Source organism: Rhinolophus ferrumequinum, chromosome 15 (genome assembly GCF_004115265.2).
Source record: "Rhinolophus ferrumequinum isolate MPI-CBG mRhiFer1 chromosome 15, mRhiFer1_v1.p, whole genome shotgun sequence".
NCBI classification, from domain to species: Eukaryota; Metazoa; Chordata; class Mammalia; order Chiroptera; family Rhinolophidae; genus Rhinolophus; species Rhinolophus ferrumequinum.
This window is the reverse complement of record NC_046298.1, coordinates 46,217,369-46,327,578: the sequence shown is the minus strand read 5'-3', so window position 1 is coordinate 46,327,578 and position 110,210 is coordinate 46,217,369. Positions and strand designations below refer to the sequence as shown.

The window sequence follows — 110,210 nt, the reverse complement described above, 5'->3', positions numbered from 1 at the left end:
TTGGTATAATTTGCTTTTTTAGTTAAATTCATGGTCTAAGCATTTCCATAATACAAATTCTCTAGGAATTTTTTTTATGTCTACACCAATACATAAACAGAAGAGATGTTGTGACTAAAATCTGATTAAACACACATATCTATTTGGGTAACATTGGAATATTTAAAATATTTAGTTATACTAGTCTCCCCTTATCTGTGGTTTTGCTTTTCAAGGTTTCAGTTGCTCACGATCAACAGAAGGTCAAAAACATTAAATGGAAAATTCCAGAAGTAAACAATTCATAAGTTTTAAATTGGGCGTAGTTCTGAATAATGTGATGAAATCCCACTCCGGCCCACCAAGGATGAATCATCATTTTGTCCATCGTAACCACGCTGTACACCCAACAACCATTAGTCACTCAGTAGCCATCTTGCTTATCAGGTCAACTGGTGAGGTAACAAAGTGCTTGTGTTCAAGTCACTCTTATTTTATTTAATAATGGCCCCAAAGCATAAGAACAGTGATGCTGACAACTTGGATATGCCACAAAGAAGCTGTAGTGCTTCCTTTAAGTGAAAAGGTGAGTATGTGTCAGAAAAAAACATGAAGGATTAAGAAGTTGCCCTTTACAGATTCAGTTGATTAAATGGATTAATGAGGTGGGGTGGCCGGATGGCTCAGTTGGTTAGAGCATGAGCTCTCAACAACAAGGTTGCTGGTTCAATTCCCTCATGGGGTGGTGGGCTGCGCCCCCTGCAACTATGATTGAAAACCGCGACTGGACTTGGAGCTGAGCTGTGCCCTCCACAACTGGATGGAAGGATAATGACTTGGAGCTGATGGGCACTGGAGAAACACACTGTTCCCCAATATTCCCCAATAAAATTTTTTTAAAAAATGGATTAATTAGGTATGTGTAGCCTTGAGAAAGCGAACAAAACAGTTTTTAAGTGAGCAGAGAAAGAAAAAACAGCTGGATATCAGGGTGGATCAAACTGATAAGTGGCTAGATTGAAAGCTATGTGGTGAGTCAAACTGCAAATGAGTCCTTTGTGTGGGGGGCCCCCAATATTGGAATTAGTGCTGTAAGGATGGAATTCAGTAAATCAATAACGTAATTAGACTTAGCTCATTTGCAGTTTGACTCACCACATAGCTTGCAATCTAGCCACTTATCAGTTTGATCCACCCTGATATCCAGCTGTTTTTTCTTTCTCTGCTCACTTAAAAACTGTTTTGTTTGCTTTCTCAAGGCTTCACATACCTAATTAATCCATTTTTAAAAAAAATTTTATTGGGGAATATTGGGGAACAGTGTGTTTCTCCAGTGCCCATCAGCTCCAAGTCATTATCCTTCCATCTAGTTGTGGAGGGTGCAGCTCAGCTCCAAGTCCAGTCGCGGTTTTCAATCATAGTTGCAGGGGGCGCAGCCCACCATCCCATGCGGGAATTGAACCAGCAACCTTGTTGTTGAGAGCTCACGCTCTAACCAACTGAGCCATCCGGCCACCCCACCTCATTAATCCATTTAATCAACTGAATCTGTAAAGGGCAACTTCTTAATCCTCTTAATCCTCAGGCACCCAGAAATCAGAATCCCGTTTGCAACCCAAATCCAGAGATAACATTACCTTACAGGCCAGACCCCCAGGAAGCAATGTCAGTCCTCGGACCTGCCTGGCCGACTCCCCCTTTCCTTTCTTCTTCTTTTTTTTAATTTTTATTTTTAAAAGATTTTATTGTGGAAGAGGAACAGGAGTTTATTGGGGAACAGTGTGTACTTCCAGGACTTTTTCCAAGTCAAGTTGTTGTCCTTTCAGTCTTAGTTGTGGATGGCGCAGCTCAGCTCCAGTTCCAGTTTCCATTGTTAGTTGCAGGGGGCACAGCCCACCATCCCTTGGAGGGAGTCGAACCAGCAACCTTGTGGTTGAGAGGACTCACTCCAACCAACTGAGCCATCCGGGAGCTCAGCGGCCGCTCAGTTCAAGGTGCCATATTCAATCTTTTTTTTTTTTTTTTTTTTTTTTTTTTTGCCACTTTCTATAGCGAACCCACAGTTCAGTTTTATTCAGAGCAAAGGAAAAAGAAACTTTTGATCATACTGGAAGAAACTCACCCATAGGTTTGGAATCTGTAACCAAACTACACATGCAATGAGGACAATATTCTGCTAATACAATTGATTTGCTGCTGCATTTGTCTACTGTTTATCTAATATTAACAATTATAAACAGAGCAGTGCAACTAGTATTTGGAACAATCCTTACAGTGTTACAGTGTCAGGCACAACTTTTCACTTCTCTTCACACCACTGGTTCTCTTTGCGTACCTGGGCTTCCTCTTCTTCAGTGAAGTCATTTTTGATATTGAAGGTCTTGCGAATCTCCTCAGGAGTTTTCCCCTTGATCATATTGGCAACAGTCTTGCATGTAACATCAAGCAAACCCTTGATGTCTAAGTAGTTTGCAGCCAGAATAAGCTCAAAAAGTGTTCCTTGGTCAACTTTCAGGAATTCTTGGTCCCAAACAGGGATATCATCTGTTCGCTTTTCTTTGTTCTCATCATCCTCAGGCGGTGGAGGGTCATCCTTGTGGTGGGTGCACCACTGAATGACCTTTTTTAATATCGCTGCATTAACATTCGGTAGAGGAACTGGGTCATCATCGCCTTCATCATCCATTCCCAAATCTTCCAACATGGTCTTGATAGTCACAGATTGTTTGGCAATTTCAACATCAACTTCAAATATCTCTCCATCAGAACTCTGCAACTTAATCGAAGGCATGATGCTCGGTCTCAACGAGACAGCGGGCCGTAGGCTGACGAGAGCGGGGCGGCGTCAGCAGACACAGAAAGGAAAAAAGGTAAAGAACAAGGCCACTCCCGCCATGTTCAATCTTAGTGGCAGGGGGCAGAGCCCACCATCCCTTGTGGGAGTCGAGGAGTCAAACCAGCAACCTTGTGGTTGAAAGCCTGTGCTCCAACCACCTGGGCCACCAGGCCAGCCAAGTATAAGGTCTTGATTGTTAGTTATAGACTGTAAAAGTTAGACTGTAAGTTTTATGAGGGTAGGGAATTTCTATTAATCCCTGTATCCTAGATATGTAGATTGTGAGGCATGCATAAAAGCAGGAAAGTGAGACCAATGCTGAGAAAAATTGATCTGCTAGATTGACCTAAAACTGCTACGTAGATTGAGCAAACAAGGACATTATTATAACTGTATAAACAGTTATACCTATATTCCATTAGATCAAAACAGAAGAGGAATGGTGAACATGTTAATGATCACAATGCGCTGTGCTGTTTGTAAGATGTGCACTACATTTTAATTCTTCATGTTATAAATCCTACCACAGTAGGGTTTCACTATCTTGAACACAGTGAAGGGAAGTTTAAGAGGTTTCCACTTGGCACTTCTCACAAAGATACCTCTTACCCATTGGCCAAGAACTCAAGGCTTTTCTTTTTTTAATAAAAGCTTTTATTAGCTTTTGTTCTCTGTACTTGAGTTTGTATACTTTCTTTTGCCTTGCCATCAAGTTCATTGATCTTTTGCATATACAAGTAAGTTAAAATATTGCATATATAGTCAGTCTTTTTCACATTTCATTTTGCATAGCTTCTACTGCTGTGTCAAGTTCACTGATCATTTCTTCTAACATGTGTAATCTGCCATTAATCCCATTTTATCTCAGAAATTGTAGTTTTTGACTTAGGCCTTTCTTTTTATCTTTCATATCTCCATTTACATGGCTTACTTATAACCTCTTTGTGACTTAGTATTTAAAGTGGGTTTCTTGTAGGCACCATATAGTTGACAACCTGTCTTTTTCTTATATTTAGATCATTTGCATTTAATGTGAGAATTAACGTGGTTAAGTTTAAATTGATAACATGAGATATCCTATTTATCCCATCTGTTTTTTGCTCCCCTTTTCATTTTCTACCCTCTTTTGAAATAACTGATTTTTATTTTTTTGATTATTTTTATGATTAGGTTTTATGATTATTTATCTCCTTTATTGGCATATTAGCTATAACTTTGTTATTAAGTGGTTCCTTGAATTTACAGCCTGCATCATTAGCTGATCAGTATACGTTCAAGTGTTATTATACCTCTTCATGTATAGTAACAGAATCTTACAGTATACTTCCATTTTCTGCAGCAAGATCAGCTTCATTGAAGAGACTCTTCTAGATGCTCCTAGGATACATATTTGGGGGGTGGGTAAGATGGTTTTACATGATAAATCAACATCAGCTTTCCTAACTCCATATATCTTTGGATACTTTACAGAATTAGAAGGAATTTCTGGCATTTAAACTTTATTTAGTGTAGGCCACCTTTGAGTCATGTCCAGTCAACCAAACTGTTAGAAGCACTCTAGTTGAGCTCACACATTAAAGCCAGAATCAATTCGTGGTAAGCCCATATTATTAAATAAGCCTGATGCAAAATTATATTCCTTCCACCATGATCCCACAAATGTTTCCCAGGTTTTTAATGAACACCTAAGCAATATTCAAAAGAGGTAAATACTTCAAGACGACATTGGGTTTATCCAAAGAATGCAAAGTAAATTAAAATGTGTCTAATTTTCTAAGCAATGTAATTTACCACTGTGTCTGGTTGTCATAACAAATACCACAGAGTGGATAGCTTAAACAACAGACATTAATTTTCTCACATTTCTGGAAGCCAGAAGTCCAAGATCAAGGTTCCAGCAGATCTGGTTTCTTGTGAGGATCCTCTTCCTGGTTTGCAGAGAACAATCTTCAGTGTTGTCACATGGCCTTTCCTCAGTTTATCTGAACTGAAAAAGATAAGAGTTCTCTGGTGTTTCTTCTTATAAGGACACTAAATTTACTGGATCACAGCGTCATCTTTATGACCTCATTTAACCTTAATTTCTTTCTTAGCGCCCCGTCTCCAAATATAGCCACACTGGGTGTTGAGGCTTCAATGCATGAATCTGGGGGATGCAAACATTCAGTCTATAACATTCCACCCCTGACCCCCCAATCCCGCCAAATCCAAGTCCTTCTTGCATTTAAAATACATGCATTCCACCCTGACAGCCTCAAAAATCTTAACTTATTCCAGCAATTAACATCTATAGTCCAAAGTCTTACTTAAAAATCACCTAAATCAGATATGGGTGAGACTTGAGGTACAATTTACCAAGGCAAAATTCCTCTCCAGCTGTGAACCTGTGAAACCAGAGAAGTTACATGCTTCCAAAATACAATGGGGGAGCAGGGGTATGAAATAAAGGAAATATTAACTAAATGGAGTTGGGAGGTCCTGTCGGGGGAGATCGCACACCCTGTCACTCATTGTTAAGAACCCCAAACTGGAAGAGACATACTTTCCATCTCCAACAGGAAGACGTTTCTACTCGACCACTCCAGAAGGAATATTGTCTCCTCTCCAGACAACTACTCAACCAATGAGAGACTATTACAACTGGGACAGTGAGAAGCCACTACAATTTTGTCTACAACAGCCCCTCCAATTTCCCCTCCACCTTTTCCTCTATATAAGCCATTACACCCCTTTGTTCTCTGGACTTGCCTATGGCTCTGCCCCTAGCTCCAATGTCCAAAATTGTTAATTCTTTTTTGCTCCCAAATACACTTATTTTGCTGGAGAAATACCTGGTTGTCTACTTGTTTAAGGTTAAGGGTAGTATAGACATTTCCATACGTCTATGAAAGGAGTGCTGGGTCCCAAGCAAATCCAAAACTAGCAACTTCCATTAGATCTTAAGGCTTGAGAATAACGGTCTGTGGGGACAGAGCCCAAAAAGCAGTTTCCAGGCTTTGGCCTCACATAGAAAGGTGCTGGTTCAGGTAGTAAATGGCCATCGACTGATCAAATGGCCATCAGCTGTGGCTAGTTGGCCGTCAGCTGTAACCAGTGAGCCATTGGCCACTAATATAACTGCTGTGGCTACACTAGCAAAAATGGGGGCTAGCAAGAAGATGGTGGCTGAGCCTGCAAGTGGAGCAGTGAGGGTTGCGAACAGTGTGGCTCCTGTTTCCTGTGTCTCCAACTCAGCCGCCAGCAAGAGTATACTGGTATGACTCCCCTACCTATGACTCCATGGGTGTTCCTTTTTGGCCTAGCCATATCCTGCGTTCTTGTGTGGGGAGCGGGACCATAGACCTCGCCCGACGCCCTGCTTGACAAATGGCGCAGCGAGCAGGGTCCCCCGCATGACACGGTCTCTGGTTCAGTGCTCTGCCATCCACTTTCATAGGTGGGAATTATAACACTTTTGCTGGAATGAGGAAATCAAACCAGCAATTTCATGTGATATCCTACAGTGGAATGTAAAACTTCACAAAGAATGGTTTTTTTTTTTTATCTGCATTTATAGCTTTTGTATCCCCAGCAGCAGAACGATGTTTGATGCAGGAATATAAACATCTGTTGGGTGGGTGAATGAATGATCAATTCCTTTAGTCTGAAGGTACTCTCAGCCTGGTTGTACAATTATGGAGAGTGAGTTTTGCGCTGGGAATTTGGGCTGCAACACTAAACGGACCCTTTCTCAGAGCTTTTGATTCAAGTTATTTCCCATCTTTGCGGAAGAAAAAGCTTAATTTGCCTTTGGTTCCACCCACCCCTCGGTGGAAGGGAGAGAGCCAAGCTTCTCTGTTGGCTCAGGCCCTCTTGCCGGCCCCTCATCACCGTGTTCCCCCTTTTCCTCCACCCGGCCATAACAAGAACTTTATAATGCTGCCCGTGTTACCCACTCTCTGATCAATGCCATCTTCAGTGCCTCTCTAAACCCCAGACTGGCCACAAATGCCGCTTGCTCCACAAAGCCCCTTCCTGCCACAATTCCCAGGATAATAGTCCGTTCTCCACCGATTGTTCGCGGCTGCTCGGATTCCCCCCCGGTGGAATTTACTCTAAGATGACCGCGCCCCCTTAGCTTCTCTCTGGCCTTAGGCTCAAACTGCCTTAATGTCCGGGACCATCTCTGCCCATCCTGAGGAGAGATTGGGGCAGGCTTGAGTTTCTGAGTAGCTAAGCAGTTTGTGTAGCACCCCTGGCGAATGTTGCACAGTGGGGAGTCCCAGGGATGCAAGTGGTTTGGGAATGAGGTGAAACAGGTCGTTTTCAGTAGTAGCTTCTCACCGTCTCGATCCTTCCCGCGAAAAGCCGGGAAGGGAGATTACGCCCGCCCTATGGCAGAAGGTTGGAAGATGGCTGCTCCGGGAAACTAGCCTCGAATCGGCGCGACAATTCTACGTCATAGAAGGACGACCTAAAGCCAGATTCCAAGACTCTGGAATGACGCGTACTGACCTTCGTCGGCCGCCATCCTTGCAGCTTCGGAGGCTGCAGCCAGATGTTGAGGTGCGGCCTCGGGGCTGTGGACCGTAAGGCAGTGTTTAGAGAAGTGATTCCATGATTTGTCTCCAGCGGGAAGACGGAGGTCAGTGGTCAGATCAGTGTCTGGTTCCGAGCGTGTTTCGAGACCACGGTGAGCGCGTTGGGGTATTTTTGTTGTTCTGAAAAGCACAGGGCCCGGTGTTGGGGGAAGCGAGTGGAAATCCTTGTTGGGGGGTGGTCAATGTTGAGGGTTCCCGGTGGACGGGGAGTTAGTGGTGGTCTTTGTTGGGGCGAACAGTTGGAATGTCTTTGTTGGAGAGTAGCGTTTGGGGTGTCCGTGGTTGGGGGAAACGGGAGCCGTGTTCGTGTTGGGGATAGCGTTTGGGGAATTCCGTGTTTATTGCTAATGGCATGCTTAATTTTCGAGATGGGGTTTCAGGTCCTCTTGTGTCCCTGTTAACTGTATATTCCTATTGAAATTTTGTTTTCAGGTTCATTCAGACCCAAATAACGGCACCCCCATCCTCCTAAATACTCCTCTAAATATTTAATTTTTAATATTAGGATCAGGTGTGTAGGTATTGGTGTAGTTTTATACATTTTAATCTAACATCTTATCATAACCATTTCCATATTACAAACTCTAGAAGTTTCCTTTCTTTAAACTGTTGCAGTTGTGTTTCATCAAGTGGGTGCTTTAATTTTTGTAGACCTGACTTAGACATAGCTACAACACTTCCAGGCACGTGTGATGGATTTCCTTTAACCCAAGTTACTTTCTTCTTTGATGAGCTGTGGTGTTTTTCCATATGTGCCGTGGACAGATCAGGTTATGTTTATTCTTAAATAGTTTTTACTTTTGTTATAATTATAAATGGTGCCTTTTTTTCCCATATGACCCTACTCCTTTTTTGTTTCTTCTAATTTTATGTAATGCATAAGAGCAAAAACTAAAAAGATATACTTATGTTGTCACCTCATTCTACTTATGTTGTTACTAATAGCTTTTAAGTTGATTCTTTTATGTTTTCTAGTTGAGCATTTTTGTCATCTGCAAATCATTTTGGTCAAGTGGCAAGGGTATGGACTGTGGAGTAAGAAGAGCCTGCTTCTGCCTCTGGTGAGTAAGTTAGTCTCTGAGTCAATCTTCCTCATTTTGAAAAAAAGTTGTTGTAATGCCTACTTCATAGAGTTGCTATGAAGAGTAAATGCGCAAATGTTCTTTAAGTACAGGGTATATAGTGCCTGGTATGTAGTAGAGTCTGAATAAATGATAACTGCAATTTATCAAGTTTTTATTCCTCTTTCTCAAAGGCTTCCACCCCCCCCAGCTTTATTGTGATATGAATGACTTCTAATATTGTATAAGTTTAAGGTGTACAACATGTTGATTTAACACACTTTATTGCAAAATAATTCCTACCATAGCGTTAGCTAACACCTACATCACATCACATAATTACCATTTCCTTTTTGTGGTGAGAACATTTAAGATCTACTCTATTAGCAACTTTCAAGTATAATACACTATTGTTAACAGTGGTCACCATGCTGTACATTAGATCCCCTCAAAGCCTTTTTAACTTTAAAATTATTCTCATTCATAGCTTTTCTCTTTCTTTAAAATTTTCTGTGATTTATGTTGCTAGATTCCCAATATCTTATATACTTATCCATAATGATTTGTTGTTTTAATATGGGGTTGGATTCTATTTGCCAATATTTTATTTAATATTTTTGCATCTAGAAATGAAAAGATGTCTTGGATTTGCTTCAAAGTAATCCATTGGTGAAGGAGGAATGAGTGGTAGTGTAGTTAAAACAAAATTAAGTTTGAGTTGATAAGTATTGAAGTCACATGATGGATATGTGGAGTTTGATTATACTGTTCTTTCTTTTTTTGTACATGGGGTTAAATTATACTGTGGTTTTTTTCTTTGCTTAAAATTTTTCATAATAAAATAATTTTAAAATTTTGCTTCTATATTTATAAGTGGAACTGAGCTGTACTTTTTTTTAAAAGTTTTTACAAATGTAACACTAAAAATAAAAAATAGAATATTACAGCACCATAGAAGTCCCCGCCTCATCCTAATCTCCTTCCTCCTTTCCAGAAGTAATTTTCCTTAAAATATTATATTAAATTTGTCTGATTGCTAACATTATATAAATGGAATCATACGGTAATGTTCTTTTGTGTTTGGCTTCTTTTGCTCAATATTTTGTTGTGAAATTCATCTAAGTTATTGCAAATAGATGCAGTTCATTTCTTTGTAATATTCCATTGTATGACTATAATCATACAATGATTGTAATATTCCATTGTATGATTATATCCCAATTTATTTATCCATTTTGCTATTAACAGACATTTGGGTTACCACGGGCTTATGTCTATTATGAACAATGCTGATAAGAACATTTTTTTTACATGCATTTTGGTGCATGAACGTTCCCTTGGGTATATACTTAGTAGAATTCCTGAAGTGTAGGTTATTCTAGATACAAGGAGAAATGTCAAATACCCAGTCACAATGGGAGATTCTTAACATACCTCTCTGAATAACAAGGAGACAGAAGGCTCGAAGGCTGTAGATTAACAGGGGTCAGCAAACTTTTTCTGTAAAGAGGCAAAAAGTAAATATTTTAGGCTCTGCTGGCCAGATGGTCTGTCTGCACCTGCTGAACTCTGCCACTGTAATTTCAAAGTATCTCCGGAACACATAAACAAATGGGTATGGCTGTGTTACAATGAAACATATTTACAAAAACAGATCACCAGCCTGCCATAGTGCTGAAAGATTTGAATAACATGATTAACAAACTTGACCAATATAAAGCACTTTACCCAGCAATTTTTTTCAAATGAACATAGACTATTTATTATTTTTCAAATTATTTATTTATTGAAGTGTAATTGACTTACAATATTATATTAGTTTCAGGTGTACAGCATAGTAATTTGATATTTATATGCAATACAAAGTAGTGGGCCATAAAGCAAATATAACCAGATTTCAAAGGATTGAAATCATATAGGCTGTCTTCTCTAATTAATGGGGAATTAAGTGATAAAGCAATGCCAAAATAAGTAGAAAATCCCAGTTTGTTTGGCAAGTATGCCATACACATTTAAATAATCAGCAAAAAAATATTACAATGGGTATGTGTGGAATTGCATTTTAATAATAATCCTACATGTCAACTCTTGTTGAATTCAACTACAGCAGTCAGTGGAGGGAATTTATAGCCTTAAATACATATTTTTAAAAAGACGGAAGGATGAAATCAATGAGTAAGCATCTATCTCTATAATTCTCTTTTTTCTAACCTATTGATTAGTGTTTTGGAATGCTGCTTCATACAATTAGTAAAGAAAATTTTCCTCTTTTCCTGTGATCTGAGAGTTGACAGCATATTGGAATCGTGAGTCTTGTAAAGATGAGGTAGAACTCATCAGGCCCTGATAGCTTTCTATTTTTAACTTTTTTTCATGGAAATTCAGAGTATAGCGAGAATAGTATAATATGTGCCAGTCACTCAGTTTCAACAATTATCAACTCACGGCCAGTTGTGTTCATCTATGCCTCTACCACTTTTGTTTCTCTTCTGGAGAATTTCATAACAAATTCAAGGCTTCATGTTCTTAAACTTGTAAATGTTCCAGTATGCATCTCTAAGATGTAAGGTCATTTAAGAATTTATAACCAGCAGGTCATTTTGAAATGTATTAAAATTAATAATAATTCTTTTATTCATCCACTACCTAGTCCATATTCAGTTTTTTCCTGATCGTCTCAAAGTTGTCTTTTTCCATTAGATTGTTTGAATCATGATCCAAATAATGTTCATGCATTTCATTTGCTTGTTACATCTCTTAGGTCTCTTATTCTATAATAGTCCTGCTTCCATTTTTTCTTTTTTCCTTATACCTCTTAATAATTTGCAATAGGAAGTATACGTCACCATTAATGTAGGATTCTTGCCTAGGTAAATATGGAAGTAATCAAATCTCTAAATTCAACTACCCAGTTTATAGGAAAAATAAAGAGTAGAGGTAAGGAAGAATAAGTTAAACTACACCGTGATTAAGTAATCAACCAAATCCAGAAGATAGGACATCCTATGCAACAAAGGACATGTTCCCTTCCTCTCTTCATTCCTTCCAAAGCATGTATGGCAATCAATTTATAATGACTTGGCTGCATCTTTACTTTTATTTCAAGTGAAGATTTTTTTTTAATTTAAAATTTTAATTTAAAATTTTTTAATTAAAAATACAATTTTAATTTAAAAATCCTGTGCTTATTGAAAAAAAAAGATGTAAAATTCACTTTCCCAATCTGTTGGACCAGCCATAACAATTAACATTGTTATATTTCCTTTTGTGAAGTGTGTTTACACACAGACATACTGTTTTACTTTTGCAGAAATGCAGGATGTACTACTCTACGTAATGAGTAGAAATGTGCTTCGTTCATTGAGTTGTATATTATGGATATTTTTCAGTAAATGTGTGTTAACATGTTAAAGAATCACATACTCCATTAGATGGATTATAATTATTTATTCAGTTAATCCTCTATCAGTGGACCTAAACAGTAGTACCTTACTACATGTTTTTGCTTACTTTGTGACTATTTCCTTTGCTTAAATCCCCCAAAACAGAACATTGGGTCAGAGGTGATGCTTATTTTGAAAATGTTCAATATGTAATGTGAGAATATCCCCCAGTAATGTTCTACCATATAATACTGACAGTATTTATTAGTATTTATATAAAGGAATATTAACATTTCTTCTGTGTTGTTCTTCATGTCAGATTCAACCCCTGACTAAACTTTTTTTTTTTATTATTGTCCATTTAAATTACTTAGGTTTTCTGGGTCTACAGTAATATTGGGCAAACATTGATAATTTATTTACCAAACAGAGAATGGGTTGGAGATGAGCTCTCTGGGTGTGGAGGATACTGGAGGGCTAGAGAGGGAGACTTTGAGAATAATTTGCTGCCTCATGGGGTGAAAGCAGAACTCAAGTTGACCTCACGGTGTGGTGTCCTCAGAGTGTGAGTTCTGGCATGGCTCCAGAGCTTGGCTCTTGGGGAGACTGAAATCTGATCTGCTTCTGAGGCAAGGATGATGGGGCTGCCTGTGGCAGTTGCTGGCTGGTGTGCACAGTGATGATTACAAGAGGTGATTCCAGGAGCTCTGTTTTTGCAACTGTGAATGCATGACCACTCCACAGTATGGCCACTCACAGCATCGGGAAGGAAAGTTCTTAAAGTGTGTGAGAAGGAGAGCACATTTCTATTGTGAGACTTGAAAGAGAGAAATGGCATAATGGACAGAGGCAGACGTGGATTCAAATTCCCACATGGCTGCTTAGGAAGGATGTTAACCTGTGTGGCACTTCACCTGACCAAGCCTCAGCTTACTGGTGTTTAAAATGATGGAGATAATAACGAGTACATTACAGATTAGTTTTGAAGATTATATAAGACGCTGCTTATGATTTGTTTAGTACCTTGGTCTTCAAGTAGAATAATTGCCCCAGTACAACATACAAAAATTTAGGAGCATGTGGGCACAGGTGTTTTTTTCTTTTCTATCTTTTTTTCCCCCTTTCTTCCACCTTCCCTGCCCCACCCCCTCCAGTTCAAGCTGTTGTTTCTCGGTCTAGTTGTGTAGGACACAGCTCTCTGGCCCATGTTGGTATTATGTATGAGCTTTGCGCTTCCCTCACCCGGCAGTCGGTCGCCAGTCGTTGGTCGGCCGCTCACAGCAGCTCATGGAAGCTCTCGTCGGCTGCGTGCCGACTGCTAGCCACTTACGCTGGCCACCGGCCACTCATAGCGGGACACAGTAGCCCTGCAGCAGCACACAGCAGCTGACGGCAGCTCACACCAACCTCTGGCTGCTCAGGGCAGCCCAGCTCCAGGGAGAGCTGTTGTTCACAATCTTAGCTGTAGGGGGCGCTGCTCACTGGCCCATGTGGGAATCGAACCAGAGACCTTGGCATTATGACGGTGTAATGTGCACAGCACTCCAATCACCTGGGCCACTGGGCCGGCCTGGCACAGCCACCTTTTAAGTCAGTTTCCAGAGTGACCACTCTATACATTACTTTCCTAAAGTTGATCTATGTGAAAACTTGGCTGTGGACAAGACCATGAGCTGGTTTTTATTTCCCATCTCCTCTTTCACATCCATTCTATTCCAACTTTACCAAAAAAAGACAGTCCTCTCGCCCATTCCATATCTTCCTATGGAGCACAGGCCCTGTGATGTAAAAGCTTCCAGGTGTAAAGAGACAGGTGAAATATTAGGGCCTTATGTTACAGTGAGTCCACATGGCAAGAGAGAAATGTGGTCCTGGGCACATGTCCTCTTGTAACTGAATTTGCTTTTGAACCCACAGGTTCTAATCTACAGGAACAAGATATTTTTAGTACTAGAAGAAGAAGGTTCCAGGTTTTGGGAGATCATCATTTCTGGCAGCAGCCTGACCTGAGATATCTGACCACAACTTCCTGGCAGGCTCAGAGAGACAGTGGACAGAGCACAGCCTAGAATTGCCAGTGTTTCTTTAGAACTTGAGGAAATGATCAAGGCCCAGGTAAGGTTTGTTTTACCTATTTTATCCTTTGTTTCCCAGTGGATTTATGGAAGCTTCTAATGTCTGATGACATGAGACAGTATATGTTGATAAAACTCAGGATCTGTCGGAATATTAATTTAGATATAATCTTAAAGACAGGACAAATTAGGAAGTCTGAGATATGTAAGTCATAGGGTTCATACATAGTTCTTAATGTTGGGACATAGATAAGTGACTATGTAAGATCCTGTGGGTTGACTTAGCTTTGAACTTGCATCTACTTTTCTTGGCAGCCGTAATAACAAAATAAAAATGAAAAGCTACGTGATTTGCAATGTCTGAGGAGAAAGCAAACAAGTTCTTAGGGGAAGTAAACATTTCATTGCTCTTAGATCTTTAGAAATTTCTTTTGCTGGCTCTACAGAGAGCTTTTATGGTAGACAATGTCCTCAATATTAATCATGTAATAAAGGCATAGGAAGTTTCCTTTGGCTTTTTCTTACTGTGTTCCTTGGAGTAAGCTAAGGGGCTAATGCCAAAGCAGAATTTGATTGGGCAGAATTCTTCAAAAGCAGTGTGCCTTGAGGACAGAGCCTTCTGGTGATGCGACGTCAGCCAGGGGTAAAACCTGGATTATCCAATAGAATGAGTAGGCTGCTTGACCTATGAGTGGTCCTCCATGAAAAACATTTCTCAGCTAGATTTTTGTTACTGATTTGGCAGGAGACAGCTGAAAGTTCCGTTCTTTGAGAATAGTTTGGTGTACAGATATTGACAGAAATGTTCCCTTCCTTTTTTTCTACCCCCTTCTTCCGCCTCCCGTCCCCCCCCCCACTCCGGTTCAAGCCGTTGTTTCTCAGTCTAGTTGTGTAGGACACAGCTCCCTGGCCCATGCTGGTATTATGAGCCTTGCTCTCCCCCCGGGTGATGCAGTCGGTTGCCGGTTGTTGGTTGGCCGCTCCCAGCAGCTCACGGCAGCTCTCGCCGGCTGCTGGCTGCCGACCACTCACGCTGGCCACTAGCCATTCACGGCAGCACACAGCATCCTGCGGCAGCTCACGCCGACCTCTGGCTGCTCACACTGACTTCTGGCTGCTCACTGGCAGCCTAGCTCCAGGGAGAGCTGTTGTTCACAATCTTAGCTGTAGAGGGCGCTGCTCACTGGCCCATGTGGGAATCGAACCAGCGACTTCGGTGTTAGGAGCATGGCGCTCCAACCACTTGAGCCACCGGGCCAGTCCAGAAATGTTCCCTTCTTAATCCCAGGTTCAAAAATGAAGCCAGAGCCAATTATTCTTGTTTTGGTCTTTGTATTTTTAATTACTTAAATGATACATAGCTACATTTGCATGCAAGAGATGCAGGCAAACACAAGTTTTGCATCAAAAGAGAACATATCATTTCACCTTTTTTCTGCCCAACCTTCCACCCAGAGGGTAACAAATGTTAGTAGTTTGCGTCTCCAACCAGTTTCTTTCTGTAATTGACGTGTAGTAGAATATATTTATATACATTTTTATATGTGTACATTTGTGTTTATACATATGTGATATATATAAAGATATTTTTTATATGTCTGGGATCATATATATACAATTTGGAGGTTTAATCCTTTTTGCTTAATAGAATGCCTTGCATATTATTGATATAACTATGTTTACATCTACCTCATTGATTTTAATGTTTGCATAGTATTTTATAGCAGGGAGGTACTGTAATGTCTGCTTTCGATGGATGTTTAGATTATTGATAGTTTTTCACTTACATACAAATAATGACCATTCTTACTACACATTGTTTTGTGTATGCAAATAGTATTCTAGTACTCTTATAGGTGAGGGAGAACTAATTAGTAGAATTCCATGTGCTCTAGTCTGAATGTTTGTGTACTCACAAAATTTGTATGTTGAAATCTTAACCCCCAAAGATGATGGTATTAGGAGGTGGGGCCTCTGGGAGGTGTGTAGGACACGAGAGTGAAACCTGCATGAATAGGATTAGTGTTCTTATAAGAGACCCCACAGAGATCCCTCACCCTTCCACCATGTGAGGACATAGCAAGAAGGTGCCCACTATGAACCAGGAAGTGGGCTGTCATCAGAATACAACCATGCTGGCACCTTGATCTTAGACTTCCCAGCTTCCACAACTGTGAGAAATAAATTTCTGTTTTTATAAGCTACCTAGCTGTGGTATTTCCTTATAGTAACATGAATGAACTAAGACACGTGGCCCTATGGTATGTGAAATAGTCACAGTGTGCAGAATTTCTCATGGGGAGATCACAACATGCTCTTGTTCCTTTTTTCCACATCATCTATTCCACTTCAGATTGCATTGGAATTTGTTATTTACAGGGATCGTTATCATTTGAGGACGTGGCTGTGGGCTTCACCTGGGAAGAGTGGCAGTTATTGGATTCATCTCAGAAGGACCTCTACAGGGATGTAATGTTGGAGAACTACAGCAACCTAGTGTCATTAGGTAAGGACACCATCACAACTGGTTGCCTTTTCTTTCTCATTCAGTGAACTCTGTAGGCTTCCTGAAATATTTCATGGTTTGGACTAAGGCACTGTGGGTGATACATTTTTATTGTCCTGTTTGGTCCCAGAATATATGCTCTTCCTTTCCAAGTAAAAGTTTTTACTTTACCAAGTACAAATTATATGGTACCTGAAATACAACTTTCTTGTTTTTGTAGATTCCCCAAGTGTAAATACTTGATGCCAAGTGTTCAGTGATTTCCCTTTCACAGGATGTCAAGCTACCAAACCAGATTCAGTCTTCCAATTGGAGCAAGGAGGACCACCATGGATAGCAGAGGGAGCAGCCCATAATCCAACCTGTTCAGGTGAGTGAGTGAAAACCAAAAAAATGGGGAGAGATGACACTAAATTTCCAGTTGGTCAGTGGAAGGTAGACACTTTTGAAATGTTTAGAGAACTTTTCTTACCGCAGTCGGTGACTCAGAAACCCAACACCTTTCTGTATCTCTGTTCTTTGTTGGGGCTGGTCGTCTTTTCCTGCTATTAAAGGGTGATGTTTTCCTTTTTTCAATTTTCCAGATCTTATTTCAGTCTGTCTTAATTTCTTACTTGGTTCCATTCTTCCCAGCGTGCTCCTGTCTTCTCCGTTTCTTTTTCTGCAGCAGGCTCACTTCCTGTTCTCCACCGTGCTTGCCATGAAATTCCTCTCTTTACCCATACAGTTTACTTTGCACTTAGCACTGCTCTCTACTTCTGCCCTTTTGACAGGGCCGATATCCCTCCCTGGCATCCACCTCATCTCTCAGGGCACCTCTATCTACTTACCACTCTCTGCTTCCCTAGCTTCTAGGTGCTGTTTTTTGAATGTCCTGCTTGATAATCATATTAAAAGTTTAATTCATTCTCAAGGCCTAAGCTCTCTTCTTTTCTCTTCTGAAGAGTCCCAGATTGACCTCGGCTATTAATGTCTAATGTGCACTCTAACCCCCTATATGTTGCAAGCCACTGCCCCAGCTGCCCTGGGAAGTCCTACTTCCTGTATGCGAAACCAGAATCCTTCTTTCTCCCAGATAATGTTTTCACTATCAAAGAGTATATTTATATGTACCGAAGATTTAAGCTGTCTGTATTCCGAAAGGTATTCCCAAGTTGAAATCTCTCTTTCTATACTCTAATCTGCCCTCTAACTCTGTATTTTACCCACACCCAGAATAATTATCCAGGGAACAACTTTTTTCTTCAGCTTCAGTGTTAGAACCTGAGACCATTTTTCATCCTGGTGAATCCTTTTACATTTTGCACATTTTATTTAGGTTCTGCTCTACACCCTGGTGCCTCATTTTTGAGTTGCCTGAGTAGTTTCTATTTGTTCTATTATTTCTAAAGTTTTTTGCTGTTCCTATTAACTTTTGTTGTTTGAAAAAGCCTTTGGAGAATTCCAAACTCTCAATTCCCACCTCAAAGTAGACCATGATAATTAGACTTGCATTGTTTCAGTTGCTACATACATTGGCTCATTTCAGTTTTTCTCTTGGTGTTTTCAGTTTTCTCTTAGTTCCTTTTGGTGTTACAGCTGCATTCCTCTGTGGGTGGGTGGGGGCATTAAAGCAGAGTGGAACTTGATGAGAAAACTTGAGGAGTGAGTGTTGGTTGGAAACACAAGAGGTCCACATACAGAGGGTGCCAAAAATGTATACACATTTTAAGAAAGGAAAAAAACTACTAAAATTGTAATACTCAATATATACCGATAGCTAAAGATGAATACAAGTCACATTTGACTTCTGCAGTTACAAGAGGTGCTCAAAGTGGTTACCATCAACGTCTAGACCCTTCTGATTATGAAGAACTACTGCTTGAGCAATGTTGACCAAAGTGTCTACTTGAATATATTTTTTTTTTGGCACCCTGGCATATTTAGAGGTTGAGAAGATAAGAACCCAGCAAAGTAGAATGAGAAGTATCCAAGCTATGGTAGGCGGAGAGTCAGAAGAAGATGTCCTAGAAGCAAGTGACAAACATGTTCCAGAGGAGGAGGAAGTGATTTATTGAATGCCACAGATAATGTCAACCTTAGGACTGGCAGCTACACATTTGATCATGTTGCATTTTTACATCCAGATAGTGCTGTCTTTCACTGTGAGCTCTCTTTTTCTCTCTATGAAGCTTCAGTGCACACTTGTAACTCCCTCTTTCCTGACTTCCTGTCTACTTTGTATCTACATTGTACTAAGTCAGGGTTATATATTTTATTGTATTATTTTACTGGTTGGTATGAGGCTTCTTTTTCCATATAGAGGAAAGGGTCTGTATCTTATTCTTACTTAGTATAAATAGCATTACATCCATTTGTCACATCATTCTCAAAAGCAGGTTTTGTTTTGTATCTTTTTTAAAAAAAATATTTATATTGGTTTTTCTTTTTCTTTTTCTTTTTTTTGATATTGGGGAACAGTGTTTTCTCCAGGGCCCATCAGCTCCAAGTCATTGTCCTTCCGTCTAGTTGTGGAGGGCACAGCTTAGCACCAAGTCTGGTCACCGCTTGCAATCTTCGTTACAGGGGGCACAGCCCACCATCCCATGCGGGAAATGAACCAGTAACCTTGTTGTTAAGAGTTCACGCTCTTACCAACTGAGCCATCTGGCTGTCCTTGTTTTGCATCTTTTTTGCCTTAACTGTTTTTTTTTAGTCAGGGATGTGTGTAAACTATGTGGAGATTTTTCAACCCATAGGCTTTGTCTCTTGAAACTCAGCTTTTGATTTGCTAGACACGGGGAGTAATCTGAGCATATGAAGTTTGAAAGGCTTGCCAGGAAATTCTGCTTTGATCTTGTAGTTGAAGAAGCACCCTTCTCATATGCTCCGAGAGAGATTCAGATCTAGTGAATGACAGAAATACCTTCCAAGTATAAAAATCCCATTTGGAAAGAGTTGACCTTGGTGCATACAATTTAAAAATTTTTAGCATTTGATTATGAGGCATAGACAGGGACTGCTTTACAAAATCAGAGAAAATTGAGCTTTGATAAATATTACAGAGAGAATAAAGAACTTTTTTTGGAAGCATGATAAAATAATTTCTGCAAGAAAAATAGCAGGGTTTGGAATAAAAATAAGGGAAGGCCTTGTGTGTCAGTAATAATATAAAAAAGAAGACTTTGGAGATGGAAATGAGGAAGCTGATGTGGGAGAGTCTTAATAGATTGGCCTGTAGGAGACTACCGTGTTTCCCCGAAAATAAGACCTAGCTGGATCATCAGCTCTAATGCATCTTTTGGAGCAAAAATTAATATAAGACCTGATCTTATTTTAATACAATATAAGACCTGGTCTTATAATATATAATATAATGTAATACCCGGTCTTATATTAACTTTTGCTCCAAAAGATGCATTAGAACTGATGGTCTGGCTAGGTCTTATTTTTGGGGAAATACGGTATGTAAAAGGAAATGGTTGGTTACTCTGAATTTTATGTTAATTATTGGCTTAGAAAGTGTGGGTTTGGTGTTGTTTTATCTTTTTTTGCCAGTTTTATAGAGCCTTGTTTGATAGTTGGGTTGTAGCATTGTAGCAATAACAAGGCATAGCCTAGAGTTCTAGGATAAATACAGATAAGGCAGTTGAATGTTTTGTTCTTGGTTGGGGAATGATTCTTCAGAATCTCTTAATTGATGGGTATCAGAGGTGATGTAGGAACAGAGATTAAGGAAGAATGTGGCATTAGTTGAAAGTAAAAAATTTGGAGATGACTGTATTAAGGAAATCATAATGGCAAATATAGGATATGATGATCTATGCCTGTGCTGTCCAGTGTGTTGTCCACTGGCCACAGATAGCAATTTAAATTTAATTATTGTTAAGTAAAATTACAAATTCAGTTCTGCTGTCACTGCAGCTGTATTAAAGTGCTCCGTAGCCATACATAGCTAGTGGATACCATAGTGCAAAACATAGATACTGAACATTTCCATCATTGCTGTAAGTTTTATTGAACAGCACTGTACAAGTTACAGTATGATTAAACTTATTGGAGAAGATGATATTTCCAGCAGTCAGTACAACTGTAACTCTTCTCTGGGACATGGGCAAATGGCCCAGGGACCTATTTTTAATTTCAGATGGACATACTCATGTATGTGTCTGGATATGTTGGACCTTGTGAAGTTATATCATAACTACATAGAAGTTAAGTATAGACTGCATACAGTATTACTCTAAATACGTAGTTGGTGTTTTTAGGAAAGTTTAATTTCGGCATGCAGTTGGGGTGAGAGGGGAGAGATTTAGTAACAAGGTGATTATTGAATTTTCTATCACAGTAATCTTGGAATGAGATAGTATGGATCCTACACTCTGATTTCACAATTCTAACCCTTTGTTACTAAAACCCACAGTGTTCATTTGTTTGATAGCCATAGATAGGGTTTGAAGTCTCTGGATGGGCTTGTCATATTCTCTGTGCATATCCCTCTCTCAGAATTTTAAAACGTGGAGTGCATGAAGCCATTGACCTGGGCCTTCTTCTTTTTTTATCCATTCTTCCTAAATTGTCTCATCTAGTCCCATGTAGTCCACATATTTAAATAATGTTTATATATGCATTAAAATTGTTAGCTTATGTCTAGACCTTTCTCCATACTCATAGGTCTAACTGGTACGTCATATTCTTTCTTGAATATGTATTATGTCAGACCTGATCTATGTCTCAAAATGGAGTACTCATTCTCCCCAAATGCCAAACCTATCTCCATAACCTTTCTAATTTTATTAAATAGTACCAGTACCTACAGAGGTCTGACAATTAAGTTTGCGAACTTGCCACCGTGCACTTACATTGGCATCACTGTATAAACAGCTCGGTAAGGTTTCGTAACCTTGGTATATCAGTGTCTCACAGCTGCGTTAGTGTCGACATGCGGCAGTGTCTTGCTGAGTGGCATTCATGATCGTTATTGTGTGTTTCTGTGTGCTGTCGTGAGAATGTCTGAGCTTGAATTAAAGCAACGAACGAATATTAAATTTCTTGTTAATTTGGTAAGAGTGGAAATGAAATCAGGGACATGTTAGTCCAAGTTTATGGGGATAATACCATGAAGAACATGGCAGTGTACAAACGGATTAAACATTTTTCTGAGGGGAGAGAATGTGTCACTGATGAAGAGAGGTCAGGGCAGCCCGTAACAAGCAGAACTGACGAAAACAATGCAAATATTCATCGAATTGTGCGTCAAAATCGTGTGTGAGAAACATAGCAGACCAAGTAAACATCGATAGACAAATAATTAGGAAAATCTTAACTGAAAATTTTGGCGTGAGAAAGGTGTGTGCAAAAATGGTCCCAAAGGAGCTCACCAATGAACAAAAGCAAAGGAGAGACGAAATTTGCCAAGACCTTTTGGAGAGGCAGCGCGGTGTTTTGGGCTGTGTTATCACTGGTGATGAAACATGGGTGTACCAATATGACCTTGAAACAAAGTGTCAAAGTGCACAGTGGAAGTCAGCCAATTCTCCACAACCAAAAAAGTTCCATCAGTCCAAATCAAGAGTAAAAACGATGTTGCTAACCTTTTTTGATATCAGAGGGATTATTCATTATGAATTTGTACCAACTGGATAAACAGTTAACCAAGTTTACTATTTGGAAGTGCTGAAAAGGCTGTGTGAAAAAGTTAGACGAAAACGACCTGAACTTTTTGCCAACAATTCATGGCTCTTGCATTACGACAATGCAGCACCTCACATGGCACTGTCTGTGAGGGAGCTTTTCAACAGTACACAAATAACTGTATTGGAACACACTTCTTACTCTCCTGATCTGGCCCCCAATGACTTCTTTCTTTACCCAAAGATAAAGGAAATATTGAAAGAAAGATATTTTGGTGACATTCAGGACATCAAGTATAATACGATGAAAACTCTTAACAGCCATTCCAGAAAAAGAATTCCAAAATTGCTTTGAAGGGTGGACTAGGCGCTGGTGTTGGTGCATAGCTTCCCAAGGGGAGTACTTTGAAGGAGACCATAGTGATATTTAGCAATGAGGTATGTAGCACTTTTTCTAGGATGAGTTTACAAACTTAATTGTCAGACCTCATAGATGCTTAAGTTACATATTTGGAAGCTATTCTGGCTGCTTTCCTTTTCTACTCCAACATTTGTTCTGACATCTCCATGATAGTCATTCATGTTGAAGCTACTGTTATGTCTTACCTAAACTCCACCATAGCCTCCTGTGTATTCTCTCAACAATTTCATCTCTCCACTTCATTCTTATACAATAGCATGTGACCTTTTGGATGTATCAATTCAGAATGTATTGTATTACTGCCAAAAAATGTTTGGTGGCTTACTGCCATTGCTCTTGGCATAAAATCCAATTTCTAACAATGTCTTCCTACATGATCTATGTTTTCAATTCTACCAACTTTTCCAAACCTATCCATTTCTACTTTACTCAAGCTTGGGATAGTCTGGGTATTCCAGCCTCTCCTGTTTCATGATCCTGCCTAAGTTTTCTATGCCTCTAGATTTTTCACTGGCTGTTCCCTCTTCTTGGCATGTTCTTCATGTAGTTATTTGCATAATATTGCTAATTTTCATCCTGTGATGTCAGCTCAACTTTTCTTATGGATGACTACTTTATGTAAGAGTGACCTACCACTACTCTACCTCCTCCTTCATACAATTTTTTGTATTCTTTAATTTTCTTATTATTTTTTGCTTGTCTGTTCATGCTAACTCCCTTGCTTTATCTTTCTCTCTGTTTCTCACATTACTAGAACGACAGCTCCATGGAGACAAATACATCACTCATTTTAAAAGTTGATCTAAAGTGGTCAATTTGGCTCAAATAAACTCTTATAAAAATTCAGGGAGAAAAAAGCTGCACTAAAGTGACTAATATATTCTAATGCAACATTCTAATGTATTCCCAACACCAGCCCATTCAGTGTTTGTTGGATGAATAGATCCATCCTTTTCATCTTCTTTTGTTCTGTTCCAGTCACAGTGTCATTCTCTTTCTACTTCTGTCCCCGTTTTGCAAGGTCCTATTTGAAAAGAAGCCCAAGAAATACTTATTCATTGTAGAGTATCTATCATTTTTCCTAAAGTGGCTGTTTCTCCTTTTGCTTTTTTATAACATTGTCTTTTTTTTACAGAGCATAAGATATATTTCCGTAGGGTACCTTTCTATTAGACTGGGATCTTGTAAGAGGTAGCCCAAACCATGGCATTTTTGTATCTTCCCCCCCTAAAATTATCATGGATGTTTTTATTCTTCTTTTTCCTAGAAGAAATATGGGAGATTGATCATATGCAGTGGCACCCAGAAAACCAAAACGAGATTAAAACTTTGGAAAGATGTCAACAAAGTTATGCACTTGGAAATAATTTCGATTTATGCAAAAGTCTTGTTCCTTTAACACCAAGGCACAATAAGTTTGGCTCACATTGTAAAAATTTGAAATCACATTTAGATTTTGTTATCCAGAATAGAAGATATGCAGGAAAGGATTCTGATGAGTTTAGTGTCTATGGGAAATCATCTCTCTACATCCAGAATGACAAAACTCTTACTGGAATTAAATATCATGGATGTGTTAAACCCAGTAGCACTAAATCACAACTCAGGGACCATCAAAAAACTTATCTAGGAAAGAAACCACATGAATGCAGTCAGTGTGGGAAAGCCTTCTCCAGGAAGGCACAGCTCATTAGACATCAGAGAATAGAAAGAGGAGAGAAACCCCATGGATGCAATGAATGTGGGAAAACATTCATGAGGAAGATTCAGCTCACTGAACATCAGAGAACTCACACAGGAGAGAAACCCCATGAATGTAATGAATGTGGAAAAGCCTTTTCCAGAAAGTCACAACTTATGGTACATCAGAGAACTCATACAGGAGAGAAACCCTATGGATGTAGTGAATGTGGCAAAGCCTTCAGCCGGAAGTGCAGGCTCAATAGACATCAGCGATCTCATACCGGAGAGAAACTCTATGGATGCAGCGTGTGTGGGAAAGCCTTTTCCCAGAAGGCGTACCTCATTGCACATCAGAGACTTCACACAGGAGAGAAGCCTTATGAATGCAATGAATGTGGAAGAACCTTCTTTTTTAAGTCAGACCTGACCAAGCATCAGCGAATTCATACAGGAGAGAAACCTTATGAATGTAGTGAGTGTGAAAAAGCCTTCAGAAGCAAGTCAAAGCTCATTCAGCATCAGCGAACTCATACTGGAGAGAGACCATATGTCTGCAGTGAATGTGGCAAAGCCTTTGCCCACATGTCAGTCCTCATTAAGCATAAGAAAACTCATACACGAGAGAAAACTACAAATTCACTGAAGGTGGACAAAGCTTCCTCCGGGAGTCAAAGCTCTTTGTATATGAGTGAACTCTTACAGGAGCAAAACTCTGTGAACACAGTACCTGTGGAAATGTCTTCTGCGGGAACTCAGCCCTTGTTAAACATTGGTGAGCTTTTAGGAGGTAGAAATGTATTGATTGTGGAACAGCCTTTTCCAAGAAGTCAAGCCTCAGTAGATAACCAGGAATTTGCACAAGGAATAAGTCTTGCAAATGCAGAGTGTGTGACCACACCTTCAGTAGTAAATAATTATGTTTTATACGTTACAGATATTGTGTAGGAAAAAGTTCTCTGATACCAGAAATGTGGAAAATCCTTTAGCAAGAATCCTGCACACATTATATATCAGAGCTTACTTAGGACAGAAATGCTATGGACACAGTGCTTCTGTTAGAAGTTAGACTTATTTGATATCAGTGAAATCGTTGAACAGAAATGCAGCTATTGTGAGGAAGAGTTTGCCTGGCGGTGATATCGTAGTTGATATCAAAGAATTCCCACTAGAACTTTAGGAAAGAATGTAATGGTTTTCGATGATAAATTGTACGTCTTCACATGTCCGCATAGAAGGAGGACTCTAGAGATACAATGTGGAAGACATTTTTAGTAAAATGTGGAAGAACTCATAGGAAAAAATACCCCCCTGAAAACAATAAAAGGTGGAAATTCTAACACCAAATTAACTCGTGTATCACAATTTTATAACTTGGGAATCTGGGAAAGACTTCCTTAATAAATGAAATCTTTTTGGACACCAGGAATTGCATTAAATAATGAAAACCTATGAATGTAATGAATGTAGAAACACAACTGTATTAGACTCTTATGGCTGCTGTACAGTTTACCACAAATTTAGAGGCTTAAAACAATACACGTTTACTATCTTACAGTTCTGGAGGTCTGAAGTCTAAAATGCATCTCACTGAGCTAAAAGCAAGGTGTTGGTAGGGCTGCATTTTTGGAGGCTCTAGGGAAGAATCTGTTTCTTTGTTCTTCCAACTTCTAGAAGCTGCCCAGTTTCCATGGCTTGAGACCCCCTTTCATCTTCAAAGCCAGCTACAGCTGCTCAGCTCTTTCATGACTCTAATTCTGATTTTTTTCTGCCTCTCTCTTCCACATTTAAGGACTTTTGTGATTACATTGGGCCTACCCAGATTATCCAGGATAATGTCCCTATCCTAAAATCAACTGATTAGCAACCTTAACTCCATCTGCTACATTTATTCCCCTTTGCTGTATAACATAACGTATTTACCAATTCAGGAGATTAGGATGTGGACACTCTGGCCCCCATTGACTCATATCCATCCCACATGCAAAATGCATTCACCCTATCCCAACATACCCCAATGTCTTAATCTACTACAGCACCAACCCAAGGTCCAAAATCTCATCTACATCTTACTAGCTCAGAAGTGCCAAATCTCATCTAAATCAAGTATCAGTGAGGGCTCTGGGTACAATCCATTCTGAGGCATAATTCCTCTCTATCTGTGAACTTGAGAAACTCAAGAAACAATTACATGGCCCCAAAATATTTCATTTTATCTCCTACCTTAATTTCCCTTTGTCATGGAATGTAACATAGATTCTGGGGATTAGGCTATGGACATTTTTGGGAGCTCGTCATTCTCCCCATCACAAAAACATTAGATTTCAGAGAATTCACACTGCGATAAATTCCTACTTAGCCATTGAATAAATTTGGAAAAACATGTTCCCAGAGAAGCAATTATCTATAGTAATTATTGTCTGAATACATTAATTCTTTTTTTATATAATCAGAGAATCTTACACTGATTGTTGCATATGAAATGCTCTTGGGATGTATAAATTAAATTATCAGCATTGGAATAGAACTCTTAAATATCCTAAAGGAACGTGAGGTTTATGATGCTGAGAATGATGCCAAACATACACTGGTATCTATTCTGAAATTCTATAAATATATCCTATTCTAAGTATAGAATGCATATACTATAATGCACCCAAATACTGACCAGTATTTTTCGCAGCCAATTCCAACAACTCCTTTAACAATAAATATTTAATGTATGTACCCTTCACCTTAAAAAATATACAAAATATATGAATGGACTGTGTTCAGATATTGGATAATAGGGAACTCAGGACAGCTATCCCTGAGAGAAAGGAAACAAATTAAGTGAGCCTTATGATTGTGGCAGCTTACTGCCTGGAGAGTTTCATTCTGCAGCATAGGGAGGAGAAACTCCGACAGATCCTAGCAGTCTCCCTCAATTGAGATGGAATGTAGAGTATGGAGGATTCAAGATGGCTCAAATTCGTGGGGCAGATTACAGGAGAGGAGAGAACTGCACCCAGAGAGTGAGAGCTCCAGAGTTCTGTAGCGTTCCCCCACAAGTTTTTAAGTTGTAATCAGCACACATGCGTGAGGAAACTGCTTAGGCTGGAGAAAGAACCGCTGGAAACAAACAGGCAGAACCTTCCTTGGAGCTTGCACAAGGTTGGGAATAATTTGTGTTTCCACCAGCTGGAATGGAAACAATACCTAACATTTGGAGAATCACAGTGGAACTTCAGAAAAATATTGCCTCAGTAGGTGGATCAAATTGGATCCAACCTAAAGGCTCCTATGAACCCTCCTACTAACGCATAAATGCAAGCCACTAAAGGACCTAACTTTGCAAATAATTCAACTGCCAGCACAAAGCCGGTAGTATTTAAAGAAAGAGAAAGAAATCCTTCAACATTGCGTAAATATAAGGTATACAATGTGTTGATTTGACACATTTATATATTGCAATATGGCAAAATAGATTTAATGTCATTTTTTCCTTCTTTCCATAATGAATAATGAAAACTATTACACAGAGATTTAGCCTTTGTAACTTATGGTAAAAACAAACATATACTGATAGGTCTTTTTCACATCAGTAATGATCATCACAAATTGAAGAAGCATGTGTCACTACAGGGATTAATGTCATTAATGTCTGTGCCCTTTACCTGGGATGAGTGGTGGTTACTGGTTCTGCTATAGAAGAACCTATATCAGGACATGATGTTGGAGAATTATGGAAACCTGTGACACTAGTTAAAGATGTTTACCTTGTGTCATTCAGAGTGTGCACAGCCAATAGCCTTTTCTTCTACAGTTGACCTGACTTTCAAAGAGCTTCAACATACTGGACTTGAGTTTATAGGTGATAGGTTTAGTTCCAATTCTGTTCCCAGATAGAACTTACTGTGCTCTTACCTTGGACAGATCTTTAATCTGCCAAAGTGAAAATGTGTCAGTTCCTGAAACATTTTTGCTCTTCCTAGACATCCCCCACCAAGTCCAATGATAAGTGTCCAAGTCTTTGTCATTTCCCATGAACAGGCTGTCAAGCTACCAAACCAGATACGATCCTTAATTTCAAGCATGGAGAAGAGCCATGGAGAGTAGAAGAAGAATTACAATGTCAGTGCTTTTCAGGTGAGTGAGCAACTGAGAACCAGCAAGATGTGAGACCTAGAAAGTAATCTTAGATGGCCAGGAAGGGGTGACCGCTTGCAAATGTGTTTCACAAGGCTAAAACTTTGAAGGTCATTACAAATAAAATCATCAATGAGGCTCTGTTTTGCTTGGTGTTTTAAGGAAGATGCGCCTCTTTTTCACTCTTCAGATTGATTAAATGTTCAGTAGAATGTTGTTTTCAGCTTTCAGACTTCCTCTCCTACTTCCTCTTTACTCTGGCTTCTTTCTATTCTCCACATAATGGCCAGATTTTTTTGGTTTTGTTTATTTTTATTTATATTTATTTATAAATAAACAAATTTATATTTTTATTTATTTATAAAAAGTGATGGAAGTCAGTGTTTCCAACCTCCTCAACCCCAAAATTCATGAACATAAAAATAAACCTAGAAGCATGTAGATTTTTCAAGATATCAAGTTTTGACTGTTAGCTGGGTAGAAATAAAGGTGTATAGGAGATAATTAAACCACCATGTAGAAAGAACAATCTTCTGAGTTGGAAGATGGAGGGAAAGATTTAAAGTATAAGCTTAGAAAAATGCTATATGACATAGCAGATCTTTACCAATTTTCACAACCACAGTCCACAAGCCTAAAAGTAGTATATACGTCACAATATTTAAGACCTTGCCAGTGTGATAGCATACACAAAGGATGACATTTTAAAAATGAAAATCAAGACATGTCATCTCTCTCTATTACCTTGAATGTCATCCTGTTACTATTAGCATAATAGGATTTCTTATAGGATCCTCCACATGTGAACATTTCCTGACTCCTACCTAAATTTTTATTTACTTCTAATGTAAAAATTTTTTGAAGTACAACGCACACACAGAAAAGTATACTAGTTTATGGGTACAGCTCCATTAATTTTTATAGTCAGCACATTGTAACCAGCACCTAGGTCAAGAGTACCACAGTACTGTGCAGGGTGCCATTTGTGAATATAAAATAATTTATCTATTCTACTTTCAGGCCATTATGAGTATTGTAATGCGTTTCCTTTATTTTAAAATTTTCTCCTTTTGAAAATGTTTGTTTCTAAATAGTTTAGATTTCATGGGAAATCTCAAAATTATCCACAAATTTCTTGCACATTCTTTTTGCAGATTTCCTAAGTGGTAATATTTTACCATATATCCTCTATCATATTTTATTTGTCTCTATCTAACTATCATTACACACACACACACACACACACACACACACACACACACACACACAAGTACATAATGTTTTTCGGAATTCTTTACCCCTAAATACTTAAGTGTATTTCTCAGAAACAAGGTCATTTTTTTTTACATAACCAAAATAGTTATCAAAATCAGAATATTAACGCTGATACAGAACTATTACCCAATCTACAGAGCTTACTTAAATTTTACTGATTGTCTCACTAATGCTTTTTATATTAAATTTTTTTTCCCTGGACCTCTTGTTATCCAGCTCATTCTGTTGTGGGTACACTGGCTCTCAACCAGAAGTCAGATCGCACTAATTATGACTCAACTCTGTTAGGGAAGAAACCACCTGGATGCAATGAATGTGCAGTGAATACTTATAAACCATTTATGACCATGCCTCAGAAAACTCATGCAGGAAAGAAATCTCACGAATGCTATGATTGTAGGAAAGCCTTTCCCAGTAAGTTGAAGCTAATTACTCATCAGGAAACTCACAAAGGGGAGAGATCATTTGGATGCAATCAGTGTCAAAAAGCCTGCGTTACGAAGTCAGCACTCATCTATCATCAGAAAACTCATCATAGGGAAGGGAAATCCTATGCATGCAGTAAATGTGGGAAAGCTTTTCCTTGGAAGTCAAAACTCATTTTACATCAGAGAACTCATTCAGGAGAGAGACCCTTCAGATGCAGAATATGTGATAAAGCCTTCATGGTTAGGACACATCTCACTGTACATCAGAGAACTCACACAGGAGAGACCCCTTATGAATGCTCAGACTGTGACAAAGCCTTCTCAAAAAAGGCTCAGCTCGTGATTCATCAGCAAATTCACACAGGAAAGAGACCGTATGGATGCAGTGAATGTCAACAGACTTTCATCCAGAAGTCAGATCTCACTAATCATAAGAAAACTCATCATGCAGCAGGGAAATCCCGTGAATGCAGTGAATGTGGGAGGGTTTTGTCCTCTAAATCAACTCTCATTGTGCATCAGAGAACCCATACAGGTGAGAAACCCTTCAAATGTATTGTATGTGATAAAGCCTTCACATCAAAGGCACATCTCATTGTACACCAGAGAATTCATACCGGGGAGAAACCCTATGAATGCTTGAATTGTGAGAAAGCCTTCTCCACTAAGGCACATCTCATGATTCATCAGCGAATTCACACAGGGGAGAGACCATACATATGCAATCAGTGTCAAAAATCCTTCGTTACAAAGTCAGCATTCATCTATCATCAGAAAACTCGTCATAGAGAAGGGAAATCCTATACATGCAGTAAATGTGGGAAAGCTTTTCCTTGGAAGTCAAAACTCGTTTTACATCAGAGAACTCATTCAGGAGAGAGACCCTTCAGATGCAGAATATGTGATAAAGCCTTCATGGTTAGGACACATCTCACTGTACATCAGAGAACTCACACAGGAGAGAAGCCTTATGAATGCTCAGACTGTGACAAAGCCTTCTCAAAAAAGGCTCAGCTTGTGATTCATCAGCGAATTCACACAGGAGAGAGACCGTATGGATGCAGTGAATGTCAACAGACTTTCATCCAGAAGTCAGATCTCACTAATCATAAGAAAACTCATCATGCAGCAGGGAAATCCCATGAATGCAATGAATGTGGGAGGGTTTTGTCCTCTAAGTCAACTCTCATTGTGCATCAGAGAACCCATACAGGTGAGAAACCCTTCAAATGCAGTGTATGTGATAAAGCCTTCACATCAAAGGCACATCTCATTGTACACCAGAGAATTCATACCGGGGAGAAACCCTATGAATGCTTGAATTGTGAGAAAGCCTTCTCTACTAAAGCACATCTCATGATTCATAAGCGAATTCACACAGGGGAGAGACCTTACGAATGCAATCAGTGTCAACAAGCTTTCATCCAGAAGTCAGGCCTCACTAACCATCTGCAAAATTGTCATGCAAAAGTGAAGTCCTATGGGTGCAGTGAATGTGGGAAAGTTTTGTCCTGTAAGTCAACCCTCACTATACATCAGAGAACCCATTCAGGTGAGAAACCCTTCAAATGCAGTGTATGCGATAAAGCTTTCACAGCTAAATCCTATCTCACTGTACACCAGAGAATTCATACAGGAGAGAAACCCTACGAATGCTGTGATTGTAAGAAGGCATTTGCTACTTTGTCAACTCTCATTAGTCATCGGAGAACTCACACAGGAGAGAGGCCCTATGGATGCAATGAATGTCAAAAAGCCTTCTTTCGGAAATCAGCTCTTATTAATCATCAGCAAACTCAGCACAGAGGAAAATCCTCCATGGGAATGTGAGGAAGTTTTTTTGATTAGTCATATCTGTTCATAGACTCATACAGAATAGAAATGCCATAAATACTGTGTTTATAATAGACTCTTCTGGAATTCCTATACGAAAGAAACCTTATAGATGCAATGCAAGTTGTAACCCTTCCATTTGAAGACATCCCCTCATTATACCATGGGGGTCTTACCAAAGGAGAAACATTATAAATGCAGTGATTGTCAGAAGGCTTCATTTGAAAGTCAGAGGCTGTGCATTTAGGAGGCAACACTGTGGATGTGGTGAAAGAAGAAGAATACTTTTTCCAATCATATTTGTTATCCATTAGGGTATTCATTCAGGAGAGGGACCCTGCAGTTGAGGTAAATGCAGGAAAACCAAGAAAAATATAATCTCAGTGTGCATAAAAATAAAAATTTCAGGACTGTCTTGATATTGAGAGTATTCCCCCAAAAGTCAAAACTCCTTGAGTAGTTTGTACAGGAGAGAAACGTTACAGAAGTGGTGAACGTGGTCACGTCTTCCCAATTAACGCGTATCTTCCTTACATCGGCAAACTCGTACAGGAGGAAAACGCTGTTAGTGTAGTGAAGCCTTCATGTAGATGTCAGAGCTCGCTAATCATCAGCAAGCTCATGTGATAGATACATTCTATTGAAATAGGGAATGTGGAAAGCTATTGAAAATGACATGTTATACACCAGCTACTTAATTCAGGAGAGAATGCAAGGGATACAGCTAATGTCTGCCTTTGATCATTGCACAGCAGGAATGAAATAATATGAATTGCAGTGATGGTCTAAAATGCTTTTTACAATTTAAAATTCAGAGCTCCTTAGTTACCCACTAAGTCACATAGCAGAGTGACCCTATTCCCAGACAAAATAATTTCTAAATTCAATGAAGGTATAAAATCCTTAAGGAATCATTTTATTCCAGCAAATATGTACATTACAAGAAATACTGTGATTGTAGCCACTGAAAATGCTTTCTGTGGAGGATTGGTTATCATTAAGCAACATAAGCTCTTAAAAATGGAATTTGGTTCACACAGAGATTTTACGAATACAGTGAATGTGAACAAAGCATCAATGCTGAGTTACATTTTTGTAGTACATGAATTTATTTCTGCACATCTGACAATATCTTATATTTTGATGCATGTTACGGTCAATAGAATGTCATCATTTAATTGTCAGCATTTTTCTGTTTGATAGCATTTTAGATTTGAGTAAGTAAGCTTGGAAGCCATATAGGATGAAATCATTTTATAAGGGTTTAATATAATTGTAGAAAGGATTCCAGAATATTCTACAAATATTAGACATTTTCGCTGTGCAAATACAGCGCCATTTGAATATATGAAAAAATCAGAACATAATAAGGATCAGTTGAATAGTGACAGGTTTGTAGTGGTTTTGTTGTGGGCTCTATTACATAATTTGGACTTTTATTCAACTTTATTACTTTTTTGGAATTACATGAAGGAATATAATATTTAGGGTTCAATAAATTCTAGAATAATGAGTAATCTAGTATAAATAGTTATGTTATACTTCCTTATAAATCAAAATATCTTGTGATACTGTGTTCCCCCAAAATAAGACCTACTTGGACCATCAGCTCCAAAGCGTCTTTTGGAGCAAAAATTAATATAAGACCCGGTCTTATTTTACTATAATATGAGACCAGGTATAATATAATGTAATGTAATATATAATTAATATAATATCCGCTCTTGTTTTACTGTAATATAAAACTGGGTCTTACATTAATTTTTGCTCCAAAAGACACATTAGAGCTGATGGTCTGGCTAGGTCTTATTTTCGGGGAAACACGGTAAGTAAGTTGAGTAATTAATAAGTTAAGGAATTATACCACATAAGTTTACTCTCCTTATTTTTATTTCCATTTATAATATTTCTGCCAACTGTGATGACCCATCACTACATTTTTCTAAAGGCTTAGTAACGAAATATCCAAAGGTAATAAATTAACATGAAATACTGAAAAACAAGCAACCGAAGGGGAAAGAAACACTTGGGGTTATACGTGGTGAGTTCACATGTGTGTAATTCAAGGGCTGGGGCACAGAAGAGCTCTGTTTATTATGATAACTCGTCCACGGCACTACGAACGTCCTCTCTTCTTAGCATTTTCTAAAATGCCTGGTATTTTACTAGTATTAAGAATCACATTGAAGAAACTGGAACTCTTAAACATTGCTAGAAAGTAAAATGGTTCAGTTGTTGTGGTTCTTCTAAAAAGTTGAATATAAGACTACCATATGACCCAGGAATTCCACTCCTAGATATTTACCCAACAGAATTGAAAACATAAATACTTAAATACTTGTACATGAATGTTCATAGAAGCACTGTTCACAGTAGCCAAAAGGTGGAAACAACCCAAATTCCTGTCAGTGGAGAAATAGGTAAACAAATTGTGCCATATACATATACACACACATATACATGTAATGGAATATTAATCTCATAAGTGAAGAATTGATACATGTTATAACATGAAGGCACCTCAGAAACATGCTAAGTGAAAGAAGCCAGACACAAAAGACCACATATTTTATTTCTATTTATATGAAATGTGTAGAATATGTTTATAGAGATATAACGTAAATTGGTGTTTGCCAGAGCCCAGGGAGAAGGAAGAATGGAGACTGATGGATTTGTGGTTTATGGGGTTTTCTTTTCAAATGAAACTATTTTGGAACTAGATAGAGATGGTGTTTGCATAACATTGTGAATGTCAATGAATTGTATACTTTGAAATGGTTAATTTTATATTATGTGAATTTTGACATCAATAAAAATATATTCGAAAAGAATAACATTGCAAGAATCCTGGCACTCAAAATAGATAAAATCAACAGTTATTTATGGAAAAAAATAACCGCTTAGCAAAACAGGTGTAAATATATCTTCTTTAACTTAATAGATATTAGCTACTAAAACGTTTCAGCTAACATTGTTTTTAATGATGAGACTTTCAAGATATTTCCTACTTGTTCAGCAATGAAGTACACATGTCTGCTGCCACTTTTTCTGCTAATTTTTGCTGGAGGTCTTAACCAGCATGCCAATAATAAAACCTGAGGGGTTTACATTACAAATTGGAAATGAGGGAAATTGTCCTCATTTGCAGATGATATGATTGCCTATGTGGAAAGACAGGAGAATCCACAGACAACCATGTAGAATAAGAATCAGTAGGATCACTGGATACTTGGTCGATATGCAACTTCAGATAGGTGCTAGGCACCAGCAATAATTGGAACATTTTTGAAAAGTACTCTGTTCACAATAAAAGTTACAAAAGAGTTTGTAAGATTTCTACCACTTTATTGAAAGATCTTTAAAATGACCAAAATAAAGGAAGAGGCAGATTGCTTATTCAATGTGAAGGCTCAGTATCACAAAGATAACTGTGTGCGTCCAGTAAGTCTCTTAAGTACCAAGATGCAGATAAACATTGGTAAACATGCAAGAACTGAGGGAGTATAATTTCTATGAAGTTATTGCAGAAATTATTGAAACATGAATTTTACCCATAAAGTATGAACAGATAAACAATGGCAGAAGAACTGAGCATAAGCCCCGAATCCATTTGACCATAGATATAAGTCTTTAGTAGATTTATTGTGACAACTTCTGCATGTGAATTTTAGTCATAAAGTCTAATGTAAGTGCTAAAAAGAAGACTATAGAAATTATAAGACTAAAAGAAATGGGAGAAAAATGGGGAAAGACGGTAAAAGGTAATGTAAGAATGTTGATCTCATCATTTTAGTCTAGAGAGGGAGGTAAATATCATCTAAACTGACTTAACAAAAAAATAAAAGAATAAGTACACGTAAAGTAAAAAAGAAACATCCAGAAAAATCTGTGGTTAATCCTGGGCAGTAGAAGGAAAGAAAGAGGAAATAGAACTGAATGAATTACATCATTGCTCATTGGAGGGACTCAAGAAATGGCAAATGGAGTCCCTTTTGTTGACCATGCTACCTTGGTGCCTGGACAATTGAAGAAGACAAATTTGGGGATGGCCTGAGAGGTGGGTGGGACTGGCAGGAAAGCCCAGGACTCCTGCAAGAATATGAGCATAGCATCGTGACAGCTTTCCCAATATCGGGATGACTCCATGACCCAAGCAGAGCTCATGTCCTTAACAAGGAGACACCAGAATTCAGAGTCAAGCATGAACATGACAGATCTCATCACCGTGACCCTGAGTGGGAGTGGGACTTGGAGATGAGGATCCGTTTTGCAGACTCCGGTAGGGCCATCCCAGCATGGCGCTGAGAATGCCCTGTCTATCCCACAACCCCTTAGATACAGAGGTCGCTGCAGGGGAAGTTTTTCAGGAAAGTTTCTGTCAGCTGCACCAGCTGTTAATTAGTTCATCTTAATAACCCCCAGGAGCTGCTGATGCCGACTTGTCTTGGGACTGACATTTACAGCTTCTTTGTAGATACATCACAGTCCCTTCGTAGGTGACAGGGTAAATGCAGCAGCTCTTTGGAGAGATGAATTCGGGATCTCAGGACACATAACTGATGTGTGTGGCTCTGATGGCCACAGTTCTGCTGCCAGTTCCAGTGACAGAGATCAACGTTGGTGAGTTTCACTATGACTCAGACTTGAATAAGGTTTGGGAGAGAGTGTCCCGAGAGGAGAGGGCAGGTGAGGAACTGGCCAGGAAAGTCTCTTGGATCTCAGGAACAGCTGTGCCTCAGTTCTGGACCCTGTCTGGACTGATAGAGTGATGAGAGGGTGACATAGTGGAGACCCCAGAGCAGGCAGAGGGTGGGCGTGGGGACTCACTCAGCTGGACTGGACTAGGATATTGCCGAGGCTGTGGCAGCCTAAGGGGAAAGGTTTGCTCTCCTCCTTTTTCCCATTAAGAGTGGGGACGAGGTTTTCCATTACCTCAAACCACTGAGAACTGGACTCAGAGCCGTTGATCAATATGTCTTTACTTGTGGTCCCTGCTCTCTGCACACACGTGTGCATGCAGACTCACACTGCTCCAGTATTGCCCTCACAGACACATTTCAGAGTTTGGATGGAGCTGGAGACACGGATAAGCCTGGGTCCTAGTGGGCTGGTAACATTGCATGCTTTTCTTCACCACTGAAAAGCACCATTTAAAAGCGACACTGAGTAACAATCCAGTCTTTGGAACCAGGAACAGCTTTTTTCCAATTCCTCTGCCTCCTACAAGCTGAGGTATTGGGCTCTCCTGACAGGGTGTTTCAGCTTCCCAACCTGTGTGCCAGAGATAACAGTGTCACTCTGAATGCTAAATAGTGACTGAATTAGAGAGGGTGACATCGCTGGCACACAGCAAGTCTCTACAAATGGTAGTCACGAGGGCCTCTCCTGCGTGATTCTACAGCCAGTACTTTACAGCAAGGAAGACACGCATCTGGCAGCTACTGTCATCCAATTCACCCCATCTCCGTGTGACTGTGGCCTTCCCAATTCCATCTTGTGTTGCTTTGGAGGTTTTGTGGAATGGATCTGGATTACTTTGTGTGTGTGTGTGTGTGTGTGTGTGTGTGTGTGTGTGTGTGTGAAAGAGAGAGAGAGAGAGAGAGAGAGAGAGACTATATCGAGACCCCACCCATGTTTACCAGTATACCAGTGAATGAATTCTCTCTAGGATTTTTATGTCGGAATAGTGAGACAGTACATACCCTGGGTCAGATTAAATCCAGCCTTCTGTTTACTGAATTGAGAGACCTTAGCCAGCTGAAAATTCTCTCTGCCTCATTTTCTATCCATGTAAAATAGGGTAAGGATATTCTTTGACATGACCATTAACTTACATGAAGGGCCTACACCTAACCCTAAGGCCCAACATATAGACGGTCATCAATAAATTGTATCTACTGGTATTTTCTCTGAATGGACTGTGAGCCACTTATTAGGAAGTGGGTTACAAATACAAAAATTGGTAGCTCGGCTCTAATCTCACTCTTTATTTCTATTTTCCTAATCACTTTCACCTCTCACGCTTCTCATTTTGTTTTCTCCCTATTGTGACTAGGTCCTTCCAAGTTCATTTTTCTTCCCCTTTTAGTCACCTTTAAGTCAACCCCCTTTAGATTATTTCCAGCACTCTTGAAGCCAGGGGCTTTGTCAAAATCACTGCCATGGCTCCAAGTAGCAAGTCTGATTATGCCTAACTCGCCAGCATTCTTCACAATTCCATTTACAAATTTTTTCATATTTATTTCTGACTGATGCTTGCCTCTATGGCACTTGCCATACTCAAGTTTTCTTTTCCCTCTTGTCCCTGTTGTCAGCTTAAATTATTTTCATAAGGAGAAACCCATGAAGCACCAAATTCCTGGGGAGAAAGCAAACCCAGCGGACATGATGGGTTCTATTGCAGAAAATTTTACCCTGTAGCAAAACCAAGTGGATGAGACAGGATCCCTAGAATGTAGAGTGTGGGGTCAACTACCACATGTCCCACTGACCACCTGTGTAACTTTGAGCAGGACACTTGAACTCTCTGGGTTCCATTGTTATCACCTGCCAAACGAGAATAATAATTACTTTGTGTCCTTTGTTGAATTAACTGGGGATTTAATAAATCAATATATGTATTTAAAACCATGAGAGCAGTACCTTGCACAGAGCTAAACAGTACATTTTCACAATCTGTATCCTTATTTTTCTGGTCCACAGTGCGATGTGACGTAGCAGGCCCATGTGTGACCGTTACAGCAGGAAACACCAACTCACCCAGCCCTGATTTGATCGGTGACCTGGTTGTGTTATCCTTTCATGTTCTAGAGACTCTGACCCAGGTTGTACCTTTGGTGCTGGAGAAAAGGAGGGCGATCATGTTGACTAAGGTCAGTGTGAGAGGTGTTTGTTTGTTTGTTTAATGCAGGAGCTCAGCAATGCTGTCTTTAGGTGTCACAGCTCTTTCTGAAGCCAACATTGTTACTCCACAGAAAATTCTCAGATAAGCAGGTGGGTCTCGTTAATTTGTTCTGAAGGAGAAACAGGAGCAAGAAGACATAAACAGATCACAAAATGCAGAGATATGTGTGGTAATAAAGCCGATTTGCTGGTAGATCTAACTAGTCCCAGACTGGAACCAGAGCTTTGACTTCTATTCTTCAGGGCCAACTGCTTTCTTTCCCTTTGGGGGCACAATTTCCCCTTACTCAGTATGTCTTTCATGACATTCCAACAATACTATCATTATATATTGATGTAAGATCTTATATATGACTTTCTTTGTTCCCTGGTATACCATATTCACATTAAAATGGCAAAAGGAGAATCTTGGAGGTATTTGCTACTTAACTGTTTCTGAAAAACATCCTTGTTTCTTGGTAAAGATGGTATCAAATTCACCTCCATGGTTATTTTAAGCTCTTATTGTGTGCGTGTGTGTGTATGTGTGTGCATTTTGCCTATAAAAAAATTGATGAAAACAATTTGCAGTCATATATCTTGCCTCCTATGGGGCTATGCATGACAGTGATGCCTCCAGAAATGTGACTGACAGCCACAGGGGGATGGTTGAAGAGTGCAGATGAGGTTCAGTCAGTTACCATCATTTCAAAAGTATTTGCTGACCGTGTCCTGTGGGCCAGCTACTCTGCTGAGTGCTGGGTAGGTAGAGATAGCAGAATAAACATGTCTCCTAATGATACTGAATTTGAGCTCAAGGGGTTAAACACAAATTAACTACACATCTTAAATAAATAGCGGGAAAAGACTTGAAGGAAAGCTAAAGAAATTTTGCTCCAAGAGAAAATAACTGGTAATACCTAATGAAGGATTAGAGATGGACTCTCAGAGTGACATTAGCTGAAACCAAAATAGTGACTAAGAGTAATGCTGCTACATAGACTGTGGAAAATGCTGCAGCAAAAAAAGAGACTGTTAGATGTCCTTGAAGTGGGAACGACTTTGAAAGCTCAAGTTATCAAGAGGACAACTGTGTAACCGGGTGTATTGAGTGAGGAGAGGAGCAGTAGGTGATGAAGCTGAGATGGTAGGACTGTGTGAAGGATTTTGTCTTTTGTTCTAAATACAATAGGAAGCTATTGAAATCTTTCCTATATTTTTCAAAAGTTTATTTCTAAAAATTGTAACTGTTGATTGCTTTTGTAAATAGGGTTTTCTTTTCCTATTTTCCTCATATAGTCTAACATTATTACTTGTGTATGTGAGTTTTGTATGTTAACCTTATAGCTTGCTACTTTCCTAAATTCTTTTATTAATTGAGTTAGTTTTAACATTGTTTCTCTAGGGATTTCTTGCTATATTATCCTATCATCTGCAAATACAGTTTTACTTCTTTTTAAATTTTTATGGTATTTATTTTCTCATATAATTATGTTGATCCATACTTCCAGAACAATATTAATTATTATTTGAAGTAGTGGTCCTCCTTGCTTTGTTCCTGCAATATTTCCCCTTAAGCAAAGTGCTAGTATATAAATACATAATCATGCTAAGGAAGTGTCCATAAATTCCTATATCCTTGAATGGTTTAAAAAAAATCATATTGTTGATTTTTCTCAAAGGCTTTTATAACATCACTGGAGACAGTCATATGAATTTTTTCCTCAGATATATCAAGTGCATTTTATAATATCAAGATATATATGGTGAGTTTTCTTAATAAAATTTCTATTCTTGCGTTCCTACTGTATGTCTCACATGGCCATGTGTTCTTTTCCTAATACCTTGTTTCCAGTATGATTTTATCCTTGGCCCATGTTTTATGAGGAAGAATGCTTTAAATTTCTAAACGTAAGTAGCACATTTAATCCTGTACTTACTTATTACTACTTGCTAAAACAATGTGTGTGTGATTACTAAGACACACACACATTCTGTAAGAACAAGAAGGATACTGTGGACGAATGCACACCTGAGATACATTGTTATCTCAGGGAATAGAAGAGTAAAGCTGGAAATGAGAGTTGGGGGACACAGATTAACTTTTTCCTTTATAGATCTTTATATTATTTTATTCCCTGTGGTATACGTGTATTAATCTAATAATTTGGAAGAACAATTTACTTAGTAAAAATTTCTATATATTATCACAGAATCACTAAGTGCTGGAGTCCCTGATACATATTTCCACAATACCATTTATATCCTTCATTCATGGAGTGATTTGTGTTTTATTTATATCAGATTTTATATATGTGTCCCCCACACTAGGCTCTGAACTCTTAGGAACAGTGATGCAGGTCAGTTAATCTTTGTATATCTGAGGACCGACAACCTGTTCTGGCATATAGTGGATGTTTAAGGACACCTTTTGAAATGCAAGATAAGGCTTTACCCTGGACTTTATGTCCTAAATGTGTACACCAAAGGATTTGGGAAATAGACTAAATAATGAAGCATTTTGCATGGCTGTATGAGCATACACAGAAACATGACTGGATGGCTACTCTGAATGGCAATTTTGAGCTCACTGGTGTGGAATCCCCTCCCCAGAAATGTAATTTCTGTCCTCAAAAAGGGGAGTTACTGAAGGCCTGAGTCCCCATCAAAATTGGGGATATTGGAGCAAATCTGTGACTGGTCCCATCACACTGAATTCTAACTTCCTGAGCTTCAGACTCTTTTCTGAACTGTTTTTTTTTTTTCTTTTCTTCCCCCTCCTCCCCCGTAATTCTATGAGAATGACTTTTGAAGACTTGTTCCTGAGGCTACTTTTCCTGGTCCAGACTGGGATCCGGGTGCTGGGGAATACCTTTCTTCTCTCAACCTATGGTTCCACATCCTGCACAGGCCACCCACTGAATCCCATACACTTGATTTTCACCAATATGGATATCTGTGGCTAACTTCTTGGTTCCTCTCTTCAAGGGGATTCCCCAGATGATATTTATGAGGGGAGTGACACACATTTTGGATAACACTGGGTGTAAACTTGTCTGTTATATCCACAGAGTGGCCCGAGGCCTTTCTCGTGTACCACTTGCCTCTTCAGCAATTTTCAGGCAATCACCATCAGCCCTAGAACTGCTGGGTGGATAGGGCCCAAAGACAGAGGTTGGAAGAACATCAGTTCTTCCTGCTTTTTATGTTGGATCTCCAACCTGCTGATAAACATCTCATCTTTGTTCCTATGAATTTAGAGGCTTGTCAGCATACTCACAATTTTACCAAGAAACGGGATTATGAACTATGCTTTTCTAAAAATCCTACAACTTCTCTTGCTGCAAAATACATACTTCTAATGACTTTGTCAGATGTTGTGTTCATGGGACTCATGATTGGAGCCAGTGTTTACACAGCACTTCTTCTATATAGACACCATGAAGGCATATTCACACCCTCAGAAATGCCCCTAGATTCTCCTCTGAGTCAAAAGCCATTCAAACTGTCCTACTTCTAGCAAGCACCTTCATTTTGTTTTACCTCACCAGTTCTATTTTTACACTTCATGGTGTTGTTTTTTTCAAATCTCACGCCTGGGTGCAGCACACTGCCACATTCCTGATAGCATGTTATTCCTCTCTCAGGCCCCTTATATTGTTGCTTTGAGATCCCCAAGCACCAAGATTCTGCTCTTAAATGGTGGAAAAACATCCCAAATTACTAGTCGTCCCACTCACAACAGTTTCTCTTTTCTCCAAAGATCTAGTTATTCACTGATTCAGCAAGGATATATTGATGTCTAGAACATGACTGACATACGAGTCAAAATACTGATGATGAAAAGATTTGTATGACATTGACTTAAACAGGTAGAGGTTTTCAGCTTCACTCAGAAGGCAGACAATCCATAAACACAATACTATCTAGGTGTTAGCAATGTCTTGATGCTTTGTGATTTTCTTCTTGGAAATGTTTGATGGAAGCATGGAATTGAAGTTATCAGAGATAATGTTGGGACATATCAGAATTTGTAATGGTTTATTAGGGTAATTATTAAATTGGATGCAGTGTTGTATATTGATAAAAAGTAATGACTTTGTGTGCCAACAAGATCTATAACCCATGGAAAGTAACTTAATCACTATAGACTTAGGATATTTACCTGTAAAATTCATAGATTGTATCAGATTATTGTGCCAAAGTAAATGAGGTGATGAGGCAGGACTTCCAAAATGGCAGATTGAGGACTTCTGTGAATCCACTCTTCCATGAATGTAACATAAATACTGGCAAAATTATCAAAGTCAACTTTTTTTTTACTACTCCAGAAATGAACGAAAAGCATTTAGTGAAGAAAAAAGTTTGAACCTCGGTAAATACTGTGGGCTATATGGAGTTTTCACTTTGTTTACTCCCATCCCCTGCTCCCCAGCTCTGAACTAGCCATGGAAAAATGGCAGCCTCACAACTGTAGTAGTCATGAAAACCTTTTGTCAAAAACATTTGGTTTCAATTTTTTAACTCTGCAGTAGCCTAAGGCTGCAGTATGAATTGGTGTAAACAATAGCCCAGCCAAAATTTTTAAAAGGACTATCTGAAGAACAAGATGTTTACAAAGAGCTATTGAACACATATTCCTGAGGATCTAGAAGGCCACACACATGTACAGGAATGTTTACAAGCCCTGGAAAGATGTGAAGGGCACCAATAATTCACCTCTTGGGGACTCTGAAATCCTGCAGGAGGGGATGGCTAATGCAGACTTGTCAAGTTCCTGAGCATTGAAATATGGCCTCAACACACACAAAGCAAGTACACTTGACAAAGGGTAGAAGGCTTACTGACTCAAGGTGACTAAGAAAATTTCTGATCAATGATGAGCTAACCAAGCAGAGACTTCAGTGACCACACACTACAGGGAAAACAGACTTTACAGATTTAGTTCAGAATGTCACTAAACAAACTGCAACAGCAACAAACCCTGAGGACAGGGGGAATCTGATATCCCAAATTGCAACATTATATTATCTAAAATATCTAATCTCAACAAAAATTTGTGATACAGAAAGAATCACAAGAGTTTGGCTCATACGCAGGAAAAAAGCAGTTCATGTCATAAAAACTGTCCTTTAGGGGTCTCACATGTCATCCTTACTACACAAAGATTTTAAATCAGCTACTATGAGTATGTTAAGGAAGTAAAATACGCCATCTTTAAAGAACTAAAGGAAAGATGATAGTGTTTCACCAAAGGAACTTGTGGCAGGGGCCAACCTTATTAAACTGGTGTATCTACTTGACTGGTCAGTGTACTGAGAGCTTGTTTGTGGGGATGTTGAGGCAGTGGGAAAATAGGAAGTTTTAAAAATTTACTATACAATAATTAAACAAAACTATTAGAATTAATAAGTTTATCCAGTTTGCTTGATATAATATCAATATATAAGTCAATTGTATTTCTACCACCAACAAAGAGTGAAACAATGGAATTATAAAATACCATTTACAAGAGCATTAAAAATGTCAAATATCATGAAATGAATGTAATAAAAATGTACAAGACTTCTATAAGAAACATCAACTTTATTCAGACACATTAAATAAGACCTAAATAAATGGAGTGATACACAGTGTTCATGGATTTTAAGACTTCTTATTGTAAAGATATCATTACTCACGGTGATTTATAGATTCAGTGCAGTCACAATACAGATTTCAGCTACTTTTTTTGGAGGGGTGGTAGTTGACAAGGTGAATTAAAATTTTATTTGAAAATATAAAGGGCCAAGAAAACAAAGTCATTCTAATAGAAAAAGGATATAATCTGCTTTATCAGATTATAAGATTTAGGAAGCTCACGTGGCTAAAACAGTATTGCCCCAGGAATACACAACAGATCAATGGAACCTAACAACGCGCTTTAGATCGGAGCCATACAAATAAGGACACTTGATGTATGACAGAAATGGCACTACCAAGCAATGGAGAAGACATTGACTTGAAATAACGCTGCTAGGATAATTATTTATATGGAGGGGGAAAACTCACAGAAACAAATGAGCGGACGGATTGTGACTATTCAGGATACAAAGATCCTTCTTTGATGGATCTCAGTTCATCTTGTACTACGACACACAAATTTCTCTTGTGGAATATGGTTGCCATTGTCTACTCCAAAACCATTTTTGCCCCCGTCTTTAACCCCTCACTGTTTCTCATCAGAGGTACACATCCAGAGCACTCTCCTCCTACCTCCCTGTTCCTCCAGATTCAGTTCTAGTCTCCTAATCTCCATTTTCTCAAACAAGTTACTGGCATTCTCGCTCTGAAAGTTCCCCAATTCTCCTCCCCAAACCCGTTGTTTATAGTACAGACCCAAACGTTTGCAGCATGGCCGCATCTTTCCTGAGGTTTCGGAAAGGCAATGCGAAGGTGCGGGCGCGGCCCGTGGCAGCTTAGGCCTGGCCTGTGATTGATTTAGCTCTCAGGTCCGATCAAAGACTTAGGGCGAGAATGCTGAAATGCTAAGCATGCTTGGCGGTACTGACAGTCAATGCGAAAGTGGAAGAACCAGAGATGAGAAGTCTTGAAAACAAGAGAAAAGATCACTTGAACTTGAGGTTTTTAATCCTGGTCGGCGGAATCCGGTAACCTAGATTGGCCATCGCGCTCTCCGTAGTGCGCGAATCCAAGATGGCGGCGTGCGATCGAGGATGGCCGCACCCAACCCAACGTAACGAAGACGGCCCGGCCATATTGCCTGGCGGTAATTCCAACAGGCACCAGAATCACCGATTGTAGATAAATCGCTCACTTTCAAAGTGCTACTGAGTCTGCGTAGTAGCCCCAGAGGCGGACCATCCAAACGGTAGCGGAAGTGGAAGTGGCGTACTGAAGCATGGCTTCCTAGGAAGGTCGCTATTCGCATTTGAAATTACGTTAGATTTCTGCGAGAGGCTTTAAGAATCTGGCGCCGTGGGAATTCTGTGACGTAAGATGTGGTTTGTGGTGGGTACTCGTGGGGGGGCGGCGTGGTGGCTGGTGTTTAAGGCGGCTTCGTAGTTGTTGGGGGAGTTGTGGGCATCAGTGTTTAGGGGAGTGGGCTTAGAAGAAACCATTCCTTTTCACAGTAACAGGTTGGCTCCGGGTCGCGCCCCAGGCAATGAGGGAAGCGTTGGGAGAGCCACTGTCCGAGGGGCCCGTGGGGTATGGTCGGTGAGGATAGGAATTGGGGGTTAACCTGGGATTCCCGTGGCCCGAGTTTAAGCATCCGAGGGGCCCGTGGTCCACGTGAAAATGGTGTCTGGCGAGCTGTGAATGGGTGCCAGAGCTGCGTGGGTGTGTGTGTGTAGGGGGGCGGGGGACGGAATCCGTAGGCTTGGAAGAGGTTGGTGGGGTTGGAAACGTTAAGGAGGCCTCAAGTGGACGGAGGTGTGTATTAAGCCTCGGGGTGTTATTTTCCCCAGCGTTTTATACAGAAGAATTTCAAGCATACAGAAAAGTCGAAAGAATACCAAATGATCACCTGTAAACCCGCAGGTCCATGAATTGTTAAAAGAATACCATAAACACTATGTGTGTCTGTCCACCAGTATACACGTGTGTTTGTATGCACTTGAAGTCATGTTAGTTCTAGCATTTTATGTCAATTCTTCCACTTGTTTGTGTGACTTTGGGTAAGGTACCAAGTTCTATAAGTCTCAGTTTTGCCATTCAAACAAATTGATATCTACCTCACAGGTAGGTAGGAGGGTCATACCTCATCTAACCCTAGTTACCCCACAAAAGCCCCATTTCCAACTATCACCATATTGAGGAGTAGTGTTTCAGCATACGAATTTGGGGGACACAGTATTAAATCTGTAACAGGTAAGTACTTGACAAAAGGTAGCTATTCAACTGTGTGCCTTTCTAATGGGTTTTTCTATTTAAAGCAATTCTATTAACATATGTCATCTGTATGAGTTTCTGTTTGATATTAAATGGAGATCTTTTAATTTTTTATCACAATATCATTGTATGCTTATGTCAATAAAAAGCAGAGATAAAAATCACCTTCAATTTACTATCTAGAAGCTATCTGTAGTGTTCTGAAATGTATTTTTAAACTGAATTATATATTGTGGATATTTTTCTTTTTTTAATGTATAAAAGTCGATCAGATTAAATGCATATTTCAAAGTCTTCTGATTTAGTTTTTCAAAACTTCCCCAATAATATTCTATATATAATGCTTCCACACAGTGTGCCAGGTTTTTCTACATCTTTATCAACAGTGGGTATATCATCCTTTTATTCTTTTCTACCATGGTAGCCCAATTTAGAAAATGTGGTTAGCCTTGGCTTTTCTTTATAATTTTAATAAAGGTCATGCTTGATTATTTGAAAATGGAAAAGTTCTCCATCCTTGTTCCATGTTCTTAATCACTCCACTTTACTGTCCCAAAGTTTGGAACAACAACTGTTCACAAATTACTATGTATTATTCCATTGACTTTTATTTTATCCCATATGTATGGATACTTGAAGAGTACACTCTTTAGTTCTTCTTGTTTCTAAGTTTTACAAGGATAAGGTGGTCTGCTGCTGCTTTTCTCAACTCATTACATGTCAGTGATTCATCCATGTTGCATGTAGGTTTGGATTGTTAAAAAGAATTCCATTGCATAAATAACATAACTCACATGCATTTTTCTGCTGTTGGACATTTGCATTGTTTTGTCTACTACAAGTAGTGAAGTTCTAAACATTCTTATATGTCTCCCAATGATGTGAGAATTTGTCTAATCTAGGGTGTATACCAAGAAGTGGAATTTCTGATACAAAGTAGATTAATTTATCTAGAAGGAAAAGGCAAATTGCCTTTGTACGACCTTACTCTTGCATCAGCAATATGTAAAAGTGCCTCTTGATCCATAGTCTTTCCAACACTCAGTATTTTCATTCTTGCTTGTTGATCATCTTTTGGGAATAAAAGGCATCTCATTGTGGTCTTTATATACACTGTTCTCATTACTGATCATCTTTTTATATGTTCCTTGGCCAATTTTAAACCTGAGAAGTTTGTCTTTGCTTTACTCATATTTAGAAAGTAGTCTCATATTTGAAATGGTAGTCTTTTGTTAATTACTTCGTAGTAAACAATTGGCTGGACTTTGTCCCCAGTTCCTTGGGAGGTAGCCTCCAAATTGTTGGAATGTCCTGAGTGATAGAAATGTCTGTGTAATTTATGGTGGGCCCTGGTATTTTGTACTAACAAGGTGACTCATGGTGGGTCCCTAGATAGTTTATGCTAGTGAGATCACTCAGGATGGAGCTGCTTATGCCAGAAAGACCAACCATGTGATTAGAGCATTGGGGCTTAGAGCCAGGTAATAAATACCAGCCCAACCTCCAGGAGGGTAGAGTTGCTGGAGGATGAGTCACATGCCAATGATTATTTAATCATGCTTATTTCATGAAACCAATAAAAACAATAGATGCTGAAACTCAATGAGCTTGTGGTTGGCAATACTCTGCATATTGTTACACACAGATATACTGGATGAGTAATGTGTCCTGAGTCTAAGTGCAAAGTGGTGGAAGCTTCTGATTTGGGACCTTCCCAAACCTCACTGTATTGTGTCCTTCCATTTGACTGGTTATGATTTGTATCCTTTTGCTATTATAAAACTGTAATTTTGTACATTTCCCCTCCTCCCAGGTACTTAATACGTTTTGTTGGTAAAGTGTTTTTTTTTTCCTTTTAAATCTTTATGTTGTTTGAATATGAAATTGCAGTTAATGTTTATATTGATCTTAAAACAGTTGCATAATGACAGTTTTGTTTCTTCATTTCCAATTTTCATTCCTTGGATTTATTTTGTCCATTTTACTGCTCAGGGTTTGATCTGGGGTATGTTTTTGGGTAAAGGTTTTGAGAATGGTTATCATTTTCATGTTCTTAGGTTTAAAGAAATACTGCGGATTTTTTTGTAGACACTCTTTATCAAATTAAAATTCTTGTCTATTTCTAGTTTAGTAAGATTTTTTAAAATTGTGAGTGGCTATGTTATTTTATTGTCTTTTCATCTGTTGAGATAGTTACATGGTTCTTATTACACTGTCCTTGCAGTCCTGAAATAAAGTCAACTGCACATTGTGTAATTCTTCTTATATATCAGTGGATAAGTTTTATAATATTTTTTTTATTTAAATTTATTGGGGTGACAATTGTTATTAAAATTACATAGATTTCAGGTGTGCAATTCTATATCACATCATCTATAAATTACATTGTGTGTTCACCACCCAGAGTCAGTTCTCCTTCCATCAAAGTTTTGTAATATTTTATTTAGGGTTTTTATAGCTAAGTTCATAGATGAGATTGGCCTATCATGTTCTTTCTTATATTGTCCCTGAACTCTAGAACTTTTCTTCGGTTCTCTTGCTTGTGTATCTGGTAATTTTTTACTGGATGTCAGATATTGACAGTTTTATATTGCAGGATTTTGTTTTATTCTTTTAACTAATTTTGGGTTTGCTCTGGGCTGTAGTTAACTTTGAAACAGTTTGATTTTTTGGAGGCTTTCTTTTAGCTGTGTGAAATGAGGCCAAACAGTCTTTAGGATTACTTTGTCTCTGTTATTGAGACAGTACTCTGCTGAGAACTCTATTTGACGTCTCTGCATATTAAAAGGTCTTTTCCACCCTGGCTAGTGGGAACACAGACAATTTCTGATCTTGTGTGAACTCCAAGAGTTTTTTGCACCTGCTCCTTTCCAGTGGACTTAGTAGTTTCCTCAGTTTATCAGTTATTACCCAGAGACTCAAGGGAACCCTCTGCACAACTGTAGAGTGAGTTTTCTTTCTCTCTGTTTCTCTCCCCCCATCCCCTTCCTGCCTGGCAAGCTTGCCACCTTTGCTTCCTCAGACTTTGAATTATGTGTTATTAACTCAGCAAGACTACCAGACTCTTCTTGGGCTCCTTCTCCCTGTGCTGTGGCCTGGAAAGTATCTCCATGCATTGAGCTGCAGCATGCCAAGGGTCTTGCCTTTTTTATTTCTCCTCTTTCTTGATTTCTGTGTCTCAAAATAGTTGTTCTAGATATTCTCCCCATTTTTTAAAAGTTGGTTAAGATGAAGGATAATTCTGGTAATTCACCCTGGAATCAAAGGATTTATTGATGATGAGGGTTTGTGTTTTATCCTTGCTCCATGAGTTAGTAGTTATGTGGCTTTTAGCTAGATGCTTGGCCTTTCCTTTCTTGGTTTTCTCTGAAATGGAATAAGTATAGTTTTTAACTCAAAGAGTTATTATAAGGGTTCAATGAGAAAAGAACATGCTTATAACAGTTCCTTGAATGTATAGGAACTTGATTTTATTATTATTTTCATGCCACAGTCTTTCCTTAAATCTGTAGATGCTGACTTCTACAATGAGGCAGCTCCTGTAAAGGAAATAAAAAGTAGATCTCAAGTCCAGCAATTAATTCTTGCTGAGGAAACCCTTGATGAGACACCATTATCAGGATTTTAGGACGGATCCTAAAGTGGTGGCCATTTCCTGAAAGCTGCTGAAAATGACCACGTCCCAGGTGAGCTGTTTCCCAGTTTATTATCCAGTAGATTTTATAAATCCAGAAGTTTATAAAAATGTGTATAGTCAAAGAGAAATATGTACACAGAGGATGCCAAAAAAATGTGTACACATTTTAAGAAAGGAAAGAACTGTATTAAAATTGTAATACAATGAATGACGAAACTAGCATTCATTTGATTAATGCCATCTTTTGAGCGAACATCATACTACACACTGCTACCATAATTCAACTTCAAAAAGTGATACATAGAACAACTCCTAAAATGTGTACATTTTTTTGGCACCCCCGGTCTATACAGGTGTGAGTGTGTGTGCGTGTGTGTGTGTACATATGCATATATACACACGCACACACACACATATGGTGGCTAGAAGGGATGTTCTTAGACTGAGAGACAGAATAAATGATTCAGAGTAGTCATCAGGAAGGGAGCTTTATCTGCCTGTCATAGGGTCCTGCAAGGTGCTAATAATTAGAACATTGCCACTGTGCAGCAGGATCCAGAACTGAGTTACAAACATTTCTATGGTAACACTGGAAACCATCACAAAACAAATAAAAACATGTTACAAGATTTGTATGTAAGGAGGAAGCCCATGAATTCGTTGAGATCTGTAAATATTTCCTGGACATTCAGTGTGAAGAAATGTCTTTGATGGGTCTTCCTCTTCTAGTATTTTTTTTTTTTTTAAGATTTTATTGGGGAAGGGGAACAGGACTTTATTGGGGAACAGTGTGTACTTCCAGGACTTTTTTTCCAAGTCAAGTTGTTGTCCTTTCAATCTTAGTTGTGAAGGGTGCCTGTTGTGTGGGAGACCCTGCTCGCTGCACCATTTGTCGTGAGGGGCGGCCTGCGGGGCCTCTGGTCCTGTTCCCCAAATAAGAATGCAGGATATGGCGAAGCCAAAAAGGAACACCCACGGAGCCATAGATAGGGGAGTCACACCACTATATTCTCTCTGGCGGCCGGGCGAGACACACGCAGTAGTAGCCACACGATCCGCCGTCTGCCATTCACTTCTCTGCCTGCCAACCAACCAACCAACACAGCCCCGCAGTTACATCAGTAGCCAATTGGCTAACCAGTTACAGCTGATGGCCAACCAGTCACAGTTGATGGTCATTCACTACCCGAGCCAGCACCTCACCACATGAGGCTGAGAGCCTGGAAACTGCTCTCTGGGACTCTGTCTCCACAGTGTCGTTCAGCTTCAAGTTGTTGTCCTTTCAGTCTTAGTTGTGGAGGGCGCAGCTCAGCTGCAGGTCCAGTTGCCGTTGCTAGTTGCAGGGGCACAGCCCACCATCCCTTGCGGGAGTCGAACCAGTAATCTTGTGGTTGAGAGGACGCGCTCCAACCAACTGAGCCATCCGGGAGCTCAGCGGCAGCTCAGCTCAAGGTACCATGTTCAATCTTAGTTGCAGGGGCTGGAGCCCACCATCCCTTGCGGGATTCGAGGAATTGAACTGGCATCCTTGTGGTTGAGAGCCCACTGGCCCATGTGGGAATTGAACCGGCAGCCTTCGGAGTTAGGAGCATGGAGCTCTAACCGCCTGAGCCACCGGGCTGTCCCCATCTTCTGGTATTGTTTTGCTGTTGTTGAAGTTATGGACCCAGTGAACAATCATCTTAAGGAAATGTGGGAGATATAAAAGGCACAGCTAGAAAACTTTAAAAATCTCTTCTTACCTGTGAAAAGAAGATAATAGTGCTTACATAAAGGTTACTATGCAGATCATTGTGTTAATATATGTAAAATGTTTAGAATGATACATAACACATATTAAGAGCTCTGTGTTTGCTTTTGTATCATAATTTAATATGATACAATCATATTTCTAAAAGTCATAGATAATTTCTAAAAGGCAGTTCTGAGCATAACATACTTTTGTATCGGAAAAACACCACAGTGGCTACCAATTGTCTGGAGGAAATGTGTAAACTTGCTCTAAGACCTGTACCTGCCTGTCAGCTGGACATCTGTTCTCTTCAGCCTCTTCTTCTTTCTTACTGAACTGTTTTGCAGTTCCTTGAACTCAAGTAGATCAGAAACTATTTGATACAGGACCATGCTTTATTTCCTTGTTTATATATTTTTTTCCCCCAAAATGTACAGTAGGTAACATTCAGTGCTTCTATGGTGGATTCTAGGTGGGTTTTAGGTATTTTAAAATTTTAACATTTTACATTGGGTGAATGAATGAGGGAAGAAGTGAATGAAGAATACACAGAGAGGATAATTTTAATGAATTTGCCAAAAAGTATAAATCAGAACTAGATACAGAGAAATATTTATTTATAAACTTTCATAGTATAAATAATCAGAATATCCAATAATTATTTTATATTTTATTTCATTATATTAACTTTAGACTAAAAAGGATTATGTTATAACAGGGCTTATTGTCATTCAAAGATGTGGCTCTGGATTTCACCTGGGAAGAGTGGCAGCTACTAGACACTGTTCAGAAGAACCTCTACCAGGATGTGATGTTGGAAAATTATAGCAACCTAATGTCATTGGGTAAAGATAACTTTCCTTAATACCTCAGCATAAGCCCATTAATTGCCTGTATTTTTTCCATTGCTGCAGTTTATGGGTATTCTGATATCCTTAATGATTTTGGACTTGGACTTGTATAGGTGATAGAATTTATTTTCTTTATGATCAGACAATGACAGTACTTACTTTCATTTTTCAAACGAAAAGTTTCTATTTTGCTGAGATTTAAACTATACATTTCCTGAAACAGAACTTTTCCTCACAGGCCCTAATACTGCTCAGGTTCTCTGTGATTACCCCTTGACAGGTTATCAAGCTACCAAGCCAGAAGCAGTGGTCCACTTGGAGAAAGGAGAACAAGGAACAATAGAGAGGGAATTTCCAACTCATTTTAGCCCAGGTGAGTGAAACCAATGTAATGGGAGTTAGGGAAAGCAAAGTAACAATTGGTGTGGGACCTTTTTTCTAATAGTCTCTGAACCTTTAGAGGTGACTTAGAGTAAGTGGAAAGAGTTCTTTTGTATGAATGTTGCCTGCTTCTGTTCCCACCCTTCCTTATATGAGTCTTTTTTCCTAGCCACCGAGGAGATGCACCTCCTTTTATCTACCCTGAGTCAGACCTTTACTTATTGCATTTGATCTTTCCTTTTTTGCTTAGTTGTTCTTTTGTTGCAGCTTTTGGACACAACCAGCCTCTTCTACCTCTTATCTGTATTCACCACATACCTCTTATAGTATGCTTTCAAATATTCATAGATTTGTTTCAAAGTTTGATAACACCCATGTCCTTCAGTTTGTTACCTATTACTGTTGTTTTTATTGGATGCCTCAAACTTATATTGTGCACCTGCTGTATCACTTTCTTCACTCTTTTCTTTTAAAGTTTATTTACTTATTTATTTTTAAGGAGGGCACAGCTCACAGTGGCCCATGTGGGGCTGGAACCGGCAGCCTTGGTGTTACTAGCACCATGCTCTGCCCAAATGAGCTAACTGGCCACTCCCTCTTCATTCCTTTTTAATATTGACTTGAGATGGCACCCCTCTTCATTTCATGATAACGGTAGGATTCATTGATTTCCCCCCCCCAGAAGTAATGTGGCAAGTTTATGAAGATATTGAGAAGGATGGACTTCTGGAGAGAGATCATGAAAATAATGCATTGGGAAAAATATTTTTTCTCAGCAAAAAAATTGTTCCATTTATGGAAAACCACCACAAATGTGTTTCAAGAGGAATAAGTTTGAAACAAAATTCAGATTCAAATTTTCAGAGTAAAAACTACGCAGAAATGAATTCTGATGAGTCAAATGGTCCTGGAAAGTTCTTTTTCCATTCTCTATATGAAACCTCCCATGCTCAAGCCCAGTCCTATGAACGTAACTTACGTGTAAAGGCTTTCAGCCTGATGACAAACCCTGAAAGGCATCACAGAATTCACACAGAAGGGAAACCTTATGAATGTAGTGAATGTCCAAAATCCTTCAGGTATAAGTCAAAGCTCATAATACACCAGAGAACTCATACAGGAGAGAAGCCATACAGATGCAGTCAATGTCAGAAAGGTCTCAGTACAAAATGTTATCTCACTCTGCATCAGAGACTTCACACAGGAGAGAAACCCTATGAATGCAAAGAATGTGGAAAAGCTTACAGGGAGAAGACAAAGCTGAGATTACATTACAAAACGCACACAGGAGAGAAACCATTTGAGTGTAGTGACTGTGGGAAAGGTTTTATGCAAAAGTCAAACCTGATTACCCATCAAAGAAGTCATACAGGAGATAAACCCTATGGATGTAGAGAATGTGGGAAGGCCTTCTGTAGCAAGTCTCAACTTGTTGTTCACCAGCGAATTCATGCAGGAGAAAAATCCTATAAATGCAGGAAATGTGGGAAAGCTTTCAATAAAAGCTCCCACCTTTTAACACCTCCGAGAATACATAAAGGAGAGAAACCTTATGAATACATTGAATGTGGAAAAGATTTTGTACATGCATCACAGCTTATTGTACACCAGAGAAATCATACAGGAAGAAAACCGTACGAGTGCAAGGAATGCGGGAAAGCCTTTACTAAAAAGTCACACTTCATAACACATCAGAGAAGTCATACGGGAGAGAAGCCTTATGAATGCAGTGAATGTGGAAAAGCTTTTACAGTCAAGTCACATCTCATTGTCCATCAGAGAACTCACACGGGAGAGAGACCCTATGAATGCAGTGAGTGTGGAAAAGCTTTCATACGAAAGGCAATGCTCATTGTCCATCAGAGAATGCACACAGGAGAGAGACCCTTTGTCTGTCTTGAATGCCAAAAAGCCTTTAGCAGTATGTCAGTGCTCAGTAGACATCAGTTGATTCATACTGGAGAGAAACCCCATGGATGCAATGAATGTGGAAAAGCTTTCCGCCAGAAAAACCATCTTATTACCCACCAACGCTGCCATACTGGAGAGAAACCCTACGGATGCATTCCATGTGGTCAAATCTTTAACCAAAAGTCACAGCTCATTAGACATCAGAGACGTCACACAGGAGAGAAACCATAGCAATGCATTTGATGTGGGAAGTCCTTTTTTGAGAAATCATACCTCAGTGTCCATCAGAGAAGTCAGGCAGGACAGAAACCTTATCAGTGTAGTGAATGTGGGAAAACTCTCTGTCAAGTTCTTCCTCACTTCACATGAAGAAATTTATATAGGAAAGAAGTCTCAGAAACACAGTGAGTGCTGGAAAGACTTTAGTGAGATGTCAGATCTCATTGAATATAAGAGAATTCACACAAGAGACAGCCTATGAATGTGGTGAAAGTTAGGATACTTTTAATTTTAGGATACATTAATTTTAGCCTTTGTGAATTTCAGAAACTTATCCAGGAGAGAAATCTTTTAAATGCATGAATGTAGGAAGATTATTTGCCACCAACATAGTCTTATATTTCATTAGTGAAGGGCAATATGAATGAGTTGAAAAGTTAAAATCATTTCTTGAGAAAAGAAATTCCATTATACATCACATAGAAATGAAACCTGTTGAGTGCAACAAATGTTCTTGACTGGTTATCATAAAATAATCAGTTTTCATTGAGGAAAACTCACAAATGTAAATCCTGGAGTACCGTCCATATGAATGAGTTTTCTTACCAAAGAATACAGATGACTGAAGACTTGTAAAAAGGGATGCCTCTGGCCTAAAGTCAAAACTTACTGTGTGGGGCCAGCCCGGTGGCTCAGGCGGTTAGAGCTCCATGCTTCTATCTCCGAAGGCTGCCAGTTCGATTCCCACATGGGCCAACGGGCTCTCAACCACAAGGTTGCCAGTTCAATTTCTTGAGTCCTGCAAGGGATGGTGGGCAGCTTCCCCTGCCCCCTGCAACTAAGATTGAACATGGCACCTTGAGCTGAGCTGCTGCTGAGCTCCTGGATGGCTCAGTTGGTTGGAGCGCGTCCTCTCAACCACAAGGTTGCTAGTTCGACTCCCGCAAGGGATTGTGGACTGCGTCCCCTGCAGCTAGCAACGGCAACTGGACCTGGAGCTGAGCTGCGCCCTCCACAACTAAGACTGAAAGGACAACAACTTGAAGCTGAACGGCACCGACAACAACTTGACTTGGAAAAAACTCCTGGAAGTACACACTGTTCCCCAATAAAAGTCCTGTTCCCCTTCCCCCCAAAAAAACAAACAAAAAACAAACAAAAAAAACTTACTGTGCATCAGATAATATTAAGGAGAATTAGTATAGTGTAATGTTGGTGGGAAAATTTATTTACATATAAACAACTTTATAATAAGAATTCTAATCTTGTCCAATTATCACACATTTATACAAAATGTAGCACACAGTATTGGTTTCATGTTTGAATATATTGTGTAGTCAAAGCAGTAAATTAAGAAAGATCCCAGATGTGTGTGAATCTGAATATTTTTATAGAACATGCATATAATCAGATTTTGTAAGATAATGAAAGTTGTGAACCATGAAATTCTTGTTCCAGTTTGTATGTATAGTATCCACCAAAAAAAATGCCAACATTGTAAATTTTTGCATATCATGTAAGTTGCAAGGGAAGTAATTAGACTTAAGATTAAACAAGACTGCAGCACCATTTATATTTTTATTTTGCTGTTTACTGGTGTATGCAAATAGAACTGGAATTCTTTTCAGTCCTTTGAAATAACAAACTATTAAAAAACAAATTGTCTTCTGGTTGTCATTCACTCAAAAAAAAAAAATTAAAAATATGTAGATTTAAGAGTGACACAGCTCTTTTCCCAACTGAGTTCAGAAGAACTGGAAGCAGCTGCTATTTTCAAAGACATAAAGATTAAAATGTCACTTTTGGTGGTGGTATTGCTCATAACAAGGACTGGACTTAGAGCTGGGCCAGGTTTGCTTCCCACAACTTTAATAAAACCTAGTTGTTTTTTATTTTCCTAGGGTTTCCATAACAAAATACCATAAATGAAGTGGCTTAAAACCACAGAAAGTTCTGGAGGCTAGAAGTCCAAAATAAAGGTGTCATCAGGGCCATGTTCCCTCTGAAACCTGATGGGGAATCCTTCCTTGCCTCCCAGCGTTTGGTGATTTCCTGGTGATTTTTGGCATTCTTAGCTTGTAGCCGCCTAACTCTAAACTGTTGTCATCACATTCTCCCTCTCTGCGTCTGTGTCTTCACATAGAATCTTATAGAAAACACCAGAAATATTGGGTTAGGTACTCATCCTACACCACTGTGATTTCATTTTAACTAGTTACATCTGCAACTACTCTGTTTGCAAATTCTGAGGTATTGGAGGTTCGGACTTCAACATACATTTTTTTGGAGGGAGGTACACTGGTTCTGGTACCAATTCCAACGTCTTTGTGTGGCGGGGGGAGGTTTCACACACCAACAAACAATTCTCAGACATCAGCAGGTCGTCCACGAATTCAGCTCATTTCTGACACTGTCTACCTGGAGATAGCATCAGATTCCACAGGGTTAGGGTTCAGGCTTACAAAACTGCCCCCCTTCAGGTTGCAGCCACAAGCCCAGGCTCTTACCCATGCTTCTCACCAGTGGCTATACAGTGGAGGTTCCAACAACCCACTCCAACTCAGAATGCCAGTCGTAAGTCCAAGTTGTTACCTGTAATGGCTGTAAATCAGTTTCCCACAACCCCCTCCTCTGGTTCAGTGATTTGCTAGAATGGCTCACAGAACTCAGAGAAACATGTCACTAGGTCACTGGTTTATTGTAAAAGGCTATAACTCAGGAACAGCCATATGGAAGTGATGCGTAGGACAAGGTGTATGGGAAGGGGCATGGAGCTTCCTGCCCTCTCAAGGTGCACCACTCTCCAATCTCCATGTATTTACCAACCTGGAAGCTTTCCGAACCCCATGGTGGGTGTTTTTGAAGGCTTCGTTACATAGCCATGATTGGTGAGATCGTTGGCCGTTAGCGATTGATTTAACTTCCAGCCCCTCTCCCCTCCTGAAGTTAGGGCGTGGGTGGAACCGAATGTTCCAACTCGAATCACATGGTTGGCTCCACTGGCAACAAGCTCCCGTCCTTAGGTGCTTCACAAAAGTTAACAACGAAAAACATCTTTATTGCTCTCAATACTGAAGAAATTCCAGAGGCTTGGGGAGCTGTGAGTCAGGAATTCTGGATGAAGACCAAATATGTATTTCTTACAAATTGCACTGTCACAGAGGAACCCAATTCATCTATAACAGTTAATAATTTGGATGTTTATAGAGATTGTCCCAGTTTCAGGTAAATCACATTTGTCTAGGCAGGTACTTGTGATGCCTCCAAAGTGGAGACGAATAATAGTCAGCACATAGGCCTCTGTGAGGCACACCCTGTATCCCATACAATGGTGTTTACCCCCATGACAGATATGAGAGGAAATGTCATCCTGCCATCAGGCTAATGCAAATACAAAAAGGATGTGAGCACAGGCAGCATATACAGAAACTATTTTGATAATTCACAGACATTGATACTGTACCCCTCCTTTGCAGAGGAGGAGTGCACAGGAACGTGTTCTTCCCAATACAGCGGACGTGGTTGAAATATATTTAGTAAGCCTAGTTCTAAACTTGTAGAGAAAATGTTTCAGCAAATTCAAAAAGGGGTGTCAGGAAGATGTTGAAGAAAATTTGCCTTCATTGGTTGATGTGAGCTTTTGTGTATTAGCTTTTATTTGTTCCTGTATGTGAGGTGATTTCTGTGCTGTGATCAGTGGTTGAGTAAATTCCCCCTTTGGACTCACTCTCCCGAGCAGGGAAGATACGAGATGATGTTGCTTTCTGGGTCTCATTCTCCTGAGCAGGGGAGACATGAGATGAGGTTTTCCGTTTGGTCTCATTCTCTCGAGCAGGTAGATGTGAGATGATGTTTGTGGTTCTGTCCGTGTTGTGAGGTCATGGTTAGCTTAGGGTTAAAGAAATTCTTGATCAGGGGTTGAGAGAATTCCCTCTTTGTTCTCTGTTTCACGCACATCAGCAGATGAAGTGAAGAAGTAGCTAAGTTACATCAGGACGACGTGACAGGCATATTACCAGGCTTTGGAAGACCTTGGGCTGATGGTCCCAAGCATGAACAGTAGATACTGCTTATCCGGATGAATTGGCCCTTTGCCTGGATGGACAGCATTCAGATCAGTAACTGCCTGACCCTTCCGGAACTGGCCATTCCCGGAGGGGGAGGCAGGAACAAGAAGTAACATCTGAGAAAATATATAAGACAGACCTCAGTTGGCAGTGTTATTAATTATCAATTATTATTTCATCATTTGGTCATTTGTCATTGGTGATTTCTCATCATTCTAACATTTTGAAGACTTCCAGCAACTTCCAGCTTACACCAGGGGATGTCCTGACTTCCAGCCGCGAACCTAGTGAGGTCTGGCTGGTTCCAGACCTCTCCAGTGTTGTTCCCCACAGTGTTGTTAGCTTTCCTGAGAACTGGTTAGCATCTAGAAAACTTGTATTGCAGCTTGCAGCTTATAACATCAAAAGACATAACTTCTAACAACAAAGACAACAGCAGCAGCATTCTTGTTAACTAGCAAACAGCGGTGTGGGAGATGCCTGAGTTTCTCTCAGCTACAGACCTGGCAAGGTTTGGATTTATGACTTTTCCAGTGCTGTTCTCTCCCAGTTTGGTGAGCTTTTGACATCTACTGTAATAGTTACTATCCCATAGAGCTTATGACTGTTTTTGGATACTCCTTATTGATGTCATTTGTGTATTTAGCCAAGTGATTTTTGATCAATAGTAAACATATGTTGGGATCTTAAACTTATAAATATGTGTACTCCTTTGACGTGACATTGTTATCAATGCATATAGTTCAGTCTTAACCACCTTTACTTTCTGTCATTAGCACATTCTATTACTTGCTTTTGTCTTACATATTGCTATATAAATAGAATAGATATTGATAAATAAATTCATTAGCCCCACTCTAGCCTGTGTTCCTCCTCCTTCTCCCCGCTTTCTCCCCCATCATTACATAATTGGCACAGCGAGCAGGGTGGCCTTATTTCAAAAGTCCCGGGGGCCCAGGGTCTCCTCCCACATCCTAAGATGGAAGGACACCTACTTCACCCTGTTAGTGAATGAATGGGCTTGTAGGACGGGCCTCTACAAAAATTAGGATGCTTTTTGCATCATGCCGAACCAGAAGATGTCCGGCAGACATTAATGATAGTCGTGGGAAAAGGAGGTAAAAAACAAAAATTCTTGGCTAGGTGTGGATGGTGTTTGTTAACTGCTTATTAAGTTTTTGAAACAAAAAGCTGCCGGAGGCCGCCAAAGCCTATACCCTTTTGAAAAACGATTACTAGCTTGTTACTGGACTTTTTTGGATACTGAAGTTTTGACCTTAAACTATAAATTATACAGGTGGTTTACAGTTTTATCAGGTGTACTAAAATGCCACTCGTACACAGGTGGCAATAATGACTTATTACCAATAAATACAAATTTTGAGGCCGAATTGTAGGGAAGATGTTGAAGAAAATTTGCCTTCATTGGTTAATGTGAGTTTTTGTCACTGGTTTGCTTTTTGTTCCCTCACATGAGAGACCACATGTGAGGTAATGGTTGTTTTGTCTGTTGAGTCTCTTCTCTCATATAAGAGACTACGTGTAATTACCAATGAAGACAAATTTTCCTCAACATCTTCCCTGCAATTCGGCCTCAAGATTTGTATTTATTGGTAATAAGTCATTATTGTCACCCGTGTATGAGGGGCATTCCAGCACACCTGATAAAACTGTAAACAACCTGTGTAATTTATAGTTTAAGGTCAAAGCTTCAGTGTTCAACAAAGTCCAGCAACAAGCTAGTAATTGTTTTTCCAATGGGTGTAGGCTTTGGCGGCCTCTGGCAGCCTTTTTGCTCCAAAAACCTGATAAACAGTTAATAAACACCATCCACACCTAGTCAAGAATTTTTGTTCCCCCCTTTCCCATGACCGTCAATGCCTGCTGGACATCCACCGGTTCAGCATGATGCAAAAGCATCTCAATTTTTGTAGAGGCCCGTCCCACAAGGCCATTCATTCACTAACTGTGAAGTGGGTGTCCTCCCATCTCAGGATGTGGGAGGAGACCCTGGGCCCCCGGGGCTTTTGAAATAAGAAGGCCACCCTGCTGGCTGAGCCAGTTATGTAATGAGGAGTGGGGTGGGGGGAGGAAGAAGGAGGGACACAGGCTAGAATGGGGCTAATGAATTAATTTAGCAATATCTAATCAATCTATTTAGCAATATGTAATAGTGAAAGACAAAGGCAATTAATAGAATGTGCTAATGACAGGAAGTAAAGGTGGTTAGGACTAAACTATATACATTGATACCAATGTCATGTCAAAGTAGTACACATACTTACAAGTTTAACAGATCCCATATGTTTACTATTGACCAAAAATCACTTGGCTAAATACACAAATGACATCAATAAAGAGTATCCAACACCAGTCATAAGTTCTATAGGATAGTAACTATTACAGTAGATGTCAAAAGCTCACCAAACTGGGAGAGAACAGCACTGAAAAAGTCGTAAATCCAAACCTTGCCAGGTCTGTAGCTGAGAGAAACTCGGGCATCTCCCACACCACTGCTTGCTAGTTCCCAAGAATGCTGCTGCTGTTGGCGTTGTTGTTAGAAGTCAAGGCGTCTTCTGATGTTGTAAGCTGCAAGCTGCATACAAGTTTTCTAGATGCTAACAAGTTCTAAAGAAGGCTAACAACTGTGGGGAACAACACTGGAGAGGCCGGGAACCAGCCAGACCTCACCAGGTTCGTGGCTGGAAGTCAGGACAACCCCCTTCTCTTGTAAGCTGCATGTTGCTGGAAGTCTTCAAAATGTTAGAATGATGAGAAATCACCAATGACAGAATGACCAAATGATGACACAGTAATTATTTAATAACACTGCCAACTGAGGTCTGTCTTACATATTTTCTCAGATGTACCTTAGAGCCAAGTTTTTTGTTCCTGCCTCCCCCTTCGGAAATGGCCAGTTCTGGGAGGGTCCGGCAGTTACTGATATGAATGCTGCCCATCCAGCCAAAGGGCCAATTCATCCGGATAAGCAATATCTTCGGGATAAGTTCATGCTTGGGACCATCAGCCCAAGGTCTTCCAAAGCCTGGCAATGTGCCTGTCACGTCATCCTGATATAACTTAGCTACTACTTCACCTCATCTGCTGATGTGGGCGAAACAGAGAACAAAGAGTGAATTCTCTCAACCCCTGATCAAGAATTTCTTTAACCCTAAGCTAACCATCACCTCACAACACGGACAGAACAACAAACATCATCTCATATCTCCCTGCTCGAGAGAATGAGACCAAGGGGGAATTTACTCAACCCCTGATCACAGCACAGAAATCACCTCACACACAGGCACACATAAAAGCTAATGGACAAAAGCTCACATCAAGCAATGAGGACAAATTGTCCTCACCTTCCCTACAGGGGTGAGGTCACGCTAATTACATTGAATGTGCAAGCTCCTGGAACACAATCATGCAACAGAACATTCAAACCGCGATATAATTGGCTGAGGGCCGCCCTCATCGATGAGTTGCATGTCACAAACCAGATACACAAGCTAGTTGCATCTGAATTCACCTAGTATGTCTTTACCAGTTACTGCCTGTATCAGTGTAGCAAGTCTCAGACCCAGTCTACCCTTCTGAAATCCACTTGATGCCTGACCTCGTGACCCTGTCTCCTACGTCAGCTGGCACAGTCTTAATAGTACATTATGTGGCCGTAGCAAAAGGGGTTCTTTCTGGTTCTGGTATGCTTTTTTTGGAAAGCGTGGCTGCAGGCAGATTGGCAGGCTGGAATTCCACTGGCCTTCACCTTAATGTTCTTCGATGATGTGCTCCATCTCCCAGAGTCTCCAGTGAGTTTATCCACCATCAGTGGGCCACATCTTGTGAACCAAGTATGCCCCACTGGCACCTTTCAGTGAGCCCTGCCACTTATAAGCTACTCCCCTTTCAAGTTACTTTGTCATTGGCAAGCTGCACGGACCTACGGCAGCCTCATTTCTCCCATGAAGTGTGAATTTGACTCCACGATTAAGAGAATCCCTCTTCCAAGTTCTTAGTTCCTCCCTTTCTTAGTCTCCCTGTCTCCCTTAACTCGGTAGCTAGTGACTCCTCTTCGCATTTGCTACTTCTGTATTGCTTGGAGTCCTTTCAAGAGTTGCCTACTTTTTAATTGTTAAGAACTCTTCAAATTACTGATAGTGCTCTCTCATGCTGAATCCTGACTGGTAAAGTACTTTTCATTTAAATTTGAGAAATCTACAAAATAACTTTTTCCATATAAAGACAAATATAGACAATTAAAAAGCAACAAGAAGACAAAAAATTATGAAACCTGTTCTTACTGTTTGGGGACTGGGGCAAAGGTAGATTTGATCAGGGAGCAGCCTAAGTACTGCTTCAACTATATTGCTAGTATTCCTTTTCCCCTTTTATCTCCCAGGTATTTATTTTATTTTTTGAGCATCAACAAAGTACATAAATATTGTATTTACTCATTTTTAGTAATTATGATCAGAGTAAAAAATTTTCTGTTGTTCTTCAACTTCATTGCATCTTTCCTTGGGCATCTTCATTCTTCTATGTAGTAGCTGTAATTTTATTTTATTTTTTTGGATTTTTTTCTTTAATTGTGTTATTTCTCCACTGAGAACTTGAGAACTCTTTCCACTCAAGAGTGTTCATGTATACCTCATGAATTAGTTATTATAGCTGCTTTAAAGTCTTTTCGTTGATGATCCTAATGCCCCATTCATCACGTTTGTCGTGTGATGATTATCTTTTCCCCTTATAATTGATCAGATTTTCCTGGTTCTTTGTGTGTTGAGTAAATTCGTGTTGTACCCTGGGCATTTTGATTATAATGTTGTGAGTCTATCCTTGTTACAATCCTCTGGAGAATGCTCATTTGTTTTGTTATAGAATGCAATCAGCCTAGCTGTATTCAGATCATAAATCTTTTGAATACGGTAGTAGGTCCTGATACAAACGAACTGGCACTTTAAGTGAATTGATCTGGGAGTTAGAACTGATCAACCATCTGTGGATGGAGCTGGACTCCCTGTTATTCTCTAGTTTTGACTTCCTGTAAGGGTGGAGGGGGGAATATATATATAGCAGCCATCGGGAAGGGGAGAGCAGATGCTGCACTTGGGTATGTGGAGGTGCATGTTCTCAGGGCCGCAGTGGTCCTTGTTTCCCAAATAAATCCTATCTTTGGCCGGCTACCTGGAATATTTTGTCCAGTCGACATTCGTATGTCGTCAGCACAACTTTCAAAGCCCTTGTGATGCTCTATCTGTATGCCCCCATATGAACCACTTAGTGGTCCTCTAGGCCGTAAGTGCTGATTTACATCACAGTAGTTTTATTTTACTATGCTTCTTAATGTGCTTTTCACATGTGCAGCAGGGCGTGAGTCCGGAGTCTGGGATTTATGTCAGCTCTTACACAGAATGACAGGATTCTCCTTCAGCTTTCCAGAATTTTTCCCCGTCTCTGGTTCCCTGGGACCCTCTTTACTAGTGCTTTCAAGTACTCGAGCTAGAAAGATAGAGCACTCAAAGATTTCTTTATCTTTTACCAGATGTAGATGTGACCGTGTTCCATATGCTTACCCTGAAACTCCTGGAATTTCTCCAGTGTTTTTCATTCTTTTTCCCTAACTAGTTAAATCTTTTCTGAACTCATCTTTTAATAGAAATACCTTAACTCCAGACAAGAGCAATTAAGGCAAACAACTAATATTTTGATATTAGTCTTTGATATTCATTTAATATTTGTCTCTTATTACTTAGGAAATTTGAAGTGTTTTAGGATCTCTATGCCAGAATCTAGCCCACTGCACAACACACACCATAGGAGGCAGGATAGCTCAGCACAGAACACTCTCAAACACAATTTTCAGACCTTCATCTGCACAAGAATCAACTGAGTAATCCCTTGAAAATTGAGATTCATGGACCATCCATGTTTAGAGACCCTGTGGTGGGGCTCAGGAACCTGGATTTTCAATATAAACACCAGGAAAGTTTGCTATAGCCTGACAACAGGCAGGTCACATTATTAACATGACTAATCCTGTTTGAGTTTGGGTCTCCACTTTATTATTGGGGAATCACAAAATCCCCTTCTGCAGTGTGCAGAGGAGTTTAAATCAAGTATGTAATGTGACATCACCAAACCAGTTAGGTTGGAGGCATGCAGATGAAGTATTTTCTTGGGTCAAATGACTTTTGCTCTGATTTCCCAGTATGTTAACAGGCTGGACTTCAGAGGAGGGCTGGTTGGTTTCCTGTGCAAAGCCCAACAGATCCCTTCAGCAGTACCTGCACTTTTTCTGAGTTTAGGATTCTCATTAGTTACCATCCTAGAGAAGCCATGTTCCCGATTTGGGCCCGTTCTCTGCCTCTGCCCCACCCGTAATACTGGCCCAATTTCTCAGCCAACATCTAAGAATCCATCATGTCTGAGCTCCAACTCCTGCAATGGCCTGACTTCCCAAATATCAAGCCTGCCCTCGCTTTTGGCTCCCTCCTCTTACTGGCCTCAGTACTTCCTCTCCCTTTTCTTCCAAATATCCTGAAATTCTCTTTAATGCACATGTGTGTTGTGTCTGCTGTAGGTGTGTTTTACCACCTCTTCCCTTTCCCTGGGTAGAGAACGCATTCTCTGCTGTAGGAACAACCGCACCCCCTCCAAGATGACTTCTGTTGTCCAAAGTGTCACAATAGCTGCGGCCACTATTGAAGGTGTTAATTGGAGAAAAATAGCCCTTTAGATAGTCCACCAAGAGGGTTTATTCAGGAGAACAAAACCACCATAGCAGTGTAGGAACACACACCTTCTGGCTGGCTGCACACATGCCAAAGAGTGCCAGCTCTCCAATATGCTCCCTATGTATCCCCCACCACAGGAAGCTAGAACCATAAAGTTTAACAGGAAGCCCAACTCCTCCAATAGATGTCCCAGGTCCTGGCTCACTTTTCTTAAAGTTCCAGTTCACTTTTATCATTCTCCACGTTGATCAAGATCTCTTCTCCAAAACCATCATTGATCAACAGTCAGGTCTTTAGATCTCATCTTCCACTCCTGAGCCTTTTGTCCCTTGATGTCAGGAAGGACTTTCTCTGGGTGTCATCTCTTACATCAGAGGGAGAGTGCAAGGATCAGGAACAGCTGGTGTCCAGGGTTGACAGGCATCAGGAACAGAGCTTAAAACAATAAGAATTACAGGTAGAATTAGGACATAACAACCTAGCTTATGTGACAAGTGCAAACCAGGAGCCCAAGCTGATAGAGACAAAGACGATTACCACCTTAAATAGACCCAAGTTCCAGAAAGATGTGGTAACTTGTCTCCTCAGAAATCACCTGCTTTAAATTTTGACAACTTAAGTTTTAGGTCACCAGACTGTGCACTTCCAGTCAGGATTTGGTGCCTTCTTTAGGTGTGACACTAATATCCGAGAGTCTGCTCCCTGCAGTTTAGCAGCACAGAGGTTAGTCAACAGTACCTGGTAAGGGCCCTTCCAGCGTGGCTGGAGGGAATCCGTTTTGAGGTGTCTTTTCCAATAAACAAAATCTCCAACTGGGGCCGGCTCAGTGGCACAGGCAGTTGGAACTCCGTGCTCCTAACATGGAAGGCTGCCGGTTCGATTCCCACATGTGCCAGTGGGCTCTCAACCACAAGGTTGCTGGTTCAACTCCTGCAAAGGATGGTGGACTGTGCCCCCTGCAAATAACAACGGCAACTGGACCTGGAGCTGAGCTGCACCCTCCACAACTAAGACTGAAAGGACAACAACTTGACTTGGAAGAAATCCTGGAAGTACACACTGTTCCCCAGTAAAATCCTGTTCCCCTTCCCCAATAAAAAAATCTTAAAAAACAAAAAATTTTCCAATTTGTGCAGTATGTATTTTCTTCATTTCCCTGGAGTGCACAATGAAATGACTTTTCTATTAAGGCATGGTTATTGTCGATAGAAGCAATGAAGCCTTTACAATGTTGAAGTATGTCTCCTTTCACCAACTGTGGATCAAGAGAGGCAGAGGCCAAATGCATAGGGCATCCGGTAGTTATCTCAAAAGGTGAAGGCTTATGAGTCCCAAAAGGAGTAGATTCAGATTTAAAAGGATTAATGGCAATGCTTTTGGCCAAGGTATTTGAAGAGTTTCGGTACATTTTGCCAATTAGTGCATCTTAATAATGTGCCAATTAGTGAGTCTTAATAATACCATTAGTGTGTTCAACCAATCCTGAAGATTGAGGATGGTAAGCACAGTGAAAATGTTGTAGAATTGGCCAAATAGCAGACTTGCTTTAGCACCTGACCAGTGAAATGGGTTCTTGGATCATGGTGGAGTTCAAGAGCAGTTCCCCAAGCAAGAATAATCTTCTCTAACAGTATTTTAGCCACTGCAGATGCATTAGCTTCGTCCAGTGAGGGACAGCTTTGGTCCAGTGAGAACACATACATATCACAACCAAAACATACTTGTATCCATGAGATGGGGGAAGCTGTATGAAGTCTTATTTGCCAGATTGCGAATGGTCCATTTGGCAACTTGACATGTCCAGGGACAGTGTGAATAGGCTTCCCCGACTTATACTTTGGGCAGGTGGGGCACCTAATGTAGGCACTTTTCACAACTTTATTAATGTGTCCCCACCAGTATTGGTGCATGAAAGCTACCATTTTGTCAGCTGACCAATGGTTCAACGCAGGTACAGTGGTTAAGAGTGGGAATTTTAGTTTCTTTTCCTTATTAAACCAGCAATTGTTGGATTTCCAGTCATGTTTTTTTTCCTCCAGGAGCTGATTGTTGAGCTTCTCTGGCCAGTTTTTGTAAGTTATCAACTGGAGAAGCTTTTGTCTGGACCATGACAGAGGTTTGACTGCTGCTGATGACTTCAAGGGCAGCATTTTTAGCAGAAATGTAGCCAGGTGATTTCCTTTGGCTTCCAGAGTCGAGTTTAGAATGCCCCGGAATCTTAATCATGGCCAAGGTCATCAGGTGGAAGTATAGTGTCCAATAATTCCCATACATATGGACCATTTTAAATTTTATCTCCGTCGGAGGTAAGGAAGCCACATTATTTCCATAGCATTCCAAAGTCATGAACTACTCCAAAAGCATATCTACCATCAGTATAAATGTTGACAGCATTGCCCATTTCTAAAATGCAAACTCCAGTGAGGGTATATAATTCAGCCTGCTGTGCTGAAGTGGCCAGAGGCAAAGGTGCTGCCTTGATGACTTCTGAAAGGGCTACAACAGCATAATTAGCACAGTACTCACCACGGTTGTTTTTTAAGTATGAACCATCAGTAAAGTATGAGAAATCAGCTTTACCCACAGAGATCTTCTGTAAATCATCACAAGGAGTAGGAAGGGGGTCTGTCAGTGTCAGGCAGTCATGAGGGAGTGCCTCAGTCTCAGAAGGAAGAAAAGTAGCCGGATTAAGGTTATCACAGTGCGAATGGGTTAAATGGGAAACAGTTCACAGAAGGATTTCTTAGGAAGTAAGGCGGCTGACTGACAGATGCTGGGTGTGACAGAATCTGTGAAAGAATTCAGGAGAGCTTTAACTGCATGAGCCACAAAAATGGTTAGAGGGGATCCTGCAACAATCTTCTCTGTGGCCTTAACCAGGAGGGCAGTGGCAGCAATGGCTCTGAGGCAAGGAGGGATCCCCGAGCCACAGGGTCCAGTCTCTGACTATATCCCAGGGGTTTATGTTGATCCCTATGTTTCTGAGTAGGAACCACAAGGGCATTTCCTTCCTTCTCATGCACAGAAAGAAAGAAAGAAACCTGGTGGTTAGGCTGCCCAAGAGCAGGGGGTTCATTACACTCTCCTTCAAGGCCCTAAAGGCCACGTCAGCCTGTTCCCATGAAATTGGGTCAGGACTGTCATTCCTTAATAGGACACACAGAGGTTTTGCCATAAGAGAGAGATTTGGGATCCATTCTGGCAATAACCGACTAGCCCAAGAATACCTTGCAATTGGCGCTTAGTCTTGGGCCTTGGGAAACTTAGGACCCTGTAATGATGAGCGGGGAAAAAGAAGGAGGAGAGACCACGCTAGAGTGGGGCTAATGAATTTATTTATCAATATCTAATCAATGTATTTAGCAATATGCAATAGCAAAAGACAAAGGCAATTAATAGAATGTACTAATGACAGAAAGTTAAGGTGGTTAAGACTAAACTATATACATCGATAACAATGTCACGTCATAGGAGTACACATCCATATAAGTTTAAGAGATCCCAACATATGTTTGCTATTGATCAAAAATCACTTGGCTAAATACACAACATCAGTAAGGGTATCCAAAAGCAGAAATAAATTCTATAGGATAGTAACTATTACAGTAGATGTCAAAAGCTCACCAAACTGGGGGAGAACAGCACTGGAAAAGTCATTAATCAAAACCTTGCCAGGTCTGTAGCTGAGAGAAACTCAGGTGTCTTCCACACCGCTGTTTGCTAGTTCCCAAGAATGTTGCTGCTGTTGTCTTTGTTGTTAGAAGTCAAGGCGTCTTCTGATGTTGTAAGCTGCAAGCTGCATATAAGTTTTCTAGATGCTAACCAGTTCTCAAGAAGGCTAACCGTGGGGAACAACACTGGAGAGGTCGGGAACCAGCCAGACCTCACCAGGTTCGCGGCTGGAAGTCAGGACATCCCCTGATGTTGTAAGCTGCATGTTGCTGGAAGTCTTCAAAATGTTAGAATGAAGAATCACCAATGACAAATGACCAAATGAAATAATAATTAATTATAATTAATAATGCCAACTGAGGTCTGTCACATATTTTCTCAGATGTACCTTAGAGCCAAGGTTTTTGTTCCTGCCTCCCCCTCCGGGAATGGCCAGTTCTGGGAGGGTCCGGCAGTTACTGATATGAATGTCACCCATCTGGCCAAAGGGCCAATTCATCCGGATAAGCAATGTCTAGCGTTCTTGCTGGTACCATCAACCCAAGGTCTTCCAAAGCCTGGCAACGTGCCTGTCATGTCATCCTGATATAACTTAGTGACTTCTTCACTCCATCTGCTGATGTGGGCAAAACAGAGAGAACAAAGAGGGAATTCTCTCAATCCCTGATGAAGAATGAGACCAAGGGGGAATTTACTCAACCCCTGATCACAGCACAGAAATCACCTCACATACAGGAACAGATAAAAGCTAATAGAAGCTCACATCAACCAATGAAGACAAATTGTCCTCCACATCTACCCCTGTTGAGGACAATTTGTCTTCATTGGTTGATGTGAGCTTTTGTCATTGGTTTGCTTTTTGTTCCCTCACATGAGAGACTCCATGTGAGGTAATGGTTAAGTTTTGTCTGTTGACTCATTGTTCTCTCATAGAAGAGACTACATGTTATTACCAATAAATACAAATTTTGAAGCCGAATTGTAGGGTAGATGTTGAAGAAAATTTGTCTTCATTGGTTGATGTGAGCTTTTATCTATTAACTTTTATCTTTTCCTGTATGTGAGGTGATTTCTGTGCTGTGATCAGGGGTTGAGTAAATTCCCCCCTTAGTCTCATTCTCCCAAGCAGGGGAGACATGAGATGAGGTTTTCCATTTGGTCTTGTTCTCTCGAGCAGGTAGATATGAGATGATGTTTGTTGTTCTGTCCGTGTTGTGAGGTCATGGTTAGCTTAGGGTTAAAGAAACTGTTGATCAGGGGTTGAGAGAATTCCCTCTTTGTTCTCTGTTTCACCCACATCAGCAGATGGAGTGAAGAAGTAGCTAAGTTATATCAGAATGACGTGACAGGCATGTTGCCAGGCTTTGGAAGACCTTGGGCTGATGGTCCCAAGCAAGAACAGTAGATATTGCTTATCCGGATGAATTGGCCCTTTTGCTGGATGGGCCGCATTCATATCAGTAACTGCCTGACCCTCCCGGAACTGGCCATTCCTGGAGGGGAAGGCAGGAACAAAAAACTTGGCTCTAAGGTACATCTGAGAAAATATGTGACAGACCTCAGTTGGCATTATTAATAATTATTTTAATCATTTGGTCATTTGTCATTGGTGATTTCTCATCATTCTAACATTTTGAAGACTTCCAGCAACATGCAGCTTACAAGAGAAGGGGGTTGTCTTGACTTCCAGCCACGAACCTGGTGAGGTCTGGCTGGTTTCCCGACTTCTCCAGTGTTGTTCCTCTTGGTTAGCCTTCTTGAGAACTGGTTAGCATCTAGAAAACTTGTATGCAGCTTGCAGCTTACAAAATCAGAAAATGTCCTAACTTCTATCAACGACAACAACGACAACAGCAACATTCTTCAGATTGTTAACACCTTGAAAACTTGTATGCAGCTTGCAGCTTATAGCATCAGAAGACACCTTGACTTCTAACAACAAAGACAACAGCAACAACATTCTTGGGAACTAGCAAGCAGCGGTGTGGGAGACACCTGAGTTTCTCTCAGCTACAGACGTGACAAGGTTTTGATTTATGGCTTTTCTAGTACTGTTCTCCCCCAGTTTGGTGAGCTTTTGACATCTACTGTAATAGTTACTGTCCCATAGAGCTTATGACTGGTGTTGGATACTCCTTACTAATGTTATTTGTGTATTTAACCAAGTGATTTTTGATCAATAGTAAACATGTGTTGAGATCTCTTAAACTTATGTGTACTCCTTTGACATGACATTGTTATCAATGTATATAGTTTAGTCTTAGCCACCTTTACTTTCTGTCATTAGCAGATTCTGTTAATTGCCTTTGTCTTTTGCTATTGCATATTGCTAAATACATTAATTAGATATTGCTAAAGAAATTCATTAGCCCCATTCTAGCATATGTTCCTCCTTCTTTTCCCCGCTCGTCATTACAGATGCCATGGACCTTGTGGGGACAGAGTCCCAGAGAGCAGTTTCCAGGCTCTCGGCCTCACGTGGAAACGTGCTGGCTCGGGTAGTAGATGGTCATCAGCTGTGACAAGTTGGCCATCAGCTGTTACTGGTTAGCCATTAGCCACTGATATAACTGCTATAACTACGTTGGTTGGCTCTGTTGGTGTTCCTTTTGAGCCTCACCATATTCTGCGTTCTTGTGCAGGGAGCGGGACCAGAGACCCACATGACACATGGCTCAGCGAGCAGGGTGTGGTGTCAGCCAAAACTCTCCGAAAGGAGGTGGAGCAGCTTGTGCATATGGGCGCTCAGTTTCGGGAAGCCTGTGAGGAGCAGCACCAGGAACAGGAGGCACGATCTGCTTGGGAGAAATGTGCCCCTTCGGTGCCTCTCAAGCCTCTGGATGGCACGCCACCCTGTTGGCCGTGGCGGGCGTCACCTTCCTTTTGGTGGTCCACTGCTGCTGTGGGCGCCTAGAGTTGTGGGCATCTGACATCGAGGCCTCCATCCAATTGGACGCCTGGTGCAGCGAGCAGGATTCTGGCCAGGTAGGAATGGTGTCTGACTCTGGGCAGGAGGACAGGTGGCCCCCACACAGTGTGTGGTGCCCAGTAGCCACTGTTCTCAGGAGTTGGATCCCTGAGGAGAGGTGGGAGGACATGGATGGCTCTTCGGCCAGTGTGGAGAGGGCCCTAAAAGTTCTAGCTGAGCAGTTTCCAGAGGAGTCGAAGGGTACAGCCGGCCATGTGGGCTGGATGTTCCTCACCGCGATGGGTCGTTGGGTCGTAACACTGAAGGCGCGCTTAATGAAATAGCCCAGGGGTAGGATCAGCAGTCCCGGTGGGAGGTGCTGGAAACTCAGGTCTACCAGTTTTAGAGGAGGAGCCCCACAGTGGAGACTCTGAGGCAGAGGCAGATGATGTGAGTGGAGACAGTGTAGCTCCCAACATCCATACCCGGCCCATCCTGAAGCAAAAGGTAAAGCATGAGCAATCTTTGGGCCCCGGGGGCATTGCTCCGGCAACCCAGCTGTTACTGAGTTCACAACCTACACCCCTTACACTCCCACTGAGTTGCAGGAGCTGGGGAGGCAGTACAGACAGCGTCCTGGAGAGCCGATCTCAGCTTGGCTGCTATGTTTATGGGATGAGAGGACAGACAGCATTCTCTGCTCCCCAGGAGAAATGGAAAAGCTAGCCTTCATGACAGTGCATTCGTCCCTGCAACAAAGGTTACAGAACTGCCACAGGTTGGCCCAAGACCAGGGCAACCACACTCTAACGGAGTGGCTCACTGCTGCGGTACGCACTGTATGGGGAGAGGCTGGTGAGCTGTCAGACACTGAGTAAATGGCAATCGTATACTGAACTTAAATCATCTGTACAATGGGTATGAGATATGCTATGTTCAACCCTAATATGGGGGGACCTGATGACGAGCGTTTTACAACCAGCATGAGAGATCTGATTTTGGATACCACCCCTGCAAGTGCTTTTGGATCCTTGCTTGCCATTCTTACACCCTATGTGGAGCGGCGGATCCATAAAGTTACCACCGCCATGGCCAGCATGGGGGATGTTGAAAGCCAGCGGCAAGGGAAGTCAAGAACTGGAAGCCCAAATCAAAAGTAAGGGGGTGAGGCCACGGGCCTGAGAGAGTAACACGCACGCAGATGTGGTGTGATCTCGTGGGAGCAGGGATTGATCAGGAATAAATAGACAGACAACTCAATGCACTCTTGTTGGAACTTTGGAAACAGCTGTGACTGGAACAGCAATTCTGGTGAAGCCTACAGGAGAAGTCCAGGAAAGCATGACCTGTGTTCCTTCAGGACTTCATTCGGCCGCTTGAGGCCGACTCCTTTTAGCTTGATTAGGGGTGGGGCCAAGGTACCCGATCAGAGGGGACAAGCAGGGACCGGAGGCCCCACATGGAACTGTCCATACATTGGTCCCCTTCTAATGTGCAGAGGGTTTTGGCCCTAGTTGACACTGGCGCAGACTTGCAGTCTTGTTTATGGGAACCCAGAACTGTTCTCCGGACCAGCAATCTGCATTGATGGCTACGGGGGAAAGACTGCGACTGTAAAAAAAATGTTTCCCTACCACTGGGTATAAGAAGGCTTCCCCGTCGTACCTACAAGGTGTATGCCTCCCCCGTTCCGGAGTATATTCTAGGAGTGGATGTGCTACATGGCCTCAGCTTACAGATGTCGGTAGGAGAGTTCCATCTCCGGATCCGGGTGGTGAAAGCGGTGACACGCGGGCATGCTCACCACCTTCCTCAAGTGTTGCCACAGCCCTGGTGCATGGTTACAGTGCGATAGTACCGCCTGCCAGGAGGACAGAAGGAGATTGGTGGTACAATATTGGAATTGGAGAAGGCACACATTGTGAGGCCGATGCACAGTCCCTTTAACTCCCCAGTATGGCCTGTCAAGAAGCCAGATGGGACCTGGCGAATGACTGTGGACTATAGGGAGTTAAATAAGGTGGCATCACCTTTGCATGCGGCAGTATCTTCAATACACGATTTGATGGATTGTCTGACTGTCCGCCAGGAACGTATCACTATGTAGTGGACTTGGCCAATGCTTTTTCCTCCATTGACATTGCACCCGAGTGTCAAGAGCAGTTTGCTTTTACTTGGGACGGGCAGCAGTGGACTTTTCAAGTCCTTCTACAGGGATATTTGCACAACCCCACTATTTGCCATGGGCTCGTAGCCCAGGATTTGGCACAGTGGGATCACCCGTCCTCTGTGATCTTGTTTCACTATGTTGATGACATATTAGTAACTTCTGATTCTCTTTGAGATTTAGAGCAAGCAGCTCCCTCTCTCCTCCGCCACTTGAAGTCACGTGGCTGGGTGGTGAATGAGGCAAAAGTCCAAGGCCCTAGCTTATCTGTCCAGTTTTTGGGTGTTGTGTGGTTGAGTAAGACAAAAGTCATACCTGAGGTGATTATTGATAAGGTACAAGCATTTCCTAGGCCGACCAAGGTTTCCCAACTGCAGACATATTTGGGTCGGCTGGGGTATTGGCGGGTGTTTGTACCCAATTTAGCACAAATGGCAAGGCCCTTGTGTAACATGATAAAAAGGGGGGTCTCATGGGATTGGACAGAGGCTATAGAGCAAGGCTTTGTTGACACAAAATGGGCAGTGCAGCAGGCACAGGTTCTGCAAGTAGTAGACCCTGGTTGTCCATTTGAACTTAATGCTCACGTAACCCAAGAGGGGTACGGTTGGGGCCTCTGGCAACGGCAGGAGCATCTCCAGTTGCCAGTGGGATTTTCTCCAATTGGGGAGTAGAGTGGAAGTCCGTTACTCTCTAATAGAGAAACAGCTGGCTGCTGTGTACGCAGCCCTAATGGCCACAGAAGCCATCACAGATGTTGGTTCGAACAACCTGTCCCATCCAGGGGTGGGTCCATACATGGACCCAGGACCCAAAATGGGGGTGGCACAGACCACCACCCTCGCCAAGTGGGGTGCCTACTTGGAGTAACGTAGCACCCTTAGTTCAAGGCCTTTGAGCACAGAGCTACAGCAAGTCTTGGAGTCTGTGGAGCTTGTAGCCCAGGCTGAGCCAAGCGCTCTGCCTAAGGGGAAGGACTTGGAGCCCTTGTCCTACAAAGGACAGCCCCCAGTACCTGAGGATGCCTGGTTTACTGATGGTTCTAGGTGGGGAGCTGCAGCCATTTGGACGGCTATTGGTGTGCAGCCCAAAACAGACACCATTTGGTTGGATACTGGGACGGGCCAGAGTAGCCAGTGGGCTGAGCTACGGGCTGTGTGGATGATAATCAGCCACGAGCCCGGGCCCCTAGTTATTTGTACTGACAGCTGGGTGGTGTTCTGGGGCCTAACGTTGTGGCTCCCTACGTGGAAACACCAAAACTGGTTGGTAGGACACCGTCCACTGTGGGTTCAAGCCATGTGGCAGGACCTCTGGGACCTAGGGCAGAGAAAGGTGACCCTAATGCATGTCACAGGTCACTCCCCCTTAGTGTCCCCAGGTAATGATGAACCAGGTGCCCTAGCATGGTTCTGATGGTTAGAACGGGCCCTTGCCGCTGATGTGGCCCATTGGCTGCATAGGAAATTGCAGCACGCTGAAGCCGAACCATGTGGCAGGTGAGCAGACGCTGGGGTCTGCCCTTGAAATGGCAAGAGATAGCAAGCAGATGCTTGCTATGACTGTGCAGTCTGTGCCCAGGACAGTCCCCAAAGGCGGAGGCTCCCCTGGGAGACACAGCAGATTACGCGAGGGAGGGTGCCCCTCACTCGCTGGCAAGTGGGTTACATTGACCCCTGCCTAAGGCCCGCAATGCGATATACGCATTTACAGCAGTGGACACTGCTACGGGGTTGACGTTTGCTTGGCCGTGTCCGGCTGCAGATCAGCGCCATACAGTGGTCTCTTTTACATGGCTGTGCGCCCTCTTTGGGCGCCACTAAGTCATTGAAAGTGACAGGGATACCCATTTTATGGGGCAATAAGTGGAGCGTTGGGCTGCCAGAATGGATGTGCAATGGTTGTTTCATACCCTGTATAACCCACGAGCAGCTGGCATGATTGAACGCTACAACGGCCTTTTGAAGCAAGGCCTCCGGGTGTCAAAACACCCTCCCATGATGCGCAACTGGGCCTCACGTCTGTGGGACGTCTTTAGAATCCTGAATGAGAGACCACAGAAATGAGGGCCGGCACCAGTAGAAGCTCTGCTACATCGGACAGCCGCTCCCATTCAGTTACAGGTTACCACCAGTGAGACTGTTAAAGCCAGGCTATGGCAGAAATGGAAACATTTTGCTGCCAGCACCCACATGCTTGAAAGCAGGGGAACCGCAGCAATGGAGTTGGCCCTGGCGGGTCAAAAGCCCCCATGTCGGTGGTTGGGTCTCATAGCCCCATGGGGAGCTAGTCTGACCAATGATTTACAAGTGACGCCAGGGGTGGCGGCCGAGTGGCCGCTGTAATTGACTGCTGTATATGGAGGTCCCGATGCTGGGACGATTTTGTGGGGAACCTGTGTGTTCTCACTATGGCCTATTATGAGGTCCCCTGTTCTGCTACATGTTGAAACTGCGCAAGGGACCCCAAGCACTGCCATAAATGTCTGGTACCACAAACCGGGAAAGGTGCCAGTGGCAGCGACCCTCCTTTCCCAGGACTAAAAGGTAGCATGTATCCTCCCAGATGGAAGGGATTTGCCATTGTTGGTTCCTGTGACTACTGTTTCTTTCTGTCTGTAGGTGCCTATAAGCTAATACAACATGGGGCCTGTTGCGGCGAGACCCTGGAGGGGTGGAGTGTGGGGATAGAGCCAGGAGAGCAGTTTCCAGGCTCTCAACCTCATGTAGAAAGTTGCTGACTCAGGTAGTAGATGGCCATCAGCTGTTACTTATTAGCCATTAGCCACTAATACAACTGCCATGGCTATGCTAGGGGTTGGTTGCTTCGTTGGCAGAGAAGCGGACAGCAGATTGGGCTCCTGCTTACTGTCTCCAACCCAGCCACCAGTGAGAAATAATGGTATGAAACCGCTATTCATGGCTCTGTTAGTGTTCCTTTTTGGTCTCACCATATCCTGTGTTCTTGGGGGGTGGTGGTGGTGCGGGGCCCGAGTCCCATGACACTCCCATTCAGCAATACTCATCCAATGTCTAGCTTGGTCTTAACCAACTAACATATTAATTAGCTGATATAAATCAGAAAACCCCAACTGAGAGGCTCTAATAGTAATATCAAATTTCTTAGCAAACTTATTAGAGTCTTCAGTTACCTTAGGGAAATTTCTTTCAATGGCTCGTAACTCAGATTAATCCAGGGGACATAGGAGACGTGGGGTTTATTGGGATTTCCAGAGGGGTTAATCTTAAATTGGGAAGTACTGATAAGTTCCGAGGAAGGAGAAAGAGTCAAGAGAATGTGCAGCTGGGGGCTGAGCTGAAGGCAGAGCTTGGAACAAGAGAGCAGTGAAGGAAGGGCAAGGCAGCGCTGTGGAGAAAGAGCATGAGGTTTCGGGTGCCCTTTTGTCTCTTTTTGAATTTCTCACAGCCTGTTTATTTATTTCGAGAGTTTATTTTCTAAATGGGCAACTTTAGATTCATAGCCTTGTTTGGAAGCTTCAAAATGCCATTCAAAATAGGCATTCCATTCCTCTTTTTTAATTACAGTGCCATTATTATCCAATTTAGTTTTAAGAAAATCAAGCTTGGGAATCTCAAAAGTTCCCCCAAGTGGTCAGTGATTCTTTGAATTCCTCTTAGATCTGTCCATTTAGTTAAATACGTGCACGAAAATTCCCCGCGGGTTTTAAACGTATCCCCAGGCCGGTATCCCTGTTGGAAGGACACTTTTAGGAGGCTTAGAAAGCAGAGATCCCTTTTTTTTTTTTAACTGGGCCCAAAACACTTCACAACCCGAGGAACCTGCAGGTCTTCCACTCGCCTCACTCTGGAACACAGTCTGATTCTGAGAACCAGCCCGGAGCCTAACAGCCAGTTCCAGGGAAATGACCGACTGGCAGAGTTAATCTGTTGACTGAGATGGGTGGCACTTTTCTCACTTTTTCACTGAGACAGCACAGTCTAATATGGCGCAAACTGACCAATTTCAGGAGAATTACCTCTATCCCCAAAGGGACTTTAGGTGAAGGCCAGTCTTTGTCGCAATGGACAACTTGCTTTCCAAAGAATTCAAGCTGACCTACCACAACCAGTACTCAGACAACACAAATAGGCCTCTAACACATTCACATTCACACACACAATTAAAACAATTCCCGAATAAAGCCCGGAGAACGGCAGACGCAAAGCGTTGGCTCAGATCCAGGAGAGAATTTACCTGAGGCTTCCAAGCTGAGGAGCAAAGGCATCCAGCCGGTTGCTCACCATTCAGAAGCCCCGAGTTCGTTCTTCTCTGGATTCTGGATGAGCCCCCAAGAATGTTAATTGGAGAAAACAGTCTTTTAGATAGTCCGCCAAACGAAGGGTTTATTGGAGTGGGGGGGCAGGGGAGAAGAAAACAAAATCACCACATGCAGGAAGAGTCACTCCGACCGCCGCCAACGTGCCAAAGACCGCCCACGCTCCAAGATGGGCGTATCCCCACCGCAGGAAGTTAGAACCATCAAGTTTAACAGGAAGTCAGGACTAGGGAGTAATAGGAAACCCAGTTACAGCCATAGAGCTCCCAGGTCCTGGCTCACTTTTCTTAAAGTGCCAGTTCACGTTTATCAAATGGCAGGTGTTTCAGCGGTCCTGAAAAGGTATGAGCGGGGTCTGATATGCTACTGAGCAAGTGTAATGCCCCTGGCTGGCTGCAGAGGCTTGGCCCCAGGTGCTGGTTCATCTCTGTACGGCACCTCTTTCAAGATGGCTACTCCAGTTTTGAAACCGCTGAATGGGGGCCGCCATATTACATACCAAGTTTCAACTGCACAGAATCCGGTCCGTGGAAGGAAGCGGCCCTTTTCATCCACCGCTCCTGAGTGAGCCCGGTGGGCAAAGTGTGGGGACCGGAAGCGGAAGTGGTGTGTGGAATTATTTTAAACCTCCCGTGGCGCGCTGAGGAATCTGTAGTTATCTGAATACTGGTGCGGAGCTTAAGAAAGTGTTCGGGGAAGATGGTGGCATCCATAACTGATGAAGGAGGTCTGTGGGTTTTTGGCGGTGGGCTGGGGGATCTGATTGTTGCTAGTTACCGGAGGGGAGGCTTGGCTGTGAGTAGCGGTGTCGTAGGAGTGTCTGAGTTTTGGGGGTCTGTGTGGGGTATGGACCTGTGGGGGATAGGGATTACTTCTTGGGAACTTTTGGTGGTTGTGTGGGGGTGGTGATAACTTCAGCGTGGTGGGTCCATGAATGGCGTGACATGCATGGTTCAGAATGAGATATCACTGTGGGTGTGAGTGGTAGGACATGCACATTTGTGTTTGTGATTGAGTAGCTTGTCCGGGTCCTGCATTGGTATGAGAAGTTAAGTGAATTGTTGGAGGTCTTGATGGGTGGGGGTAGGGGTCAGGGATTGGGGGTGGGTTCTGTAATTTGAGTCCACAACTTTGGATAATGGCCACATGCTTTTTGGAGTTATATTTCTCGCAGCTGACAGAGTGCCGTCCATTATAGCCAATCTTCTACTCAAATCCTGTTTTCAATTCTCCCTGGACCTCAAGTCATCCTCTCATTTTTTCTATGAAAAATGAGAATACTTTGAAGTCGCAATATTGTGATTTGTAAGATATTTGATCTTGACCTACAGTTCCTGGCTCACAGCTTCCCAAGCCCTTGGAATTAAGTCCTAAGTGTTGAAAGTGATAAATAGTGTCTTTTGTTATGTTAATGAGGTGACTTTTGGACCCCAACCTAGGGTGGAGGCTGGTTGCCTGGGGAACCAACCCTGTGATTAGAGGGTTTGAATTTTCAGTCGTTGCACCCCCTACCCACCTCTGGGAATAGGAGAGGGGCTCGAGGTTGAAACAGTTGCCAATGGCCAGTGAATAAATCAGTTATAACTATGTTATGAGACCTACATAAAAACACAAAGGGACAGCTCATGGCCCCTTTTCTCCTAGAGCTTTCATGTTAGGCAACCAGAACACATCCACTCTGCCACCGTGTGAGGCCCCAAGCTCCATATGGACAGAAGCTCCTTTGTTCAGGATCTCACCTTGTGTATCTCATCATCTGGCTATTGTTTATATCCTTTAATATCTTTTGCTATAAATTGCAAATCTAGTCAGTAAACCGGTCTTTTTGAGTTCTTTGTGGCAGTTCAGAAAATTAATTGACCCTCAGGAGGGGATTGTGGGAACCTTAGCATCTGAAGTGGAGGGTGGTCTTGGGGGGCTGACCCCTTTACCTATGGAATCCAATTCTCTCTGGGTAGTGCCAGAATTGAGTTGAATTCTCGAGTACCTTGATGGTGGCTGAGAATTGCTTGGTGTGAGAAAGCCTAAACATGTTGGAATTAGGTTCGGGGAACCCCTTTTCAGAAGAGATTATATTGAATTAATATGCAGTAATATGTGTTGTGAAAGGTGTGGCTTTTGCCCTTTGTCCTTTTCACTTGAATATTTCCTTTGGATGAAAAAGGGGTCATGTACTAAACCTGACAAGCTTAGGGGAGGCAAGCATCGTGGGCCCTATAAGCTCAGAGACCAAAATTAACCACATTGGATGGTCTGAACATAAAAATTCCTAACTAAAAGCTGGTCATGGGGGGTAGTCATATCCTGGGCCTGTAGCTTTTTGGACAAAAGTCAGTCTTTACCTTAAGTAAGACTGTCTATTGTCTTTTTGCTTCTAAGGAATGTCATTAATCCCTTTTTCTGAACCCCTCAAGGCATAGCCTCCACACCAGAGCACGAGACACAGAGCCCGTCATTGTTATCTTCCCTCCACATACCATCTCTGTGTGCTATGAATGTCAATTATTAACTATCCTGTACCCACCAATATAAAAGAAGTATGTGTCTCTCCATTTTACTTTTTATTGAATCCCAGAGATTTCCCCGCTTTGCTTTCTCCAGCCCCCTTAATCTACCACCAATGGATTTTATGTAACCCCCATTATATCTCCTTCTTTGATTCTAATGTATAAAATAAACTGCAAAACTGCCATTCTCCAGAGCATTTTCTCAGTTTTCTGAGATTTTTCTTTCTGGGAACTGTTGTCAGTTTGGCTCAAATAAACTCAAAATTCTCTACAGGATTGGATGTTTCTAACGCTGACAGCCCTTTCTAGTTGATCATGACACAGGTAGTGAGAAACCAGCCAGTTTCCCCAAAATAATACTACCTAGAGACCACAATTGTTCAAATTTGGGTATGTTTCTTATTTATGCTTTTAAAAAAGTTATTAATTGAATAAGTTATCATCACTTGAGCTTAGCATACATACATGTCTATATTATTAATTCTTTTTTATTTTTTTTTATTTTAATATGGAACAATATCAGGAGTGCAGAGACCTGCAGCAGAGCCAGAGACAGAATACAGGTGAAAGGGTGTTGTTGAATAAGGCAGCAAATTATAGTTTTTGGGAAACAGGTTTATATATTAAAGAAGAACCCGGTGGAGATAATTAAATAAGCAAAAAAGATGGGTAAACAAAGTAATGGTGAACAATTATGCATAAACACACACACACATCACCACCCCCCAAAAATTTTGGATTATGAAATCCAAGAATTCTAGTCCATAATTCATGTAAATGTGTTGCCGTGGAACTTTTTACTTCTCTCCATAAATACACTGTTGACACAAAGAATAATATTCTTAGTTTACAGACTACAGTTCAGAGACATTTCAGGAATTGACTTTTCCTTCAAAAAAATAAAATCTGAAGAGGCTGTAAATCTTTCCTGTTGTCCTCGTGCAGCTCTTAGATTTCACCTTACCTATTTCCAAACAGAAAACAGTACGAATGCAGACAGCTGTACCCTAAACAGTGAAGGATTTAGTGAGCTGTCAATTTCTTGCAGAATTCTTTTCTGGTACTGCTGTTCTCTATGTATTATTAATCTATTTATATTTAACTCTAGCCATTAGTCTGCCTCTTCTGCCACGGAACCATTTGCAAAGGAGAGAAGAGGGAGCAAGGGTTGCTATTATTAGGCATCCTTGTGTGTGTTGAGGGTGGAGACAATTAAATAACACCATTTTGCTTTTGTGAAAAGACATTGTTTGGGGTGGACAACTGCGAGCTAGTTAACATACCTTTCCCCTTAAGAAGGTAAAACAATAGAGATACATTTTTGAAGTATTTAATCAAGCCTTCAGCAAGGAGTGTGGGAAAATTACAGACCCATAAAACTCCTCTAGTTCTGGGCAAGAGTAAATTTTCTGTGCATCACTCTGTCACTGCTCCCTCACTGCATCATTCTGACAACATCTCATATTTCCACAAGGCTTTTACATAATCTATAAACAGGGACAGAAAGGTGAGGAACAGCGAGAATGGGGACAAAGTTTGGACCTCCCACACTGTCACTTCTTTTCCGTTTTCCATTAAAGGGTGAGGCTAAAGGGTGGCATTTTAAGATGATTTCGTTAAAAGGCTGAGACATTAATAATTGACACAGAAAGAAGAAAGCGGTGGAAAACTGCCACTGCTTGCTCACTCTTCCGAAGAATGAGTGTAATTCAGTCATAATGAAAGCTCTTTAATGTTCCTCCCCCAAACCTTTTTCGATCAGGAAAGCCTGGAATCTGATTACTATCTCTTGAAAAGTATCTCTTCTCTATAACGTTATCAAAAAACCTACTGAGCTTGACAGCATTGGAAGAACCTGCAGCTAAGTACCGTGGATTTGTGCAATCCAAATTAATCTCTTCTGCATTGAAATCCTCAGCCAGGAAGGCAGTTCTAGTTAAAACTTCATGGCGCTTGGTTTCATGAATCTGGTCCAGTTTCGTCCCTATTACCAACAGCGGGATTTGGTTATCAGCAAATTGTTCCTGGTCATAATCCCCATTTGTTACCAAGACTCCAGTTGGAACCAAATCCCTGTTGAGAGCGTCCAATGACCAACGATATAAGTTCTGGGATGACTTCTTATTTGTTAGGTCGTGTACTAAAACAATACCATTTATAGAGTTGTATAATACTGCTCTTGTGCTTTTCACACTGCTGGCACTGCCCACAGAGCCTCCAACATCCCATAATTCTGTATAGTAGGTCTTCTCTTCTGGGGTTCCTTCTTTGTAGTCATGGACTCTGACATCTACTGAGCAGCCCACAGTCCACGATGGATTTCCCAGCACTTGATTTTGGCACAGAAGATGAACTAGTGAAGATTTTCCAACACTTGAGTCTCCCAACACCAGTACTTTCACCCGATCCAGGGACGCCATCTTGCCATTGCCTCTTATTAATTCTTTTGAAAATACTTTTTTAAAGCTCAAAAGACACTTTTAGTATTATATCAAGTGAACGTATGGAATTTTGACTGGTATCACATTAAAATCATAACTTTGGCAGAATAATCTACTTTTATCTTAATACAAATTGGTCCCTATCTCCAGCTCCTTAGAAAATTTTCTGGTTTTATGTAGGTTCTGGATATTTATGTTGTCTTTAGTGATTACATTTTCATTGCTTTTAAAAAATGCTTCCTTTTGCCTTTTAAACTTTTATTTTAAATTTTGGTGTGAAGAAAAGCAATTGAAATACCTATCTGGTCCCATTACTGACTTTCATTATTATGAATAGTTTTCAGTTTTTTTCCCCCCCCCCAGAGTTTTAAGGAAAGCCATCACAAAATCTTCAAGTGATTTTAGTGGAAAAACTATGGATTTTAGGGTTAGATCTTGGTTTTTATTTCAATTATACCACTAGCTGGGATATTGGGAAAGTTGCCTACACTCTGAGTGTCCAGTTTCCCATTTGTGTAAACTGAATTCATAGTGACTCTGAGAGTTGTGAACATTAAGTGAATTCTAGAACAGTGGGTTTCACAGTAGCTACTCGAAAAGTGGTAGTTGTTCTATATTTATATTGCTGTAGGGCTTTTTGCACTTTTAAGTGTTTTCTGTTAAGTTGGTGCAAAAGTAATTGCGGTTTTTGCAATTATTTTTAACCTTTTAAACCGCAATTACTTTTGCACCGAACTAATATTTCTTTCATTTTCATTATTTTTCTATTTCTTAGATTTTACAGTTACATGCTGTAGTTTCTTGTATCTCGCCTTCTCCCTTCACCATTATGTTTAAGAGCTTCATCTGTGTTATTACACGTAGTTTTAGTTTCTTCATTATTATTTAGTTCATTTATTATGAATATGGCACTATTTTTTTCCATTTTACTGTCGATGGACATTGAACTGTTCTTCATTTTTGACTCTTATAAACTGCTGCTGTGAACATTCTTATATACATCTCCTGGTTTACAACTGTCTACGTTTTTCTAGGATGTTTACTTAAGAGTCGTGTTGCTAGGTCATAAAAAATCAACGTTACTCGCTAATGCCATGTTTTTGCTAAGGAGTTCTTCTAATTTGCACCCCTGTCAGCAATGTGTGGAAGCTGTCCTTGCTTTTAATCCTCTCTATCCCCTGGCATTGTCAGATCTTTTGTTTTGGCCTATCTAATAGGACTTAGGCCCAAAACAAAAGTAGTTGGTCATTGTAGTTTTAATTTACATTTCCCTGATTATCAGTAGGACTGAGCCCCTTTTATTATGTTTCCTGGACATTAGAAACTTTTTTTATGATTCCTCTTCATATCTTTTGCCCATTTTTAGTGATCTCTCTGCCCATCTGAAACACATAGATTTGTTAGTTCTTTGTTTTTTCTTTTTCTTTTAAATGAGCCATGACTGGTAATACATGTTGTAAATATGTTCTTATATTCTGTGGCTTATTTTTCACACTTTTAAAAAGATAGTTGATTTTTTTAAGTAATTTTATTTTTAATTGCTTATTCTTATATAAACAGTCATCTTTATGTATTGACTTTATATCTAGCCATGTTGTAAAACTTTTTGTCAGTTTTATTAATATATCTGAAGTCTTTTGGGATTTTCGTTTATAAACATAACACAAGCAAATTATGGTAGTTGTATTTCATTTTTATTTCTATCTGACACTTTTTCTTTTCCTTGCTTTTTCCTGGCCTGGACAACACACTGTAACGTAGAATGGAAATATTGATTGTAGGCATCCTTTTTTTCTTGATCACAGTTGGGAAATTTTTTTCAGTGTATTACCCTTAAGTATGATGTTTCATGTAGGTTTTTTTGATAGATACTTTTTTTTTGTATTAAGAAAGTTCCCTTTTTGCCCTACATTGCTAAGATTTTGTTGTTTTAGTCACCAGTGTAAGTTGAATTTTCTCAAATGTTTTTCAGTATTTTAATTTCTCTTATTTAATTGTTGTGTTGAATTATATTTATTGACTTTAGGATTTTAAGTCAACTTTGTACTCCTGGGATGAAACCAGTGATGACATCCTTAATTAGCTTGTCTCTATATTTCTGGATTTTATATATACAGAGGGTGTCAAAAAAATGTATACACATTTTAAGAAAGGAAAAAACTGTATTAAAATTTTAATACTCAATATATACTGATAACAAAACATGAATACAAGTCATGTTTGACTTCTGCAATTGCAAGAGGTGTTCAAAGTGGTTATCATCAGCATCCCGGCACTTCTGATTACGGCGAACTACTGCCAGAGCAACGCTGACCAAAGTGTTCACTTGTATACATTTTTTTCGCACCCCCAGTGTGTGTGTGTGTGTGTGTGTGTGTGTGTGTGTGTGTGTGTGTGTGTGTTTCCAGCAGAGAAAGAAAAGGTTTATTTAAGGAGTTGGTGCCAAGGTTTATTTAAGGAGACACAGGTAAGCTAGTGCTCAAAAACCTGGTTCCGATATATTATTCTTTTGTATAGTATTATCAATGTATGTGTGATATTTGCCTGTAATTTCCTTCTCTGGCAGTGTTCTCAAAATTCAGTTTCTTCCAGTTATTCTGTTTCCCAATAGACCATACTTTTGAAGTTACCAATTTTAATATATAGTCAAAGACTCAACTTTTTATTTAACTTCTTAATACCTAGGAAAGTTGTCAATACATGTGTATGCTCAGGATATATGTGACTATTGAGAGCATCTCAGCCTTGTATGTTGCATTTCCAGAGCCTTGGGATTAAACAAAACACTTGCGGTGTCAAACTCCAGGTTATATTTATTCCCCGGCAGCCTGAGCAGAGTCACCAGAGGGCTCAGCTTAGAATTTTATGTGAAGATAAGGTCTCTGCAATAAAAGCCTACAGTTGATATGTCATGTAAAGTGAATATTCCCCTTAAATCCACAGGTCTTGACTTTCAGGGAAAAGACAGGTCCCATGACATGAAGAGATAGAGGTTCCAGAACAAAGAGTGTCGTGTTCTAGTGGTTCTCTTGACCAGAGAACTTTTAACCAAGATTCAGAGCAGAGCTGGAAAAGTCCTTGAGCAGATGTTGGAGTCACTGGCAACTTCCCAAGAACAGCTGAAAATGACCAAATTTAAGGTGAGCTGTTTTTCCAAAGGATTTGAAGAGATTTCTAATAATTCACACAATGAAAAGTAGTACTACGTGCAGATAAAAGTCTGGTGGGAAAAATGCACAGAAGAGATGATAGACGATTAAGACTGCAGCCTAGTTGGAGGATGGATGTAAATGCACGTGATGGCTCATTCAAAGTGCCTAATGTTAAAGCTTTGTGATATAACCTATAGAGTCCAACGCTCTATAGAGTTGCCACTTTTCCTCTGGTGCTGATGGCAGCCATAATCAAAAGATGAACAGGAATTTTTATGAAATACATTTTTCTTTAAGAGAAAACTGACAATTCCTTGCAGTCAATAAATGTTTTCTGGCACTTCGGCATCAAGAAGTAATTTTATGGGTCTTCATCAAAAATCAAAAGTGTTGCTCAAACTCAGTATCGCCAATTCCTCCTGCCTTTCTTTCTTGAACCCACTCTAGTTGCTTTTGCTCCCACCCTTCCTCCAAAAGTGCTTTTTATGAGGATCACCAATGACTCTATTTGTTAAATTTCACGATGAGTTTTTACTTGACCTTTCAGCAGCATCTGACATAGTTGATTCTTCCTTCTTCCTTTGATATATTGTTGTAAATGGGTGGGTAGAATGCCGTGCTTTCCTGATTTCTGCCTTATCGGCCACTTCTTCTAGGGTTCAGTTTCTTTTTGTAAGTTTTGTCTTATCTCTCATCCTGTAATGTTAATTCTTGGAGTGACTCAGGGCTCATTCCTTGCATCCTTTTTTGTCTGTACTCCCTTCCTTAGTGGTCTCATCTAGTGTCAAGTTTTAAACACTCCGATGCTGATGTCTTCTTTACATCTCTAGGCTGGACTCTTCCCTATAGGAGCATCAGCTCCTATATCGCTTTGCCTCCTTGACTTGACAAAGGTACATCTCTACACATATATCCAACCAACCATTTCCTAAACCAAGCTCCTGATCTCACGTCAAATCTGTTCCTTCCTCAGTTTTCCTGTTTCAGTTAATAGCCTTTCCCGGTTTCTTAGATGAGGGATCAGCAAACTTCTATAAAGGGCAAGCTAGTGAGTATTTTAGCTTCTGTGGGCCAGACAGTCTCTGTTGCAACTATTCAGCTCTGCCGTTGTAGCACAAAAGCAGCCACGGACAATACAGAAACTACTGGGCATCTCTCCACTTTTCACACTTTTGTTGATCTTTATGCATCCCATCATCCCAGGGCAAATCCTATTGGTTCTGTTTCCAAAGTAGACCTCAAATCACTTTTCTTTGCTATATCACTGCCCTAGTCAAAGCCATCATCATCTGTCACTTGGACCACTGTAGCAGCTCCTCACTCTTCTTGCTAACACTTCTTGTTGGCACTTCTCCAGACTGCAGTGTTGCTTTGGGTCCTTTGTGTTTTTCTTTCTTTATTTTTTGATGCATTTCAAAGTAAGTTACAAACATGAGTACATAGCCCTCTAAATAGTCCAGCATGTATATTGTTAACTAGGGTTTAATATTTGCTTATATTATAGTACTTTTATTTATTTTAGTAGAAAATTTATATACAACTAAATGTACAAACATTTATGTACCATTCAACAGTTTTGACATATGCATACACACCTGTATTACATGCTTTTCATGTATCCACTGTCATGATGATACAATTTTTTGTCTTTTATTCTGTCAGTATGGTGAGTTACATTGGTTGATTTTTAAATGGCATGATTTTTTCTGTTGTTCTGTTTTGTTTAGAGGAAGTTGATTTTATTTATTGATGTATTTATTTATTAGTTTCAGGTGCACAAAACAACATAATGATTAGACATTTACACCCCTCCCAAAGGGCTAACGCCAACTAGTCTACCTCTCCTTTGACATTGTGCTTGGCTATTCCAATACCATTCACTATATTCCCTATGCTGCACTTTATAGCCTGTGACTACACATATATGTGTGTGTGTGTATATATATATATATATATATATATATATATACACATACACGTATATACACACGTATATACACACGTGTATATATATATATACACGTATACATATATGTATTTATAGTTAACATTCAGTATTATTTTATATTAGTTTCAGGTATACAGTGCAGTGGTTAGGCATATAACTTATGAAGTGATCCCCCCTATAAGTCTAGTACCCATCTGACACCATACATACTTCTTACAACATTATTGACTATATTACCTATGCTGTACTTTTTATCTTCATGACTGTTTTGTGACTACCAATTTGTACTTCCTAATCTTTTCTTACCCATCCCCCCAACATTTTCCCATCTAGCAACCATCAGTTTTTTTCTCTGTGTCTATGAGTCTGTTTGTTTTGTTTGTTCATTTATTCTGTTCTTTACATTCTACATATAAGTGAGATCATATGGTATTTGTCTTTCTCAGTCTCACTTATTTCATTTAACATAATATCCTCTAGGTCCATCCATGTTGTTGCAAATGGTAAGATTTCATTCTTTTTTTATGGTGGAGTAATATTCCATTGTATAAACGTACCACAATTTCTTTTCTTTTTTTTTTTAATTAGTTTCAGATGTACAAAGCAATGTAATAGTTAGACATTTATACCCCTCACAAAGTGATAACCCCACCCAATCTGTTACCCCTCTGACATCATATATAGCTGTTAAAATACTATTGACTGTCTTCCCTATGCTGTACTCCACATCCCATGACTATATACAGAGGGTGCCAAAAAAATGTATACACATTTTAAGAAAGGAAAACTTTTAACATTGTAATACTCAATATATACTGACAACAAAAGATGCATACAAGTCATGTTTGACTTCTGCAATTACAAGAGGTGCTCAAAGTGGTTACCATCAGCATCCAGACTTCTGATTATGGAGAACTACTGCTTGAGCAACGTTGACCAAAGTGTCCACGTGTATACGTTTTTTGGCACCCGCGGTATACATGTATATGTAATTATAATTGACATTCAATGTTATTCTACTTCAGCTTTAGGTGTATAGTGCATTGGTGAAAAAATAGGAAACACTTAGTGAATTTGCATGTCATCCTTGCACAGGGGCCTTGGTAATCTCTGCATCGTTCCAGTTTTAGTATATGTGCTACTGAAGCAAGCACCACAATTTCTTTATCTATTCATCTGTTGATGGGCATTTTGGTTGTTTCCATATCTTGACCATTGTGAATAGTGCTGCAGTAAACATAGGGGTGGATATATTTTTTCAAATTAGTGTTTTGGATTTCTTTGGATAAATATCCAGAAGTGGGATTACTGGGTCATAAGGTAGCTCTATTTTTAATTTTTTGAAGAACCTCCATACTGTTTTCCATAGTGGCTGCACCAATTTATAATGCCACCAACAGTGCATGAGGGTTCCCTCTTCTCCACATCCTCTTCTTCACTTGTAGTTTGTTGATTTATTGATGATGGTCATTCTAACAGGAGTGAGGTGGTGGTATCTCATTGTGGTTTTTATTTGCATTTCTCTGATGATTAGTGACATTGAGCATTTTTTCATATGTTTATTGGCCATCTGTATGTCCTCTTTGGAGAAATGTCTATTCAGGTCCTCTGCCCATTTTTTAATTGAATTGTTTGGGTTTTTTTGGAGTTGAGTTGTATGGGTTCTTTTTTTGTTTTCCATTTTGTTAAATTAATGTCAGGTGTACAAAGCAACATAATAGTTAGATATTTAAACCTCTCATAAAGTGGTGGTAAATCCCCCAAGCTACCACCCCTCTGACATCTTATATAGCTGTTACAATACCATTGACTATCTTCCCTATGTTGTATTCCACATCCAGTGACTATATATACCTACATATTTAGTGATAGTTGACAGTCAGTATTATTCTACTTCACCTTCAGGTGTATAGCGCATTGGTTAAGCATCTAGACAGTCTATGAACTGATCCCCTGAGAAGTCGAGTGCCCATCTGGCACCTTACATGATCTTTACAACATTGTTGATTATATTTCCAATGCTGCATTAACTACTAATTTGTATTTCTTAGTGCCTTCACCTTTTTTACCCTGCTCCCAACCCCATTCCCATCTGTCACCCTTATAGATCTAATACCTATCTGGCACCATATCTAGTTATTAGAATATTATTGACTATAGTCCTTATGCTATACCCTATATCCCCATGACTACTGTATAACAACCCATTTGTACTTCTTAATCCCTTCCCCTTTCACCCATCCTTAACTCCCTCCTATCTTAAAGAAGTTCTTCTAAGAGTCCTTGTAATACTGGTTTGGTGGTGATGAACTTTTTCAGCTTTTTCTTGTCTGGGAAGCTCCTTATCTGTCCTTCAATTCTAAATGACAGCCTTGCAGGGTAGAGCAGTCTTGGTTGTATGTCATTGCCTTTCATCACTTGGAATATTTTCTGCCACTCCTTTCTTGCCTGCAAAGTTTCTGTTGAAAAGTCTGCTGCCAGTCTTATGGGGGCTCCCTTGTAGGTAACTAACTGCTTTTCTCTTGCTGCTTTTAAGATTATCTCTTTTTATTTAACCTTTGGCATTTTAATTATGATGTGTCTTAGTTTTGGCCTCTGGGTTTATCTTGTTTAGGGCTTTACTTTCTGGGCTTGTATGTCCATTTCCTTCACTAGGTTAGGGAAGTTTTCTGTCACTTTTTCTTCAAATAGGTTTTCAATTCCTTGCTCTCTTTTCTTTCCTTGCTCTCTCTCTTCTCTTTCTGGTACCCCTATAATGTGAATGTTGGTACTCTTGATATTGTCCCAGAGGCTCCTTAAACTCCTTAATTTTTTGGATTCTTTTTTCTTTTTGCTGTTCTGTTTGGGTGTTTTCTGCTACCTTATCTTCTACATCACTGGTTGGATCCTCTGCTTCATATATTCTTCATTTTCATTATTGTATCCTTAATTTCTGACTGGGTCTTTTTTTATGGTTTTCATCTCCATTTTCATGCTTCCTATCTCTCTGTTGAAGTCTCTGAGTTCATTGAGCATTTTTATAACCAATGTTTGGAACTCTGTGTCTGATAGATTGCTTGTCTCCATTTCACTTAGTTTTCTTTCTGGAGCTTTGTTCTGTTCTTTTCTTTGGGACATGTTTCTTTGTCTCCCCATTTTGGCTGCCTCCCTGTGTTTGTTTCTATGTATTAGGTAGGGCTGCTATGTCTTCTGGTCTCAGTAGAATGGCCTTATGTAGTACGTGTGCTGTAAGATTCAGTGGCACAGTCTTTCTGGTCACCTGAGTCAACGCACGCCAGGTGTGTCCCTTGTGTGGGTTGTGTGTTCCCTCCCCTTTAATTGAGCCTTGGTTGATAATTGTACAAGAGTGGGAGGGACTGACACTCGGGCTCACTGGTTGTGGGGACTGGCCTTGACTACAGTTGTTGTGCAGGGTCTGACCCTGCAGCTCCAGCTCATTTTGATGCTGGCCATTGGGGGCATCAGCCCTAGGACTACATTGGAGGGGATCCGCTGTAGCTCTGTGTCATGCAGGGACTCATGCGGGATCTCAACTCCTGCTCCCCACAAAAGAACACAGGATATGGTGAGGCCAAAATGGAGCACCCACGGAGCCATAGATGGGGGAGTCATACCTCTATATTCACGCTGGTGACTGGGTAGTAGACACAGGAAGCAAACATCTGCCAGTACCCCAACAAGGGGTCTTCCTGCACTCCAGTCTCTCTGGAGGCCGGGCGAGACACACACAGGAAGTAGTAGCCACATGATATACAGTATTCACCGTTCACTTTCTCTGCCTGCCAACCAACCAGCCAACCACCGTAGTCACAGCAGTTACATCAGCAGCCAGTTGGCCAACCAGCTACAGCCAGTAGCCAACCAGTCACAGCCGACAGCCATCCACCACCTGAGCCAGCACCCCTCCACGCGAGGCCGAGAGCCTGGAAACTGTTCTATGGGACTCTGTCCCCACAGTCTACTTCAGCCACAGCCTGTGCCCCACCCTGGGCCACCCAGTGGGAGCCAGAAAGAAATCCGCAGATGTCTGCCACCGGTGCTGTGCTTGGAAGCACCTTGAGAGGCCAAGCTGCGAACCAAGACCAGGCTGCTGTTTGTGTCAGCTTAGGGCTGCTCAGCCATAGGTACAGGACATGCTCAAGCCAGGTGCTGCTTGTCTGGGTTCCGGGAACCTTTGAGAGACCCTAAGAAAGTCTGAAGCTGAGCCAAGGCAGGTGCTCTGCGTGCAAAAGCCCCTGGAAGGAGCCTGGGTATGCCCGAAAGTTGGGTGGGGACAGGTCTCAAATCGCCAGGGTGTGGGGAGTGAATGGCGGCCGCCTTTGTTTGTGCACTGTGAAGAGGGAGGGCTCAAAAAAGAAACAATGGCCTCTGCCAGCTCCCCCATCCAGGAGAAAGCTGCCTCTCCCGCCCTGTTCCAAGCCAGACAACTCTATACCCTACCATTTGTCCCTGCCGGCTTTCTAGCTACTGCCCCAGTGCTGGAGCTCAGAATGAGTGATTCCGTTGGTGGATAAGTCTGTGCACAGTCCCTTTAAGAGGAGCGCCTGTGAGTGCAGCTGCACTGTCTCACTCAGTCACAATCTCCGCTGGTTTTCACAACCGGAAATTTTGGGGGCTTCTCTCCCCAGCACTGGAACCCTGGGCTGGAGTGGGGCTGCGATATCTTGCCCTTCAAGGGGATGGGGAGGGACCCCCACAGCCGAAGTAGCCTTCCTGATCTTTAATGGTTATATGCGGGTGTGGGACCAGCCCGTTCCGCATCTCTGACCTTCCTACCAGCCTGGAGGTGGCTTCTTCTGCACGTCCTTAGTTGAAAAGCTTTAGTTCAGCTTGATTTTAGGCAATTCTCAATAATGGTGTTTTGTAGATTAGTTGTAATTTTGATGTGGTTGTTGAAAGAACAGCGTTTGCCTACTGTGCCATCTTGGTTTTTAAACCGTATGGGTTCTTTATAAATTTTGGATATTAGCCCTTTATCAGATGTATCATTGGCAAATATCTTCTCAGTATGATGTCTTTTTGTTTTATTGATGGTTTCCTTTGCTGTGAAAAAACTTTTCAGTTTGATGTAGTCCCATTTGTTTATTTTTTCTTTTGTTTCCCTTGCCCGAGGAGATACATCAGTAAAAATATTACTAAGAATAATGTCTGAGGGTTTCCTTCCCATATTTTCTTTTAGGAGTTTTATGGTTTCAGGTCTTACACATAAGTCTTTAATCTATTTGGGGTTTATTCTTGTATATGGCTTAAGAAGGTGGTCCAGTTTCTTTTTCTTTCTTTCTTTTTTTTTTTTTTGTATGTATTTGTCCAATTTCCCAAGCACCATTTATTGAATAGACTGTCTTTACCCCAATGTAAATTTTTGTTTTTTATGTCATAGGTTAAATGACCATATAGGCATTGATTTATTTCTGGGTTCTCTGTTGTGTTCCATTGATCTATGTGTCTGTCTTTATGCCAGTACCAGTGGCATGATATTTTTAATGAGCTTTAAGTTTCTTCTATAAGATGTAAGGTAAACCTAAATTTACTAAACCTTTTGGATATACAATATATTGTGAAAATGATCATAGTAAATTCATATGCATTTTTTTCCATGTCATTGAATGAAAAATCACCTGAAACAGGAATATGCTATTACAGGTAACATTGTCATTTAAGGATGTGTTTGTGGACTTCACTTCGGGGGAGTGGCAGCTACTGGATGCTGCTCAGAAGAACTTATACTGGAATGTAATGTTGGAAAATTATAGCAACCTCGTGTCAGTCGGTAAGGATATGTTTCTTATGGATCTCTTGGTGAACTCTCAGTCTATTGCCTTTTTTTCTTTAATTACTAGAATTTATAGGTCCTCTGAAGTTTTTAATGTCTTTAAACTTAGGATTTATAGATGGTAGAATCTTTGTGTCTCTATGAACCTGGAGAGAGGATGGTGGTCTCACTGCTCGAGTGAAAGTTTTTCACTTTGTTGAGATGCTGACTCTGAAACAGATCTTCCTAATTTCAGAGGTTCTGAAGACCAAGCTCTTGGGCCCATGTTTGTGTATATACAAATTATTAGGCTTTTAGACCATAAGCATTCTTCCAGATGGAGCAAGAATTGTCATGGATTGTAGAGGGAGAAGTCTGCAGTAAGGGCAGTCTAGGTGAGTGAATATAAAACAGGTAGATGAATGAGTGTGTAGGGAGTTAGAATCTTAGATAGGTTCTTTTGAGAACTCTACTTTAAAATTCCTGAACCCTTAAGTATAAGACAAAGTAGTTGACACAGCTTTCTAGATGTTGTTAAGGATTCTTCTACTCATCACCTTGCTCCTATTGGGACTCTCTGCTTGATATTTAGAAGGAGATTGGCCCCTTATGTCTATTCTGTCTTTATCAGATCTCTGGAATCTGAATTAGGACCTTGCTTTCTTGGTTATTCTTTCTAGCATCTTCACTTGTCCTCACCAACACTACTTATGTTGCCTTCCTCCTATTCAATACCTCAACCGTGGTCAGAATTATGCTTCCAAATACACATGGATTTTTTCCCCCCTTTTCCCATGTTTTGTATGACTTTTGTGTTCCTCTGCTTTCCTTCTATTTTCTCTTTTCCTTCTACTAGATGCCTCTAACTTATATCCTATATCCAGAATATCATTTCTTTCTTTGATCCTTGTTATGAGAGCCTGCACCTTCCCGTACCTAATCATATAAAGATTCATTGGTCTCCGTCCTAGAAGACACCTGGCGAGTTGATGATGGTGTAAACTGGCACCAGGAACACTCTGACAAGCTTGACCCCGTGGAGACGCATGGGGTCCTCTGTGGATACGGTGCATGTGGGGAAGTGTTTCACCCGAGTGAAGACTTTGATCACTTTGACTTACATGGAAGAACTTTGAAACATAATTTAGATTTACTTTTCCAAAACAGAAATTATGTAAATAAGAAAGCTGAAAAGTTAAATCTGCTTGAGAAATTATTTGTCCATGCTATGCACAAAAACACTCAGCCTGGAATTAATTGCTATGGTTATGATTGTGGAGAAACTGTCAGTAAGAAGTCATGCCTGAATATAAATCCTATAGAAATGAGATTTTACAAATGTAGTGAATGTCAGAAATCCTTTAACTACATGTCACAACTCCTTGTACACCAGAGAATTCACACAGGAGAGAAACCCTATGCATGCAGTGAGTGTGGGAAAGCTTTTGCACAGAAGAAGGGCCTCATTTTACATTTGCGAACTCACACAGGAGAGAAACCCTATGGATGCAGTGAATGTGAGAAAGCTTTTGCACAGAAGAACGGCCTCATTTTACATCTGCGAACTCACACAGGAGAGAAACCATATGGATGCAGTGAATGTGAGAAAGCTTTTGCACAGAAGAACAGCCTCATTTCACATCTGCGAACTCACACAGGAGAGAAACCCTATGGATGCAGTGAGTGTGGGAAAGCTTTTGCACAGAAGAAGGGCCTTCTTTTACATCTGCGAACTCACACAGGAGAGAAACCCTATGGATGCAGTGAATGTGAGAAAGCTTTTACACAGAAGAACAGCCTCATTTTGCATCTGCGAACTCACACAGGAGAGAAACCCTATGGATGCAGTGAATGTGAGAAAGCTTTTGCACAGAAGAATGGACTCATTTCACATCTGCGAACTCACACAGGAGAGAAACCCTATGGATGCAGTGAGTGCAGAAAATTTTTCTCACAGAAATCACAGCTAACTGAACACCGGATGATTCATACAGGAGAGAAAAAGTATGAATGCAGCGAATGTCCGAAAGCTTTTATTCGGAAGGCAAAGTTTATTTCACATCTGCGAACTCACACAGGAGAGAAACCTTATGAGTGCAGGGAATGTCGGAAAGCTTTTAATAGTACGGCTCAGCTCACTAGACACCAGAAGTATCACACAGGAGAGAAACCCTACGAATGCAGTGAATGTGGGAAAGTCTACTCCCGCAAATCTAATCTAGCTTTTCATCAGAGAACTCACACAAGTGAGAAACCCTATGAATGCAGTAAGTGTCCAAGAACCTTCATTAGTAAGTCACATCTCATTAAGCATGAGAGAACTCATACAGGTGAGAAAACTTATGGATGCAGGGAATGTGGAAGAACCTTCTCTCTGAAGTTTAATTTCACTTTACATCAGAAAACTCATACAGGAGAAAAGCCCAATGAATGCAATCAGTGTCAGAAAGCATTTATGCTCAGGTCACGGCTCATTGAACATCAGAGAACTCACACTGGAGAAAAGCCCTTTTCATGCAAAGAATGTCCAAAAGCTTTCAACCAGAAGTCAGAACTCACTTTATATCAGAGAGTTAACACTGGAGAGAAGCCTTACCAGTGTGGTGAACGTCAAAGCCTTCAGCACTAAATCACTACTTGTTAAACACCAGAGAACACATCCAGGAGAAAAACCCTACAGATGCAGTGATTGAGGGAAAGTTTTCACACAGAAGGCACAGCTCACTGTACATTAGAGAATTCACACAGGAGAGAAAACCTATGAATGCTGTGATTGTCAGAAAATTTTCAGCCGTAAGTCACAACTTTTCATACACCAGAGAACCCATACAAGAGAGAAAAACCCTATGTATATAGTGAATGTGGGAAAGCTTTCATCTGTAAGCATGGTCTAAATAGACACCAAAGAACACATGATGAAACCCTGTGAATGCAGTGAATGTGGGAATTCCTTTAGTGTCAAGTCACACCTCAGTAGACACCAAAGACATCATATAGGAGAGAAATCACCTGGATACAGAAAAAAATAAAGCACTCAGGAAGTTCATTCCAACATGAGATTACAGGCATATAGGAAAGAATTCTTATACATACAATGAATAAATAGAAGTTCTCACTCAAATTTATTTTTCTAGAGAATTAAAATGAGAGAAATCATTAATACAGTAAATAGATATAAAATCTGTAGTAATAACTTGCTTATTCATCAGGAAATGCATACAGGAGAGGAACTGAATTCAGCAAATGTACAAAAGTTCACACAGAAGTCATAGTACGTACATACAACAAAGACAACCACTATGAATGTAGTAATTTTGTGAAAACTTGTAGAAGTGTACATTATTTTATATCAGAGAAGGTCTCATAGGAAAATAAAACCACACAAGACAGAAATGTTGCAGTATTTTCATTGAGAAATCAAATTTCAGATGCATCAGAATTTATACCAGAGTAAATCCTATAAGAATAGTAAATGTGAGAACTTTTTATTAAAAGTCACAAGCATGTAATATTAGAGAATTTACACCAACGAATAACTCTCTGATTGCCATAAAATGCTTGAAAGTCTTCTCTGATTATGAAAAAAAGTCTACAAATAATACATATAAGAATGAAAGTATTAAATATGCAGATAACTGTATCATGAAATGCAGCTTTATTGTGTATAAAACAATATTTAGGAAAAATTAAGCCAGGACAGTGAATTGAGGAAATAATTTCCTCTGGAAATAATAAGGAAATCATGTTTTTGCTGTGAGTACCAAGTTGATAAAATATTTCAAAAGGCTTTTAGTATGAAGAAGAGATAGGTGTTCACTGTGGGCTATGAGACTAAATATGTGAATAAATGAAATGATCAAAACGCGATGAAGTTACCAACTATGTCATCTGTAGCTGGGTGTTTTCTGACAATATCATGGAGTATGAATTTTGTAGCTTTTTGAGTTGTATGTAAGTACAAATATAAATATTGTATAAATATTTATAGATACAAAATGAATACATGTAACAAAATTTCAAAATTACAGAAAAGTAGAAAGAATAGTACAAAGAACGCTATATCCAGATTCCTCAACTGTTACCATTTTACTACATTTGCTTTATTCTCTCTCCATACATACGTATTACTTTGTTTTTCTGAACCATTTGAGAGTAAGTTTCAGACATGATGTCTCCAGTGCGTGTTTACTAACAACAGGGATGTTCTCCAACACAATAACAGTTTAGCTATTAAAATCAGGAACTTTGATCCAATACAGTTATACAACTTAGAGATTTAATTCAGTTTGTCAGTTCTCTAATAATACTCTTTAAAAAAAAAAGAAAAAAAGAAAACCTGGATTCAAGACCATGTATTGTGTATAATTGTCATATTTCTGTATTTCTGTACATTACTGTAAGGTGGAACAGTTTCTGTTTTTGTCCTTCATGACTTTGCCATTTTGCAATGTAAAGATTACTTATTTTATAGAATAGCCTTCAATTTAAGTTTGATGCCTCCTAATGATTGGTTATGTATTTTTGGCAGGAATACTACATAAATGATATTATATCCTCAGTGCGTTATATCAGGAAGCATATGATTTTTGTTTGTCTTATTACTGACAGTATAAACTTTGGTCAGTTGGTCGGGTGTTGTCTGCCTGGTTTCTCCACTCTAAAGTTACTGTTTTCCCCTTAGAAATAAATTGAGGAGATAATTTGAGACTGTGTAAATATCCTGTTCCTCATCAAACTTTCATTAGTTTTAGCAACCACTGATTATTCTTACCTGGCTCAATTATGATGATGATAGCTACAAAATAGTGATTTTCTAACTATTCTGTGTATACCGAGGATGCCAAAAAAATGGATACATATTTTAAGAGATATTATCTATGTATTTTCAAAGTTGAATTGAATTATGGTAGCAATGTGTAGTATGACGTTCGCTCAAAAGATGGTGTTAATCAAATGAATGCTAGCATCACCATGCAACAGGCAGGACAGTCACAGAAAATGACAGAAGCATGGCTGTTCGAGGAGCCCAAGACCATTTTGAAGTGGTATTTGAAATTCGAGAATGTTATGACAGTACAATGACAATGGAAGTGTGAGTATGCAACAGAACCTCCAACACACCTAATGATTGCATTCATGATAAGTTTGAGATGCGTGGTACTGTGTGTGACGTGCACAAGGGGAGATCGGGAGGCCTCGCACAGCAGCAAGTCCTGCTTCTTCTGCTGTGGTGTTGGAACAGTTTACACGCTCGCCGCAGAAGTCTACCAAATGATGTTAGCTGTAATCAGAAGTGTCTGGACACTGATGGTAACCACTCTGAGCACCTCTTGTAATTGCAGAAGTCAAACGTGACTTGTATTCATCTTTTGTTATCAGTATATATTGAGTATTACAATTTGAATACAGTTTTTTCCTTTCTTAAAATGTGTATACATTTTTTTTTTGGCACCCTTTGTATTTAATATTTGGTATTCTGTAAGGAATAGCTTTCCTTTCTCCCCCATTTATTTGCTTATTTGTTTATTTTTTTAAATGTCATTGTGGATTCAAGAGTTATTCACTGGTTTATCATCTTTGCTATCATTGTTTTGCGCTCATATTTCTTTAGATTTGGCCAGTGCAATTCCTGTCAAGTTGGCCTCTATATTTTTTTGACATGTTCCCACTGTTTTGTGAGCACTTCTTTTTGGTTCAAGAATATTATCCAGGCTCCTTTGTCTTTCTGGTCCCCTCCAGTACTGGAATCAGCGATTTCTCCAAGGAATCCTAGGTTTTTAAGGTACAGAGTTGTTTTTAGAAACCGAGGTCAGGGTGCTAGATGTACCCATTACTACTGAGGTCATTGCTTTTAGGCTGTCTCAGTGGACAGAAGTATGAAGCACACATACTCATATATATCTGTGTGTTTATGTGTGTACATATGTGTACGTGTCTGTATATAACCATGAATCACACGGTAATTCTCATTTTAATCCAACAGCTTGGATTCATTCTTCACCCTCTCCATATTTGTTACTCTGTTCTCCCATTATTCTAAAAATATGTATTTTCTCAATCCCTAGATTACGCGGAAAGGAATTTCAGAGTAGCTGTCTTCATACTGTTGTGAAAAAATTTACTGACTAGGGTTAATATTCATTTATAGTTCTTTTCATCTCAAATATGAAAGTCTATAGTTAAAATACTGTGTTGAAAAGTTGCTTGGGACAGTTTTTAAAATCACTTTGATGTGATTATGAATAATATATAATTAGATATTTTCTATTTGTATTCTATTTTAAAATTTTTCTACCAATGCTTGTTGATGTTATTTATTTATTTTTGGTTTGCAAAACATTAACATGGTTCCAAAAGTCAAAACATACTGAAAGGTATACTCAACAAAGTAAGTCAGGTGATTTTTAGTTTGTAGACTGTCCATAAAAATTCTAACTTTTGTACTTTATAACAATGCAACATCCTTACTGAAGTAGTACAAATTATTATACCATCTACCTATGTTTTTGGATGAGGATGACTCACGGGTATAGAGGGAAGTATGAGATTGTCTTTCCCAATATTTCTGAAAGGGTTGAAATTCTAGTCTCTGCTCACTCGTGAACATGGAATGCTAGTTCCCCTTTTAAAAAAAGATAGCTGTTTATTGTACATTTTTACATATGCAAAGGCAAAAACACGTGTTCATCAGTGGGACACTATACCACAATGAAAAGAAATGACCTAGAACTATATTTATCAGTATGATTGAATCTCACAAATACAGTGTTGACTGAGAAATCTGATCATAGTAAAACAAACAGTATACATTCTTCCCATAAGCAACCTGAAGTAACTTCTGAAAATGGTTTGCTAGCTGCTTGACCCAGAGAACCCCATAAAATCACGTAAATCGAGAGTTCCAAATCTTCATGTTCATTTTAAGAACATTTATGAAACTCACCAGGCCATCAAGTGTATGCATACCCGGAAAGCCACCAAGTATCTAAAAGATGTCATGTTATAGGAGCAATGTGTGCCATTCTGTCATTACAATGGTGGAGTTGGTAAGTGTGCCCAGGCCAAACAGTGGGATTGAACGCAGTGTTGGTGGCCCAAAAAGAGTGCAGAATTTTTGTTGCACACACTTTAAAATGCAGAAAGTAATGCTGAACGTAAGGGTTTAAATGTAGACTGTGGTTATTGAGCACAGCTACCGTAGGTGAACAACGCTCCTAAGGTGGAGCGTGGAAGTTACCGAGCTCATGGGCAGATTAAGCCATGCACGAGCTCCCCATGCCACACTGAGGTGGTCCTCTCTGAGAAAGAGCAGATTGTTCCTAAATCAGAAGAGGAGGTTGCACAGAAGAAAAAGATATCCCTGAAGAAACTGAAGAAACGGTGAAAGGGTGCTTGCTCAGAGAAGGGCATGGAAGAGGCTTCCAGCAGTGTCGAGTGTTCTCTCTTGAGCTTGGTGATGGATATGAGCCTCTAGTAATTTTTTTTCTATCTTACATATAGTAGATAGTCCTTTGTGTGAAATATATTACAACTTCAAAAAGTATTAGCATGTGAATAAAACAACACATCACTTTTTTTCGTTTCCATTGTAATACCCGATTGACAGAAAGTATAACTCAAGTACTTTGGAATAAAGGAACCAGTTGTATTTGAACAGTAAGATCTCAGTGTCTTTCCATTGTTTTTAATCATCTTAGGGTTTCATGAAATGTCTGACAGTAAAGTCAGAACAACCATATACTGGTCACACACATCAGAAATCTATGCAGAGATTTTAGAACAATAAGAATTAAATTACTTGACTTCATTTTTGCTTCACTGCAAATTTCCACATGACAAATCATTAGGAACTAAAGTTTTAAAAAATTACTGCTTTAAAAAATAGGTATGTTTCTTCCAGGTATAGCCTCAGTGTAAGAAAACCTACCTATGTAAAACCACTAAAGTGCAGAGTATGCCTCCCTTTAACATTGCATGATACAAACAGTTACAATATTGATCTCTCATGCCAAAAAAGACAAACTGCTTTTCCTGAATGTTGGTTAACCTAAAAGATAAATTAATATTAATCTTGATTCCAGTTTCTACAAGTTACATTCCTCTTTAAGCACAATTTTTATATTGAACAGTGTATTTAAAAGTAAACTGAAGTGTTTCCTTCTGTGCTCTGGGAGAGTTTGTTGTAAGGTTGGTGCTATTTCTTCCTGAAACGTTTGATAGAATTCACAGGAGAAGCAATGCTGGCCTGGAGTTTTCTTTATGGTATTTAATTAGGAATTCACTTTCTTAGTATTGTACTATTTAGATTTTCTAATTCTTTGTCAATTTCATGTGTTGTGCTTTTTAAGGAATTTATTTCAGCTAAATTATTAAATAATAGTGACAAAACTATAATATCCTTTTAATATATTTAGGATCATTATGTAATGATGTCCCTTTTTTCATTCCTAAGGTAATTTGTGTTTTCTCTCTTGATTAGTATTGTTAGGGGTTTATCAATTTTATTGATAACCTACTTTTGACTGTTGATTTTCTCTATTGGTCTCTGTTTCATTTATTTCCACTTTTCTTGTTATTATTTCTTTAAACTTCCTTTGGGTTTAATTTGATCATTTTCTAGTTTCTTAAGGTGTAAGTTTAGATCATTGAGTTTACACCTTTTTTCTCTAATAAAAGAATTTAGAGGTAAAAATTTTATCTTTAACTACTATCTTTAGTTGCAAATCACAAAGTTTGATATGTTTTATTTTCATTATTTAAAATATTTTCTGATTTTCCTTGCAATTTCTTCTGTGGCCCATGAGTTATGTTATTTAATTTTCAAATAATTGGGCATTTTCTAGTTATATTATTGATTTCTAATTTATATGTTGTGGTCGTAGAGTATACTTTGTGTGATTTAAATAAAGCCACTGATTTTTATTGAGACATTTTATAATCCAGCACTTCAAAAGAATTTGGTTGTGTATTATGCTGCTGTTGGGTGTAGCATTTTGTATATGCCAGTTAGGTCATTTGATCATGTTTAAATCTCCCTATATTGTTACTGATTTTTTTGTTATTAAACCATCTGATATTTTCTCACAGATCATGGATACTCGATTCTGTTTATTTTTTCCTTTTTATATTTCAGTTTTGGTTTTTTCTATTGATCTAAATCCAAGCTCACTTATTCTTGATCTTGAGTTCAATCTGCTGTTAAAGGCATCGGATATTGTATTTTTCATTTCTACAATTACCATTTTATTATTTTGTAATTTCTCTCTCTGCTGAAATTTCCCAGCTCTTCACACACATAGTCCACCATTTCCACAAAATCCTTCAGCATTTTTATAATTAAGTCCCTGTCTGATAATTCCAAAATCTGTGCTGTTCTCTAGGTGTACCTTTTATATGTTTCTATTCTTCAATATGTATCAAATTTTCTTTGTGTGTATCTTTTAACTTTTTTTGCCACCCTGTGGGATATACCTTCCAGCAGGGTTTCTTTTTCTTAAATAATTTTTTTCTTTTTCAATTACATACAAAATTGTATTAGTTGCAGGTATACAACATAGTGATTAGACATTTCTATAACTTCCAAGTAATCAGCCTGATAAGTCTAGTACCCATCTGACACCATACATAGTTACTATAATATTATTGACTATGTTCCCTATGCTGTACTTTATATCCCCATGACTATTTTGTAACTGTCAATTTGTATTTCTTTATCCCTTCCCCACCTTCACCCATTCCCCCCCAATCTGGCAACCATCAAAATATACTCTGTACCTGAATTTATTTTGTTTTTTGTTTGTTTTTTTAGATTCCACATATAAGCGAAATCATATGGTATTTGTCTTTCTCTGTCTGACTTATTTCACTTAGCATGATACCCTGTATATAAAAGAATAGTAGAGACTGAAGTGAACATTTGCCTTCTACACAATGCTTTTACAGATCACAAACACCCTATATTACCTTTCTTTAGCCTTTTTTTGTTTTATTGTGAAGTACACAGGAAATTGCAGAAAACGTAAATGAATATACCACAGTTTATCCGCACGGACTCTGGGCTGTTTCCAGTTTGGGGTTATTATGAATAAAGCTATTATGAACTTTCTTGTAATCTTTTTGTTGAAGTATGTTTTTTGTTTTCTTGAGTAAATATCTAGGGGCTGGGGGGCTTTTTTACAATGTATAGTTTCGTCCCCGCACCCCAGTATTATTGAGATGCAATTGACGTACATCACTATATAAGTTTAAGGCATACAGTATAATGGTTTGACTTATATATTGTAAATGATTACCTCAGTTAGCATCCATTATCTTACAGATACAATAAAAAAAACAACTTTTCTCCTTGTGATAAGAACTCCTAGGATTTAACTTTTTTATATATCATACAACAGTGTTAGCTATAGTCATCATATTGTATATTAGATCCCTAGTACTTATTTATCTTATAACTGGGATTTTTACCTTTTGACCATCTTCCTCCCAAGTTTACTGCCCTCACCCCCCATGTCTGGTAACCACAAATCTGATCTCTTTTACTATGAGTTTGGTGTTTTGTTTGTTTTTAGATTCCACGTATGAGATCATACAGTGTTTGTCTTTCTGGTTTATTTCACTTAGCTTAACGTCCACAAGGCTCATCTGTGTTGTTGCAAATGACAGGATTTCTTTTTTTTTTTTTGACTGTATAATAAAACATGTAGTTTCTTAATCTGTACTTTCAGCTACCTCCCTAGCTGATTCTGTTGTGTCACACTAGAGATCAACATGGAAACTCCACTACAGATGGTATTCGGAGGCAGCGAAGTGGAAGAGATGGGAATATGAGGGGAAAAGTACAAGAGAAACTGTCCAAAGACTGTAAAGCATTTATAACTTTTTTTTTCTGTCTAATAATAGGGTTGAGGAGAGGGCCAATGTCTGGAATATATTGGGTAGATGAGAATATCTTGGATTTCTTGGAAGGTTATTTATTCAGAGGGCTCTAGAAAACTCCCTTTAGAGAAGCTGACAGGGAAGTAAGCAAGTTCTCCAGTCTCCCAATGAGTGAGATTTAGCAAAACTTCCACTTCCTTAATTGTATTTTAGCTCCAGGCAACCACTAGGTGGAAAGTGTGTTCTGACGTGAGTTTTCATTAGCTCTTGGCTGAATGAAGGTAACATGAGTGGCATCAACACCACAGTTGTTGAGCTTTTCCTGTTTTTTGATCCCCCATATTTCTTTTAATAAGCCCAATTTTAGATAACAGCTCTGATATGAATAGGTTGCCCTACTTAGGGCAGCCTGGACTCCAAAAGCTATGAGGCTTTTTAGTGTAAAGGGGAAGGGACATGAGATGATTTAAAAAAATAAACTTTTTATTGTGAACGGTTACAAATGTACAGAAAAGTGAATTAAACATAAATGTGTCCCTACACAGGTCAAGAAATAGAAACTGAACCAGAAGCCTGTCAGCCAACCATGTTTTTTTTTTAGATACTTCACATACCAAATCTCTCCCCTAGCTGTGATCACTGTCTTGACTTTTATGTAACAATTCCTTTAAAAATCCTTTTAATACCTAATTATGCGTATCTGAGCAGTATAGTTTAATTTTGTCTGTTAGAAACTGCAGCTGAAAAACAACATGTCTATTCTGGTGACTCTTTCTCATTTACTGTGATGACCATAAGATCCATCCCTGTTTTGCAGGCTAGTTCAACCATTTTTATTGTTGTGTAGTAATTCATTTTAGGAATATGCTACAATTGTTTATCCTTTTGGTGGACATTTGGCTTGTTTCCAGTTTGGACTGTTGTGAAATATATAAATATTTTATATTCTTGGGCACACTGTTCAACTGTTTTTCCCTCACATATTATGTATCCTAGTGTTCAGAGGCACACAGATTTTAGTAGGATATATATTTAGGTGTGAATTTGTTGGGTCATAGAGTATTTTAAAAGATGTTAAAATGGCAAATGTAAACATGCAAAAATAGAAAGCTTTAAAAATTCAAAACATTTTGCTAATCTCTGATTGCTTTTTCTTTGTTTCCCAGGAATATTTCTAGTCAAATGTCATATATTATTTCCCTCCTTAATTCTTTAATATGTACCTGTGACAGATAAGGATTTAAAAAGACTGGCCACCATATCATTATACTGAACAAAATTAGCAATTGTTTAATATATTAGGGTTCTCCAGAGAATTGGAACCAATATGATCTGTGTGTATGATTTATTATAAGGTGTTGGCTCACGTGATTGTGGAGGATGAGAGCTTGGAGGTGGAAAGGGTGGAGGAGACTTCTTTCTAATTAGTTATCCTGTTAACTGTTCTGAGAACCTCTCTTTTCACAAGGAGAGAATATTGATAACTTCACTTGTCCACATCAAGACCAGAGTAGCTCCAGAGGGACTTGATCAAGGTGTTGGAGACGACAACCTTTCTGTAGAGATTTATTTTGCTAACTGAGCTTCTGCCCACATCACCCTCCCAATGGCTCCCTCACTAGCCCCATATGGAGAAGACCATTTGTTCTTGGGTGTGGACTATAAAGATAGATCTATGTTTCCAAGGTCTGATATTCTTATTTTCTTGTGAAGAAAGCATTTATTCAGCTAATAGGGGAATGTGGTTGCACATCACTGTTGCCAGGGAGCTTTGTGAAGAAACAGATTCCTGCGTGCTGCACCAGGCGTGTCTGTTTGGGTGCCTAACCCATATTTTAAACATGCCTCCCCAAGTGATACTGATAGAAAAACATCAGTTGTAGGTCAACATTTGGGAAACAGGTACCTAGATGGCAGTCGGAGCTGGGAGAGGTGTGAGGTGGGAATGTGAGGGGAAAACGCAGTTGGATAATCCTGAGCGTCCCATGAAACATTTACACGGATTTTCTTTAGTAGCAGTGGTAACTCGGGGTGGGATGAGATAACAGGAGAGATCTTCAGACTCTCCGGTCTCTGGAATGTACATTCTGGAATGAAGGGGACTTTCTGGATTTTAAAACAAAGTTCCTGTTCAGATGCCCTTAGACATCACTCTAGGGTGGCTCACAGGGAAAAGAAACTTTTCTAGAGGTTCTCTCCCAATGAGGTCACGAGGCTGAGCGACTCCGTTTCCTTGCTTTGTGTTTCAGCCACAAGGTGGCGCTCCATTTCTGGTGAGTTGGTTTTCATTAGCACTTGACACAGACAGACATCAAGGCCAGTCATGTCAGGATTGTTTGCTGCTGCTGCCGCTGCTGCCGCCTTCCATCGGTCAGCATCCTGTCCTAATAAGTCCAACGTAGAGAACTGCAGTGTCTATTTGAATGGGTTGCTCTTCTTCTGGCAACCTGATTCCAGAAGCTATGAAGCTTTTCTGATATAAAGGAAAAAGGACCTAAATTTGATGGAACTATTTTTAATTTTCAAATGTGGACTATAGCAAACCTCAGGGGAAAAAATGAATAAAAGGTAAACATGAAGATCAATATGTTTTTGTAAAAGAAACACCCAAGTACCACCACTAAGTCAAGACATAGATCACTGTCAGCACTCCAGAAGCCACCGGCCACAATATTTCCTCATCACTTTTCACTTCCTTCCAAGTCTAACCACTATCTTGACTATTGTGGTAGTCAATTCATCACTTTATAGTTTTACTACACAGTGAGGGACCCCTAAGCTGTAAGTTTAATTAAAACTTAAATGTAGATGGAATCATGCTGTAGATACTCTTGTTATGTCTTATTTTCTCAAGATACCTAAAATTTGTTGTAGTTTTTTTGGTGTTTTTTTTTTTAAAGTTATTGCTGAATAGTAATTTATTACAAGAATACCCTACAACTTGTTTGTTCTGTTGTGGAGAAACTTTTGAGTTATTTACAGTTTGGGGCTACAATGAAGAATTCTGCAACGAACATGTGAGCACATTATTGGACAAGAATACATATAATTGAGGGTATGTGGGGTTGCTGGGTATAGGAGATTCTTAAAAAATATTAAGAGAAACTTCAAGTATACACAAAGTACATACTATGAGTCACCATCTTCATCAACTATAAATACTTTTCCACAATCATTTTTCTACTCTGGAATGTTTTGAAGCAAACTTTTGAAAATCTATCATAAATTACTTAAACACATAAGGACTTTAAAAACAATAGCCATAATGCCACTGTCACACCCAAATAAACTTTTTTAAATTGGATTTTTTTCCCCTGGGCAGTGTATTGATTTTTCTTATAGACCTAGAAAAGTTGTCTTTTTAAGAGACCAGTAGCAATGGGCTTTATAGCACCAGCAATAGATATGTACAAGAAAATCAACTAAATCATGTGTTATCTTTTATCTTTCAATAAACCCACACACGTAAAGGGACATGTGGTGTAGTTATTCATGGTAGCATTGTTGATAACAGCAAAAGATTAGAAACAATTTACAATGGGTATTAGTCAAAAGGCCAGGGAAGCAATTAAAAACAAATGCTCATTAATATGTCACTGATTTAAATTTGTCACATCAATGGAACACAACATAAGCATTAAAAAGAATGAGGACGCTATGTACTAATGTGATACAAACATTGCATCTCATTGCTGAGAAATGACCTGCATCTAGCTGAAAGGATGGCTGAAAAATATCGTTTTAGGTGTATGAATTTCCACACACTTCTGGTTAAGGACTGAGGAGGATGAATACTGGGTAGGAAGTTGTGAGTCTTTGCCGCATCCTCCTTTGTCTGTTCAACATCCCTGTATACACTTCTCCCCAAACAGAAGTAGTTCCATCCTATTCTAGAGTGACAGCCTGAAAGTTTTATTGTGGAGTTTTTCACTCAATCAGGTCTAGAAGTTTTTCTTCTTGGTAAGCATTCCATGCACTTCAAAGAATTCTCAATATACAATGGGGCAGTGGGAATGGGGCATGCACAATGAAAACTTATGAAGAACAGAAAAGCGGAGGGGATGTAGCAGGTACTGTTGTCTTGCAGTTAACCAAGGCCAATGGGCAGGAATAGTAAGAATTCCCTGGCAGTGGGGGAAATTACTTATTAGCCAATTTGGAACCCTGGGTTCTCCTATCCAGAGGATGTACACTGTCCTTTATGGTTACTGGCTTTGCCCTCTTGCAATTTTTATTTTACTTGTTTCTTATTTTCTATGGCCAACTTAGATGGACATTGGAGTGTATACATTTCTTGGGGAGTAAGAAAGCATTTCTAGGAGTCCAGAATGCAAGTGAAATGGGTCAACTCTGCATTGAAATGCGAAAACCTTAGGTGTGACAT

General features: G+C 40.1%; 5 protein-coding genes and 1 non-coding gene across 10 annotated transcripts; 3 read left to right on the top strand and 3 right to left on the bottom strand.

Moving 5' to 3' along the window:
• Positions 1 to 2,026: 2,026 nt before the first annotated feature.
• On the bottom strand, positions 2,027 to 2,866 carry LOC117034454 (S-phase kinase-associated protein 1). The gene has a single exon (XM_033127358.1). The coding sequence runs from the start codon at positions 2,768 to 2,770 to the stop codon at positions 2,279 to 2,281; it is 492 nt and encodes a 163-aa protein (XP_032983249.1). The 5' UTR covers positions 2,771 to 2,866; the 3' UTR covers positions 2,027 to 2,278.
• A 4,429-nt stretch (positions 2,867 to 7,295) lies between these two features.
• LOC117034436 (zinc finger protein 577) lies at positions 7,296 to 33,411 on the top strand. 5 transcript variants are annotated; one of them, XM_033127331.1, is made up of 8 exons: positions 7,296 to 7,439; positions 8,371 to 8,456; positions 13,757 to 13,954; positions 16,294 to 16,420; positions 16,695 to 16,790; positions 23,721 to 24,908; positions 28,166 to 28,261; positions 29,753 to 33,411. In XM_033127331.1, the coding sequence occupies exons 3-8, from the start codon at positions 13,940 to 13,942 to the stop codon at positions 31,792 to 31,794; spliced, it is 3,564 nt and encodes a 1,187-aa protein (XP_032983222.1). In that variant the 5' UTR covers positions 7,296 to 7,439; positions 8,371 to 8,456; positions 13,757 to 13,939; the 3' UTR covers positions 31,795 to 33,411. The 5 variants fall into 5 exon arrangements, with proteins under 5 accessions (XP_032983222.1, XP_032983221.1, XP_032983224.1 ...); XM_033127330.1 differs by having other exon boundaries at positions 7,296 to 7,487; XM_033127333.1 differs by lacking the exon at positions 23,721 to 24,908 and having other exon boundaries at positions 7,296 to 7,487.
• An 11,958-nt stretch (positions 33,412 to 45,369) lies between these two features.
• On the top strand, positions 45,370 to 56,097 carry LOC117034443 (zinc finger protein OZF). The gene is made up of 5 exons (XM_033127342.1): positions 45,370 to 45,673; positions 50,085 to 50,258; positions 52,660 to 52,786; positions 53,073 to 53,165; positions 53,856 to 56,097. The coding sequence occupies exons 2-5, from the start codon at positions 50,244 to 50,246 to the stop codon at positions 55,313 to 55,315; spliced, it is 1,695 nt and encodes a 564-aa protein (XP_032983233.1). The 5' UTR covers positions 45,370 to 45,673; positions 50,085 to 50,243; the 3' UTR covers positions 55,316 to 56,097.
• Positions 56,098 to 79,284: 23,187 nt separating this feature from the next.
• Positions 79,285 to 100,343, top strand: LOC117034440 (zinc finger protein 84-like). The gene is made up of 4 exons (XM_033127338.1): positions 79,285 to 79,878; positions 87,043 to 87,239; positions 94,843 to 94,969; positions 95,923 to 100,343. Exons 2-4 carry the CDS (start codon positions 87,186 to 87,188, stop codon positions 97,578 to 97,580), a joined length of 1,839 nt encoding a protein of 612 aa, XP_032983229.1. The 5' UTR covers positions 79,285 to 79,878; positions 87,043 to 87,185; the 3' UTR covers positions 97,581 to 100,343.
• Positions 82,144 to 84,085, bottom strand: LOC117034453 (rab-like protein 3). The gene has a single exon (XM_033127357.1). The coding sequence runs from the start codon at positions 84,076 to 84,078 to the stop codon at positions 83,368 to 83,370; it is 711 nt and encodes a 236-aa protein (XP_032983248.1). The 5' UTR covers positions 84,079 to 84,085; the 3' UTR covers positions 82,144 to 83,367.
• LOC117035661 (U6 spliceosomal RNA) lies at positions 90,250 to 90,353 on the bottom strand. Its single transcript, XR_004425232.1, has one exon. It is a non-coding gene; the product is annotated as a U6 spliceosomal RNA (small nuclear RNA).
• Positions 100,344 to 110,210: the final 9,867 nt, after the last annotated feature.

What these genes read in the sequence shown, in the direction of transcription:
- LOC117034436 (XM_033127331.1), top strand. An exon ending in CAGCAACCTAGTGTCATTAG is followed by an intron (nt 16,421 to 16,694) that starts GTAAGGACACCA and finishes TCCCTTTCACAG; the next exon opens with GATGTCAAGCTACCAAACCA. An exon ending in TCAGCCCTTGTTAAACATTG is followed by an intron (nt 24,909 to 28,165) that starts GTGAGCTTTTAG and finishes TCCCATGAACAG; the next exon opens with GCTGTCAAGCTACCAAACCA.
- LOC117034443 (XM_033127342.1), top strand. An exon ending in TAGCAACCTAATGTCATTGG is followed by an intron (nt 52,787 to 53,072) that starts GTAAAGATAACT and finishes ACCCCTTGACAG; the next exon opens with GTTATCAAGCTACCAAGCCA. An exon ending in TCCAACTCATTTTAGCCCAG is followed by an intron (nt 53,166 to 53,855) that starts GTGAGTGAAACC and finishes TCCCCCCCCCAG; the next exon opens with AAGTAATGTGGCAAGTTTAT.
- LOC117034440 (XM_033127338.1), top strand. Translation starts at nt 87,186, where the DNA reads ATGTTGGAGTCACTGGCAACTTCCCAAGAACAGCTGAAAATGACCAAA. An exon ending in TGAAAATGACCAAATTTAAG is followed by an intron (nt 87,240 to 94,842) that starts GTGAGCTGTTTT and finishes ATGCTATTACAG; the next exon opens with GTAACATTGTCATTTAAGGA. An exon ending in TAGCAACCTCGTGTCAGTCG is followed by an intron (nt 94,970 to 95,922) that starts GTAAGGATATGT and finishes TCTCCGTCCTAG; the next exon opens with AAGACACCTGGCGAGTTGAT.
- LOC117034453 (XM_033127357.1), bottom strand. Translation starts at nt 84,078, where the DNA reads ATGGCGTCCCTGGATCGGGTGAAAGTACTGGTGTTGGGAGACTCAAGT.
- LOC117034454 (XM_033127358.1), bottom strand. Translation starts at nt 2,770, where the DNA reads ATGCCTTCGATTAAGTTGCAGAGTTCTGATGGAGAGATATTTGAAGTT.